The sequence below is a fragment of the Xenopus laevis genome, chromosome 1L, assembly GCF_017654675.1.
Source record: "Xenopus laevis strain J_2021 chromosome 1L, Xenopus_laevis_v10.1, whole genome shotgun sequence".
NCBI classification, from domain to species: domain Eukaryota; kingdom Metazoa; phylum Chordata; class Amphibia; order Anura; family Pipidae; genus Xenopus; species Xenopus laevis.
This window is the reverse complement of record NC_054371.1, coordinates 132,222,688-132,323,905: the sequence shown is the minus strand read 5'-3', so window position 1 is coordinate 132,323,905 and position 101,218 is coordinate 132,222,688. Positions and strand designations below refer to the sequence as shown.

General features: G+C 38.4%; 2 protein-coding genes across 4 annotated transcripts; both read right to left on the bottom strand.

The window, feature by feature from the left end:
• Nucleotides 1-6,973: 6,973 nt before the first annotated feature.
• LOC108713948 (RNA exonuclease 1 homolog) lies at nucleotides 6,974-32,980 on the bottom strand. 3 transcript variants are annotated; one of them, XM_018257708.2, is made up of 16 exons: nucleotides 32,712-32,980; nucleotides 20,861-22,089; nucleotides 20,348-20,449; nucleotides 19,241-19,463; nucleotides 18,988-19,127; nucleotides 18,778-18,915; nucleotides 17,756-17,864; nucleotides 17,581-17,643; nucleotides 16,505-16,654; nucleotides 13,280-13,393; nucleotides 13,121-13,194; nucleotides 11,665-11,775; nucleotides 11,465-11,580; nucleotides 10,510-10,648; nucleotides 9,831-9,951; nucleotides 6,974-8,007 (listed from the first exon to the last, which is right to left on the bottom strand). In XM_018257708.2, the coding sequence occupies exons 1-16, from the start codon at nucleotides 32,905-32,907 to the stop codon at nucleotides 7,919-7,921; spliced, it is 3,114 nt and encodes a 1,037-aa protein (XP_018113197.1). In that variant the 5' UTR covers nucleotides 32,908-32,980; the 3' UTR covers nucleotides 6,974-7,918. The 3 variants fall into 3 exon arrangements, with proteins under 3 accessions (XP_018113197.1, XP_018113191.1, XP_018113206.1); XM_018257702.2 differs by having other exon boundaries at nucleotides 17,753-17,864; nucleotides 32,712-32,979; XM_018257717.2 differs by having other exon boundaries at nucleotides 17,753-17,864; nucleotides 19,241-19,439; nucleotides 32,712-32,978.
• A 2,285-nt stretch (nucleotides 32,981-35,265) lies between these two features.
• On the bottom strand, nucleotides 35,266-93,570 carry tek.L (TEK receptor tyrosine kinase L homeolog). Its single transcript, XM_018257697.2, has 23 exons — nucleotides 93,385-93,570; nucleotides 73,696-74,007; nucleotides 61,228-61,338; nucleotides 60,522-60,674; nucleotides 59,012-59,143; nucleotides 58,047-58,187; nucleotides 57,305-57,430; nucleotides 55,936-56,090; nucleotides 54,910-55,054; nucleotides 52,102-52,263; nucleotides 51,151-51,291; nucleotides 50,261-50,548; nucleotides 48,074-48,370; nucleotides 46,928-47,076; nucleotides 45,046-45,256; nucleotides 42,680-42,790; nucleotides 42,047-42,237; nucleotides 41,437-41,550; nucleotides 40,089-40,159; nucleotides 39,301-39,341; nucleotides 37,907-38,003; nucleotides 37,344-37,443; nucleotides 35,266-36,505 (listed from the first exon to the last, which is right to left on the bottom strand). The coding sequence occupies exons 1-23, from the start codon at nucleotides 93,434-93,436 to the stop codon at nucleotides 36,431-36,433; spliced, it is 3,375 nt and encodes a 1,124-aa protein (XP_018113186.1). The 5' UTR covers nucleotides 93,437-93,570; the 3' UTR covers nucleotides 35,266-36,430.
• Between the last annotated feature and the right edge of the window lie 7,648 nt (nucleotides 93,571-101,218).

Here is a 101,218-nt window from a genome sequence, read left to right as displayed (position 1 = left end):
GCGCACAACCACTCACGCGCGTCCTCGGTTGCGCAGGGTTACGCACAATTACGCACGCGCGTCCTCGGTTGCGCACGATTACGCACGCGCGTCCTCTGTTACGCACGATTACGCACGCACGTCCTCTGTTACGCACGCGCGTCCTCGATTACGCACGGCTATGGTTGCGCGCCATTGCGCACAGCTGCTGTGGGGACCCTAAGTTGCCGAAGGCCAGCTGGGTTGCCTGGTACAACTGACAGACATGTCCCGGCAATGCTTAAGAGTTCCAGTTAAAGCTTTTTAGATCCCTTCCACACGACACACAGGGCGTATTATCCAGTGCCTTTTTTAACTGCTAAATGACTCCGGTGCCTCTCTCATGATCCTGTGGGCACTTCTCTATTGGCAGGGAAACCAACCCATGTGCCCAAAAGATTGTTAATATGATGCTGACATCCAATCTTATGTCCTCTATCTGGTTTTGAAATAATACTACACAATTAGCTTGTTCTTGTGTAAAGAGGAGCTCGTGAGACGAAACACCGTGGTTTGAAGGAAAATAACACTTTTAATACATTATAGGCATTATGAGGGTTATTTGACAAAGGTCGTTTGTGAGTTTTTTTCTATTTGAAACTGTGTTCTAATTTAAGAACAAACTCGAATCAGTGAATTCAATTTGACGTTTTTGAGCAAACCCCACCGAAAGAACCCCCAAATATGAAGGCTACAAAGATCTTCAAATGGTTCAAGGGACCTCTGCCATTGACTTTACCTCGACAGGCTTTAGATGGAGTAACTTCATTTGTCCATTTTCGGGGCTATACTAAATTTCAAAAAATTTGAGCTTTTTTGCAAAACGCCAAAAAATTTTTTTTACCTGAAAATTCAAGTTTTTCATTAAAAGCTAACCTCGAAAAACCCAAATCTGGAAAACACAACTCGACCTTTGATAACCCCCTTACTGTTGAGACCCTAGTGCCTTTTGTGTATATTCACCTTTAGTACAAATCTTTATTTATAGTATCCATTTACTTACTGTAAAGTAAAGTATGAAGTGTTCAGGCTACAACCAATCTCTATAAATGTAAAGTTGGGCCTCGTCTATATTTTAATGAATAACTCGCCAAATGAATGCCCTAAGCACGGCCTTAAATCGATATGCCCACCAAAGGCAGGGTCGATATTGGGTTAATCTGATCGTTCAGCCCTACAGCCAAGCAATCAGATTACAACAAAGGAAATGGGCAAAGTTAGGACAAGGACTGCATCAACTAGCCAATCCAGTCCTTGATCAGCAAACAAGAAAAATCAAACCTGCAGACCGACGATATCTGGCCAATTTTTGGAGACCCTCTGAAAAGCCCCTATACACGGGGAGATAAACTGCCGAAATTGGTCTAAATGACATATATTGGCAGCTTTAATCTGCTCGAGTATGGCCAGCTTCAATGTTTTTAAGAGCATGAACAACAATGGATGGGGCTTTTGTACGTTAGTAAAATCACGTCTGATAATGTGCCTTAGCTATCCAGTGTTCATTAATAATCCATCAAGTAAATGCCTTGGTCGTGTAGTTGGAATCCGCCTGGTATTGAGACAATAGCTTTATCAGCAGCTAATTAGTGTGAAAGGTTTTTACAAGGTAATATTGTTAAAGGCATTGTTTATCTTTCAGCAGAACTGATACAGATTAGGAACCTAGGAACTGATAAAGATTAGGAGCATTACCTTGGGATAAAATGCCCAGCGGCAGTAGAGTTCTATATATATAGAGATGGACGCTGCATACGTTTTGGTTCTTCTTTTCGTAACAGGCTCCTGTAATTATTGGTTTTAAACAAATAAGAACATCAACCAAGACCTGAATTGCCTCAACCTGCCATGCATACTACAAACAGAGGGCCGCCAGTTTGCGTGCAGATCATTTCTTTTATAGTCACGGCCTCTTTTGGACTGTACAGCATTATGAAAGGGATCTCATTCGGCCTCTTCAACTGGTGGTATGTACTTGGCGGGGCTTGCATGGTGGCTTCAGCTTTTGCTTTCTTCCGCATCTACGAAGTTTGTATGATTGTTGCATACAAAGAGTCTGCATCGGAGATCAGTGCGACTCCGTAATGGATGTAAGCTGCTCATGGAAGGAAAGCTTGTTTGGAACAGTGTGATTTGCATAGTGGATTGTAGATGAATAACAAGCATATTGGTTACACTGCGAAGCTTGAAGTGGATTCTTCTTGGAGGAACAACATACTAAGGGAACAAAGTGACTGTTTGGAGGATTGTTCAGCGGCCATATTGGGAATAGAACTAACAAATTCATGTCATTTTATTCCTCTTTAAATACCAGAAAGATTTCTTTTCCCTGTTTCTGTGGAATTGGCTTTGTGTTGTGACATGCATTGGATTGGTCTTTTCTTTCTGGAACTTTTTAAATAGAAACCCTGCATGACAAATGCTGGCTTCTTATAATGCACTGCACCTTTCTCCTTTCTGCTTCAGTGATGAACATTCACCTTTATTAGTAATTCATTAACATTTGATATTGATTACTGATAAAGTAGTAATCTAGTAGGCAGGTGCTCCCATGAGTTCTTCGGTGTGCAGTGATCTGAATATAAAACAAATCTTACGTTCTTGCTTTCAGTTTTCATGATGGAAATTATATGAAGTTCACTTGTCTTGAATGTTTGGCAGATACTCCATCTCTATGCAGAAATGCGTCTTCTATTTGAAACCGTGGAGCAATACAAAATTAAAGGGGTTGTTCACATTTAAATCAACTTTTATATAGAGAGTGGTATTCTGAGACAATTTGCAATTGGTTTTCATTTTTTATTATTTCTGGTTTTTGAGTTATTTAGCTTTTTATTCAGCAGCTCTCCAGTTTGCAATTTCTGGTTGCTAGGGTACAAATCACATTAGCAACACATGCATTGCTTTGAATAAGCGACCGGAATATGAATAGGAGAGGCCAAGAAAGCCTCTATTTTAGACTTTTAAAAGTAGCAATAGCAATATTTTTGTAGCCTTACAGAACATTTGCTTTTTAGATGGGGTCGCTGACCCCAAGTGAAATCTGGAAAAGAGGCAGAAGAGGAAGGCAAATAACTCAAAAACTATAAAACATAAATAATGAAGACCAGTTGAAAATTTGCTAGGAACTTGGATATTTGATAACATACGAACAGTTATCTCAAAGGTGATCCACCGCTTTAAAGCTGTGGGTTTTCCACCCTTTTTTAGTGACCCATATTGTATTTGTAGGTGCTGCAGGAGAGATACATGTTGGAGCAGGATTCACATGTCCAAGTAGAAATATGCAGTACAATTTATTGTGCAGATTATGTATCTTGTACGAGCAGCTAGTCAATCCATTGCCCCATGTATGTTACTGTTAGGAACTGTTACTGTTTTTATTCTCTTATGTATTTAGTATATGATTAATACAGTAGAGTAAGTATAGAGGAAGCAGACCCATGGGTTGCAGGGGGGCTCTGGGAACGTGGGGGGGAGGGGCATCCGACAGTGTCTACTTCTTCTATAGTTTCCCTAAAAGTTAGCTCATTTGCTGCAACCTATTCACAGCAGGCAGGAGCAAGTATGTGGGGGGAGGGATACTTTGGGTGCAGGAGAGGTCTCTGTGCATGACAGGGCACGGCCCCTACAAGGATTTTTTTTTGTTGTTGTGGGGGGCCCAGCGACCTGTGGATACTCTACTGAATTAATAGGAGCATTATCTTTTGCTGCATCTACTCTGGATTTATGAAATCTATACAGCTATGAGATCTATGTGCAATACATTTTGATGGGAGTAGCTAAATACAGTACAATCATATACATATTGTGTCAAAAAAGGATGCAATGCACAGGCCAGTTTAAGGGTTCCCCCTATCGGATACTGTTCTATATGAACATGGATAGTTCAATGTGAAAGTGCTGATCCACATGCAACAATGGGAAGCAGGTGAGACCAGACTGTTTGCCCAACCATATTCACATAAAATATTCTACAGCACTTTACAACTTTTCTAGATCATTCCCTGCCATGGTGGAGCTTACAGTTGATGCACACTATGGTTCATTTCTTCAGGAGCCAACAAACCTGCTTGCTTGTTTTTTGGAGTGTTGGGGTTTTGCAGGAGTACCTGAAGGAAACCAATGGAGAAATGTAGTTTAACAATGATGGCCTTCTTAAAAAATGACATATATATCAAGTTACTGGAGTGTCGGATAAGCACAACAAATCCTTAAAACGTATACAGCCCCTTGCTGCACTAAAGCAATGCCCACTGCTATTTTGCTTACATTATGGCCAATTTCTAGATCACTGACTATTGCACATTGTAAGAATTCCTTGTTGCTCTAAAGAGATGGAGGCATTAAAATTCAGCTTGCGGGTTTACTAGGGCAATTCATCAAAGTGAAAATGTTCCCTCGCCAGTTTGGTGTCGCCATTAATACAGTATAGGGAATATATAGTGCTCTGTTATTTGAGAAAAGAAATGACATTTCCAACTCCTTTCTCAAAAACACATGCCTCGGGTGGAGTGTTAACACACTATAACATTTTATCAAAATTGCATTTTCAAGTGAACTAATATTCTATGTAGGGAAAAAGCAAATTCTGTTATAATACACAAGAGCCATGAAAATGCTGTAAAATATTCCCTTAAACAGTGCTCAGTGATGTCATCAGCTGTAAATGTTGCTTAGTCAAGATATCACATGAACAACTGAATATTCTGTCCATAAGTAAAAGGTCATTACTTAACAAAGATCGATTTTTAGAGGTTTGTGAGAAGTTTTTTTTACCTTAAATGAACTTACAACTGGAATGGTTTCTAATTTGTGAAAAAACTTGAATCAGTGGGTTAGGGGTGAAAACCCCAAATTTATCGAGGTTTCCGCAGGAAAAAACTAGAATCGATCAAATTAAGTTTTCAAGTGAAAACCACCGGAAAAAAACATGAACACCACGAAGGCTACAGATGATTAAAGGGACCTCTGCCATTGACTTCAACATGACCTCGACATGTTTTAGCTGGAGTATTTTCAGATCCAAGATAAAAAAAAAATCCAATATTTTTTTTTTTTTTTAAAACTGAAAGATTTGAGGTTTTTTTAACCCAGTAATTCAAGTTTTGACTTAAAAATACCTTCAAAAACTAAAAATTTACAGGTAAAAAACAACTCGACCTTTGATAAATAACCCCCATAATAAGGGTATGAAAAGCTGCCTCAGTTACATAAAAGTATTCAGCAAATGGACCAGAACTTATTGAGATTATGGATCTGCTCTCTTGACTTTTCCTTACAGGCCCTTGTCCAGAAACACAACAGAAAGAAAACTGCAGGTTAGAGGAAGGCCATCTTACACAGAGAGCATTTTAAGCAAATAACTTTAATAAGGGATTTCCTTCATTTGATGTAAATAATCTGCATGATTCCAAATTGGTGGCAATACAATCCTATTGAATGTATTTAAAGGGGTGGTTCAAATTTTAGTATGTTTTACCCAAGCTTTTAATTGGGCCCCCATTTTTTATAGTTTTTGAATTATTTGCCTTCTTCCGACTCTTTCCAGCAGTCAAATGGGGGTCACTGACCCCATCAAAAAAAGAAATTCTCTGTTAATGCTACAAAATGATTGTTACTTTGTATTACTCATCTTTCTATTCAGACCCTCTCCTATTCCAGTCTCTTATTCAAATCTGTGTATGATTGCTAGGGGTAATTTGGACCCTAGCAACCAGATTGCTGAAATTGCAAAATGGAGAGCTGCTACATAAAAAGATTAAAAAAAAAGAAAACTACAAATAATAAAAATCTATTTCAGATTGTCTCAGAATATCACTCTCTACATCATACTAAAAGTCAAGTTCAAAACCCCTTTCAAGTTTAAGGGACAGATTTATCAAAGGTTGAGGTGAATTTTTGAATGAAAAAAGATCTAATTTCGAGCTATTTTTTGTGTACTTCGACTAGGGAATAGTCCAATTTTGATTTGAAAAAACTTTGAATATCAAAATTTATCATGTACTGCCTCTTTAAAAATTCAACCATTCGCCATCTAAAACCAGTTTTTTTTTGGGGAAAAACTTCTAATCAAATTTGATCTAATGTACTATTCCTTCAATTCGTACAAATCAAATTCGGCTGAAAACTAACCTATTCGACCAAAAAAAAAAACCTATGGTTAGTCTTTTTGAATTTCGAAGTTTTTTCAATTGGTAAATATGCCCCTAAATGTTTCTGTAGCTTTAAGGTAAGCAGATCCAAATTACACTAAAACCACAGATCCCAAACCTGTACTTTTATATGGTGACAGAACAAATTGCGGTTTTGCTAAATATAGTGATAGCAAGGGGCAAATTTTTCAAAATGTGAGTTTACGGTTTAATAAATAAAAACTCCCCAACGTTCTATTAGTTCCTGTGAGACTTTTAGAACCGCATTTATCAAATGGTGAGTTCTAACTTTCAGCTGTTGATAAATACAATTCTAAAAATCCCATGAGGTTTTAATTTATGGGGCTAAACTCACATTTTGATAAATATGCCCTCAAATGTCTCCATGAAAATATAGAGAAATTCAAGTGACCCTATAGCTATAAACTGTAAAACTTCTGACTTGGTTAAGAGTTCCAAAATTGGAGTCGATCTCAATGAAGGTGCCTTTAACATTCTGCCAGACACCAATTAATATGGTCCAATTCCACTGGATCTGCAGACATCCCCAACATAACTTTGTTTTTGGCTCACTTACATATGGGGGGGTGGAGGGAGCAGAATCAGGCAAAGAGCCACATTTTTATCTCCCTGTGCTTACAGGTTCCTCCCAGACATGTTAATAGGTTCCTCATAAAACAGACCATAATATGAGCAGCAAATGGATAAGCATTTCGACTCCAGAAGCAAAAACCGATTTGAACAATCTATACTTTGTACAGAACTGTGAAATAGGGTAGCACTATAAATAAAGGACAATATCACAACAAAAATATTCAATTTAATTTTGATTCCTGCATTAGCTGTTCCCAAAATCTCTATTTGCCAAGAAGAGGTTTACAAAATTGTTTCTCTAAGGTACATTTCATGGACAAGCCACAGAAATGTGGCTGCTGCAATTACCAGCGTCTTTCCTCTGCCTTCATCTTTTAGCCAAAAACCTTTTTTTAATACATTTTCCATGTCAAATGGTTCCGAACACATGGCTGCTGCCTCTCACCATAGACACGTAAAGGATAGGATCATTTCAGAAAATTAGAATAGTATGAGACCACAGCCCCAAGTTGCCTTTCAACTGTTATATTTCATAGTTTTCATACTATGAAAATTTTAGGGGGAAAAAAAAACCAGACAATAAGTGCAGCCATATTATTGCTTTCTGAGGCATTAAACAGTTTCATGTAGCACTTTCACCCTTTTACTAAGGCTGCATATTTGTACTGAAGCTTCAGTGAGGTGATAAAGCAGAATTGGAGGCTTTGTTCAGGTGTAGCTGAGCAGCAAAGTGCAGGTACTCAGGTATCATAGAGTGACAAGCAAGACTAGATTTCCTGCACATGACACAGAACAAAATAATGTTAATTATACAAATAGCCTATTACACTCAAATGTACCTAACCAAAGTGTAGCTCCATGAGAAAGGCAAGAATAAATCACCCATTCATTTTACGCAGACCAGAGCATTATGCCAAAAATTTACAATAAAGGGGAAAACAAAAGCCAACATAGGATTGCTCTACACTTGGCACTTACACAAGCAAAATAATCTACAAGCATAAGAAAACAGGAATAGGATCAAAAACTAATAATCACAGATACACACAAAAAAAAATATAGATACATAGATAAGCTAGTGCAGCTTTCACACAACAGACCAATGACATTTGAATACAAATTTGACAAGTGCAGAAGCAAAACATTTGAGTTCATCTTTTCCCTTTGGTATCTTCTTTTACTTTCCAAATAATCAATTCCATGCAGGCTGTAGCATCTTCAGTAGAATCATGTCCGGCAACTAGCAACCAAGTGGGGGGGGAAAAAAAAGTTACTGATTTGCAAATGCACCAGGTTTCAGTGAACAGAAGCACAACGATAAAGGAAGCAGACCTCACCCTTATGAATCTGCCTCCTCTATAGTAATCTTTTTTTATTTTATTTACAAGACAATTAAAGGGCTTTATTTAATTTTTTTTTAAATTTTGACACGACTAGCCATTTTCTTACTCTCCCAGGTGCACTTATCCATGCGACTTGTGCGCTAATAAATTCAGTCACTCTTTACTGCAGCAGTCAATTAACAGAACAATGGGCAGGTCACAACACATAGCTGCATGAACAGATAGCCCAAAGTAGAAAAGAAACATTGAGGTACTTATAAGCACTACTGATAGAGAACTGCCCTGTATTTTAATAACTGGGGAAACAAGCAAAAACTACCTGTACTGCCTTATATTCATTTAAGGGTGAGGACACACAGAAACATTGTCCACTGGAAATCTTCCCTACTTACAGGGAACAAATGTCTTGAAAGTCTTTTGTACTGATTAAGCGACAATCACCAGGGATAAAATATATGAATCATGTAACTGCTGAAAACTGCCTGCTACTGCTGTCAGGGAAAACCAGTGATGGTTAAAATGATCCTGTCTGTCATGGCTTCTTATAATAGGAAATGCACCATGAACCTTTCATTCGATGTACTTTTCATTTAATAGTAGGAGTGGCATTTTATTTGCCATAACCACTGGCATGGATTCCCTTGCATAAATGTTTTCCTGGACAGCCGACTAACTTGTGTATATTTAATTTAAATGAGTCTGGGACATACTTTTAAAAACACAGGGGGGGGGACCCCAACAAGCAGCAAATGTTTATATTTATACCAGGGAATCTGGATGTTCAGATGCGGTTTATGTACCATTTCACTGGTAAGCCCAACTGAATCAAGTTCATGTCAAAAAGAGGGGTTAGACATACTTCAAGGGACTGGAACAACCACAAGGCGACACTGCACTAATAGGCTTTTATCATCATACCTAAAGTAAATAATTTAGCCTGTATGGATTGTAATTAAACTAGTTTTACAGAAATATATCATTATGTTAACTGTTAATTTTCTTTTTACTAATTTTCTTTTATTTTAAGCATGTACTAGGACATCAATGACCGATATATACCAATAATTGGACATATAAAATGTACAGGAAATGTACTGCATGCTGTAAAAAAACAAAAGTTTTTTTTAAATATCTTCATTCTTATGGGGGAGAAAAAATAAAAAAAGACAAGAGCAAGAAAGGAGTAAATTTCATGCTCCCTATATACCCATTTTTGCAGTTTTATTTAAACATAGGGGTGACATTGCATACGCCAACAGACCCACAATCCCAAAGCTACTAGCATGGGGGGGTTAAATGAATTGTTCAGTATAAAAATAAAAAGTGGGTATAAATGGGCTGTGCCAAATAAAATGTTTGCAATAGAGTTAGCCAAAAATGTAACGTATAAAGGCTAGAGTGACTGGATATCCAATATAATAGCCAGAACGCTACTTCCTGTTTTGCACTGATTGGTTACGGTCTGGTAACCAGTGACTTGATATGGGGGAGGCACATGGGCCATAACGTCTTGCTTTTGAATCTTACCTGTATGCAGATGATCAATTGCAAATCGTTGAAGTCACCTACTAACTCAAGAGTTCCGGTCACTCCAGCCCTTGTGGATTAAATTTTTGCTAACTATAGTACAAGCTTTTTTTTTGCACAGCCTACTTACCCAGTTTTTATTTTTACACTGAACTGTTCCTTTAAGCTTGATACGAGCTTGTAAAGTCCTTACCATTATCCTGAATAATGCGTCTAAGATAGTCAGCCATTAAATTTCGGAGTGCTCTTTTATGGGGTAGACCTAACCGATGAGGAAATACTACGGAGGTATCAACAACAGTGTCATGAATGAGCTGCAAAAAAAAAATTAAAAAAAGAAAAAAATTGTTTGTGAACTGTCGAAATCTCAAGGCATAAATATTCCTCAAGTAGTCATCTAGACTAACATACATTTTATTCCCCCTAGGGCATAATTTTGCCAGCAAGCAATCAAATGGTTAATTATCCCTTTAATAACTAAACCATGAAACTGTAGCAGTAGGAGCTTTAACATACCCTTGACATGTGCCTTTAAATGATTTCCACCCCACCACCAGCTCAGCAATATCTTGTGGCTACTGAATAATAAAAGATTTCCCTGTACAACAATTAAAAATTCAGTATGTAAAATGATTTGCCTTGCCATTTATATACAGGTACCAGATTTTTTTTCCCCCAACAGATGCTCCCTCGAGCAAGGAATGATTAAAGGGCAACTATAAACTGACATGAAAGGATACAACTCAAGACCACTATGATCTCTTTATATTTGTTTGCTAAAGGCATGGCCTAGTGTAAATATAAAAATTTATAAAAATGGGAATTAAAACTTTTCTATGTTAAGCAGAAGAGTAGTTTATAAAATAATTTACCTTTAGAGCTAAAAGGTCATTTTCTAAGCTATGCCCAATCAATATTGTATCGGCAGCGAACATGTTGAGCATAACAGCCTGTACATCCAGAATTGATGTGGACACATTCTTCAAATTATCCTCAGTAACACCAGAAAATCTACAAACCAATGAAACACGGTCACTGAATAAGCATTGTAATCAAAATCTCCAGTTTATATGTTGGCAATACGGACCTTAAGAAGAGATCTTTTAATAACATAAAGAAGCCTATTCCTGCTCCAAGTAATATTTACCACAAACCTACCACAAATAGAATAGTTATATAGGTGTAGATAAAGATAGACCATAAATTGACTAGTAAGGCAGCCAGAACTAGTACCTAATGCTTCTACATGGACAGAGTAGCAATTAAACTATTATATGGTAATGGAGGTGGAATCTGCATGGATTTGAAAACACTCAGAAGTTGCACAGGCCATACGTAACATAGATCCATTTCTTGTGGAGTTTTTACGTTCTACAATTCTATGCTCTGTAGTGGTTTCTAATTTTTCCTTCCCATAACCTTTCCTTAAAAATCACTCTGTAGCCATCATGAACCAATACTAAATCAAGTTTTTATTTTTGCCATACAAACTACCTCCTTCCTTTGCCTCCATTTTTACTCATCTCTTCACCCAATCAAGTCCTCTTTCCAGTCTGCTCTACTTCACTTCCATGTTCCTTTTTCTTGCCTGAGGTAATTTCTCCCAACCTAGGTCATCCCATGTTGTGGAAATGTTAGCTTGCATTTTCACAACAGTAAAAACCACTAAATTCCCTATGAAGTATAGTTCTTGTGCAAACATAGCTTATTTAGACAGAAGGGAACTTGGCAGTGCACGTTTGCCGTGGTGAATTAAAATGGTCACATATAAATATTGCTATCCAGTTAAACTCCATAATAAACTTAGAATCATGAAATTCCACATACTTGGTGTTGTAGTCAATAATTTCATTATCTGGTTTCACAAATGTATCATATACCACTTGCAAGCTGGGATCAACCACAGAGACTCTTGTTAGTTCCAAGCCTTGTATTGTATAGCACTGTACACATTGGATGGGATCAAATTAATTTATTAATATAGCAAAGGAGAAAGTAACCAACATAAAATTTCATGAATTACTTACCATTTCACAGTCCACTGAGAAAACTCCAGGATTTCCAACTGAAGGTGGCAGTTTTATAAAAGTTTTTATAAAACCATCAAGATTCTCCTTTTGCCCATCATGAACATGAAGCTAGTGAAAACAAAATGGCATATTGATAACAGAAAACAATCTACTCATGCTCATTTAAGAACATATGGTACTGTTAGAGCCACTGCCACACATTCTCTCTCAAATTTCAAGGCACTAGGAAGAATACAAACTTGCATCCATTCAAATGTAATTTGCAAGAGCACATCTACGCACGTGCTACTGCTTCTACACTTGAACCTTATCCAATTACTACACAATAGTAATCATGTATATACTGCATTTAAGTGGTTTCATGTATTTATTCAAGACTTAGAAGAGAAGAACTGGGTACTGAAAGAATTGTTTCAGTGACAAGACCATGCTAGTGCATTTTTGCAGGATGACACTGACCCAATTCATGGTTGGGATTTAAAGGAACAGTAACACCAAAAAATTTGTTTTAAAGTAATGAAAATATCATGTACTGTTGCGCTGCACTGGTAAAACTGATGTGTTTGCTTCAGAAACACTACTATAGTTCATATAAACAAGCTGCTGGGGAGCAATGGCGGAAATTGAAAAACTGCTTTATGGCACAGGATAACTAATGGATAAAAGATACCATTAGACAGAGCTTATTTGCTATCTGATGTGTAACCCGAGCCTTTTCTCCTTTGAATGGCTGCCCCCATTGCTACACAGCAGCTTATTTATATAAACAATAGTAGTGTTTAAGCAAACAGCAGTTTTACCAGTGCAGGGCAACACTGCATTATATTTTCATTACTTTTAAAACACTTATTTTTTGACGTTCCTGTTCCTTTAAGAATGTCAAGCTTCTCTATACCCTTTTATAGAATTAGAAGTTTCTTAATGAAAGGCCTAGAAGCTTTGGTAGATAATTAAATTAGTTTACATCAGTTAAGAGTGGCTTTCAGAAATGTTTAGTTCCCCTAATATTATATAGCCAATATTTATTCTGGCCTTCGCTTACCCATAACGTTACTTATGTATACAAACACTGCTGTTATCAGCCTTTTTATCATCAGAATACCAGGGATGGTACATATTCAACAAAGCATTCAAGATATATCCAAGAAAGCAAACAGCCTCTATCCCCAAAATGTCTGAGCACCCCAAAGGAGCCAGACAACCGTACTGGAGGCAACAAGACAAACAGTACTGGAGGCAATAAGCTAAAGATAATTACAGTGGCACTACAACACCCTGATATAGACATGCAGCACAGTAATGAACGAGACAGTAGGTAGAAAGTGCATAAGTGGCTGAGATGAAGACAAGTGGTCTTTGTCAAAGGAAGGAGATTATAGGCCCGCATGCTCACATTACATGTTAACACAAAAAAAAAAAAAGCCAACATTTTCTGATGAAAAATAGAGATTACCTTTGCCATCTGGCAACCAGGAGTTCCCACCACGGCTTCACAACAACTGTAGCGCGTTTCTATACCACCTGGAACTAAATAACTCAAACACTTCATATTCTGTTTTATGAAAGTTTAATCATGCCCACCCACCCCAATCATGAAAACCACTTTACTTACCTTTGTGCCGTAATACCTTTCCAGAGTGGTAATTGCACTCCTCCTTACGCACGTGTTTTCCTTGCTGTGTTACGGAATAGGTTTCTCCACATCGACAGCAAACTCTCCTCAGAGCTTTTTTCAAGATTTCCCAAATTGAGCAGGAAAGAAAAGATTAAATTGTGTATATAATTCCCAAGGTCCCAACTATAATAATAGATCCAACTCTTCCGTTACATAATGTGTATAGTGATATTGTGGTAGTCCGTGCTTGAATGCTACATCATATTTTCATTTTCAATCTTGTTGCAGTTTTTCACTTTGCAATGACAGTTTTCTGGTATGGTATGAATTTATCAGAAGATAAAAGTCGCTACCATGGACCAATATTAAAAACGGGCAGTAGGATTTAGGGTAGATCTATCCACATTTCTGTTTCAAATAACAAAGAGATTGTGTACTCACTGTTAAATCTCTCTCTCCAGTCGCTTGGGGACACAGTAAATATGGTCCCTCCGCCTATACCCCAGCCCACAGGCAGAGCTAAGCCAGTTTGTACCAAAGCTAGGAACAGGAGGTTAAATATAGAAACAAACCCTTATAGAACTATATACAAAAAGGGAGATACCATGTCTGAAAACGATTGAAAGCTTTGACCAGGGACGGAAGTCCTGTGTCCCCCAAGCAACAGGAGAGAGATTTAACAGCGAGTACACAAAATCTCCTTTTCTCCTTAGTCTGCTTGGGGGGGACAGAGGAACTATGGGGACATACCAAAGCTGTCCCCTAAGACACAGGCAGGAAGGCGAGGCATATGTGGAACTAGCCACTGAGTACCTTCCTGCGGTAGCGGGTGTCCAATGCCGCAAATGTGTCAAAATGGTAGAATTTTCCAAAAGTATGGATGGAAGTCCATGTGGCAGCCTTGCACAATTGTTCAGCCGAAGCCTGATTTTGAAAAGCCCAGGACGTACTCATTCCTCTAGTGAAATGAGCCTTGAGTCTAGCTGGGGGGCTTTGTCTCCAAGCTGTGTAAGCCCTTTGAATGGTCTGCTTGATCCAACGGCATATGGTTGCCTTGGAGGCAGGAGAGCCCTGGCGGGGCCCAGACGGAATAATGAACAGTGAGTCCGATTTTCTGTCTTTCTTCTTGTCCATGGAGTCCTTAAAGGAAGCTGCTTCAGGAACAGGCAAAGCTGTGTTCTTAGATAGACGTGACACAGGGGCATTCACTGAAGGGAAAGCATATAGCTTGAGGCTACTATTTGGTTGAAAACGCCTCTCTAGCTTATCCCACTCCCGCTGAATGATCTGATTGAGTTGATCATGGGAGGGGAAGATCTACTCTGACGTTTGAAGAGACCTGAGGCAGAACTGTAACTGGTCCCAGGTTCCTGTAGGGTCTCTAATACAGAGGAAATTAGGGAGTCAATGGCCTTGGACGATAATTTTGGAGAATCTTCCTACTCTTGATCTGAACTGAGACAGCTCTCCGTAAGACAGAGCTTTATGTCTCCTGAATGTAGATGGGGGGGGAAGGAGCAACAGACTCTTCGTCTCTCTATGCAGAGGAAGAGGAGGGGGCCCTGCGCTTGGGTGGCTTGGGCTTGTCTAAGTGGCCTGTCTAGTGAACTGGCCAGCTTGGTAATGCCAGCAACCAGTTGAGAAGCCCACTGGGAAGGGGGGTGGAGACTGAGATCCCTGTGAAGGTGGGTCTCTAGATTGGGCTGCCTACGCCCCAATGGGGTATAGGCTTACCTGGGGTGTAGGTCCTGGAATTTCTGGAACAGGCTCAGGGAGCTGGGGTATAGCAAGAGGAGGGACTAGTTTGTCTCGACTCCTAGTGGTTCAAGCTATACCCATAGTTCCTGTGTCCAACAAGCAGACTAAGGAGAAAAATCTGTTACATTGCCTTTACATACAGCAGCTAGTGTTGGTAGGTTATATGGTAACAAATCATGAAACCGTGCGTTAACTTTCATAAACCATATCTTCCATAAGCATCCAGGGAAATCTGATCTTGCATCATTAAAATGATTTTGAAAGGGGAGTACTTTGCATTACAAGACTTTTGCACATCTGAGTAGTATCTCTCCAATTCTATGGAATGCTGCCATGTCAGCTACATAGGTATGTGGGCCTGTACACAGCATTGCTCAGTAAACCAGGTTTTCAAAAGTAAACTCAGCAGCCTTAAATACTCAAGTGTTCTCCTTTGCCAAAACATGATTCTTAGAAAATATGGAATGGAGCACTGTTTAGATTGACAGTGATTTGGGAATAATGGAAGGTTATGTAATGCTGGTTTCCTTTATCGAAACAACAAACAAGTTGTTACATTTGAACATATAATGCAGAATGCCATGCCGAGAACAAAAAATCAGTCCCTGACATTCAATATTAGGGCGGTCCCTCAAAACAAAAATTTTGTATTTAAATTAACTCTGCACAGAGGCTGGAAATAGGAAGGGCCAGATGTCTCAAACTTTATATGCAAGGAGGCAATGTTTTTTTTTTTTTTTTTTTAAATGTATCAACATATTCCCATGTGCTTATTCTCACCACTGGGTTTCAGCCACCAAGGTCTGATCTTTAAATGAAAAATTCCTTTAGAGCGGACATTCCCTTTAGCATGAAAGCATTTTTTTTTTTTTTTTTTAACAAAAGATCAAAAAATAATGGATTCACTGTATATAAGTAGTAACTAACTAGGGATGCACTGAATCCACTATTTGGGATTCGGCCGAATCCCCGGGGAAAGATTGGGCCGAATACCGAACCAAATCTGCATATGCTAATTAGGGGCAGGAAAGGAAAAGATTCTTGTGACAGTCACATGATTTCCCTACGCGCCCCTAATTTACATATGCAAATTAGGATTCGGATTCTGTTCGACAAGGCTCAAGGATTCGGCCAAATCCTAATGGTGCTGAAAAAGCAGAATTGTGAACCGAATCCTGGATTCGGTGCATCCCTATAACCAAAAAAAAAACCATCAGGGTGGTGTTTCTTTGCTTTAGTGCTTTCTATTTCCTACCCCACTTTGCAGACATATTCCAATATTTTGCACAGATGAGAAACAGGCCGATTAGGTTATATCTGTACTGTTAAATCAGTGGTACTGGATGCATAGCACCTCTGTCAACGATGATGTGCTTCTCATTGTTAATAGGACAATACAGTAAATATCTGGAAGCTAAACAGTCAAAGCCATTCCATTATAGGGATAACATTCTCAGTTCTTACCATCGGTACCTATAGACTTTGTTACTGCATTGTGCAATAAAGCACTACCAGGTTTCTCTGGATTTGGCTGGGGAAATCCATTGTCTTTTAGTTGTTCATCAGACAGTACATATTCTTTGAGGAGATTGTAAAGGTCAGTTCCTCCAAAATCTGAAAATACAAAGCAGTTATTCCCTGACCCCTTGAATGCTGGTCCACCTTTGTGTTGCCACACCATCAAAGAATGTCTATGACTACTGACACCATGAAATTTAAAGTCACAGACACGCAGTTACATACAAAATTAGAAGTTACATTTGACCAAATACATCATACACCATAACGAGGGTTCAAGAAGTCATTACCAGAGTACAGCACTGACAAGAGTAAATAAATACAATAGCTGGTTTAACTTTTTTTTTTTTTAAGCAAGACTGCTACTTTATATTAGGATGTACAGAATCTGGATTTGACCCAATCCAAGTGCTTGGGCCCAACCAAATGCTTAAAATCATAACTTGTTCCATCATACAAACATGGAAATGGTTTTGTTTTTGTTTTTTAACCAGAGGGTTGTTCAACCCTTTTTAACTATCTTGCATAAGCAAATTAGGGCTTGGCTTTCGGTCAAATCCCAAAATAATGGATTCCATACATCCCTACTTAAGTTTAGACATACCCATTTGAATGTGTGGCCTGGCTTCAATTACATTGGCTCCAGTGCAAGATTTGAACCCAGACCACACTACTGCCCCACCCTCTAGACAAGCACCTACTTTCACAATCCATCCTCTCGCAGAATTGTCATAGGTGGGCACAAGAGCAACTGCAGCCCCTGCACTCTTCAGAGTTCCAATAACAGTTACATTTACATATACTATTAAAACCGTTCCAATAAAACTAATTTAACATATCTGAAAGTTTCAATATGCAGAAAGAGTCTTTGGGTAGAGGAACCCTTCGGCTTCCCCTTGCGCCATTTTATTGGCACTTTTTACTTGGCTTAAACCTTAAAAAGCTTAAATACTTGGCTTAACGCTACAGGACATTTTTTTTTTTTTTTTTTACACTTTAACTAGATTTAAGCCATAAAGTACCTTTTTTGTCATCTTGTTTCCTCAATCCAGATGCATGAACTTTGGTTTTTGGCTGCTTTGAACCTAAAAAGCATATTTATGAAATGCAAGAGAAAAAAAAAAAAAAAAGTTTCCGTAACATAGTATTAGCCATCCTTTGAATTATGGCAGAGATATAACAAATATACCATACCACCTGGAACACTTCGCTGGTCTCTCAGCTTCTTCAGGCTGTTCACTGCTATGCTAAGATACATGTTTCGACTTCCACAACGATCATATATAGCTTTTTCCTCTGCCAAGGCCTATAGAGGTTACAGATGCAAAATAATGAAGGATTTCAGCAGAATCCTGAACCCTAATTTGCATTATTAGGGCAAGGAAGCCTTAAAAACAACCATGCCGGGGGGGGGGCATGACAAAAAGTCATAAGATTTTATGGATTTATTTCAGTCCTGCTGACAAAAGCCCAATCCCAAACTGAATCCTAGATTCGATACATCACTAAAAGAATGCTGAACTGGATCAATCATTATCCTTTATGTATTTAGTGTTTAGACATATTCTATAGCACTTTATTGGGACGGTCACACTTGTGCCTGCTATAATGAAGTTTACCTAATTTACCCCTACTACATTTATCCAAAATTCACAACTCAAAATTTTATTGGCAGTAGGGATGCACCGAATCCACTATTTTGGATTCAACCGAACCCCTGAATCCTCTGTGAAAGAGGATGCAAATTAGGTGTGGTAAGGGGAAAAGAGTTTTTACTTCCTTGTTTTGTGACAAAAAGTCATGCAATCTCCCTCCAATTTGCATATGCAAATTAGGATTCAGTTCGGCCGGACAGAAGGATTCGGCCAAATCCAGCCGAAAGGCCGAATCCATTGCATCCCTAATTGGCAGTGACTTTCTACCTTACAGTTTATAACAGTTTTAGTGCAAAAAAATAAAAAATACACATCAGCGTCAATTTACACTTCTACAGGCCATAGGCACTATTGCAGTACGTGGAAAACCATGAAGCCGCATTTCCATGAGCACTAAAAATATCCATTTATCTTCAAAATAGTCTTAGAAAATTTGTAACTTTGAATTGAAGTCAAGGGTTTAACTTGTAGCATCACTCAACAACCATTCGTAAAATTGCAGCCAACTCCTTGCAGACTTTTAATCCAACAAGAAGCAAGAGTTATAGTAAATATGCTTTTAACCTTGTCAAATGCCTCTTGAACAGTCGCAGACACTTTTAAGAATTCCTCAACAAAAGAGTTGACATAGCGTTGCCTTGTTTCATGCGGCACTTTAGAACAAGATTCTGATCCAACCGAAGGCTTCCTGCGGTTAGTGGCCTAAAATAAAAATGACAAATTATGGCATAATTTTAAATTAAAAGTCTATGCAAATTGTAGGCTTCTTAATACCTTTATAGGGATAGTCTGTATGGTTCTTTTTTGAGGAACATTCATAAGGGTCGAAGTGCCAAGTTTGTTCCCTTGAAGGAAACCAGTAAATTGACTTCTGCTTGACAAGATTGGCTGGACTTCAACTAAATTAACACAAACTGGAAAAAGGGGGGAAAAGTGAAGTAAAATGAAAAATCCAGCAGCCATAGAGTAAGCTGTACCTTAAGAGTATTACAGTAAAATTTGTTGAATTGTATCTGGAGTAGCATACCCATTTGTCCAAGGTTGTTAAAAGCTGGAGTTATGCAGCCAGTGATTCTCTTTTGTGTAGAAGCTACAAAGGCCTGGCCACTTTTAACTGCTGCTGTTATTTGAACAGCTTGTTGGTGAACATTCAATATCCTTGCATGATGTATCTGCTGTTGAGCAGGTCCACGATAAGGAACTAGAATGCTGTTGCTTGGTTTTGTCTGCAGTTTGAGAAAGCAAAGATCCTGAAGAATTCAAAGTGGGTAACTGGTTTTGTACAAACTAGTAAACTTAAATAAATAAGTTGTTAGACCATTTGCAGAATTTGTTTAAACTTGCATTTTATTCACTCTATAGCCCACAGCAGAGGGCCCAGCAGTGAAAACAAAAAGTGATTAAGCAAAAAAAAAAAAAAAAAACCCATCTGCCAGGTAAAAATCAACATTATGTGTCATTAAATATGGCATCAACCAATGAATAGCCAATGAGAAAGATCTTGCTGGGTGAAATTCAGCTTCTATTGTATAACCACAATTAGAAAACTAAAAACTGTGCTTGCTTTGCAGGACTTCTACCATTTTGAATAAAAGTTGAAAAGATGTATAACCTAAATCCAGTGCCAGGAAGGTACACACATCAAGTTTTGCGTAGTACAGGTATGGGACCTGGGGTCTTCTGGGTAACTGATATTTCTGTAACTTGGATCTTCATACCTTTAGTCAACTAGGAAATCTTTTAAACATTAAATAAACCCAATAGGCTTGTTTTGCCTCCAGTAAGGATTATGTATATCATAGTTTGGAACAAGGCACTGTTATTAGAGAAAAAAAGGAAATAATTTTTTCAAAATTTGGATAAAATGTAGTCTATGGGAGCTTTCTGGATAATGGCTTTCCCTTACTTGTGATAGTTAAAATTTTTAAAAATGTTCCGCATTTGGCCCTGTTATTGTTATAGTTTGGAGTATCTGCAATAGATTAGGATTCACTGTACATCAGTACTTAATTTAAAGCTTATTTAAAATTGTAAAGCATTTACAGTGAAGTTACCAGACCATCAGGTGTACTTTTCACAAAATCCAAGCTGCATGTCCTGACAATTACAGATACCTACTATACACCCCACTTACATCGATTTTAGTAGATGGATGAGCAATTCTTTTCTTTTGAGTAGGAACCATATCATTTGGCTTAGTTTCAGTCATGAACTCTTCAGAGTGATCCAGATCAACCTGCATAAAGCAATATTTCAAAGTCAGAAAACGTGTCAATTTCAATTATGTGACTATTAAAGAGCATCACTTTCAACCCTAAGCATTTTAACTTGGTGAGGACACTACAGTGTTAATTAGAATTTTCAATATGCTTTAAATCCTTATGTAGTGTTCTCATTTGACCACTTGTGTCATCCAATTTTAACATGCCTGATATTAACTGCATTCAAAATGATGTCCGTAGCAATACTGTCAATTGGTAATGACTATGGGTTCGCATTTACCCCTTCCCCCACCCCTTTGCTTGCACACTATGGATAAAAGTAGAAATGTATATAATGTAATTTAAATAAATATAAAACCCATATTTAAGAGGTGCAAGAAAAAAATTTAAATAAGGCTCCTGGCAAGACTGCAATAAAAGTAAACCTCTTTTGAATGTTGTGTTGCTTCTTTTTCAGCAAATTCATTAAAAATCCTGAGGCATTCATCCATTGGATCCTCAGAATCTGAAAGATCAGTTTCAGCTTCAGACCCATCCACGGCATCAGAGGATGAATCTAACACAATCACATCATTTGCAGTGCCTGGTGATGGACTCTCCAGTTGACATTTTTGTTCAGGTTTAGCACTTAATTCGATTACTGTAGAAGATTGTTCAATAGTAGGAAGACTTGCTTGCATGCAGTCAATACCACCTGACCCCCCAAATGTCCCAAAGACATTTTTATTTTCCATCAAGGGCTTTTCATCCAACTTACAGCAAAAGTCATTCTGATTAGATGCCGACATTATGCCCTCTAAATGCAGTTGCTTTTGATTCTCTTTAGAGCATTCGGAAGAGGGGGAATGTTTTGGTTCACACTTTTCTGTTTGAATAGGTAAATAGGAATATACTACTTTTGGAGTTGCACAGGGAAGTTTTTTATCATCTGTATTAATATTTTCACTCTGCATTACACATGTTTCAGCAACGTTTAAAGCTTTTGTTTCAGTTTCCCTTTTAGCGTGTTTTGCAGTATCTGGTAGAGAAACGTCACCTTTCTCAGTATTTGCAGAAGCCATTTGAGCCGCGTTTTCTACAATGCTGTCACAAAACAGCATAGACTTATCATCATCAGTAGAATTACATTTACTTGTGTCTTGCTTTTCGGTGTTGGCCTCTAAAGGAGGCTCATCTATTACAAGTATATCTTCATCATCTGATGCTTGAAGTTTAATCTCCAGTCTTATCGGAGATGCTGCTCTCAGTTTTTTGCAAGGGGCGGCTTCCAAGTCATCATCATGGGGAAGTTTTGATTTACAAGCCCCACCCTCTTTTGCAATTCCTCCAAATAAACCAGCAGAGTAATTGAGTAGTGGGTCATACTCCAAATCAGTAGCTGGACAGCGCCGGTCAATTACATATTTTTTGCAATGCTTAAAGTTAGGGTTGTTCTTTGAAATGTTACGAGGAACATTACTTTGTACATCTGCAACCTCTTGCATATCTAGGCTGCTTGATATATTGCTGTTGCTATCTGTCAGTAGTGTGGTGCTTTTCGGTGTGCTATGTATTCCACTTTTGTACAGCAGTAGCTTCTTCTGTTTTTCTTCTACTTCATTCTTTACAGCTTCTATTGCTTTATTAATTCTTTCAAGCTCCTCTTTATTCTTACCTATAAAAGGAAACAGAAAAAAAATGTGTAGACTTACACTTTTTGTGAACTTAATATAGAAAGCACATAATTATGTTTTTATATGAAATATTGTTTTATCTATTTTTAAATGTGACCAGAGTTTTATGCAAAGGATTTTTAGTGCAAAAAGTAGCATAATTCACTGACCACTTTTGTTGTAGACAAGCCATAATGACCTGCAAGCTTTGCAAGTTGGCAAAGTAACCAACTGATGCCAAAGGCAAATTGGCAATTGGCAAATGGGAATCAAATTAGTCCCACCTGCAGAAAAATAAGTAACCGGAAAGTGAAAAATATAGTTGCACACACAAAGCCAGTACTTACTGTGCCAGTCAAGAAGTCATTGAATAAATAAAAGCAATAGGCAAAGGACCAGTCCATTGAGGTTATTCACTAAAAGCATTGGTCAATTAGAAAAACGTTCTATTAGGCTTTTAATCTTATACAATTTTACGAATTTCTGTGGTCCTGTATTAATAGCCTCTACTGTAACTCCAAAGCCTCAGTACCCTACTGACAAAGTTTTAGAAAGCAATTTAAATTTGTGCAACAGGAGCTATTGCGCATTGGCACATGCACAATGTTGGCATATATTTCAAGTTTTCGCATCTTATCTCTTAATATCACTATAAAGCTTTACTAGCATGTCTCGAATTAAAAGTGAAAGATACCTATTACAGTACCATAAGCATCTGTGCAGGTCTACCCATAAAATGGGAGTTAATTTTTTTTTTTTTTACATCTTTACTGCAATACCCGAAAACAGGATTATTGTTACTTAAAGGAACAGTGTAAAAAAACTGGGTAAAATAAAAAAAAAATTCTATATAGTGAGCCAAAAATGTGATGTATAAAGGCTGGAATGACTGGATGTCTAACATAACAGAACAATACTTCCTGCTTTCTAGCTCTCTAACTCTGAGTTAAAGGAGAAGTAAACCTTTAAATAGAGATATGTACCCTCATTATTATAGCCACGTATAGTACAGCACACAATGGGTTAAATCAAACAAATTTTCTGCCTTGCATTTTAATTTATATTCCGCGCTTCTGAACTGCGTTCCTATCATAGGCGCCATATTGAAATCATTCCCTAGAGCACCAGGAGTCTCCACCTGCTGCTATATGTCATAGTCTAGTCTTAGAAGCAAAGCGCGCGTCTTTCAGTTCGGGTGCGAGCAGATGCTGTATTGTGCCAGCACACGGTGTAGATATGCGGCTCTGAAATCACGTGCACCTCTTCCTCCTGAACAGAATAAAACAAGCGGTTGACAGGCAGGATTCTCCCTCCCCCTGTTATAGCTCCCGTCTCCAGTAACTTGTCCATTGCTTTAGGGCTGCTGATAAAATCTACACAAGTTCTGCAGGTGGTCCGGTATGTGCCTGGCTCTGTACTGTAAGGAGCTTTAACTATACGGAGCCCAGCTGCTTTCCTGTGCAGGAAAGTTTCTGCTCATGATTTCTGGGTTCTGAAATGCAGCAGTAGAAACTGTCATCTTACCTTTCAAATACAGGCACAGCCTAAACTTGTGGGAGCTGCCTGAAGAGTTTTGCCACTTCAGTAGGTGCAGTAGTGGGGACAAAACAGGAAATTGTTTTTACTTACCGTAATTTCTTCTTCCTGGTCACCTTCCATGGCAGCATTCACCAATGGGTTAACCTCCCTCCGGACCAATGGACAGGACCTCCCACTAACAAGTTAAAATGAGAGCCCCACCCATACTCACTTGTCTTAGTCTAAAGCCTGACATCTAGGGTGAATGCTGCCATGGAAGGTGACCAGGAAACAGAAATTACGGTAAGTAAAAACAATTTCCTGTTTTCCTAGTCACCCCTGGCCAGCATTCACCAATGGGACTTCCAAAGCGAAAAAAGGGAGGGACACAATATTGCAGAAATGAAAAAATATGCTTTATTCAGCAATGTATAACTGACTGCAAGACCTTCCTCCCAAATCTAGCTTCTTGGGAGGCAAGGACATCTAGTCTATAGTGTTTAATGAATGTGTTGACAGATGACCATCTCGCTGCTTTACAAATTGCTTCTGGCGATGCTTTTGCTTCCATTGCCCATGAACTCGCCAACGCTCTGGTGGAATGGGCTTTTAACCCCTGGGGAACCTTCCTGCCCGCTATATTGTAGGTCTTTGCAATTGCCGACACAATCCAGGAGCTGAAGGTCTTTTTGGAAGGAGCTTGCCCTTTCCTGAACCCACAGGGAATCACAAACAGATGGTCTGACTTTCTGAATATCTTGGACCTCTCCAGGTAAATTTCAATGGCTGACCAGATCAAATGTGTGCCAATATCTTTCTCTGTCTGACTTTGGAGATGGACAAAAAGATGGAAGAACCATTTCTAATTCCATATGGAATTTTGATACGACCTTCGGCAGAAATTTGAACGCAGGTCGAAGCACAACTTTATCCTTGAAGATTACCGTATAAGGCTCTAAGCAGACAAGGCAACCAATTCTCCAACTCTACATGCTGACGTAACCGCCACCAGTAGAATAACCTTTAAGGTAAGGTTCCATAAAGAAGACTTTTCTAATGGTTCAAAGGGAGCTCCTGTGAGAACATCCAGAACAAACGGTAAGTCCCAAGGTGGTGCAATTTTCTTTATGCAAGGTCTTACTCTTACAAAGGCATCAAAAAATCGAATGAATCCAATGCCCAGCTTACTCCTGTCAACGCCGAAATAGCTGACACTTGCACCTTTAATGTACTCAATTGGAGACCCCTCTCATAGCCTGAGAACAGAAAATCCACCAGCAACGAAGCTGTCTGAGAAATTGGGTCTTGGTTCTTGAGGGTCGCAAAATGCACGAATCTGTCCCAGACTTTATAGTACTGAGATGAAGTGGAATACTTCCTTGACTTTAGGAGAAAATCCACAATCTCTTCTTTGAAACCTTGCTTCTTTAACCTCTCCCTTTCAACCTCCATGCCATTAAGGACAGGGGGTCCTTCTCCTGGTAGAGGAACATTCCCTGGGACAACCACCCTAGAAATTTCAAAATCTTCTTGGGACCCTCTAAGGTAAGTTTGCAAAGCAGAGGAAACCAGGGTCTTCTTGGCCAAAAGGGAATCAGTACTATAGCATCGACTGCTTCCCGATCCACTTTCTTCAACACTTTCCAAATCAGAGGAATTGGGGGAAATACATATACGAGTCTCTTGGACCAATCTTGACTTAGACCAGGGATCCCCAACCTTTTGAGCAACATTCAGAAGTAAAAGGAGTTTGGGAGCAACACTAGCATGAAAAATGTTCTTGGGGTGCCAAATAAGTGCTGTGATTGCGTTTGGCAGTGCACCTGTTTTTTATGAAACCAAAACTTGCCTCCAAGCCAGGAATTCAAAAATAAGCACCTGCTTTGAGGCAGCTGGGAGCAACATCCAGGGGGTTGGGGAGAAATGTGTTGCTCACGAGCTACTGGTTGGGGATCACTGACTTAGACCGTCTATGGCCAGTGCCTCTTCACAGGGATACCTTGCGTAGAATTTTCTGCATTTTCTGTTTTGGACTGAAGCCATAGCGTCTACTTCTGGCATGCCCCATGCGTTCGCCAATTCCTGAAAGATGTTCTCGTGAAGACTCCACTCCCCTGGGTCTAAAGTGACTCGACTTAAAAAGTCTGCTCTTACGTTTTCTGTTCCTGGCAAGTGTATTGCTGAAAGATTCTCTAGCCATCTTTCTGCCCACTGGAATATCGGAATGGCTTCTTTTAACAATGTCATACTTCTGGTGCCTCCCTGCTTCTGTACATAGGCGACTGCTGTGACATTGTCTGACATGACCTTTAAACTCTTCCCTTTTAGAACATCTGAAAGAGCAAATAGAGCCTATCCTATTGCCCTTAGCTCAAGAACATTTGAAGGTGTCCGTTTCATATCCCATGACCCTTGAGCGAAATGTTCTCCAAAATGGGCTCCCCAGCTGGAACCTGACGCGTCTGTTAACACCGCCCATACTGGTTCTTCCAGCTGTGTTCCTTTCATCAAATTTTCTCTTACGCACCACCAATCTAGGTTGTGTTTTATCTCTTGCGGCAACCTTAGTGTTTTGTGCATATTTAGCTGTGGACATCTTACTCTTCTTAGTAGGAAATTTTGAAGCTCTCTCATGTGCCATCTCGACCATTTTACTACTTGTATCGTTGAAGACATCAAGCCCAGAATTTTCAGACAGTGATGCACTGTCACTGACGTAGGGCTTCTGAAGTCTTCTATTGCCTGAGGAATTTTCCACTGTTTCTGGATTGGAAGACTTACCAAATTTTCCTGTGTCTGGAAATATGCTCCCAGAAAAGGCAGTGACCTTGATGGGATTAGCGGACTCTTTTCTAGGTTGACAATCCATCCGTGTGTTTGCAGAACTTCCAATACTCGTTTTGTATGTCGTTCTGCTTCCTCTCTTGACCTTGCGGCCACCAGGATGTCGTCTAGGTAATGAAAAGTTGCTATTCCTTCCTTCCTTAATTCTGCTATTATGGTAACGAGGACCTTTGTAAAAACTCTTGGGGATTGTGATAACCCGAATGGAAGACATCTGAATTGTACTTGAGTTTCTCCTACTGCGAACCGTAGATACTTCCTGTGTTCTGGGAAGACTGGTACGTGGAAATATGCATCCTTCAAGTCTATGTTCGTTAACCAATCTCCGATTGAGATGGCCTGGATGATGAATGCCAAGGACTCCATCTTGAACTTTTTCTTTATTAAGAATTTGTTTAGTTTTCTCATGTCCAACACCAGTCTTAAAGCGCCGGATGCTTTTTTTACTAAGAAAAGCCTTGAGTAAAATCCTCTTCCTCTTTCTTGAGACGGAACTACTTCTATGGCTTTCGAGATGAGTAGCTGATTCATATACTCCTGAACCAGACCTTGACTCTCCTGTTTGTTTCGGAACGAAGAAACTAAAAAAGAATCCCTCCTTGGGATTGTTTCGAACTCCAAACGAAAACCTTCTTGAATTATTTTGGATACCCATCGATCTTGTATCGTTTTGGCCCAGACTGGAGCGAACAGATTCAATCTGCCTCCTACTTCTGCCTGAGCCAAGGTATCCTCATTGCTGCTGAGCTGTAGAAGAGGAGGAAGAGAAAAAACTTGATCTTTTCATATTCCCCCTGGAGCCTGGACGCACCGATCTCCAGGATGACTGTCTTGTGTATTCTTTTCCAGGCCTATATTGCCTTGAAGATTTAAAAGGCCTGTCTTTGTCTCTGGCATATGATGTATCATATCTGCCTCTTTTGCTTCTCCTCTCTTGAGGAAGGAATACACTTTTTCCACCCGAGACCTTTTTGATAATGGCGTCTAGTTTTTCACCGAAAAGCATATCCCCTTCAAAAGGAAGCTGACAAATTTGTTTTTGAGGCTGCATCCGCTGCCCAAGGCTTCAGCCACAATGCCCTCCTTGTTGCCACTGAAAGTGCCATGGATCTGGCCATAAAATGCACTAAGTCCACCGAAGCTTCTGAAATAAAGTCAATCGCTGATTTGCAGTCTGCAAGCATCTCCAATAATTTAGGTCTCTTGACGTTGGATGAAATTGCTTCCTCGATATTCAGGAGCCAAACTTTAACTGCTCTAGAAACAGAAGTAAGTGCTACAGCTGGCCTGCATGCCGCTCCCGCAGCCGCATATGATTTTTTTAGGTTAAACTCCATCTTTTTCTCCATAGGCTCCCTGAAAACCGCTGCATCATCCACAGGTAATGTCTTCTTAGCAAGCCTAACCACGGCTGCATCCACCTTGGAAGGGGCATCCCAAAATTTTGCCTCATCATCAAAAGTATACTTCCTTTGGAATTTCCCGGCCGTCTGTGGCCTTTTCTCTGTCTTCTTCCACTCTGTAGCTATTATCTCTTTTATAGAGGCATGCACTGGAAAGCATAGTGATTTTTTCTTCAAAGAAGGAAAAAGCTTATCAGCCGAAGACAATTTAGATGGCTCTGTAGGAAATGTCAAAGTATGACGGACTGCCTTAATTAGTGGCTCCACTATAGACAAATCAAAATTTGACTCATCTTTTGAGTCAATCTCCCCTTCTTCTGAGCCTAATGGAGAATGAAAGACTGAAACATCTGAAAGTTCCCCTTCAGAAACCTCTGACAGTGAGTCTGTCTGTCTTGAATATGTATGCCTTGGCCTTTTCCTGGAACTAGCCACTTCTTGAAAAGCCTGCACCACTGCTTGTTTTATGACAGCTGCTAAGGACTCCGTAAAAGCTTGATTTTCCTGAGAGCATGAAGGTGCTCGATCTTCCTGAGCTTGTGAAGCGGACGTCTTCTCAGGTGTTTTATCTTTTTTCTCTGTGGCAGGAAGGCTGCATAAAACAATAAACAAGATTAAGACAATAAACTTGGTGTCCACTTTTTTTTTTCGCATTCAGGTACCATCTAACCTTTTCCCTTTGGGGTGAGGTGTCTTGCCCGGTACACCAGTATCCATGTTCAAGCTATCCCCTGGAGCGTAACACACAGTAACAGGATTGCAGCACACAAACAAATGGATACGAACAGGAAGTACTGTCTCCTTAAATTGCCCACCAATCCACAAGCATGATATAATTCTACCCTATATGCTAGGGTTACAAACTTAATCTATGCCTGTTCCAGGGCTGCACGCCATACCTAGAAGATTTTGGCGCCAAAAAGAAACACTTCCGTGTTTCACCTTAATGCTGCGACACAGAACGCTTTGCCCATATCAAAAATGGCGTCCTCTCCACTTCCGGTATTAGTAAAGTGTGGGATCGCTCCTCTAGCCCATCCCGTCTTTCAGGATGACCGAGCGACCCTGCCTACCTTACTCTGTGACTACCGTCTGACGCCCTTCCTCCTTTCGGAACGCATCAGACTCCTCTGTCGGTAACGCTCGCAGGGCGGAACGATGACGTCACTTCCGGTTCCACGCTCAGTCCACAGACGTCTCGCGCATCAGGTCTGCAGCATCGCCTCCCTAACCCGCTCTGCGGGAGGTACAGCTTGGCCTATAATGGCAACATCGCACCACTCGGCCTTCCTTAACTAACCCCTCATAGGGGAGTATTTGGACCTCCAGCAATGCAGTGAACTAAGGGAGCGCATGGACCCCACATGCTGGGAACTCCACAGGGACTTGACCCCTGTCTGTTTCCATCCATCGGCCTCTGGACAGGACGAAAAAAAGACAAGCGAGTATGGGTGGGGCTCTCATTTTAACTTGTTAGTGGGAGGTCCTGTCCATTGGTCCGGAGGGAGGTTAACCCATTGGTGAATGCTGGCCAGGGATGACTAGGAAAATGAAGTACACAGCAGCTCTTTATGCAAGGTGGAATATGATCGGAACAGTGGGAAAAATACATAATGAACAGTGATGAAAAACCTTTATTCATAAAATCAAAATATTCTGAGAAATACATAAGGGTCTGGTACATTACAGTGCAGTAGCTGAGCTCTTCATGTTCATACTGCCAGCATGTGCTTAGAACTAGAATGAACAGGGAGTAGCAGTGAGTCAGGCAGAAAGGCTAGAACGGCTATAAAAAAAAAAAATTCTGCTCGTGCACACTGGCTCATGTTTCTCTGTTGGTCTCACATGCACGTGCAGCTGTCTCCTCTCCGACCACTCTCACTGTCGAAGAAATAAAGCTCCCCATCAACGCGACATTTTTCTTGCCGAACAACCGATTTTAGGGAATCCCGACCAATCCTTCAAAATTAGCGTGCGGTTAGTGGTATTCGAACGATCGTACATCTTACGATTTTTCGGCCGACATCTGTCGGGAAATTGATCGGCCAGGTCAAAAAAATCTGTCGGTCCCAGAGCAATCTATCTATGTTTGCAGGGCCAAGCAGGCAGCTCCCCTTTGTTTTCCTGGTAAATTGGTCTTTTAGTTGATGGTAAATTCGTACGATTGTTCTGAGAAGATCGTGGTCTCACGATCAGGATCTGATCTTTTAAAAATCTCAACATCTATGGCCAGCTTAAGGATGTCTCAGAGAGGAAAGGGGGCGGAGCTTCACGCTAGAGCAGGAAGTAGGTGAAATGAGCAGGGGAGTTCCTCGTATTATTCAGAAACAACATTAAACTGAACGAAGGGACTAAGGTATGTTGCTCTGGGGGGATGCTTAGTCATTTCAGAGTTAGAAAAAAAAAAAAACAGTTTACTTATTCTTTAAGTCAGTGTCTGTAAGGGGGCCCACATGGGACATAAATGTTCAGTGAGTTGGCCTTTGCAATTAATGCTCAGCATTCAGCTCAGATTCAAACAGTTTTATGATCTATGTGCCCCTCCCTCAAGTCAGTTTGGTTACAATGTTAATCCGCTTGGAGGTAGAGTCTTATAAACATTATGGTAGCATGCTGGAGTCCTCTAGAGACCAAACAGAGGTACAGCCATATATACTTAAAATAATTTTCCAGAGCATGCTTGGGAGTAAAAAAAGTTTAGTTTATTGCATCAATCTTATAAAAAAACATTAAAGAATCCCCTTATAACGCCTAACGCGTTTCATGCTTTCCTAGCACTTAGTCATTTATATCCCTCTTAAGGACTGGTTTTGGCACTATCACTGGTTTTGTAAAACGGACAGCATAGTATTTCAGTCTTCATATATATGTTAATACTTTGCAAGGCCCAAGGCCATTTTTCTATGAAAATAATGCATGCATTAGAAGTAAACTAATGGCACATTACTGCACTTGGTCCACTACAGAACCTTTAGAGAATCTGAATAACCCCCACCTAGCTGTGCCAGCTTACATTAAATGCATCTGACTTCCCCCTTCGGGGGTCCTTACAAGTTTCCCACCACACCAATGCTTTTGAGTTGCACCTATATACAGTCACTTTATTCCCCCTTTAATGCAATATGATGTACTTTTACATGCTTAAACATATACATTCAATAATACACAAAAGCCATGAATATCCTGTAAATTATATCCTTATAAACGGTGAGTTCTGATGTCATCAGTTATAAACGGTGAGTTCTGATGTCATTTCTGTCATGACTCACTGAAACTTGTGTATTGTAATAAATAAAGTACCCCCAGTTGCAAAATATGAGGATATTATAAGTTCCATTACCTATATAAAAACACTCGGCCTTGTGTTTTTATATGATCATGAAACTCCTTGGTAACTTGTAATATCCTTATATTTTACAAGAGGGGGTATTTTTTCCCACTATATATACACACACACACACACCACAATATAGAAATGTGAAGTGAAATCACAAAAAAGATAAGCAGAAAATAAAAAATGAAAGGAATACACAGATAGATACATTTACACACAGACTGCATTCCTTTTTAAAAAAATAAAGAAATAAATGCCATATTTTATATACTGAATTTATTGCATCAGCCTAAAGATTCAGCTTCTCAATTGCAGCAATGATCCAGGACTTCAAACCTGTCACAGGGGGGTCTCAATCTTGGAAAGTGTTGGTGACTCACATTCTCAGTGGGCTCTGAGCAGCTGTTGAGAAGCTAAGCTTAGGGGTCGTCGCAAATTATCAAGCAGAAAATGAGCTTGGCCTGTAATATTAGCGGATGCTACAAGCCTGATTATTAGTTTCTCATGCTAATTGCACTGGTTCCTATTCTGACATGTAGTAACTATCAGCCTTATATGGTGATATTTATATTCTGTGGGTACTGTATATTTTGAGTCGGCCCCTAAACTGAGTAAGTGACAGCAGCACAGAGCATGTGCAGTGAATCAGCAGAAAAGAAGATGGAGAGCTACTGTGGCATCTTTGGAGACAAAGATCTTTACTGCTAAAGGGCTGTGGTTGCCTTGGACTGGTACAGAAGTCCAAAACATAATGTACAACATTTCTAGCCTATGTCTTTAGTTAAGCTTTAGTTCTCAGGAGGCAACAGTAAAAAAAACAAAAACAAGGTGAAGTTCCTGCAAATGTGGTGTTGTTTAAATTACAGCAAAGAACACAACTGGTAACTTATTCCCAGCATGCGCACAGTATTTTATCACTGCTTTTTATATCCATGTGTAAAAACCAGAATTCATTAAGCAGTTTTCTAGGCTGGCATAAATTCAAAATAAAAGAGCAGTCTAAAAAATCAGCTATTTTCACACTATTTTACATTGCTTTTTTTGGACAAGTTTTTTTTCCCCCATTAAAGTCCTGGGAAGGGAGGGCTTGTGCAGGTGTAAATGATACACTACTACACCACCACAATATGAAACTCAAGCTGCTAGGGGCCAAACACATACAATGTGCTAAAGCAGATAGTGGATATATTTCTATATATCTATAGACTTATTGAGGTTTGTTGTCCATGGGATTTAAAAGTGATGAGGCAACATTAAAAAAAAAAAAATTACAACACTGAGACTGATAAATGCAAAATGGATGGCCTAAAAAAAAAAAAAATAGAAGGAAAAACATTTTACGTACAGTATATGGAACCGTTTTAGAGAGGATGAAAGTATTGGCATGGTTTGACAGATTGAGCCCCTGAAGACTGATGTGCCCGGCGCTGCAGCCTTTATATGAACGGGACTCGATTTCAGGCCGGACAGTGAGCAATTGTCTCGCGCGCAAGATGTTTCAATTAGGTTTTAAAGTTTTTCTCACCCAGGGCTTCTTTGGGAGTCTCGGCGGCTGGGGCAGGTGTTAAGACGGTCTCGTCACTGTCGCTCTGTGTTCCATCTCCGTCCCCCACAGGACATACATGTCGGAACTGGCAGTGAGGACGAGAACATCCAAATGATTCCTGCCCAGGAGTGAAAGGACATTCAACGTTATAGAAATAGCCAGAAGGGCGCAACATTCTGCCGTTTTCCGAACAGCGCTCGATGAAATCAAACAGACATAAGCGCAACCAACGCCATTATCCCGCCTTTTATATCTGACCCTGTGACCCTTTTACCCTTACGCCACACACCTACGCGCAGCTGATTTAGGGGAATCACTTAAAGGCGCAAATAAACTTAATACAATCCTTTAAACATTTTTGAATGAGGGTGCCTATGAACATATATTATTGTACGACTTTATAGAACATTTCTCCACCCAACATGATCAGGGAATTCACAGAAATAAAGTTTGCTTAAGTACATTAAACTGGACAGGGATTCCTAGTACACAGAGGCCCAAACATCCACCTTTAGTCCACTTGTCACTTTCTATAGCATCTTACAGCACAGATTGCCAGTGCATACCTCCCAACATTTTGGAAATAAAAAGAGGGACAAAAAAGTTGGCGTGCGTAGCGTGGCAACATTTTTTTGACCACGCCAATGTTTGTGGCCACACCCCTTAATTACCATGTTCATGTTACAAAATTTGTCAGGTTATGAAAGTTTGAACATATTTCTGTGTTTTGTTTCAGTTATTACAATTTTGCTAATGAAGGTGAATTGCCCTTTAAGCTGTGAGTCTAACTTTTCCCGAGGGACCTGTTATCTTATATTGTTACAATTACTTATTTGCTATATCTAGAAATAGTTACAAAAGTATGTTATCTTCTGCTGTGGCTGTTCTGGGCTCTCTGCCAAAAGGCAATAAAGTTAGAAACTTTGTTACTGTTTCTTGGTGTTCAGTGCAGAGCAAAACGGGACTTTTCAGTACAAATGAGGGACCGCAGGTTGAGCTATCAAAAGAGGGACTGTCCCTCTAAAAACAGGACAGTTGGGAGGTATGCAAGTGCGGGCTTGAATGTCAACACTAATTTTGGAGTCAACCTGTTTTGGTTACCAGAGGCCTCCTCTGTAAATTAACTCTTACCCCCTTAAAGTGGACCTGTCACCCAGACACAGAAATCTGTATAATAAAAGTCCTTTTCAAATTAAACATGAAATCCAATTTCTATTTTTTATTAAAGCATTCATAGCTGCTGTAAGCTCATTTAGAAAATCTCAGATGTCAATCAAATATTGTCTGCCCCTCCTCTATGCCATGGGCATAGAGGCGAGGCAGACAATTACTTTCACTTTTCATTCAGCACTTACTTGATGTCACTGCTCTCCACATATTCCCCCGTTCTCTTTACCATTTAATTGTGAAGCCAGGGCATGGGGATGGACATCAGGTCCCCCATTCTGGTGCACAAATAAGATTCTGAGATGATACAAGGCTTTCCTTAAAAACAATGTCGACAAAATGGCTGCTGCCTGTCTGCTATAATTTTGAATTCCCAGACTGAAGGAAACACGATTCAAATAATTTATACAGTGTAATTCAAGTTCATTTTGCTTGACTAATGTGATAAAATAGGATTTTGAATAATTGTTTTGGGTGACGGGTCCCCTTTAACTGAAAAAGGCCTAACATGCACCTGAAGTTACTTGAGATAATGAGCCAGTGTTCAGCAGCGCTGGCATCTCTGAGTAAAGTAAAACAAGAAAGTTTTTTTGGTTGCTTTTTTGTCTACTTTGCATTTTTGTTGTTGTGGACACCAGTGAAATGCATTTGGAGGAACAAGTTACTCAGGAGAAATACACCTGTCCATGTGGTATATGTTTTTGGTAATATTAACATTTTGATTACATTAATAACATCAATTTAGAAAGATTGAATTAAATTCATGACAGTGCATGTAAAAAAGTGGGGCAGGCCGTCAGTGGGCTCCATACTCAGGCAAATAAACTGCCAAGTCGGTCTGAAGGTGCCAAATTGTCAGTTTGATTCATCCCATGTATGGCTAGTAGATAATCTAATTATCCAATAAAGTTCTAAAGCAATATATATACATGCATTAGGGCTCTTACTCACTAGCGTTCTGACCTGCGCTCCCCTGCGTTCCGTTTTCTGGCGATCAGCCGCAGGGGAGCGCAGGAATAGATGCATGTCATTATTTCAAATGGGGCTGTACTCACTCAGGCGCGTGTAGGCGCCGAACGCAGGAAAAATGCAGCATGTTGCGTCTGAACCTGCGTTCGGCGCCTACATGCGCCTGAGTGAGTACAGCCCCATTTGAAATAATGACATGCGTCTATTCCTGCGCTCCCCTGCGGCTGAACGCCAGAAAACGGAACGCAGGGGAGCACAGGTCAGAACGCTAGTGAGTAAGAGCCCGTAAAACCTACACCTTCATTTGTAGGACTGCTACACCCTTGCAGACAATAATGGAAAGCTCAAGGAAGACACGTGGAAGAATTATTTGATGAACCAAACTTTTTCTTTTTATTCAACAATACCTGTACCTGTTGTCACTGTTACATGTTCTGTGAGCCTGAAAAAAATACTTCCATCAAATTTAACCAAATAAAAATCTTAACAGTCTTAATTCCGTTTATTCCAGGGAGAAATTACCCTGCCTTATGGCAAGCTTAACGGTGTTGGTGACAAAGGCAAAAACAAAGTTTTATTTCAGTTTATTCCTGGGAGAATTACCCTGCCTTATGGTGAGCTGGCCACTGTCTGAATGCTTGGTCAGCGACTCCAAGTTTGCATAGAAGTCAGTTTGTTATACAAACAGAGGCTTAATTTCCCACACCCTCAACCTGTCAGTCAGGTGGAAGGAACAACCTATACTTACAAGTTACCGTATGCATCTAGCACTTCCACCACAAATAATCTTATTCCAAATACCCATTCAATTCCTTTTGGCTGACTTGCAGGGAGGTGTAGGTTTGGCAGAATTCAAGAGGATCAGCGGTAAGGGGAAGTGTGAGAAAGGAAAAATAGTCAAAAAGAACACTTGAACATGAAAACGAACTGGTAATACATTTATTTTACATAGTACTTTATTTGAATGTGGCAAACATAATTTTATTTTTTTTGTTCAGGACTTTAGATCCCCTTTAAACAACATGCTTAAAGCTAGGAACATAATTTTCATTTTCTTAAAAAAATTATATAGAAAGCTTATACATGATTGATAGAGAAAAAGCTCAGACAATTGCACTGCACTGTTGCTGTTTTTTTTTAGACAGAAACTGTTTAAATAAATATATGTTCTACTCTGTTGTAAAACGCTTATTTCAGCAACAGCATTAATAAACACAAAAGAGGGGGAAATGCTAAACCAATATGTTATGATTGCTTAATTTGTGAAATGGACAGTTTACACGCACACCATTTTCAAAAACATAAGAACATAAGAACATCATTCAATGTTCATCAAACTCGCGTTACTATTAAAAGTGAACTTTGTGATATGTATAATGCACTATTATAGGGTTTTATCTATAAAAAAATGTTTCTTCTAACATTACAAATATATGTCATCTTACAGATAAAAATATATTTACACAGTGATAAAAATATATGCTAATTTAAAAAAAGTATCCTACATATTGACTATACACAACAAAAATATATTTTAACATGATGAAGGCGCTGTATTAATCTTATGCAGCCTCTTCAGCAGAACAGTCAATCCCAGCATAGGTGAACTTTTCATAAAGTGTTGTGTTGACATAAGTCTACAAAAAAAAGGAAAAGTTAAAATGTATAGGTTAGGAAATAAACATGATAGTATTAGCATTTTAACTGCTGCCTTACAGTACCTGCAGTTCATTTCTGACAAGATCACTGAATCTAAATAGAAATTGTAGGGGTCATTTAGAATGACCCCAGACACAAATGCTAGAAGGGGAACAAAATCGGACCTCTTAGTTAACATTAAAGAAGCATTTGCACCAAAAGTCTTTCTGTACTTTACAATTTATGCCAATGCATGTCCTCCTGTCACTTTTGTAGCCTGAAACATGCAAGTTAAGGGGCAGGGGTAGGCATTGCAGTGAGTTTTTCACATATTGGTATTGGCCTTTGCAGGTTTCCTCTCACAACCTAAACATTGGCATGAGAGGAAACATAAATTAACTCCTGAGTCAGTCACTTGAGGCAGGGTTTGATAGTGAGTGAGTGAACATTGTCACAAATTTGACACCGAATCACAGCACGTTTTGTATTTAAATATGCTGGATAATTAGTGCCAAACAGAACCCCAACACTTAGAGCCATGTGATTCTAAATTTAGGGGAAGGAACTGAGTTGTAAATTCATAATGAGGTAGAAGGCACCTAGGTATACTAAAGAGAGCATTTACAGAGGTATATTTAATACTGTCCACCCCTGCCAAAGAGAAACTAACCTTGTAGTACAGTTCATGTTTACATTTTTTTTAGTAGACAAAGTACGCTGATTATGGAAAGACCACTTGTCCAAAAAAAAAAAAAAACAGGTACCATGCATTCCCATTAATAGATCCCATTCTTGTTTTCTCTGTAATATCCAAAATATCAATGTGCACATGCTTACCTTTCTTTCTTCTAGCATTCGGTTAAGGGACACCACAATTTTGGCAAATGATGGTCTTTCATATGGTTTCTCACGCCAGCACTGCCGCATAAGGTCATACCTTTATTTAAAAAAATAAATAAATAAGAGAATTATGTATAAATGCCAATTCAGTTGCCTTAAACAGCACTGTGAAAAAGCACTTTCCAATGTTTTGGAATACTAGCAGTGCAATACTGAATTCTTCACTAAACACTGTTATGGATCAATCAATTCCGATCAATCTAGAATATTGTTTTTAATAATAAAAGTACCAAAATTCATTGTATACGATCCCTTGAATTGTTTTTAATCAACCTAATTTAGAAAGCACTTCCTAGGTTCCCAAACAACTACATCGCTATTGATTGAATGACCAGTTATTCTTTTGGAATGCTGAGGTATCAAATCCCTAAAGGCTATGGACAATGATTATTTATGGTTTTAATTGTATTGGTCTCTTATTGTGTAGGTAAATAGATAGAGAGAGAGAGATAGCACCACATATTATTCATTACAATTTGCCAGTAAAATATCTTGCTTACACTTCATCATCACAGTTCAGAGGCTTCTCAAGTCTGTAGCCTTGTGGAAGCTTTTCATAGAGTTCTGCACATGTCAGCCCACAATATGGTGTTCCACCTAAAAAAAGGCAATATATTATTTAATTATTTCTATGGTACTCACCATAAAATGATAATTAAAATGAAATATTTGTTGCATAAACATACATACATAGTGAGACATGTTTTGATCTTGGGAATGATCCATATATAATGATTCCACCCAAATGGGCCCCATTAAAGTATTTTGGGCTTTATATAAAACGTTTGTACAGCACTTTCCCAGCAGCACTGACGTTTAGGTTTATTTCAGTAAACAGACCTAGTGTACAGTATGGGGCCCATTCACTAAGCTCGAGTGAAGGAATAGAGGAAAATAGAGGAAAAATAGTTAGAATTTCGAATGTTTTTTTTGGCTACTTCGACCATCGAATTGGCTACCTCGACCTTCGACTACGACCTTTGAATCAAACGATTCGAACTAAAAATCGTTTGAATATTCGACCATTCGATAATCGAAGTACTGTCTCTTTAAAAAAAACTTCGACCCCCTAGTTCGCCACCTAAAAGGTCCCCATAGGCTTTACAAGGTTTTTCTGATCGAAGGATAATCCTTCGATCGATGGATTAAAATCCTTCGAATCGTTCGATTCGAAGGATTTAGTCGTTCGATCAAATGATTATTCCTTCGATCATTCAAATTGCGCTAAATCCTTCGACTTTGATATTCGAAGGATTTAACTTTGACAGTCGAATATCGAGGGTTAATTAACCCTCGATATTCGACCTTAAGTAAATTTGCCCCTATGTGTTTGTTTTAAAGCCAACTCCTATAAATACTCTTTAAATTTAAGATTTAACTCCCTGTGCACTCTGCAAAGTCTGAGCACATTCCTAGACAGGACAGATTTTCTGAGCAATTCCCCACCTATGTTTAGGCACACTTTTCTAGGGAAGAGGTGATAAGAGGAGGATAAAAAATTTTTTTGCCCACTGCTGTTCTGGACCTGATTTCAGCATCAAAAGCCCCAGGTGTCATAGACTTAAGAGCTTAACTTTGTATGAAGAACTACACAGGCACTCATCTTAATAATATGAGATATGTGCCTACTTTTCTCTCAATACTTTTCTCTCAATTAACAACTGACATTAGGGATATCATAGTCATTAGGTCATTTTATAATCAAACCTGTAACAGCCTTGCTAATAGTACTAAAAGTACCCCTCTGACATGTACAACTCTTGTATCTTCATTTAATCATGCTTCATGTTTAAGATCTTTTTCATCTTGCAAATAATTTTCCACTTCATTACACAGCTGTGATTTGTATTTTCCTATGTGTCAGTGACCTAAATATATATATAAAAGCACTTACCAAGGCTTACAATTTCCCACAATAATACTCCAAAGGACCATCTACAAAAATATATTCAGAAAAAATCATTAATTTCATGCAAATTAAACTCATTGAGTAATGGTCAACATTGCGTCTTACTAAATATGACTTGCAATAAGTGCTAACTTGATAGTGTTGAATGCATTGCTGCATTAGCCAGTTCAGAACTTCTGAGATACAGTATATATTGTCGGTAAACACAATTAAATAGCAAGTGAACCCCAAAATTAATTAATTAAAGTTGTTTGTAAAAACAATTGCTATTGAAAGCAGACTATTTGCTTAACTCCTGGTTGTTACTTTTTAAACAATGTCTTAATTCCCCAGCAAACACAATTGTATCAGTGTGTATGAGCCATCTGGGCAGAGAATGGAAAGGGGCAGACAAACACTGCTTTTGATAGCAATCTATATAAAGATAACTTAAAAACTATAGAAAATCTGCAATTAATTTATATAGAAAGTTGTTTAGAATTATGTTTGGGTTTCCCTTTATTTTTATTTTTTTGCAAAGCTATAAGACTCAAAAATACATCCTATTTATTATTATATACATATACCTATGGGGTTGCTTGGGTGCAGTCCACACAAGGAGATTAGTAACTGCTATTTCCTGCTGATTAGTAATTGATTTTGTCATTTCCTTTAGGAGCATAATAGCCTACTTGCATTCCCCATAAACCATGAAACCCATTTATTCCTAGTGTGACAAAAGCCACATGATTACGTCATGTGAGCTTGATTTCTAAAGTGCTATAGTTACTTACACATCACTGTTTGATGTATAGACACTGTAGTTCAAAGACTCGATTGCCATCCATCGAACAGGAAGCCTCCCCTGTGGAAAAAGATATAGGTAATCTTTCCAAAGTTTACAATGTTTTTGTTGCTATTCATAGCAGTAAGACCATACTTTCTCACTCTTAAATTTTATTTCTATCACCATAAAATATGCTCTATAGTGTCAGAGCTAGATGAAAAAGGGATTTGCTCTTAGTACAGAACAACTGCTGGGAAGTTTGTTTCTATCAATCAGATCATACTGCACTGTGAATAACTTTGCATCAAACTTGCTCTATATCTTAAGGACTGATGGTATTATTCCTCCTGCTTACTTTATTTAATGAATTTGGAGGCATTACAGACTGAACTTTGAATTGAAGCACCTACAGTATTTATTGCAGGTGGGTGCAAGCCATACATACATGGGTTTCTGCCAAGAATGCTCTGCATGCTATAGGGTTCCCAGTGCTCCTTACATTCACATGCACTTCATTGTGTGCCCGTGGAATGTTCTGCTAATATAGTGGATATAGACTTATGCCTGACAGTAGTGTCAACAATTATTCTGGTGATGTTAAAAAAGATGCACTGTTGGCAAAATGAGCTTTAGCTCCAAGATCAATATATATATAAATTACAAAATGTAGTAGGTGCATATCGGGTTTTGAATCAATTTTTAAAACTATAATCATATTTGTTAGAACAATTAAAAACAGGCCAACGTTTCAGCCTCCATCTTAGACCTTCATCAAGACCCCTTTTTTGGAGACCGAAACGTTGGCCTGTTTTTAATTGTTCTATGATTATTTTTTTAAAAACTTTTCAAAACCTGGTGTGCATATACTCATTTTGGAATTTCTATCAATAATACTAATTGTGGGTAGTACCTGGGTCAATCGATGTTAAGTGGAGTGTGGAACATTTAAGGATTATATATATATATATATATACACACAAGGAATAGCGACAATCACCAGATTGTTTTATATGCAAGCAAAGAGATGAAGTGCCACAATGAGGCATGAAACATGTCAGGTGACTAGACATGTCATGGTTTAGTTAAAGGTCTCAAGAAAGATACCTGTTCATGTTTTTAATGTTAACTTGGCAATAAAAAAATTTTTCATTGAATTTCACACGTGGTTGAAGGCTCCCGTCTATCCACTATCCTCTTGAACACTGTAGACCTTGAGCGGAGCCCAGCTGGCCGGAAGCTACCACGTGGGTAACTACAGAAACGCTTACATGTAAGTGTTCTAAAATATATATAAGGAGTAAACAGATTGCACCTTTGGAACTTATATATATATATCCACAGTTTAGTTTTCTTACCATTGTTTTCTTTACATAGACTTCTTGTCCTCTGGATAAACCAAAATCTGCAATTTTTGCGACATAGTTTTCACCAACTAAAATGTTTCTTGCTGCTAAATCCCTATGAATAAACTAGGGGAAAAAAGATTGTCAAAATTAGGAAAACAGATGTTGACATGTTTAAATTGAAGGTAAATCTAGACAAAGACTAATAAAATAAAAATGCTGTACACCATCAACTGTTTTCAGCTCACTGTACCAGCCTGGGGCACAGCACTCTATGCCTGTCCAGATACCTACCTCTAAAGGGACAGCACATGTTCAGTCTGCTCAGTTGCATGAAATGGTTTGGCAATACATATATAACACATTATAAATGGTCTGAAGAAAGAGGTTGTACTGGATGTATCTTCATTTGAAATCAATCAGGGCATATCAGTATTACATTTCATAGCAATGGTAATCTGATAAAATTAATCTGGTTGTATTAAGCCATATTCTTTTGCTAGATATACACCTAAAAAATGAGCATGAACACCAGTAAGTGGAAAGTGTATTTTTCATCTATTATAATTGTTAATCATTACTGTTATGTCACTTTTGCAATATATATAATGTAAATACGTACCTGTTTTTGACTCAGGTAGTCCATGCCACGGGCCACATCTGCAGCAAAGCGTAACAGCTGCTGTGAAGACAAGGTAGAAGCTGTGCTGTTGGCTATAGCAAATGCTGGGTCAGTTTCCAATACTCTGCTTTTTCGCAGAAAGTCGAGTAAATTGCCATGGGGGGCATATTCAATAGCCAAATACAGGTAGCCTAAACAAAACAGAAAATTTCATGTAGTGATCATAGGTAGAAATTGTCTGATGATATCCTAGTAAAAATGAATGACTAAAAGACAATGATGATTACATAGGTATAGGGACCTTTCTTTACAAATTAAAACAAAAAATATTTATACAAAAAGCAGAATACTTGGTAAAGTGATTATTTAACTTATCAATAAACCCCTTTTTCAATAGTCAACACAAATTCTTTATTTCCTTCCTTCTGAAAGGGTACTTTCAGAAGTTAATCGCCCCCCCCTTATACTCAGTGTAACCCCCCCTGTATGTACACCTAACCTTCTCTCTTCAGTATGATGTATAATCTCTGTAAAGTCTAAATGTATAGGTGCCATATAAATACCAGGAAATTTTTTAAAAAAAAATGACTGCATGGTAAATGAAGTTTGTGGGGAGAAAGAATCAAAACTCACCTCTGTGTTCACATGCTCCAAGAAGGTTTATAATATTTGGGTGACTTCCAAGTTTACAAAGAACTTCTAGTTCTCCCGCAAAATCTCTGTGATCATCTTTAGATGCATAGTCTATTGATAACAGAATAGAAGAAATGTGTCAACTCTTACTAAAAGCTCCGAACAAAAAAAAAGGCATTAATTGATGTGGGCAACTTTTAAGATGGTTAACTTATTCTACATGTTTGGTGGTATACAGCAATTTTTTTTCAAATGTTTGGAAGATTTTATGATATTTAAAAGGTAAATGAATATTATATTTTATCCTAGATATGATAATGTATTTTTAAAAATCTTAACTGTTTACCTGTCATTTTATTAGTAGATAGTACGGAACCTTTTCAAAAACACATATAATTCCTTAACCATTTCAAATTCTATAATCATTTAAAGGAGAAGGAAAGGTTAGAACTAAGTAAGCCTTATCAGAAAGGTCCACCTAAATATACCAGTAAACCCTCAAAGTAATGTTGCTCTGAGTCCTCTGTCAAAAGAAACACTGCATTTCTTTCCTTCTGTTGTGTACACATGGGCTTCTGTATCAGTGGGTGAATCTTGGATTTGCCAATTTGACATCTGCCCCATGGTTTCTGGATTTCTCTAAATAAAGTGTCAGCTGTCAAGTCAAAAATGCATATAAGGCATGTGAAAGCAAAATAGTTGTGCGCTGTATGTATTATACCGTGAAGTAACATTACAGGGGTTGTTCACTTTTGAATTAACTTTAACTCTAGTATGATTTAGAGGTGGGAATAAATGATAAAACTACTACAGCATGAAGCTAAATTGATTAAGAGACCGAATAGTTTAAACCCAGAGGGTTTAAATGATTATTGAAGTGTGAGTTGTTTTTTGTAATATGCATTACAAAAGGGTTTATTCTCTAATATCGCTTATTAACATTTTTTTTATCATGAAAAGTTCTTGATTAAGCAGCACTACAGAAGGGTAAGAGATGTTCTCCCTAATTACAGAATGAGCAGCAATGTTGTTGCCTATTATTAAGTAGAAGCAAAAGATGCTCTAGGCAGGCTTCTAAGGCAGTGCCAGGGTTAAAAGTGTTCTGTTTTGATGTTTGATTTTCTCTATTTTTCCATTTTCAAAAATGTGGACTTTGATAAGACATTGTGTATATACATGTCTGTGGGCTACACTTGCACAGTGAAATGGACTTCCATGAACTTTTTTTTGACTTATGAACTTTGTACTGTTTAATATTTTGAATGGTGGGTAGGGTTGAAAAAATGGTTCCCTCCTAGCAGTGGCTACCTGCATCATTAATTGGATGGGTGGGGTTAACTGTTCATATGCTTGGCACCTTGTGGATTTGGTTACACTTGATAAAGAGCGCTGCTCGAAACATGTAGTGTGTTAATAGAAAGCACTCGGAATTTTGCAGCATTTAATCTGCGTTTGACCTATTCTTACAATTATCCTTTACCGACGTAGAGAGTGATATTTGGAGACAATTTGCAAATGATTGTAATTTTTTATTATTTGTGTTTTTTTAGTTATTTAGCTTTTAAATAGCTTTGAGTTATTTTAGCAGCTCTCCAGTTTGCAATTTCAGCCATCTGGTTGCTTAGGTCCAACTTACAATAGCAACCAGTCACTGATTTGAATAAGACAATGGAAAATAGGGATGCACCGAATCTAGGATTCGGTTCAGGATTCTGCCAGGATTCTGCCTTTTTCAGCAGGATTCGGCAGAACCCTTCTGCCTGGCTGAACCGAATCCTAATTTGCATATGTAAATTAGGGGTGGGGAGGGAAATCGCGTGACTTTTTGTCACAAAACAAGGAAGTAAAATTTTCCCCCTTCTCACCCCTAATTTGCATATGCAAATTAGGGTTCCGATTCGGTTCAGTATTCGGCCGAATCTTTCTCAAAGTATTCGGGGGTTCGGCCGAATCTTTCTCAAAGGATTCTGGGGTCCGGCCGAATCCAAAATAGTGGATTCGGTGCATCCCTAATGGAAAATGAATAGGAGAGGGCCTGAATAGAAAGATAAATAATAAAAAGTAACAATAACAATACATTTGTAGCCTTACAGAGCATTTGTTTTTAGATGGGGTCAGTGATCCCCATTTGAAAGCTGTAAAGAGTCAGAAGATGAAGGCAAATCATTCAAAAACTATAAAAAAATAAATAATGAAGACTAATTGAAAAGTTGCTTAGAATATACCGTTATATAACATACTAAAAGATAATTTAAAGGTGAACCACCCCCTTAACATATAGTGGTCTACTAAAAGGTACTAGGTGCATTAACTTAATTTTAGGAGATGGCAATAGCAACTCTACTTTATAGAATAAAAACACCTACCTTTCATTCTTTTGATTGCTGCATCCATTCTCAAGCCATCTTTTTTAATTCGGGCTTTAAGAACCTGGCCAAAGTTCCCCTCTCCTATCACATCTTGGAATTTGATGTCATGCCATTCCAAAACAGGATATTCCAGAGGATCTGGGCTGTTCGTTGCTTTTCTTATTTGGTTGAGTGAACCAGAATTGAACTGCACAACAGGCTCTTCTCTCTGGAAGAAGATTTTTGTAAGTGAAATAGGATGAGCATAAAAAATGGGCAGCATTTAGGACTATTCTAAAGCTTAAAGGGATACTGTCATTGGAAAACATTTTTTTTCAAAACGCATCAGTTAATAGTGCTACTCCAGCAGAATTCTGCACTGAAATCCATTTCTCAAAAGAGCAAACAGATTTTTTTTTATTCAATTTTGAAATCTGACATAGGGCTAGACATTTTGTCAATTTCCAAGCTGCCCCTGGTCATGTGACTTGTGCCTGCACTTTAGGAGAGAAATGCTTTCTGGCAGGCTGCTGTTTTTCCTTCTCAATGTAACTGAATGTGTCTCAGTGGGACATGGGTTTTTACTATTGAGTGTTGTTCTTAGATCTACCAGGCAGCTGTTATCTTGTGTTAGGGAGCTGTTATCTGGTTACCTTCCCATTGTTCTTTTGTTTGGCTGCTGGGGGGAAAAGGGAGGGGGCTGATATCACTCCAGCTTGCAGTACAGCAGTAAAGAGTGACTGAAGTTTATCAGAGCACAAGTCACATGACTTGGGGCAGCTGGGAAATTGACAATATGTCTAGCCCCATGTCAGATTTCAAAATTTAATTAAAAAAAATCTGTTTGCTCTTTTGAGAAATGGATGTCAGTGCAGAATTCTGCTGGAGTAGCACTATTAACTGATTCATTTTGAAAAATGTTTTTCCCATGACAGTATCCCTTTAAATGAACAGTAACACCAAAAAAAGAAAGTCTTTTAAAGTAATGCAAATTTAATGTACTGTTGTTCTGCACTGTTAAAACTGGTATTTCAGAAACTCTACAATGGTTTATATAAAAATGCTGCTTTGTGGCCATGGGGCAGCCATTCAAAGCTGAAAAAGGAGAAAAGGCACAAGACACACTACTGATAACAGATATGCTCTGTTATACACAATGGGATTTTTCAGAACTTATCTGTTATCCATTGCGTATCCTGTGCTTGCATGGCTGACCCCATGGCTACATAGAAGCTTGTTTATATAAACTGTAGTAGTGTTTCTAAAGCAAACACACCAGTTTTACCAGTGCATAGCAACAATATATATTGTTATTCCTTTCAGTTTTTGGTGTTACTGTTCCTTTAATACCTTACTCCTCTGTCTGAGCATTAGGGAAACGGTTTGTGCAAAAGGATGGAAAGGCGGCACTCCAGTAAAAAGAAGAAGGTGGTTTATTGAAACAGGTCACAAACCAACATCACCTCATGATGTTGGTGTGTTACCTGTTTCAATAAACCACCTTCTTCTTTTTACCGGAGTACCACCTTTCCATCCTTTTGCACAATTGATTACAGTGGGAACGCTGATGGCTGAGCAACCTGTTCATCATAATGGAGCTACACTAAATTGAGCATACAGGGGGTGAGTCTAGAGCAGCCAAAACTCTTTTTTTCTACATTAGGGAAAAGGCCTCAACATTTCAAAAGGCATTTGTGATCAAACAAATGGTAATGAAAGTATAATGCTTATGTTACTGTAAAATCACAATATAATTTATTATATTACTTTTAAGTTAAATCCAAACAGACATAAATCAATATTTTCACCACGTCAGTTCAGAGAGGTTTGTCATTATGCTATTTCCCCACAAAAAAATAGAAACAGCTATTCGAATAGAAAAAAAGAAAGCGGAGCTTACTACTCCATTTTGGAAAGCTTGGGCCATTCTGTTCTGGAAGTTGGCTCGTTTCAGTTGTAGCATGATGATGAATGCCAATAGAATAGTCAGGCAGGTCATTCCAGCCGAGCCTAAGATAGCGATTAACAGCATATTTCCTTCTTTTGCCCCTGGCAATAGTATTTTAGAAAGAAAGTTGAAAAATATACGGAACAGAGAAATATATCTTTGCAGAAGTTCAACTTCTATATTCACTAGTGGTTCATCTGGGAACTAAAATTCTGCAAGTGTTCCAAAGATTTTTTATCCCTAATTCCATTGTTTGCAGAAAGACATACTAAACAGTAGAATTATTGTGTAGTCCTGTTTTCTTGTATCAGTAACTACCTTCAGTTCAGTTCTGAATAAAAATATGATGCTATAGGTTTTACATTATATCATTATATGTTCATTTATTTAGTCCACGTGGTATATACAAGCTAAATCATACAATTCAAAGTCTATTCATAAATAGTCTATTGATGTGTCAGTGTATATATGTATTAGTGGGCTGTAAACGCAAAATAGATGTCCATCAATTGTCTAAGAATGTTGCAATCTACATTATACTTTTAAAGTTTCAGGCTTTAAAGTCTGCAATGCCATATAGCAAGGTAAATTTTATTCTCACAACCTATAGAAAAGAAACAACTGCAATTTTATTTTTCCAGGCTACATACTTACATGACATTAAAATGCTACTTTCATTGTGAGTAGCTATTACAGGTATGGGATCTGTTATCCGGAAACCCATTATCCAGAAAGCTCTGCATTAAGGGAAAGCCATCTCCCATAGACTACATTTTATTCAAATGATTACATTTTTTCAAAATGATTTCCTTTTTCTCTGTAATAATAAAACAGTACTATGTACTTTATCCCAAATAAGATATAATAATCCTTATTTGAGCCAAATCAAGCTTGTTGGGTTTAATTAATGTTTTCATTATTTTTAGTAGATATAAGGTATGAAGATCCAAATTACTGAAAGTTCCATTATCCATAACCCCCCCAGGTCCCAAGCATTCTGGATAATAGGTCCCATACCTATATATACATTTTTAGAAATATCTTCTTTCTACATCATGCATGACCAGCACATAAAGTAAATTCTGTAGTCTCACTTACCTTTTTCTTCTTCATGTGTCTTTAGTTCACGTACAGGGTTTGGAAAACTTTGTCCAATATTGTTTTCTGCACACATCTCAACCAAGTATGGAGTGTTGGCTTCAAGTCCTTTCAGCTGATAGTAAACAATAGTAATATTTCTTATCTTTATGTCATGGTTATACTCTGTGTTTCCAAAAATTTTATAGCGGATGATAACAGAAGAAATTGAATGACCTTCCGCAACTGACCAAGTGATAACAGCTGATGAGTCTGTTATATTAAAAACATTGATGTTTCCAGGAGCTGGCGGAATTTCTGTAGATATATTAAAATATACATGTTACAATTGCATGTTAGTTGTAAAATGTACAATTATGGTTTCCTGTGATTAAGAGAAAAAAGTGCTCCAACAAACGCAAAATCAAGATAGAAATCAAGCACAAACTAGCTTTCCTAATAGACATTGGGGTAAGGTCTCTGGAAGTCCTTTCTTCTGTATTTTGACATCCCCCATCATTTCACACAACATTCTTTAACAGGGGGGTGAATACACACTACTGAAAATTAAGCTGTCAGTTTTGCTAATGCAAAAAGGAGTTTATCACCTTTCCCCCTAATATTTTCATAGATCAAAGTCAAACGATGTAAGGATGAAGCTGACGGTAGCCCTGTGGGTAAACCAGGGCTGGAACTAGGGGTAGGTAGAAGAGGCACGTGCCTAGGGCGCAAAGCTTGGGGGGGGGCGCCAAGCACGGTACCTCACATGCAGCCGACCCCTAGTCCGGCAAGCGAAAAATGGGTGCCCTCTCTCAAGTCAAAGTGCTTTGCGCATAACTGTCCTCGGGTGCGCACGGTTACGCACGCGCATCCTTGGTTGCGCACGGTTACGCACGCGCGTCCTTGGTTGCGCACAGTTACGCACGGGCGTATTTGGTTGCGCACGACTACGGCTGGGTTGCTTGGAGCGCCTGGCCCGGCACTGGGGTAAACAGTCATCACAATGCATCACTTCCATAATGAAGAATCACTGTACTGCAGAAAGGACTGAATACACATTAAAATACATATTCATTTGAATACTGTTGTCTCAAGGGGGTTCCATTGCTCCCAAGCATGAGAGGGTGCTTCTTTGAGAGTGAGTGTCCTGAGTGTCCGGAGTTTTATTCTCTTGCTATACTGTACAGCCATGCCCCTACTTAGCAGTGTGACTTTCTGATAACTTTTATGATCATGCCATGATTTTCTTCCTGCGGCCATGAATCCATATTTGTGGCTGGCAGTAATAAGGTTTTATATCACTATTACACAACTCTGTGTTCCTTATCAGTAAAAGACTGCCAGACATGATATTGTTATTGCACAGTCTCCAGTTAAGGAGGTCCAGAAATAATCTGGATTTTTATGTGGAAGTCTGGTGGATCTTTATCTTTTTACATTGTTCACCAAATTTTGCATCCAGCTAAATCAACCAATAACCTGAAATGCAAATTCTAATGGGCAAGATTTTAGTTTGGTAATCACCCATGTTGTTGACATTTTCTCAGAAAACACATTTAAAGAAAAAAAATTATTTCTGGGTGATTTGTTGTGACCAACAAAAAAAGTTACCATTGCAGCTTATCCCTTATAGAGCAGTGCTTTTTTTGCCATTACTGTATTATTATTATTTATCACACTATTACAACAAAATAACTACTATATACTCTGTTACTAATAGAAAAATAAACAGGCCCAGATTTGTGGCAAGGCTTAGGTCAGCATGATTATAGGGGCAGCATGCCACCGATCTGTAATTAAGTGTTGTTGGAAGCACTGGGAAAAAAGCTGCTGCGCACCTAATCCCCGGTACTATGAAGAGTGGCTGTGCATGCACGCCCGCTCATGGGGGGTGCTTGCGACGGGGGGCACGCTCATGAGTGACCCTCTGGCCTGGGGCAGCCGGAGTAGAAATCTGGGCCTGGGAATAAACAGAAAGTTGGAGTTTTTCTGGTTGCAAATGGCAGCTTTCAAATGGATACCAATCACTTTAACATGGTCTAAGACAGAGAGCAAAGCTTCCTGCACTACCTTTTATATTTTTAGGAAAACATTTTGAAACAGTTAATCCAGACAATGAATCACTCTCACTAAAATACATTAAAAATAGGAAAACTGCATAACATCATTACTGGCATGATAAAAGAGCAGTAATATAAGTAATCTTACTGTCACTATATGTCCAAGCAAGCAACATCCCGCTCCATTCCCCCTGTGAATTTGTGTTTTGTCGAACCCTGCATTGGTATAATGATCTTGGCTCCAAGCCATCAATAATAATTTCAGATTGAATTCCTCTCATTTTTTTGTATTGAGGTGATTCAGTAGTGTTTACTTTACTATATTCCACTTCGTATACACGATCTTCCTCATTGTTCTCAAATTCTGCCATCCATGTCAAGTTCAGGGAATGCTGACTTTTAGAGAGCAACATTAGCCCCTTTGGAGAGGGAAGACCTGCATTAAATAGAGATGTATAAGAAAATTTGGAGGACAAGCAGTTTTGGTATATTAATATTAAAAAATATTAAGTTGACTCAAGAGGACCTTCATAAGTAGGGTTGGGACCTTTTTTGGAAAAAATAACCTCCTTCTTAAATTTTTATCTTTCTTACCTAGTAATAGCATTGGCATCAATCATAATTTTTACTGGCCAGGCCGGTAAAGTACCAGGCAGGTGGAAACCCTATTCATAGAAAGTAGATGATTTGAATAGAATGCATTGTAATGCACATTTTCATCATCTAACACAGGGACAGTATTTACATTACATTTACATACACAGCTGAAGCTGTGTAATTTTTTATCTGGTGATAGCAGATTTAGCAAAGATTTAGTAATTTAGGAATGTTCAGAACTAGGACATTTTTTGCTAAAAATTCCATAAATAGTGCTAAATAAATATTTAGAAGTATTATCAGATATCATGTCAAGTAACCCTTAGAGATTATAATCACTGAAGTTTTTTTTTCTTTATATGATCTGACCTTGGTAATTTCTGTATCAATCTGAAGCACAGTTTGCTTCTATAACACATACACACAGACAGGAGTGCTTACATGGTGGATCTGTTGTGAAGACAGCTTCAGGGCCTGTTTGCCCAGCTCCTCCTTCTCCTGGGCGCCTCAGTTGAACACAAACTTTATATTCTGTTTGTGCTTCCAAATCTTCAAGTTTAATCAGTTTTTCATTAAAAGGAACTAAAAACGAAAGGTATAGTAATACAGTATTTGAAAAATATGGTTACAATCCTCACAAATTCAGTGATACTGACAAAAACTCAGTTAAAAAGTATTCCTGTGCAGGCCAAATGTTATAGGATTGCTATGTAAACTTGTAATGCACATTTATCCAAAAAAGTGGGCAGCAATGGAAATCGTTATTCAAGAAAGTGAGGGGGGTTGGCAAGGAAAAATGTGTAAATACTAGAGGTTTACAAACCTTTGCTATAAAAAGATAGAAATATCAAAAATTTTTATTACCCAAATTTTTCACAAGCCCTGGAAAATGTTATGGGCGATGGTACATGGGGTATCTCATGGTGTAATTGCCACAGATACTGCTATAAGCTGTAATGCGCATATAACCACTGCATCATTCCAGGCATACACAGCAGATTTTGCCACTGAAATGCAAACTAAGCTTTCTATCATGAATTGTGCTTAATACAGAGAAATGGCTATGTTGGCATCGTATTATAGCATCTTTATGTGAAAACAGTCTCTGTAGTCTAGAAGCACTGGTAACAAATTAATTTATAATATCAAATCATGGAACCAATACCAATCCAACCATCACCAATACCAAACCAAATCATCACCAATACAATCTGGTGCATTGTAATACATTTTATAGCCCTGTCTATACTTGATATTACAAGTTACTTGAAAAATAGAAAATGCAGCTGGCATATTGTATAAACTGCATCATTCCTTGCAAAAATGGTTAGAATCTTAGAGCAGTATAGTGTGATACAGTTTTATTCTAAGAAATTCAGAATGACAAATTACCCTCTATGTTCCGCCCGGATGTTGTAATCAAGGAAGGCTTGTATAAGAGAGTTGTTGATATAACTGGACCATCTCCTTTGAAGGGATCAGCATTGACCTCAATAATAAGATAATGGGGTCCACTGCTATTTAGCTTTGGCATATTCTCAGTCCTTGGTGGAGCTGAAAACAGATTAAAATATAAAGAGTTATCTTGTTCTGTGGATTCATGGGTTTCACAATTTGCATCATACAGTATTATTAAGTGACCCTCTGATTGTAGTAATCTTAACCCCTTTCGGTAATATAATTCACTATGTTTTCCCTGGTCTTGTCACCCATAGCAACCAATCAGATGTTTGTTTTTAAGCATGTGAACAATAAGTGTACATACAGACCAGTAAAATACTTTTTATTACAGTACTCCATTAGAATATAATATACATTTTTAAGAAGGTAAGGGGTTACTGTATGTACAAAAACCAAATCCAAAACTTATGTAGGTAGGCAATACCCAGCCAGGAGTATACGTAATGGAAGCCAATCTGATCCTGGTTGCTCAGGCGAATTATCATATATCCGCTAAATCAAAGTGTGCAAATTTCAATTCATTACCCTTTTCATCAAAATCTATTTCGCCAGTAAAATAATACAATGAAGCTACATCCTCAACATTATTATGTCAGTGACACCATAAGCAAAAGTCAAAATGACGGTGTTTTGTTATATTAAAAGTTGGATTATGTTTACAAGTTGTAACTATTAAACATATCTTATTTACACTTTTTTTAAATTTGAAGCTCATGCCACATTTGTTTTAGGGTGGACTCATGGCCTAGGACAGTAGAGGATCTCTGTCTCTTTAATCACTAATACTGTAAATACATACCGTATATACTCAAGTATAAGCCGACCTGAGTATAAGCCGAGGTATCTAATTTTACCTACGAAAACTGGGAAAACTTATTGACTCTAGTATAAGCCTAGAAACAACTACAGCCCTGTCTCCCAGCAACGCACATTCCGCCAAAGCGACCCCCCCAGCGATCAACCGGACTTCTTTGCAAAGTTGATGGTGACAGAGAATTGCCAAACGGATTACTGTGTGCATTGTCCCACTGTCCCACTACCATGTGCAGAGGGCGCTGTGTGATATTGCCATCACTGTTAATCCTTCATATAACCAACAGAGGGCGCTGTGTGATATCGCAGTCACTGTTATTCTTTCATATAACCAACAAAGGGCGCTGTGTGATATTGCAGTCACTGTTATTCTTTCATATAACCAACAGAGAGCACTGTGTGATACTGCAGTCACTGCAACCAACAGAGGGCACTGTATTCTTTCATATAACCAACAGAGGGCACTGTGTGATATTGCAGTCACTGCAACCAACAGAGGGCACTGTATTCTTTCATATAACCAACAGAGGGCACTGTATTCTTTTATATAACCAACAGAGGGCACTGTGTGATATTGCAGTCACTGCAACCAACAGAGGGCGCACTGTTATTCTTTCATATAACCAACAGATGGCGCTGTGTGATATTGCAGTCACTGTTATTCTATCATATAACCAACAGAGGGTGCACTGTTATTCTTTCATATAACCAACAGATGGCACTGTGTTATATTGCAGTCACTGTTAATCTTTCATATAACCAACAGAGGGTGCACTGTTATTCTTTCATATAACCAACAGATGGCGCTGTGTGATATTGCAGTCACTGTTATTCTTTCATATAACCAACAGAGGGCGCACTGTTATTCTTTCATATAACCAACAGAGGGCACTGTGTGATATTGCAGTCTCTCCCCAAGCGAACTGTTGGTATAGGAATGATTAAATGTGACTGCAATCTCAGCTACTGCCCGCTGACCCGAGTATAAGCCGAGGTAGACTTTTTCAGCACATTTTGGATGCTGAAAAACTCGGCTTATACTCGAGTATATACGGTACATATGACCTTTATATACCCACAAATTTAAATTGACTTTAGCGTAAGTAAGTTAAAGTTTCGTTAGGAAGGAAGTAAATAAAGTAAATAGTTATAAAATTTGTTATGAATTTTTTTTAATAGAAATTGCTGACAACATGGAAGGGGAGTCACAAAACAGAAATACATTTTGTTGTGGGGTACTAACGCTTAGCAAACAGAATTTTTCTTTCATTAACGCTGCTGCCGTTGACTGGCCAGAGCTAATTGTTGAGTGGTTGCTATGGGTTTCAATTTCAGAGTAGATTTTTTTCCCCTCCACTGTCATGACATCTTATAATTATATATATATATATATATATATATATATATATATATATATATATATATATATATATATATATATATATATATATATATAAATAGGACCCTAACTTAAAGGAAAACTAAACCCTAAAAATGAATATGGCCAGAGCAGTGGAGGGGGAAGGGCAGAGGAGGGAGGGGAGAGTGACAGAGACAGAGGGGAAGGAGGGGAGGCACGAGTGGCAGAGGGAGGACGACAACCCGGATTAGAGGTTAACAGGTACCTACCCAGTGCCTCACCATCAATGCGCCCTAGGCAGGTGCCTCTTCTGCCTACCCCTAGTTTTGGCCTTGCTCTGTAGTAATAATAATACAGTCCTTCAAGATTTTCACAAGAGTTTCCCATCATGACTTCTGTTCTGTTTGGAGTGGCTGTGACACACACACATGCTCAGTGTGCTTTGGGCAGCTGATGAGACGCTAAGCTTAGGGGTCATTACAAATTATCAAGTATAAAATGAGGTTTTCCTGTCATATAAGCTGATGCTACAGGGCTGATGAGTAGATGTACAATGAGTGCCTTACCTTTAACAAAAATACTGAAATGCTTCTCAGTCATCCCAGCAACTGTCTTGACACTGTATATCCAAATACCTGAATGTATTTGCTTAATTTCTTCCCCCTTAAAGAGTGCAATCACCTCCTGATTTTTGGTAGTAACTGACACAGCCTGTTGAAGATAATAGCTATGAAATGTGCATTTTAAAGGAATAACAAGTACAGTAATACAAAAATTTGTAAGAGCTAAAATGGATGTAAAATTGTGCACACATTGATACCATTCACAAAGGTACGTGTCCATAAGTTCTCTTAACAATTTGTAGCAACACCTATGACCCCCATCCAAACTGTTCTGATGAATTATGCAAACATGCATGCACTGATGCAAGGAAAGCTTGGAATTACTGCCACCACAGAGGTAGCACTAAATCCATGGTCCTCTTAGGATGCAAATGCTGCAATAAACATTGCATATCAATTGTGACTTCATTCTAACACAAAGGGGCAGATTTATCAAGGGTCGAATTTCGAATTTGAAAAACTTCGGCATTTGAATTCAAAAAGACCAACCGAAATTAAATCAAAGCTTTTTTTTGCCCGAATAGGTCAGTTTTTGATCAAATTAGAATCGTACGATTTGAAATTTCCCCCCAAAACGTCAATTTTTCAAAATCCACCAATTGACTTCTAGAAGGTCCCCCATAGGCTAAAACAGCAATTCGCCCGGTTTTGAATGGCGAATGGTCGAAGTCGAATTTTTAAAGAGTCAGTACATGATAAATTTCTAAATTTGAATTTTTTCCCTAGTTGAATTACACAAAAAATTAGCTCGAAATTCAATTTTTTTTTAATTCAAATTTTCATTTTGACCTTTAATAAATCTGCCCCAAAGAGTGTGTGTGTGAGGGGAGGGTGTATACTCTCTAATTCTACATTTTCATTATGCCATTATTGTATATTACTGTATTACAAGTTCTCTGTATATTAATATTTTTGTAAAGGGTTGCATAACTTAGTGGTGCTCTACAAATAAACACGGTGATGACCAACCTGAAGAACTGTTCCATCTTGTCTGAACAGCTTGAAATCCTGCTTTACTGGCAATGGTTGACCAGTGGCTTTGCAAGTGAGACTGAATGGTGCACCTAAATTTAGCTCTAATGCTTGTTCAGTTTCCAAAATTGCTGGTGGAATATCAGCAGAACCTGCAGTGCAGGAAAAAAAGATTAGTTAATCAATGTCACAATTAATGCTATGGAGCCAAACTGTGGAACCTAGAGTACAAGGAAACCAGGTCCAGAGACCAAAACAGCAAAATGATTAGTCCCATTAAGGGTATAAGTGGCTTGCATATATTTACATCCCAGATGCATAACCTTACATTTATCAATATTGTATCTCATCTGCTATTTAGCCACCCACATTTATCCTGCATTGTATCAAAAGTTTTGACAAAACCCAAATCGATCTTATCTACTGCAACCCAAGTGTTACAGTTGCAAGTGACTGCAACCTAAAAAGACTATTTGGGCCACATGGCTGCAGTCTAGTAAGCAGAACTGCAGGTCTATAGGATCCACACTAAACACAGGAATGTTCATGTGAGTTGTTCTAACAAAATACAGTAGTTACAATTTCTCTGGCATGAATATTAGGCATTTTCCAATTCTTTAACATCTACATCATTGAGGATATCAATCATGTATACAGAGCCAATGGTAAAGATTATTGCTGAAGATATCAATAATGTATAGAGAGCCAATGGTAAAGATTAATGCTGATGAGGTGGATGTAACAAGAAAAATAATATTCTTAGGACATTATAAGGATAAATCACTGTTGCCACCAATATATGTTACTTTTGTGTTGGGATCATCAAAATATCTTTAAGAATCATCTTTAAATGTGTATGTTTCTGTGGGCCATTTGTAACATATGGAAGTAGAATATTTTGCTTCATACCATATCTAGTTATATGCAAAGCAGAACGTAGTGTTTTGGCTATTATGTTAGACATCCAGTCACTCCAGCCTTTATGCTTTACATTTTTGCCTAACTAATATTGAAAACATGTTTTTATTTTGCAAAGCCTATCTATTTACCCAGTTTGTATTTTTAAACTGAACAATTCCTTTAATCATGTCCATAAGTGTGCAAGAGTCCACATTTCTTCCTTCAATCAGAACTGCAGGTCTGTCGTTTCCTGTACAGATCCTATCTCAAATACAGATGACACCTTTTCTATTTAAGAAAATTAAAAAATCCAAAACAATCTGTGGATTTTCCCTAAATCCTTACTAGGGTCAAAAGCTCTAAAAGCATTAAATTCTTAAAAGTGGCAGCCCGGTGGCCCTGTGATAATGTAATGACAAAACCATCTCCATGGAAAGGGACTTATTACAATGTTACCTTGCTTTACCTTCATTTTCACAATGCAGCCCTCGCCAGCCTTGTGGGCAAATGCACCCCTTAAATCTATTACAAGTTCCTTTATTACAAAGACATTTCTGCTTGCAGTCAGGTCCATAAAAGCCATCTGGACAAGCTAGCAAGAGAGAAACAGAAATAAGTGTATTGCCATCATATACATTTACAAGTGACAGGATAATAAATATATACATAACTCTAGATTCTTATGCATGTTAGATAATAAACCATACAGCATCCCTGATATGGATCTATATACTAAGCAGGAGCATTTAGAGAAGAAGGACACCTTAACAATTTCATTCCCGGGGCTGTATTATAAGGTCTTACCTTTTGTTATACCCCCTAAGCTCATATGTACATCGGTATATACAGTATGTACAGATATAAGAAAATATTAGTATACCATTCAGTCACAGTTCCAAGTATATCTGAGACAGCATATGCATATGAACCTCAATAACCCTAACTGATCTCTGTTTGGGCTTTTAGGTTTATCTAGGAGAGCAAATGGCTATTTACATGTACCTCAGTTCACTGACCAACAGGCTGAGCCCCCACCCCACACTGTTCCAGGCAACCCCGGTGTTGCACTTGAGACTTCCCTGCTAAGTGTGGGAACATGAAACAGAAGACTGTATGCACAAAGTGGCAGCTAAACCTTCCATAATAGTAACATTAAAATGCATTCATATTATTATTGACATAATTGTATCAGTTGTAATATAATGTACCTTCATCACACACGAGCCCTTTCCAGCCTGAGGCACAAGAACAGCCATATGGATCCATAAGGCAGAACATATGTGATTTGCATCCTTCATTTCCCTTGCAGCTTTCTTTGCACGTTACACCAAATTTATTATCATCACATGCTAGAAAACAAGCAGTCAGGATAAAGGAATGCAAAAGTGGACAAAGTGGCCTATTTGTTTCTTTATCATAAGGCATGGGCCTTTTTATTTTTTTTTTAAGAACGAACAAATAATGTTGTTATTTAGATACAATGTAATCTGTTCAGATAATCAAGTTTTTATAGTAGATACATGAAATTATGAGGTAGATGGAAAAGCTTACCGCTGTGCACAACACATGTTTTAAAGGAACAGTAACATCAACAAAGTCTTTTAAAGTAATAAAAATATGATGCAATGTTGACCTGCACTGGTAAAACTGCTGTGTCTGCTTCAGAAACACTACTATTGTTTATATAAATAGGTTCTTGTGCAGCTATGAGGGAAGCTATTCAAATAGAAAGGCTCAAGTTACACAGCAGATGGCAGATAAGCTCTGTAGAACATCATGGTGTTATTTGTTATCCACTATACAACCTGTGTCATTTAGACTTTTTTCAGTTTCCACCATTGCTACACAGCAGCTTGTTTATATGAATGATAGTAATGTTTCTGAAGCAAACAGATCAGTTTTACCAGTGCAGGGCAACAGTACATGATATTTTCACAACTTTAAAACACTTTTATTTTTTGGTGTTACTGTTGCTTTAACTGATCGTACATGTTGGTCTGTATCCACATAAATGGAGAACATTGATCAAGACCTATTTATTCTATGCTCAGGGTTGATCTTTATCGGCGTCAGACCTCAACCCCTCTGCTTCATTTGTCTGTTTAAATGTAAAGCTGGAAACTTACATGTAATGTTTTCCTTGTAAAAAGTGGAAAAGTTGAATATTACTTACGCATTTCACATGTTGTCCCCATAAATCCTGGTGGGCAGATGCATTCCCCAGTGTCCTCGTGACATACACCACTGTTCTGACACTCAGAGCAATTGTTCTTGCATTGCGGCCCCCAGTTCTGAGATGGGCACCCTGTAAAACAAATTCATTTTAAAATACATTACTCTCAAAAGAAAAATAAAATACTATGGTAATTGTTAGGGCTGCTCCAAATGCAGAATTCAATTAAAGATTTGGCCAAATGTCAGAATTTTTGCTGAATTCTAAACAGAATACTAAACTTTATGCACAGTACATATACTAAAAGCATTTGCAAGGCTTATTTTCACAAGGGAGAGTGTTTATTTTAAGCCTTATTGTCTTGAGTTTAACATTTGAAACTGAAAATGGGAAAACCACTGAGAGAGGAAGCTACTGGTACTAGGAATATTGCAAGTTACACATAACATAGTAAAATAGTAAGTTAGGTTGAAAAAAGACACGTCCATCAAGTTCAACCATGTAACCATGACATTTTGCCTGAAAAATGCTTCTGCTGTAACTAAAATTGCATGTGCTCCCAATTGGGCATGATGAGAGTAGTACATGGCCACATGTTTACAACACACCTCAATTGTGAGTCTAAGATAAAAAAATCTAAACTAGCAGAGTACACTGCAGGAAGGGAGCTTTGTGCTTTATACCTGGATAGTGGTAAATGTACAGGGTTCCCTTGCCCCTATGTCTGTACTTATTGTAAATAGGAGCTGGGAGTATAATGTATGGCATTGCAACTAATGCAAACTAAAACATCGAGGTTCCCAACAATCGAGTAATGGCCAACATTTTTGCAAAGTTTTGCTGTGAAAAAACTCCCTTTGACTTCAATGTATTTTCTGGAATTTTCAGTAAAGAGAAACAGGACAATTTTGCCCATCACAAGCTAAAGAATGGCTGAATAGGTCCCAACACAACCCTAACTGCCACAGTTTTCATTGGTGTCCCTTACAACAGCTTTGACAGCTTGGACTCCATCCCTGATGCAAAGTTTACCAGCTAAGATTGGGTCTATCAGGATCATACATACCTAGAGCTAACAGATAATTTAATAAATCAAAGAGAACATATAAAGTACATATGAATATTTTATGTATGACATTTCTACTGACAGAATTATTGGTTTTCCACATTCATCTTTCAAATCAAAATTAGCAATATAATGCATAAATTACAGTTTATTATTAATTGTAGGATATTCCTAAACCACTCCAGGGTTAATCTGGCTTTTGACTGGGATATTTGTCCTGCTGAGGGATGAACTTTATTTTCCACACTGCAACATGTATTTTTCCACCATTCATTCTTTTGTATCTTTGCAGGTACCCAGTCCATGTTTATGAAATTCAGCCCAACAGCATAATGTTACCATCACTATAATTCAATGTAGGATTGAAGTCATTCATTAAAAGTAAAATATATATTTATCACTTTTGTGTACACTATACATCATAACACTTATTACTGGACTTACTTCTTACAATTAGTCTGGTGAAAGCAGTGTTAAAAATGTTCCCTCCCATGTATGTAACTCGGTATACACTTGCATCCTTTGGCTGGACATTCGATAAGGTGAGCTCAAGCACATGTGGCACTTCGTGTTTTGGCACAGTATCATAAAATGTCACTAAACAGAAAAACAGAAAAGTTGCTCACAGTAGTTCAGAAATTGTAACGTTACTTATATTTAAAGTGCACTCCTCTTGCAACATTCATTAGTTGTCCTCTCATGCTCAGAACTGGATCAAGGAGATTTGGCATCAAAGACAAGAGTGACAATTCACTCCTTATGGTCCCACCACACCAATAACAAATGTCTGGCAGAGATAATGGCAGATGAAGCTTTTTTTTTTTTTAATTAAAATATATAACGTTGTCCAATTAATTGGATAATTGCACAATTCAAAACTACAAAAATCATACTAACAATTTTTCAAAAATTATTGTGCCCTAGGTACCTCTACTGTCTACCCCTAGTTCCAAATTCGCCCACACCTTGTGAAAGATGATCGGTTATCAAAATTATTAAAATCTAAATTCTGTGTCAGAATCTCGACTGGACTTCTTTTACTCCACAGCCTCAAGCCTCTTTTGGATCTGCCATACCTATTTTTATAACCCCCACCTACAATTTTAAGAGATGTTAGCAGGGAATTGTCAAAGCACTGTAGTTTACTTACCATTTTTGTAGATCAGAACATCTGAATTTATTGGGTTCTTTTTCAGAAAAACAAGGGTGGTGTTGTCACCTTTACTTGCAGTTACTGTTAGGAATTTTGGGGTAAAAGAAGCTGCAATGGAAAATGTTCAATAATGATCAATAATGCATAGCTTTTGTTTCACTGCAATCTGTTGTCTCAATTAACAGTTGAACATACCATATGCTTATACTGTATAATACATAAGAGCCATGAATATCCTGTAAATTATATCCTTCTAAATGGTGCTTAGTGATGTCATCAGTTATAAGATGAGAGTAGTGATCTCATTTCTGTCACATGACTCACTGAAACTTGTGTATTATAATAAATGAAGTGCCCCCTGATGCAAAATATGAGGATATTAGAATTAACCTCGGAGTTCCATGACCTTAACCTCGGAGTTCCATGTAACTTATATTTTACAATAGGGGGTATTTTATTCACTATATATTATATCTTTATATAATACATATATAATACTTATATTTATATACTTATCCTTATAAACTTTATCTGTATATCCTTTTAAATGTTGCTCAGTGATGTAATTTCAGTGCTTATGAATGTAATTTCTATCATATGACTCATATTTCTGTCATATTGATTATAATAAATAATGAAGCATTCCAGGATCTGTATAAAAGTAATTGGTTTTCTGCCTCATGCCCTTACATAGTTAGTTACATAGTTACATAGTTAAATCGGGTTAAAAAAAGAAAAAGTCCATCACACACCCCTCCCTACTTTCACATAATTTATATATACCCATATCTATAATAACTATAGAGTTTAGTATCCAAATAGCCTTTGATATTCTGTCCAAAAAATCATCCAAGCCATTCTTAAAGGCATTAACTGAATCAGCCATCACAAGATCACCCGGCAGTGCATTCCACAACCTCACTGTCCTGACGGGGTGGTCTCTGTTACGGTGATCCACTTTATGGGTAAAAAGGTCCCCTGCTATTTGTCTATAATATCCTCTAATGTGCTTCTACTTAAGTGTAATCATGTCCCCTCGCAAGTGCCTTTTTTCCAGAGAAAACAACCCCAACCTTGCCAGTCTACCCTCATAATTTAAGTCTTCCATCCCTCTAACCAGTTTAGTTGCACGTCTCTGCACTCTCTCCAGCTCATTTATATCCCTCTTAAGGACTGGAGTCCAAAACTGCACCACATACTCCAGATGAGACCTCACCAGGGACCTATAAAGAGGCATAATTTTGTTTTCATCCCTTGAGTTAATGCCATTTTTTATGCAAGACAGAACTTTATTTGCTTTAGTAGCCACAGAATGACACTGCCCAGAATCAGACAACTTGTTATCTACAAAAACCCCTAGATCCTTCTCATTTAACGAAATTCCCAACACACATTTAGTGTATAACTTGCTTATATATTATTTTTGCCAAAGTGCGTAACCTTGCATTTATCAACATTGAACCTCATTTTCCAGTTTGCTGCCCAGTTTCCCAACTTAGACAAATCACTCTGCAAAGTGGCAGCATCCTGCATGGAACCTATAGTTCTGCACAATTTAGTATCATCTGCAAAAATAGAAACAGTACTTTCAATGCCCATCTCCAAGTCATTAATAAACAAGTTGAAAAGCAAGGGACCTAGTACAAAACCCTGTGGTACTCCACTAACAACACTGGTCCAATAAGAAAATGTTCCATTTACCAACACTCTCTGTAGTCTATCTTTTAGCCAGTTCTCTATCCAGGTACAAATACTATGGGGCAAATTTACTAACCTCCAAAAATTTGTCAGCGACGGCTTCGCTCACATCGCAACACTTCGGCAGGCCAACGTTAATTTGCTAAAATCCGAAGTTGCGTCCAGAGCGCTGAACACTGGAGAAGTTGCGCTAGCGTTACTGCGCCAAGCAATGCGAAGTTGCGTTAGCGTTGCCTAATTTGCATACAGTGGGAAGTTAAAGTTAAATGGACAAATATGTTGCAGCAAATACATTACACTACACAAGCCCTGGGAAACCTTAATAAAAGAAAATAGAGTTGTAATATTGCCCTACACATGAGCCCACTGTATAGTTTATGTGCCATATGTTAGGAAATGTAGGGGGGAAGCGGGTTACCCAAAAAAAAATTTACGCTCTTTTGCAGCCTATCACCCTGAAAAGAGGAAAAGATGCCAGCGTTTTTTGGGACTTTTTTGGGGCACAAAAATTTGCAAGGCGTTAGGGAGCGAAGTACTGCTAGAGTCTAACTCCTTCGCTAGCGAAATTAAGCCAGCGACCGTTAGTAAATTGGCGAAGTATCGAAATGACGCCACGCTGGCGAATTTTCGCCAGTGTTAGTCACTTCACTCTTTAGTAAATTTGCCCCTATGTTCCAGGCCAACATTCCTTAATTTAACCACCGAACGTTTGTGTGGCACTGTATCAAATGCTTTAGCAAGGTCTAAATAAATCACATCCCTTATACAGTCATAGAACCACTTATTTTTACAGGAGGGGGTACATTAATCACTATATATTATTTTTTTCATTTTGATCTCTTACAATCTCTTATCATTTGACTAGGTAATATAAAACCTCTCCCTTTAAGCCAAACTTTGAGTGAGGGGTTGCTGCAAGTATGGAGGATGCTTACAGGCAACCCCTTTGCTAATGGCCAGTACCAAATGTTATTCGGGTAGAAGTGGGCCAAGACCCCACAATTCTGAAAATAAAAGTATATGAATATATAGTAAATTGCAAAAACATGCTACTAGAGAAAATATCATTTATCCAAAACAAAGTAAAAAGGGGTTATGAAAAGTTTTCAAAAGTAATTGTAGATGGAATAAACAGCTTCCAAGGCAGTGATTTCAAACTGCAAGTGCTTTCTTTATTTAGCAGTGTACAACACTACATGTTTCGGGTCAGAGCCCTTTTTCAAGTGTACAAAGTGCAAAGGATTATATACCCTCCTCCTTCCTTCCAGGAACCTCCCCCAATTAACCCATTGTAAGTGATGTTCAATGGTATGGTGGAAAAATACAAAATAGAAAAAATACAAAATAGAAAAAGTTCATTCATTGCAAATGTTAGAAACAAGAGTTAATTTTTTAAAGTCCAGTTAGAGTCCATATCAGGGAAATTACCGCAGCCTATCCCTGGTCGCACAATACAAAATCATAAGTACTGCAAGAATAATGCCTACTTAAAGGGTAACGAGAAGCATGTAGATGCCTTTAAACAACATTTTAAAGCAATTCTTAGGCAATTTTAAACAGTATTATACAATACCAGCTCTGATTAACAGTAACTCCTGTAACGGTAATATTAATTATTTAATTACCTTGCACGGCAGAGATTCACAAAAAAATCAAATTTTTGACCAGACATAGATAATGACAGTCTGAATACCTTTTCCAGAGTGGTTAACTCTGAAGTAAACAAGGTTTGGGGCAAAGGGAAGAGTCAAAGCAAACCCAATTTAACCAGGCACGAAAGGGAAGCACTTAATACCCTTATGAATAACCATGATATTGTGATTAAAAAAGCCGACAAAAGGCGCGCTGTTGTTGTAATGGACAAAACTAAATATGATGCTGAAATTAAAAGACAATTAGACGAGGTACTGAAATAATCTTGAAAACATTTGCTACCTGTATCAGTACCCACGTGGTCTATTTGCTAAAATGCCCATGTGGAATGCTGTACGTGGGCAAAACTATCAGAACAGTGAACACACGGATCAAAGAGCATAAAAATACTATTAGGAATTTTGAAGCTAATACACACACTGACACTCCAGTTTCTAGACATTTTTCTGAGGCAAACAATCATGTGACCCAATTAAGATGGAAAGTTCTAGAGGTGGTTAATAGACCCCCAAGAGGAGGAGATTGGAGAAAACTATTGCTCCAAAGAAAAGCACGGTGGATAGGGAAACTAGATTGTATCAAACCAAAAGGTATGAATGACCACAATAGTTAGAAATGTTTCCTATAATTATTGTGTATTAATCAATGTAACTTCAGAATTCTGATTACCGCTTGATAAAAAACCTTCCTTTTTTCCTCAGGTACTGATTGAACCAGCTAGCTTCCTTTTTGCGAATTTCACGGAACTCCTGGCGTGCAAGGTAATTAAATAATTACTATTACCGTTACAGGAGTTACTGTTAATCAGAGCTGGTATTGTATAATACTGTTTCAAATTGCCTAAGAATTGCTTTAAAATTGTCACGGTCGGCACCCAACACCAGAACAAACACCAGGCACCCTGGTCTCGGCTCGTGCTTCACCAGTAGTGTGACCGCCTTTGGGCCTCGGGAGGAGCCCTCGGCTTACTTGGATGCCACCTGGACTTAAACGAGAGGTGCAAGATGGGAGTTCTGGATAGGCAGAGGGGCACGACTGTAGAGTAAAGTCTTTGGACAGAAGGTCGCAGTGCAAGGCGTGAAGGAGTCGAATAGTCAGATCAGGCTGGGTCGAGGCAGGCAGAAAGTCAGCGTAAACAATTCAGGCCGGGTCTGGGCAGGCAGCGTACAAAGCGAGGTCAGGCAGGCAAGGGTCAAAACCGGGAGATCAATCAGATGGGATGAGGCAGAATCGGAGTCAAATTACAAGCAACGGTCAGGTTCCAGAGATCAGAGTAGTAAAACAGCCAGGCAGGGTCAAATACAGGAAATAAACAGACTAGAAGCTTAACAGCACAAAGTACAAGGCACCAGGAACAAACCTATCACGGGCAACCATAAAACAACAAATGCCCCTTTAAATATTTTGAATTTGGCGCCATTGCGCGCTGACGTCATACGTCAGCGTGCCTGCGCCTTTAAATAGCGATACAGCGCGCGGCGCGCGCACTAGGGAGAAAGCCGGCAAGAGGGGCGGCGTGGCGGGCGTCCCCGCCGATGGTGCGCCGGGCGTCCCCGTCGCACCACTAGACCACCAGGGTAAGTGTTCTTCACATTACCCCCCTCTCCAGGGGGGGCCACTGGACCCCCAGGCCTCCCAGAAAACTTGGAATGGAACCGCCTCCTGAGGCGATCAGCACTAATGTCCCCAACAGGAACCCAAGAATTCTCTTCGGGACCGTAGCCCTTCCATTTCACCAGATACTGGAGCTTACCCCGTACCCGACGAGAATCAAGGAGCTCCTGGACTTTAAACTCTGGATGACCCTCAACCAATACTGGAGGAGGAACAGAAGACTAACGAACATGTGAAGCAGGCTTAAGGAGGGAGACATGAAAAGTGTTAGAAATCTTGAAGTTATCAGGCAGTTTGAGGCGAACAGACAAGGGGTTAATAATCTCAACAATAGGATATGGACCAATGAATTTAGGCCCCAGTTTAAGAGAAGGGACTTTCAGCTTAATGTTCTTAGTAGACAACCAGACGGAATCTCCAACCTGGTAATTGGGAGCCTCCCTACGTGACCTATCAGCCGCCCTCTTCTGAACAGCTGTAGCAGCGGAAAGAGAGTTATGCACCCCAGACCAAATTTTAGCAAAGTGACCAATAGCAGTGTTGACAGAAGGGACCGGGGACAAAGAACCAGAAAAAGAAAATGCTTTGGGGTGTAAACCATAAACAATAAAAAAATGGAGATTGACCAGTAGAAGAATGTGTTGCGTTATTATAAGCAAATTCTGCCCAGGGTAACAGTTCAGACCAAGAAGATTGATTATCAGAGACATAGCAACGTAAAAATTGTTCAAGTGATTGATTTACCCTTTCTGTTTGACCATTGGTCTGAGGGTGATAAGCAGTAGAGAAGGATAAATTAATTCCTACTAACGAGCAGAATGCTCTCCAGAATTGAGAGACAAATTGTACCCCTCTATCCGAAACAATATTAACAGGGAAACCATGTAACTTAAAAACATTAGAAATAAATAATTCTGCCAAGGTTTTGGCGGACGGGAGGTGTGGGAGAGGAATGAAGTGACTCATTTTGCTAAACCTATCCACCACCACCCAGATTACTGTCTTCCCCTGGGAGGGAGGAAGATCAACAATAAAATCCATCGAAAGATGGGACCAGGGCCTATCAGGGATAGGTAGTGGCATCAATAACCCCTGAGACAAGGTCCTAGAGGGTTTAGAACTCTGACAGACTGGGCAAGAATTAACATAATCTTTAACATCCTGCCTAAAAGAAGGCCACCAAACGTTACGGGACAAAAGAGATACCGTTTTGGAAATACCAGGGTGTCCCGCCATTCTGGAGTTATGAGCCTCATTCAAAACCTGTTCCCTCAGATCCTCATTAACAAATAACTTCCCAGGGGGAGTTTCCCTAGGGGCAGAAGCTTGGGCAGCAGATAATAATGTGGTAAGATTGGCTCCCAGAGCGGCCACAATTAATTCACTGGGAATAATGGGGTTGTTCACACAAGGTTCAGAGGGTTGGGGTTCGAAGCTGCGGGAGAGGGCGTCAGCCTTAGTATTCTTAGACCCGAGTCTAAAGGTAAGGGTAAAATTGAATCGGGAGAAAAATAAGGCCCATCTGGCCTGTCTGGGATTCAATCGTTTGGCAGATTCAATATACAGTAAGTTTTTATGGTCAGTAAAGGCCGTTATCTGGTGCTTAGCCCCCTCCAACAAATGTCTCCATTCTTCAAAAGCCCATTTAAAGGAGAAGGAAAGGTTAAAACTAAGTAAGCCTTATCAGAAAGGTCCATCCAAATATACCAGTAAACCCCCAAAGTAGTGCTGCTCTGAGTCCCCTGTCAAAAGAAACGCTGCATTTCTTTCCTTCTATTTTGTACACATGGGCTTCTGTATCAGACTTCCTGCCTTCAGCTTAAACCTCATTGCCCTGGGCGTGAGCATGCTCAGTTTGCTCCTCTTCCTCCCCCCCTACTTCTCTGCTGTAATCTGAGCCCAGAGCAGGGAGAGACTCAGGCAGGAAGTGATGTCACACCATGTTAATACTGCAGCTTCTATCCTAAACAAACAGAGAGTTTCTAGAGCTTTTTACTCAGGTATGGTAAAACATTCTACAGAATAAATATAGCATTCTAGCTTGCACTATTGTAGCTAATCTATTGGCAATAAAATGTCTCCGTAGCTTTCCTTCTCCTTTAACAGCTAACAACTCCCTGTTCCCAATATCATAATTTGCCTCAGCGGACGAAAATTTCTTAGAGAAGAAAGCACAGGGGTGTACCTTGTTAGTTGCAGGATGCCTTTGAGAAAGGATTGCCCCTGCTCCCACCTCAGAGGCGTCCACTTCAACAATGAAAGGGAGAGAAGAATCAGGATGACGAAGAATGGGGGCAGATACAAATTCTTTTTTAAGAAATTCAAAGGCTTGAATGGCCTCAGGGGACCATAAGCTCGGATCTGCACCCTTCTTGGTTAAATCAGTAAGAGGGGCTACAATCAAAGAAAATTTTTTAATAAATTGCCGGTAGTAATTTGCAAAACCCAAGAATCTCTGAATTGCCCGCAAGGACAAAGGTTGGGCCCACTCTAGAATAGCTTTAACCTTATCAGGATCCATTTCTAAACCTTTGTTAGAAATGGTGAACCCCAGAAAATGGATAGAAGGAACTTCAAAAGTACATTTTTCGAGTTTAGCGAAAAGTTTAAATCTTCTTAACCTGGACAATACCTCCCGAACATGACTACGGTGTTCAGATAGATTAGAAGAAAAAATTAGAATATCGTCCAAATAGACCACTACAAATACTCCCAGCAGGTCCCGGAAGATGTCATTGACAAATTCCTGGAACACTGCTGGTGCGTTACAAAGGCCAAAAGGCATTACGAGATACTCATAGTGGCCATCCCTGGTGTTAAAGGCCGTTTTCCATTTATCTCCCTCTCTGATTCGGATGAGGTTATAGGCCCCCCTAAGATCAAGTTTAGAAAAGATTTTGGCATTTTTAACCTGATCAAACAATTCAGATATTAGAGGAAGGGGATATCGATTCTTAATGGTGATCTTATTAAGACCCCTGTAATCAATACAGGGACGAAGACCACCATCTTTCTTACCAACAAAAAAGAATCCCGCCCCCGCAGGGGAACAGGAAGGCCTGATGAAACCCCTCTCAAGGTTCTCTTTAATATATTCCTTCATTGCCTGGGCCTCCGGCAGAGAAAGGGGATACGTTCTACCCCGAGGAGGAGTAGACCCAGGGATTAAGTCAATTGGGCAGTCATACTGCCTGTGTGGGGGTAATGCCTCTGCGGCTTTCTTGGAAAACACATCTGCATAGTTCAAGTAAGCTGTAGGTAAGCCTTCAAGAACAGTAGCTGCCACTACGGAGGAAATGCAGGACCCTTGACATGTTATACCCCAACCAAGTACCTTCCTGGTTACCCAATCAATATGTGGGTTGTGACTTTGCAACCAAGGTAACCCCAAAATAAGAGGAGAGGAAGCACCCTCAATGAGGTATAGAGCTATCTCCTCACAGTGTACCTTGTCAGTAGTCATAAAAAGATTTACAGTTTTCTTGGATACTATACCTGACCCTAAGGGTCTTTTGTCAACAGCCAAAATTCTCAAGGGGGAACTTAGAGGAACTAAAGGAACATTGTGTTTGGCTGCAAAGGCAGCATCCAAAAAGTTCCCCTCCGCCCCCGAGTCCACAAAAGCGGACACCATGACAGAGCCCGTAGGCCAAGTTATCTTAAAAGAAATTAAAACCCTTGAGGCAGATTGGGGAGAGGAAACTCCTGCACCCAAATGGAGCTCCCCTTCTCCATTTAGGCTTGGGAGTTTCCCGGCCTCGTAGGACACTGGCTTAGAAAATGACCCTTCACCCCACAGTATATACACAGACGCAAAGATCGCCTGCGTGCCCTCTCCTCAGGAGTTAAGCGAGATTTGCCTAACTGCATAGGCTCCTCCTGGGGTAGAGGTGCAGGGGACTTAACATTGGTCACTATATTTGGAAGGTTAGACTTTACATTGGTAAACCCAGAAAAAGAAGAGCCCTTCTCACCCCTTCTCTCCCTTTGTCTTCTATCTACCTGGATGGCTAGAGACATAAGATCATCCAGGTTAGAAGACAAAGGATAATTTACTAGGCTATCCTTAACAGAATCTGAAAGCCCAATACGGAACTGGCTGCGAAGAGCCATGTCATTCCATGCCCATAAGTGGAACTCGGTACAATATACCTCCGCATCCCGTTTCCCCTGGCGTAATTTACGAATCGCGGAGTCGGCAGAAGATGCACGATCCGGGTCATCGTATAGAATGGCCATAGTGTTAAAGAAACAATCAAGGGAAAAGCGGGCAGGATCAGTGGAGGGTAATCTGAGAGCCCAAATTTGAGGGTCACCCTGAAGCAGGGTCATAACAAACCTTACTTTCTCCTCACCAGATGAGAATGAATGAGGAAAGAAACCAAGGTATAATTTACAGGCCTCCTTAAACACAAAAAATTTGGTTCTGTCCTCACTGAATTTTTCAGGGAACACAATTTTGGGTTCATGGGTTTTAGAGGTGTTACCCATCATAGCAGAAGAACCCACAGGAGGAGAAACAACTGGACCAGGCAAAGGCTGCGGAGACTCCAGCCGGCGAGTCAGATTGTGGAAGCCTTGCATGAGATAGTCTTGCTTCCGCTCGTGGTCCTCCAAGCGCTGTAGCAAGGTGGTAAGGAGCGCTTCTGTAGTGGAGGGAGCAGCAGCAGTGGCGTGACCTTCGTCTTCCATGGCCCGTGATAATGTCACGGTCGGCACCCAACACCAGAACAAACACCAGGCACCCTGGTCTCGGCTCGTGCTTCACCAGTAGTGTGACCGCCTTTGGGCCTCGGGAGGAGCCCTCGGCTTACTTGGATGCCACCTGGACTTAAACGAGAGGTGCAAGATGGGAGTTCTGGATAGGCAGAGGGGCACGACTGTAGAGTAAAGTCTTTGGACAGAAGGTCGCAGTGCAAGGCGTGAAGGAGTAGAATAGTCAGATCAGGCTGGGTCGAGGCAGGCAGAAAGTCAGCGTAAACAATTCAGGCCGGGTCTGGGCAGGCAGCGTACAAAGCGAGGTCAGGCAGGCAAGGGTCAAAACCGGGAGATCAGATCAGATGGGATGAGGCAGAATCGGAGTCAAATAACAAGCAAGGGTCAGGTTCCAGAGATCAGAGTAGTAAAACAGCCAGGCAGGGTCAAACACAGGAAATAAACAGACAAGAAGCTTAACAGCACAAAGTACAAGGCACCAGGAACAAACCTATCACGGGCAACCATAAAACAACAAATGCCCCTTAAAATATTTTGAATTTGGCGCCATTGCGCGCTGACGTCATACGTCAGCGCGCCTGCGCCTTTAAATATCGATACAGCGCGCGGCGCGCGCACTAGGGAGAAAGCCGGCAAGAGGGGCGGCGTGGCGGGCGTCCCCGCCGATGGTGCGCCGGGCGTCCCCGTCGCACCACTAGACCACCATGGTAAGTGTTCTTCACAAAAATGTTGTTTAAAGTGTTTAAAGGCATCTACATGCTTCTCGTTACCCTTTAAGTAGGCATTATTCTTGCAGTACTTATGATTTTGTATTGTGCTACCAGGGATAGGCTGTAGCAATTTCCCTGATATGGACTCTAAATGAACTCTTGTTTCTAACATTTGCAATGAATGAACTTTTTCTATTTTGTATTTTTTCTATTTTGTATTTTTCCACCATACCATTGAACATCACTTACAATGGGTTAATTGGGGGAGGTTCCTGGAAGGAAGGAGGAGGGTATATAATCCCATAATCCTTTGCACTTTGTACACTTGAAAAAGGGCTCTGACCCGAAACATGTAGTGTTGTACACTGCTAAATAAAGAAAGCACTTTTGGCAGTTTGAAATCACTGCCTTTGAAGCTGTTTATTCCATCTACAATTACTTTTGATCACTTTGGGAGTGTGACACAAACTCCTGGAATCTACAGAAGAAGTTTGAAACTATTACGCTGGTACCAAAATCTTTGTTTTTCGTTATGAAAAGTTTGCCCAGGTGCACTAACACACAGCAATCAGCAGGTACCATTTACTGTCACCTTTAAAAAAGTAATGGGGTCACTGTGCCTGGGCAAGCTTAATATTAGGGCTTATTTATAAACAATGGGCAAATCTGCACATAGGCAGCGACCCATGGACCAATCAAATGCTTGCTTTCATTGTTCAAACAACAGCTGCCTGTAAAAAGCCAGCTACTCTGTTTCTATGGGTTACTGCCCAGGTGAAAATTTGCTCAATGTTTATAAATGAGCCCTAATGTCTTTTATTACATATGGCTAAAAGTGTAGCTATGTATGAATTTGTATGTTCTCCTTGTGTTTGTATGGGTTTGTTCTGGGTATTCCGGTTTCTTCCCACACTCCAAAACATACCAGCATATAAATTGCTTCCTAAATAAATGATCTAGTGAATGTGAATGTAATAGGCACTAAGTTTGTAAGATCCACAGGGACAGATGTCATGATGTATAATCTCTGTAAAGCACTGCAGAATATGTTTGGCCTATATAAATAAAGAATAATAATAATTTGTGAACATATTGCTATGTGCTAAGTGCAACATTGTTATGGCCATTAATAACATCAACATCTGATTCACTTGGTGCAAGTCAGTTGCAGCAATGGATGCAATCCATTAAAGTAACCCTGGGATCAGCCTTTGTCCCAGGCTGGTGATAATTCAAGGGTGTCCTTGCAACCATGCATTCAGTTGCTTGCCTGGTGGGTGCATTGGCACTTGCTGCTTCTTTGCAACAGCGCATTTATGGATAAAGTACCTTTGTGCATATCTTTAATGCACAATCATTTGTGTGTGTGTATTTAATTAATCACGTTTGTATGTTGTGTTTGTAAACAACAAATAAGAGATGAAACTAAGAAAGAAATTATACTAAACTATAATAAACTATAACAACCTAAGCAATAAAAGCAATACAAATCAGTGCCCATGCTGAATTACAGTATAACATAGACTAAATATTAATTTTGTCACAGAATGATACTGCAATAATGATAACTTTTCAGTCCCATATATAAAAAAAATTATTTGTACAGTCCATTCTATAGGTACTTCATACAAGTTATCCACATGAATCCCAAAAGTTACCAGAACTACTGGGATCCTGAGTTCAATTCTGGCCTGGACACTATCTGAAGGGAGTTCGAATGCTCTCTGGGTACTGCTCTTTCCTTCCACACTCCAAAACCATACAAGCAGGTTAATTGGCTCCTTATAAAATTGACCCTAGTGAGTGAGAATGCAATTGGGGCCTTAGATTGTAATCTCCACATGGGCTTGATGGATTCTCTCTGTAATGCACTGAGTAAATGTGTGTCTCTATATAGATAACAAATAATAAATAATGTACTGTTTGACAGTGTTTGAGTTTTGTGACCTGGGAAAATAGGTACTGCATTAAACATGAAGCACACTCAATACTACTCCCCATCCCCATCAAAATTCAGTTTACAGTACTATATATTTGAAGGATTTGAAGGCAATCATTTTAGGCCTTTGTTTACCTTCCTCTGACATTTTCATAGTGCGGGTCCTTGTTGTTGCATCTCTATTTTTCCACTCACAGAAATAACTTCCAATGGCTTCAGTAGCCTTTTCTCTTTTCCACACTACAGTTTTGGCTGATTTCCTTGTTTCATCCTGTATACATTCCAAAGGCTCCTGGGACTGATTTAAAATGGTATCTGTGTCTCTTACTATGGTTATTGCTTCGGGAGAACTCCATTCAGGGGCTATACAAGTGAGAGATGTTTCACGGTTTGAAAATAAAGGAAGTGAATTTACAATAATTAAGTCCCGGTAGGCTTCCACTCCACCTAGGAGGAAATAAAAAAGAGAATTTTATTATTAAAGCAATAAAACAGTACAGAAATAAAATCAACAATACAGTTTGGTATTATCGTTTAATTAAAAAAACCTTTTATTAGCTCATTTATGGCCAAATGCTTCTTCCTCTGTATAACGGATATTGTTTATTAGACTTTCAACACAATGTTATTAGAGAGCCATTTGCTATCATGTTGGTTGTTATTAATATTTTTAATTATGCTTTTTATTATTTTTTTTGAGTATCTCAGAGCTGACAAATGTTAGTACAGGGAACCTTTGACCCCTAAACATCAGAAAAGTATTCAAGCTCCTCGCTGACACCTAGCTATATCACAGAGCTTCCAAAACAGCCAAAGGTTTCACTTTATGGATAGAGGTAACTCACTTTTCAATTATAAATAAAGTAATAGATAGTATTCATGTAAAGTCATGTAAAGTCTAATTGGATATCTACTGTATGTTTCATATAAATCTCCATTTTACTAAAATACATTTTTTAAAAAGGCCCTTCTTCTTACCATGTTCATTTTACAAAATTTGGCAGGTTATGAAAGTTTGAACACATTTCTGTGGTTTTTATGTGTTATTACATTTTTGCTAATGGAGGTGAATTTCCTGTTAAGCTGCAAATGTTTCCCCAAGAGACCTCCTTATCTGAAACTGTTACAAAAGTATCTAAGTATCTAATCTGGGCTCTCTGCCAAACGCCAAGTAAGTTAGAAACTTTGTATCTTTTTCTGGCTGTTCAGTGCAGGAGATCAAAGAGAAAATCGGGACATTTCAGTAACAAACCCGGGACTGCGGGCTGAGCTGTCAAAATCGGGACTGTCCTGCGAAAAACGGGATAGTTGGGAGGTATGTATGCATTTATCACTTGACTAATAGGATCCACCTGTACCTTACTTCACTACAATGGATTGCTTACTCCCAAAGCAACAGTCACTTAAATCTTTATTCAAATTTTAAAAAATAGAATTAACACATTAATGTATGTGTTAATTAATGATTTATATTAATTATAGATTTAGTATTTATGTATGAAAGCACAAAATTTTATTTTTTTACACACACACACACACACACACACACACACGGGCATATTTATCAAAGGTCGATTTTCGGATTGAAAAAACTCACACACACACGGGCATATTTATCAAAGGTCGATTTTCGGATTGAAAAAACTTCGAAATTAGAATTCAAAAAGACCAACTGAAATCAAGTTGACTTTTTTTTCGACTAATAGGTCCGTTTTTGATCGAATAGGTCGGCCAAATTTGAATCAAAGGTATATTGCATTCGATGCAAAGTTTTCCCAGAAAAAACTTTGATTTTTCAAAGTCCACCAATTGACTCCAAATAGGTTCTAGGAGGTCTAGCAATTCGGCAGGTTTTAGATGGTGAATGGTCGAAGTCTAATTTTTTAAAGAGACAATACATGATAAATTTCGATATACTAATTTTAGAATTTTTTTTTTTTGTTGAAGTACACAAAAAATAGCTTGAAATTCTAATTTTTTTCATTTGAAAATTCACCTCGACTTTTGATAAATCTGCCCCATGATATCAGCACATTCAGTCAGTCAGTCAGTCATTTAGCCGTCCAACATTCCCTGTTTGCTTTGCCTTGGTTGCTGTGCACTATGGCTAAAGTACTAAAAAAAATATACAAATTAAGTGCAGCTAAGCCACCTTATTATGCATAGTACCTCAATAACTACTTTCAATGTACATAATTTACAATCCCCAACTATCTTAAATCCATATTAACTCTAATTTTACCCTGAAACAGATGTTCAAAGAGGAACTGTCATGTAAAAAAAAATGATGCTTCATCCCATGGAAATAAGAAACAATCAGTAAATGTTATTTAAGATTCATCCCATTGAAATAAGAAACCGCTAAAAATTCTGTACCATTTCAGAAATGATCAAATTATTCTTCACTACTCTCCTCTCAAGATACATTGGAGCACACATCAATGCGTTTGACCGAACTGCCTATTAAAAGTCTACTCCAACTTCCAACAGATTGCTGAGAAGTCGATACTAGAGACTATGGAGCAAATTTACTAACCTCCGAAAATTCAACAGTTTCGCTCACATCGCAACGATTTGCCAGGCGTAGATTCGCCAGGACAATGCTAATTCACTAAAGTTCGAAGTTGTGTCCAGGGCGCCGAACACTAGCGAAGTAGCACTAGCGTTACTGCGGCAAGTGAAGCGAAGTTGCGCTAGCGTTGCCTCATTTGTATATGGCGGGAACTTAAAGTTGAATGGACGTATATGTTGCAGCCACTACATTACACTACACAAGCCCAGGGAACCTTAAAGGGATACTGTCATGGGAAAAAAAATGAATCAGTTAATAGTGCTGCACCAGCAGAATTCTGCACTGAAATCCATTTCTCAAATCCATTTCTCAAATCCATTTTCTATTTATATTCAATTTTGAAATCTGACATGGGGCTAGACATATTGTCAATTTCCCAGCTGCCCCAAGCCATAAACTTCAATCACTCTTTACTGCTGTACTGCAAGTTGGAGTGATATCACCCCCTCCCTTCCCCCCCCCCCAGCAGCCAAACAAAAGAACGATGGGAAGGTAACAGATAACAGCTTCCTAACACAAGATAATAGCTGCCTGGTAGATCTAAGAACAGCACTCAATAGTAAAAACCCATGTCCCACTGAGACACATTTTCATTTTTCCCATGACAGTATCCCTTTAATGAAATAAAATAGAGTTGTTATATTGTCCTACACATGAGCCCAGTGTATCGTTTATGTGCCATATGTTAGGAAATGTAGGGGGGAAGCCGGGTACCCCAGAAAAAATTTACGATCTTTTGCAGCCTGTCACCCTAAAAAAATAAAAAGTCACCAATTTTTCAACTATTTTTTGAGGAAGTCCTATCTACTCTATTGCACTTCGCCTGGTCTGAGGTGGCAATAGCAAGTCTGGCGCAGTAGGTAACGTTCAGTTAAATTCGCATCTTAGTAAATTTGTGTTGATACATCCATTCACCAGAGCGCAAATTGACGTTATCGTGGTCTGCGTTTTTTTCTGGGTTTTTGGGCAAAAACTCGAAGAAACGCATGATTCAGATTAAGCTAGATTTTTTCTAGTTTTTTTACCAATCCACTTAAATCAGTTTAATTTATTAATAAATAATGCAAAATTGGGCATGGGAGTTTGGTCATGCTTTTTCTATTGGGACAATTAGATAAATTCAGATTTTAGTAAATAACCCCCTTAATGTAAAAACCACAAACAACTCTAATACAAAACTTCTCCAAGTAAAAGCAGTGACGTTCCCATAGAGCTGCGTTGATTGTATTTTTGAGATTTATTTTCACTAGTAATTAACTTAAATTTTTAGGTTTTAGACATTTTAGTATTTTTTCTCTACTCTTTTCTCCTTTCATACTTTTTCTATTCGGATCTTTTAATAACTTTTGCGGACATTCTTGATTTTAGAGAAACAGAGTTTCATTAAATGGGCATCCCCATTGTTAATTTCAGAAATAGTACATCATTAAATGGTTATTTTTAGAAAGTTCTTATTTCAATGTGATGAAGTTCATATTATATTTTCATGTTTCCAGACAATTCCCCCTTGTGGATGCAACTAATAATATAATATTGCCTTGGTGGCATCATCACACAGGCAGCACAAAGTAGGAGAGATCAGAGTAGGGTGAGTCCATCACAGAAATCCATCACATTGAATAAACAGTACATTTTTACCTAAATGGCTGATTGTATAGACATGTACAGAGACATGGAATGGAAGGAAACACTTTACATATGACTATATTAAAATTTGGCTTGCACTATACAAAAAAGCATCACTTTGGGAAGGATATGATTACAATATACATATGTATTTAGTGCCAACATCAAAAATTCCCTAGAGATCTTTTTCTTCACAGGAAGTTAGTAAGAACAAGAGTTCTTCCATTAACCCCAGCAGCAGAAACATACTCTGTAATGATAAACTCAGTGGACATCTATTATTCAACCAAATATGTAAAAGTCGTATAACATTTCTAGTAATAGGACACAGTATTAACATTAGATTTGTTCTGTAGTTTGAAGGATTTGTTCTGTATGTTTATGCACCAAATTCACTGCAATTTTTATTTACATGCCATCACAACACAACATGTTTAAAAAAAGCTTTAAAATAAATAAAATTGGTGAAATTCTTCACCATCTGATGAATCCAACCACAATACATCATGGGGCAATGTGTCAGGCCTTTCCACAGCTTAGCAAGTGTATCTACCCATGCTATGAGCTTCAGCTACACATGCATATTTGTCACTCTGTGCACATGATTTTGAAGGGGAAGGAATGCATAGCCAACTGAAAAGTTGCACTGATGAAGGGAACATCTTTAGCACATATCATGAGCTACACAAAACTGTCATTTGTAGTAAGTTATACTGAATCCTTGTTGTTATAAACTGGCATTTGGTGTTGATCTAGATAAACCCTTAAATGTATATTTAAAGTAGTTATTTTAAATTTGTTACCACATCCACTCTCTTTTGGGAGATTTTAGGACCCGGTGTGGTGGCCAATGTAAAACCTATGCTACTACAGTGACTACTAATTAAGAGGGTGGTTTGAAGTTGTCCAGTAAAAGGTTAAGTAACTTATTATTTTAAATACCTTATATATTATTTTTATTGTAAGTAAGAATGAAGGCGATAAGTTCAGATGAGGTATCTTTTTTTAATCTCCTTACCAGTGGCAGGAGCATGAAAACTTCCCCACACTCTCAAGGGTTATGCTTTTTCTCCTTCTTACTCAAAAGGGTAAGTTTTGGAAGTCAAAACTATTTGACTATTTCTATTTTTAGAGATGTGTTTGTCAATGGGTGAAAGGTAGAGTTCACCATTTGATAAATATGTCTCTACAAATCACATAGAAATGAGTAGAGAGTGGTGGAATTTTACTGGGGTGAACTCTGAATACACATTTTGATCAATCTGTCAAAGTTCCACAATGCTTTCGATACCACAAAATTAATTCAGTGGAAAAATTATGTCAGTCAGATTACTAAAGCGATAAAAAGAAAGCACACTGTCTGGGAAAACACTAGAGGGGAGGTACATATCTCCCAGAATGCTCTATGAGACCCAGCATGTGGGGAGAATTACAGAGGTCATGTGCTGAGTGATGTCACCGCCTGGCGGAGGGGAGTTCTCTGCCAAGGAGACGAGAAATAGGAAGTCTGTGAGGTACTTGTTGCAGGAGGGAGAGCTGAACACTCTGAAAACCAAGTCTGGTTAAAAATACCTATGTTTTTTGAATAAATAGCCTAGGGATGGCTAAAAAAAATATAAGCTCTTTGTATACAGCCGGAAACCAGCGTGTATGAGTTTCTATCTGTCTTATGTACTATTATACACAGCTCCGTTGTGAATAGAATGGATGGATTTCTCTTTAAACTTAGCCTGGATGTCGCTGGCTTTTACTTTGAGAAGTTATTACCAAGTTGACAATTTGAGTGAATCTCTACTTATACCTCTTAACCAGTAACAAGAGCTTTGTAATTTGAATCCTTTTACTGGTATATATCTGTTTTAATTGGTTCTTGATTGAAAAGTCTTACAAAATGGATGACAAATATAATGCTGTATTGACAGAATGATTCTGTTGGCACAAAATTAATTCACTTTCTAATAGGTTTCTAGGGAGTTTGTAGCTGAGAATTTATTTTAAGGAAAAGCATGCAATGGATTGATATTATAACTTGAAGATACAGAATGAATGTTTACATTTACAGAATGTAGGCTGTAACATTAAAATATCCTTCTGTGTACAAATTTTTGTTCTCATTCCTGACTAAAAATGTGGCCTCAGTATTTTCTTTATATAGTGAATAAAGTACCCCCTCTTGTAAAATATAAGGATATTATAAGTTACTGAGGAGTTTCATGACCATATAAAAACACGAGGCCGTAGGCCTCGTGTTTTTATACAGGTCATGGAACTCTGAGGTAACTTCTAATATCCTCATATTTCACAACTGGGGGTACATTATTAATTATAATACACCAGTTTCAGTGAGTCATGGGATAGAAATGACATCAGAACTCACCGTTTATAACTGATGACATCAGAACTCACTGTTTATAAGGATATAATTTACAGGATATTCATGGCTTTTGTGCATTATATGTGTATATGGCCACAATTACATATGTACAGTACCCTGAGAGAAATACATTTTGTATCCAAATATTTTTCTGTAAACAGAATGTATTTTTGAAGACCATATGTACTTGGGACATACAACATTCTATAATTTTATTTGCGCAGGGTAGAGGAATGCAGTATATCCCAGGAGAGGCTTTTTTAATGCTTCAAAGGTGCACAAACAATGGCTTTTGTGCCCAGGTAAGATATGTATCTCCACACCAGACTCTTTGCTACAGTATATGGAAAGCATCACAGAATCTTAGAAACATGTATAAATGATATAGTATATAACATAAAACATACAGAACTGTAAAAAACATCTCAATACTTGATGCTGGTTTGCAAAATATTCTTCCCTTCAACATGATGATTACAGTAGTGCTAAAGGAAAACCTTTGGCTTCCTGTTCATTGGAATTTCCTTCCTCCTATGCACACATACAGTACATTCCAAGGCTAGTACATCTAAATACTTAACTTTCACCATGGGAGCTGTTGCTTCAAGTTCTTGCATTAGTTGAGGAGGGGGCTGGGCTCCTTTACTGGATATGTACTTGGAAATTTTTGGTGCATAATAATGACACTAAGGGGGGTTATTTACTAAAATCTGAATGTTCTGGATTTTTTCCCAAATAGCAAAATTTTTGCCTGTGATCCCCCAAATTTCCCCTGGATTTCAGGCTAAACCCACTGCAAACCACAAAATCTTCAAATTGAAATAGTTGCCTCTCCCATTAACTTATGCAGGACCTCGACAGATCTGAGATGGAGGATATTTGTATTCAGCTTTTTGCAGCATCGGATATAATAAATATCAAAAACTTCAAGTTCTCCACGATAAATGTGTGTTTTTGCCCCAAAAAAGCCTGACCAGATAAATTTGAGATTTAGTAAATTACCCCCTAACACATCAGGTTTTAAATTCAAAGTGAAGACACATTTTTTACTACACTGGAAATAGTAGGCTCCCTAAAATGCAACCAGTAAATATAATAACTCCTGACCTGTTGTCCAAAGGTCCACAACTGAAGAGTTTCTTCTGAAAGTGTAAGTTTTTATTTGATAGCGGGAGAAACATAACCCCCTAATGCTAGTAAAGATAACTATAAGAACTTTATTCTACTCATGACAGACATTTGTTACCAGTTGAAATAGTTTTTACAGGTATGGCATCCTTTATCTGGAAACCTGTTATTCAGAATAGACTCCATTTTATTCAAATAATCCAAATTTATACACAAGATTACCTTTTTCTCTGTAATAATAAAACAGCACCTTGTACTTAATCCAAACTAAGATATAGGTAATCCTTATTGGAAGCAAACCCAGCATATTAGGTTTATTTAAAGGAGAAGGAATGTTTAAAACTAAGTAAGCCTTATCAGAAAGGTCCATCTAAATATACCAGTAAACCCCCAAAGTAATGTTGCTCTGAGTCCCCTGTCAAAAGAAACACTGCATTTCTTTCCTTCTATTGTGTACTCATGGGCTTCTGTATCAGACTTCCTGCCTTCAGCTTAAACCTCCTTGCCCTGGGCAAGAGCATGCTCAGTTTGCTCCTCTTCCCCCCCCCCTCCCTTCTCTACTGTAATCTGAGCCCAGAGCAGGGAGAGACTCAGGCAGGAAGTGATGTCACACCTCATTAATACTGCAGCTCCTATCCTACACAAACAGAGAGCTTCTAGAGCTTTTTACTCAGGTATAGTAAAACATTCTACAGAATAAATATAGCATTCTAGCTTGCACTATTGCAGCTAATCTATTGGCAATAAAATGCCTCCGTAGCTTTCCTTCTCCTTTAATGTTTGCATGATTTTCTAGTAAACTTTGTATGAAGAGCAAAATTACAGAAAGATCTGTTATCCGGAAAACCCCAGGTCCCGAGCATTCTGGATAACAGGTCCCATACCTGTACTAAGATATATACTTAACACAGTAGGGGTCATGTGAAACTGCTTGTGCCTAAAGGTCTGACATACATTTAATTTTAAAGGTGAGCCCACAAAGTGCCACCAGTCAGATTTTTCAGAGCAATTCTGTCAGATTCACCTCAAAATGCAAGCACAATTGTGCAATTTCAACTGCGATTGAGTCAGGTGCTTTATTCACTTGCAAAACACTTAGGAAACCCTAGAAATAACTTCTCTTCAAGGTTGATGTTAATACCAGGGCTCCCTTGTGTTCATATAGCAGATTTAAAAAAAGCAGGTTGTACACACTAGGTGTAAGTTATAAGAAGCATGTGTATGCAGATGTAGCTTGGTTAATAGTGCACAAATAAACTAGAAGGAAATTATAATCATAATTTGGAAATCCGGACAGGCACTTTTCACCAGGGCAGCCCTTCCAAAAACCGGATAAAATCCAGACAGTTGGCAACCGTATGTACTCCTTATTGTAGTTATTGTACTCTGTAGTTATTTATATTAATATGAAAGTTGGAGAGATGTTACATTAACATATAAAAAAACATAAGACCAAGGGTCATGGACCTCCAAGCTGACTTCGAATATCCTATTGATAATATCATATTTTACAACCAGGCTCCATTATTTATTATAATACACTAGTATAGCGAGTCACGTGACACACAGTACATTACTGAGCACCATTTGCAACTAATGACATCACTAATCACTGTATATAAGTATATCGTTTACAGGATATTCATGGCTATTGTGCATTATAAAGATCTATTGCCGGGCGGCAGACAGAGTTTACAGAGACTGCACCACATTTATTGCATCATGGTAGAACATTTTTATCTGCTGAAACCTTTCCAAAGATCAAAATGCTTTGTAGATCAGTAAATACAGCAGTCATAACAAAGGTGGGGTTTTCTTGGCACTTGCAGTGAATACCCAGACTGCCAGCTCTGTGCAAGGTTTAATGGTGTCCTTTGCCTGCCCTTATTTCCCCTCTGTGTAGTAAATGTCAAGATCGCTATTCTGACCTCACCAACAGCTTAGAATTGTCCTTTTCCAATCCCTTAGGAATTATCAAATCACTGAGCAACAAAGGAAGGAAAACAAGTGTTGCTAATGAAAATTACATTATAAGTTAACATTCAGCTCTGTGTAGCTGTAAGAGATAGTAAATGCCTAATATATGAACAATAGCCCTCTGTGTTGTAAGGTTTATGAGGGAATGCCAGCTATAAAACTCAAGCTTGAGAAGGCTGGACATTTGCATCATGAGGAATGTGAAATATGGAAGTCACATCAATCAGTCTGGCCAATAAACACAGTGGATCCCATTCATATGTAATACGTTCCATCCATTGATGCAATATATCTTTTTCACTCATAGATGGCATATTTGCCCAATATGAAGATTAGATAGATAGATAGATAGCGGCACTCACAGGGTTTTAAATGTGCAAATAAAAGTTGTATTTATTGAACTGAATGTTTCGATTCCCCACAGGGATCTTCGTCAGGAGTGTACAAACAAACAAACATTTTTGCAAGGCACCCAGGTATTTTTCCTAATATACGGAGTGCACCATGGGTCTCTGAATATAGAAGGCAAAACAGCTTAAGGAGTAGACGATAAAGCGTGGTCAGGCAGGCCGGGGTGTACAGGCAGAGTTCAAGAATAGTCACACCAGGAATTAATCAAATTAGACCTAACAACAGGCAATGATTTTTAGCCCAAAGCCCCTTTAAATATTTAAAGTTTGCGACAAAACGCGATGATGTCATGATGCTGCGGCGCGTAAAACCCGGAAGTGCATGCCGTGAGTGACATAGGAGCCTTGAGGGGAAGCATCACCGCGTCGAGCGTTTCCGCCGGCCTACTAGACCACCAGGGTGAGTCTTTACACATGCTTTCCAGCTCCTTCCCACAGACTAGGGCCTCAGGTCCAAAACTGCACTGCAGTTGAGAGATGGTACAAGGGACATATAAAGGGGTGTAATTATTCATTCAATTTTGTCCCTTTAGTCCAGGGATCCCCAACCTTTTGAACCCGTGAGCAACATTCAGAAGTAAAAGGAGTTGGGGAGCAACACTAGCATGAAAAATGTTCTTGTGGTGCCAAATAAGTTCTGTGATTGGCCATTTAGTAGCCCCTATGTGGATTGTCAACCTATATTGAGGCTCTGTTGAGCAGTACATCTGGTTTTTATACAACCAAAACTTGCCTCCAAGCCTGGAATTCAAAAATAAGCTCCTGCTTTGAGGCCACTGGGAGCAACATCCAAGGGGTTGGAGAGCAACATGTTGCTCACGAGCTACTGGTTGGGGATCACTGCTCTAGTCAATGCTTTTTTTTTTTAATTCAGAAGTACTTTATTAGCTTTATTAGATACCGACTGGCACTAGAGTACAAAACTGTTATCCCCACTAACCCCAAAACTACTAATAAGGCCCAAACAATACAAAGATCCAATAGTTATTCGTCCGAATAGCGAACCGAATCAGAATCCTAATTTGCGTATGCAAATTAGGGGTTGAAATGGGAAAACATTTTTACTTCTTTGTTTTGTGACAAAAAGTCATGTGATCTCCTTCCCCACCCCTAATTTGCATATGCAAATATATACAATTTAATTTTTTTTAACCCCAAAAAAAGAATCTATTATTGATGCAAAAATCACCTCGAAAACTCAAATTTTCATGTGCAATGATTAGATTCCAGTTACCTCATCAAAGTATTTTGCATTGGCTGACCTGTTACCAATAGGCTGAGACATCACTAATCTACATTGAATAGTCGATTACAAAATTATGCATGTCAAAATGAAATATTAGATACAGTTATTTATATTTTGTAGGCTGGTGGCACCCTAGGAAATCATCTTAGATAGTTGTGTTTTTTGTTTAAGATAAACATATCCTATTATGATTACTTTTTATAAAAGGAAATGCAGTTCAATATCAGAATCTTTTTTTTTTTTAATGTTCCTCCTGCAACTATGGCATTTTTTTCATCATCAAAAAGATTTGCTGCCGAAAGTTGCAATTTTTTGCTAATGGTAAGAGCTGAATGTGGTATGGTAAAAGGGCATTAAAGAGACTGTGCTTATTATAAGGAGCCAGGAGGCAACAATGTGATAATCCAGTCTCTACTATAAAGTGAAGCCTTTGCAGTTCCTGTTTTCACAAGATAAGGTTGTTTTTATTTTGCAAATATTTTATGTGCTACCCTTACCCAACCTGCTCCACTGTGCTAATACCTGTACATTTTTTTTTATTTTCCGACTTTTCCTGTAACCCATTATTCCTGTCCAGCCATTACTTTTCCTTTGAGTCTCCTATCTGCTTAATCAGTTGCTTAAATCGCTTCCTGCTCCTTGACACACTTGCCTCCCCTTCCCCTTTCTCTTCTGCTACACTGTCAATCCTGCTGACATTGCCTTATTTCACTTAGTTTTGTCTTCTCTATGTCTTATCCCCTGTGCTCTCATCACCTTTACAACAACAAATCCTATTTCCTGGCACCGTTTTTATCTTCTACAGCTGCTGCTTCCTCCCAAGATTACATTTACGATTCATTCATTAAGATCTTATTTTACCACTGTAAAAATGTTGGATACTTAATTGATTCCCATAAGTTATATTTATATGGTTTCCTATGGGAAACTGGCTTGACAGTAAAAAAACAAACAAAAAACTTTTTTTCTTGCTGTTAATTAAAAATACTGCCACAGAATATTATGCAACCAGAGTAGCAAGAATGCAGAGAAGAAAATTAAGGTTATTTTATTGCATTCATTAACATAAAATATATAGGTATGGGATCCATTATGCGGGAACCTGTTAGCTAGAAAGCTCTGAATTACGGAAAAGCCATTGCTCAAAGTCTCCATTTTAACCAAATAATTCAAAATTTTAAAAATGATTTTCCTTTTTTCTGTTATAATAACACAATACCTTGTACTTGATCTAAGATTTAATTAATCCTTACTGGAGGCAAAACAATCCAATTCGGATTATTAAAATGTTTAAATGATTTTTTAGTAGACTTGGAGGCCTTTTTATTGAAGGTCGAATTTTAGTGGTTTTAGAAGGTTTTGAAGCCACAACATAACTCACTTTTGCTAAAACCATGAATGCCATGGAATTCATTAAAATCTCTGAATTAAAAAAGTACAAACAGAAAATTACACTGAACGATCAGAAAAACCCCTAGAATATCTCTAAAACCTCAAGTTTTTGGACAATTCCTAGCAAAAAAAAATCTGAAAACCTCTAAAAGTCAAAATTTGTTTAACACAGGCCAATGGGATCAGCACAGCTCCCTTTGAATTCTATAGGGACCTTAACAACTTTTACCTGGCAAAGTTTTGTATTAGATGTTTTCGTGGTTTTTAGAAAAAAAATAGGAAAACCACAAATTTTTGGAGATTCGTGGGAAAAAAATGAAATTTCGTTGTTAGTAAATGGACCCCTTAAACTATGGAGATCCAATCTGGAAAACCCCAGGTCCCACGCATCCTGGATAACAGCTCCCATACCTGTAAAGACTACAAAGGTAGTGAAGCAATGAAGTACTGAACCAATGGCTATTACCGTATCTTTATGTCACACAAATATCTGCCTCATTATCTCTATAAGTTTCAGTCAGTTTGTATGTGCACTGTGATCAGAAAACTCAGAATCATGGGAAGGCTATCTCCCATAAAGTCCATTTAAAGCAAATGATTTTTAGAAATCATCTTTTTTCTATAAAACAGTACCTTGTACTTGATGGTAACTAAGCTGTGGGAAACCATAATGGGGAAAACAGTCATATATGGTTTATTTAATGTTTAAAATGTTTTAGCAGACTTAAATATGCAGATCCAAATTAGAGAAATCTTATCCAAAGAACACCAAGTCCCAAGCCTTCTGCATAATAGATCCTATACCTGTACTTTGCAATATAAACTTTGAAACATTGGGTAAGATTTTTGTATGCGTGTTAATATAATTTACATGATTTACATTTATGTTAATGAATTATATTTGGAAAACTATTTATCTTGCTATATTTTGCAATACATTATTGGTAGGCTATTCCTTAAAAGCTGACATTTCTCCCTGGAGCCCTCATGCAGGCTGGTGACCATACACATCCCTGAAAAGCAGCAACAGACCTGTTGTACCCCAGCCCTGTGCTGACATATTTTATCCTGCTGTTTATTGCTGCTTTTTTTTTTGGGTCATAGAAGCAATAAGTCTGGACAACCCTTATCTACATGTTACATTGGTGGATGTTTATATTGTTAGCATTGTTTTCTACAAGTTACAATGTTACTGATAGGCTAATTATCTGATTGTCCTTATTATACTCTGTTTTAGATTACATGATACAGGCTCCCCTAAGGATTTGCAGGCAACTATTTGCCAACAAGTGCCGGCACAACCGGTTGCAGGATATTGCAATGCAAGCCTATGGGTTGTGTTTTTTGCAATTAGGCACCACATTTCTAAATTAAAACTGCCCTATGTGCTGTAACCCTAAAAAGTTTTTGCACTTTTTGCATTCAACTTTAACGTAGAGTGGTTTGTTTAGGCCTCCAATCATCTTGTAAGAATGTTAAAAAAAGATATATTGATCAGAAAATAATTAGTGATGAGTAAAATTTTTCAACAGGCATTGATTCATGGCAGAATTCCACATTTCATCAAAAAAGTCACCCTGAAAAAACACCCATTGATTCTGATGTATTTTATGCAAAAACAGTTGCAGTGAAAAAATACACATTGGCTTGCTCTAAAAAAATGTTACAAATTTTTCACATCATTTTAAAAATTTTTCCCACAGTTTCAATAATTTTTGAACTAAGCTTAATGGGACAGCTTTGCTCATCACTACAAATGATCATTACCTCAGTATTTAACCCCAACTGAGCTCCATGCTGGGCCTACCAACCACTCCTTTAGAGGTATCAAAACACAAAACAAGACCAGCGCCTGTGGCAACAGAAATTAGAAACTAATATGGTGTAGCATGTTCAATTAGATGGGCACCACCCAGTGTTTAATTGCATTAATTATAAGGGTGCCTATTTTCCACCATTACAATCCACACCAGAATTTGGATTAATATTATAAACTCATGATGGTGAACATTTCTGTGTTTCATCCCATTAACCACAAAACAACCTCCACCAAATGGCCAAGTGGAGGTTGTTTTGTGGTTAATGGGACGAAACACAGAAATGTTCACCATCATGAGTTTCTAATCTTAATCCAAATTCTGTTGTGGATTGTAAGGGTGGAAAATAGGCACGCTTATAATTAAAGGGATCCTGTCATCAGAAAACATGTTTTTTTCAAAACGCATCAGTTAATAGTGCTACTCCAGCAGAATTCTGCACTGAAATACATTTCTCAAAAGAGCAAACAGATTTTATTATATTCAATTTGGAAATCTGACATGGGGCTAGACATTTTGTCAATTTCCCAGCTGCCCCTGGTCATGTGACTTGTGCCTGCACGTTAGGAGAGAAATGCTTTCTGGCAGGCTGCTGTTTTTCCTTCTCAATGTGACTGAATGTGTCTCAGTGGGACATGGGTTTTTACTATTGAGTGTTGTTCTTAGATCTACCAGGGAGCTGTTATCTTGTGTTAGGGAACTGCTATCTGGTTACCTTCCCATTGTTTGGCTGCTGGGGGGGAAAGGGAGGGGGTTGATATCACTCCAACTTGCAGTACAGCAGTAAAGAGTGATTGAAGTTTATCAGAGCACAAGTCACATGACTTGGGGCAGCTGGGAAATTGACAATATGTCTAGCCCCGTGTCAGATTTCAAAATTGAATATAAAAAAATCTGTGCTCTTTTGAGAAATGGATTTCAGTGCAGAATTCTGCTGGAGCAGCACTATTAACTGATTCATTTTGAAAAAAATGTTTTTCCCATGACAGTATCCCTTTAAAGCAATTAAACACTGAGTGGCACCCATTTAGTTGAACATATTACACCCATTTAGTTGAACATATTACACCCTATTAGTTTATAATTTCTGTTGCCACAGGCGCTGGTCTTGTGTTTGGATTTTTCTTGGACAGTGGAGAGACTGTGAAGAGATTGGCAAGAAAAAATAACTAAAAGACTGACTATTCAAAATTTTTTTTTATTATTATTATTCACTGCTTTAGAGGTGCCTGGTTAACAGTTTGGAAACAACCACTGCTCTAATTACTCTACTTTTAAGCCCTTTACTATTATTATTTATTAGTTATGCACAGACAACTATCACCTGCTTTGTCCACCGAAAATCCAAGCTATGAAGCCTGCACATGGGGTATACTGCTATAGGACTGTTATCCAGATTGCTCAGGACCTGGGGGTTTCCAGATAACGGATCTTGATACCTTACATCAAATGAAATTATGTAAATGTTAAATAAACCAAGTAGGCTGGTTTTGCCTCCAGTAAGAATTAATTATATCTTAGTTTGGATTAAGAACAAAGTATTGTTTAATTATTACAGAGAACAAGGAAATCATTTGTAAAAATATGGATTGTTTGGATAAAATAAAGTCTATGGAAGATGGCCTTTCCGTAATTCTGGACTATCTGGATAATAGGTTTCCAGATAACAGATCCCATACCTGTATTATTATGAGCCTTTTTGCCACTGCAGCCTCGATGTAAAGTATATTAGAAATGTACTTTTCTTTTGAATGAAAATGTCACTGAAAGAATGATAAAATAAAACCTGCTGAGAGTAGATAGTAGTTAACAATTCATAATATTGGAGAATTGAATACAGAATATTTTTTCCAAGATTGGTTAGCTGAGCTAGCAAGTATACACACTCACTGAAAGCAGCAGACCTTGACCAAAAAAATCATCAGCATCATTGAGCTGAGATAAAAAATATCCCACATAACTAATGCAGTAAGTTCTGCAACAACAGGGACTACCATATGAATCATATAGGGCTACTGCTCATACGAAGTAGTACTGTGATCTGCCATAACACTGAAATTACGGGTTTAAAACTGAGCAAGAGAGTTTATGCAAGAAAAAAACAAAGATAAATTGCACCCTATTTATCAATAATGCAGCATTTCTCAACTGGGCTTTGACCACATTAAGAAGTCATTATGAAATGTGATATTTTGATACTCCTTGAATTGAGAAACTTTATACTTATTTAAATCCAAGCTCCTTTGATACATCTTATTACTTAGGTGAGGTATTGGAACAACCACATCATTGCACACGCCAATAGGATTGTGTGTAGTAGTCAGTATATAAAATATAGCATGTAATCTTATTGCTACTGTATGTGGCATGAGCTGGCCAGAGCCAGTTACACCTTCCTGAAAATGTGCCTCATTTCTCTACTATCTAGATTCAATGCCCTGTTGCCTTCATGCAGGGAAGGAACTAGGTGTTACCTCCGTTAAAATTGGGTGCGCTCTCTGAAGTCAGTGTTTTGCGCACAAATGCACTCGGCTACCCACGTGCGTCCTCAGTTACGCGCGGTTACGCACGCGCGTCCTCGGGTGCGCACGGTTACGCATATGCGTACTTAGTTGCGCAGGGTTACGCACGCACGTACTTAGTTGCGCACTGCTGCGGCTGGGTTGCATAGAGCGCCTGGCCCGGCGCTGCCTTCATGTTTGCATCTCCGTACAGTCTCCTCATATCAAATTCCTTGAGCTCTCCTTCTACACCTGCATCATCCCTGTATCTTTGTATTCTCTATCCTTCTTGCCAGAATCTTGGTTCCATCTACTCCGTCTCTATACAGTACATCTCTAAGTACTCCCCCCACTTTAACCCTATAACCTTCAGTATCTCCATTTCTCCAGCCTCAGTGAAACTGGTCGCTTAGGAAAGTAATTTAAAAAGTTTAGAAAATCACCTGAAATGACTGATATGTACAGTATTAGGTATTCATCGTTCATCTTTTTATGATTTGTGTTGGGGATTATAAGATTTTTTTTATATATATATATATATATATATATATTCTGATTGTTGCTGAAAAACATAATAAATATCCCACCTTTTTGGTCATCTTCCAAGCAGACATCTTTCTAGAAGACATCAAATTGATGATGACATAATCACATAACAGGCCCATTTGACAAAATTCTCATTTGTGTGGTTTTGGTGGTTTGAAACCACAAAAAAAAACCAAACTTTTTTTTTTTAAAAAAAAAACACGTTAAGTAGTTTATTAAAAGATCCTAATGTATAAAGCGCAAAAAAAAAAAGTGTAAAGAATACAAAAACCTTGTAATCCTTGTTTATGTAAGAATTTTCATGATTAAAAAAATCACAAAAACCCTCTAAAACAAGGCAAAGAAAGATTTTACATTTGGAAAAAACAACTCCCATTGACTTCTACATGACCTCTCCAGTTTTAAGACAGTGACGTTTTGAATCAAGTATTTTTCGTAGCGTTTTTTTAGATAAATAAATTACATATTCTTTGTGGTAGTGTAAGCCATGTTTTTTTTATGCTAGAAAATACAATTTCGGGAAATGAAAATAAAAATACAAACATGTAAATTGGCCCTTTAGTATGTATTGTACTCAAAACATCCACTAAGTAACACTGACAAGTTCTTATCCTTGGTACCTAGGGCTTATATTTTGGGAACATGGCCTATACTTACGCAATATGTTGGCGCTATATAAATACATGTTAATAATAATACCTAGGTTAAACAACAAGAATTTTGAATTACTAAAAGTCACAGAGCCAACAAATACAACCAACTTTTTTTGCATACACATGTTATGATATTATGCCTGCAAAGAAAAAAGTATATGAACCTTTAATTTCCTATAAAGGAATCTCAGTTGCAGTTTTATGTTGCAAAATCGCAACCTCAAATATTATTAAATCTGTCCCCCCAATATTGTACTGCTATTGTATGTGCTCACATATATTTGATACTTCAATATAATGAAATGTTTGTGTATTTTTTTAAAAAAGGTAGGATTATAGCTGAATCTAGGATGCTTTTTTTTTTTTAAGACATCGCATTCTCACAACCCTAGATCATAATAAACACCTGCTTTTTTACAATAATAATTACAAGCTACAAATTACGGGAAGGCCATCTCCCACAGACTCCATTTTAAAATGATTTGTTTTTCTCTGTAATAATGAAACAGTAGTTTGTACTAAGCTGCAAAACTAAAATCCTATTGACTTTATTTAATGTTTACTGTACAGAGATCCAAATTAGAGAAAGATCCCTCGCTCATCCAAAAAACAGGTTTCAAGCATTGCGGATAATATATATATGTGTGTATATATATATATAAATATATATATATATATATATATATACATACACACACACACATCTTCATTATACACTTGATGGCTGGAGTACCACACTCCAATCTGTATCTCTATGGATATATATAATTTTGATATTATCATTTTGATCTCCTTAAAGTTAAAGCTAGTGCTACCATAAATCCAACTCTCTAAGGACAAAGAAGGTGACACCTATTAGTTGATTGTTTAAAAGACATACCCAAAATCATAGTGTAAGCCCATATTATTGCAGATATGCTGCCACAACCAACTACTGTGTTAAGCGTATATCCCAGTGTTATAAGAGAAACCAAAAGGCAACATTAGGACAGCTCTCATTCCAGTTACCACACACACTAATAGGCAGACGCTGGACAGTCTGGGTACTACATGCCTGTATATTCTAGGCTCTAAGATTGTGAGTGGCCATTTTGTCATTTAATAAAGTATATTGTGGATTATTAAATACTATTCCATAGGGGTGCACTCTTTTCCTTTTATTATTCTAGCCTGCATGGGAACTCAGCGGGAATTCTGGAAGTGGAAGCCATTTGGCTGATAACTGAATTTGACCAGGACAATGCACAGCATCACGGAACAGAGGACACTGAAGACCCTTCAAAATAGAGAATTATACTACAGGCGCTGTTATTGCTGTTGATTTTCCACACCCAAGGAGTTAATGTCCCCATACCGTTGTGATGGCTGCCTTGGGTACAGCTAGAGACAAGGGAAGGAACGCATAAAGCAAGGTAGAAAACTTACAAAACTGTACTTTCCAAATCAGGAAAAGGCAATGTTTCTAAAGTAACTTATTTCAAAAACATTCACCTCCCCAAAACTCTAAACACAACTACACCCTATCCCCCCCAACTACATTTCTACAAAGAAAGCAAATGGGACAAAAAGTTAAAGCCAGTACCTGAAACCAGAAGTCTTAAAGCATAAAGAACAACATATGCTAAAAAATCCATGATTTCCAGAATATCTCCATCCAATTTCCACAGCAGTTCATGGAGGTGGAAGGCACTTCACATATTCTTTCGTTCCTTTGCTTTTTTCACGTACAGCGGTTTTCCTGCTTTCCCATAGAGGCTGGTGTACGACTGTCTCGCTGCTGTCTAAGCACTGGGAGTTTAGGTTCCCTTTTCCTGTTTCCTTTTTAGATTAGTATGTGAAAGGCAGGATCTTAAAGGGACTTTGTGTCAGCAGTGCTGGCAGGACATAGAAATTGTTATCCAGATTTGGAAAAAAAAGGTTGCCTGTGTAATGGAAGATTACAAAACTACCTGTATAACATGGCTAGATATATTTAAGTGTATGTTTGATTATGCCACATAAATTTTATTACGTGACTTGAATTAATATGATTGAAGTGAAGCCTTTTTAACATTCCTACCCCCATATGTAATATAAGGCACTTAGGGGCAAATTTACTTACCTCCAAAATTGCGCCAGCGACGGCTTCGCTAACATTGCAACACTTCTGCTGGCGTAGATTTGACAGGGCAACGCTAATTCACAAAAATCCGAAGTTGCGTCCAGGGTTCCGAAAGCTAGTGATAATAAGGATAAGCAGTTCGAAGTTGCGCTAGCGATGCCTAATTAGCATACGGCGTGGAGTTAAAGTACAATGGACATATATGTTGCAGCAAATACATTACACTACACAAGGCCAGGAAACCTTAATAAAATAAAATAGAGTTGTTATTTTGCCCTACACATGTGCCCACTGTATAGTTTAGGTGCCATATGTAAGGAAATCTAGGGAGGAAGGAGGGAACCCAAAAGAAATTTACAATCTTTTTTTTGAGGAACTCCTAACTACTCTATTGCACTTCACCTGGTCTGAGGTGGCAAAGGCAAGTCTGGCGCAAGAGGTAACGTTCAGTAAAATCCGCCTCAGGGAATTTGCGTAGTTACGTCCAGAGCGAAAATTCGCTTGGTGTTAGAGTGTGAAGTAGTGCTAAAGTCTATCTCCTTCGCTAGAAAATTTACGCCAGAGCCCATTAGTAAATCGGCGAAGTTCGGAATTTTCGCCAGCGTTAGTCACTTCGCCCTTTAGTAAATTTGCCCCTAAGTTTACTCAGGAGCAGTAACCCATAGCAACCAATGAAATGTTTGCATTCAAACAGGCGACCAGAGGCGAACGGTAGCGAAGTTGTGCTACCGTTACTTCGTCAGGTAAATGAAGTTATGCTAGCGATGCCTAATTTGCAAACGGCGCAAAGTTAAAATATAATGGACGTATATGTTGCATCAAATAAATTACACTACAGAAGCCCAGGAAACCTTTAAAAAATAAAAAAAGGTGTTCTACTGCCCTACACATGTGCCCACTGTATCGTTGAGTTGTCATATGTTAGGAAATGTAGGGGGGAAGGAGGATACCCCCAAAAAAAAATATTTTTCAGCCTATCACTGAAGTGAGGAGTGAGGAACTCTATTGCACTTCGCCTGGTCTGAGGTGGCGAAGGCAAGTCTGACGTAAGAGGTAATGTTCAGTAAAATGCGCAAGTTAGTGAATTTGCGTAGTTATGTCCCTTCGCCATAGCGCAACTTCACTTGGCGTAAGGGTGCATAGTAGCGCTAGAGTAGGTCCACTTCGCTAGAGAATTTACGCCAGCACCCGTTAGTAAATCGGTGAAGTAACAAAATGACGTCACGCTGGCGAAATTGCACTAGCGTTAGCCGCTTCGTGCTTTAGTCTTTTTACAAGGAGAGCAACACTTATGGAAGAATTGTGTTTTTGTAGTAGTTATTTAATATAATCCTCAACCAAACTCCCATTCACGATAGGATTCTCCTGAATCACTTGATTTTTTTCATGTTATTGCCCGAAAACCCAAAATTTTTCGATTATTGGGATAAACCCATAAACCACAATATCTTCAAATTGGGATAGGGACATCTGCCATTGATTATACAGGACCTCAATAGGTTTGAGATTCCGGGTTTTTGGATTCTGGCTTTTGGCAGCTTTTTGGTATAATAAATATCAAAAAATTCAATTTTTTTTCCACAAAAAATATGTTTTTGCCCCAAAAAGCTTGAAAAGAAAAAAACAAGTTTTAGTAAACAGCTCCCTAAATGTAGCCAGTGGTGTAACTACTGAGGAAGCAGACCCCAGGGCAGGGTGGGGGGTATCCAGGCCTAGTTCATCTATAGGGGGGTCCCACTGGTGACTCTTGACGAACGTGAAATCTTGGGTAACCCATTCTTATATGCGCAAGTGATCTGCAATTTTTTCCATGCGGCAGGTGGTCCATGATTTTAGGGGGGGGGCATAAAAAATGTTGTGAGGGGGCATGGGCCCTCCATAGTTAATGCAGCACATGCCTGGAAAACCTATTTTAAATAACTGCATGTGTGTGTAATTTGCCTTTCAACCCAAGAGCTTTGCTTGGTTGGGAGGTTCACTTGCAGGTGTAATTGAACCACTGGATGACCAGATGTCTTTCAAGTCCTCATTTAAAGGTGAAATGCTACTATTGCGTGCATTGGTGTTTCAGAGTGAAAAGGGAACAGATAAAAATTAATTCATGATTAGGAGGTGGTCCTACTGAAATTATTAAATGACGTTATAGAATTAGGCTGATGGCACACTAGACACTGGCCTCCACTCCTGTCCAACTTGTCTTGAGTATGCATTGACAGGCAGGGGATTAACCTCATGGAGTGAAGTCTGAAATCCACCATGTGTGCACTAACAATAAATACCGAAGATGGGGCACATGGGATATGATTAGATTTTTGTGGAGTGTGCCATTGGCCTTAGGGACTGTTATTATATCTGGAGCTTATTTAAGCCAGTAGAAAAGATTCAGTTCAATAAATTGGTGAATATGGGGATAATAAAATGTCATTAAAATAAATAATGCATACCCATAAACCACAATATCTTCAAATTGGGATAGGGACATCTGCCATTGATTATACAGGACCTCAATAGGTTTGAGATTCCGGGTTTTTGGATTCTGGCTTTTGGCAGCTTTTTGGTATAATAAATATCAAAAAATTCAATTTTTTTTCCACAAAAAATATGTTTTTGCCCCAAAAAGAAAAAAACAAGTTTTAGTAAACAGCTCCCTAAATGTAGCCAGTGGTGTAACTACTGAGGAAGCAGACCCCAGGGCAGGGTGGGGGGTATCCAGGCCTAGTTCATCTATAGGGGGGTCCCACTGGTGACTCTTGACGAACGTGAAATCTTGGGTAACCCATTCTTATATGCGCAAGTGATCTGCAATTTTTTCCATGCGGCAGGTGGTCCATGATTTTAGGGGGGGGCATAAAAAATGTTGTGAGGGGGCCTGGGCCCTCCATAGTTAATGCAGCACATGCCTGGAAAACCTATTTTAAATAACTGCATGTGTGTGTAATTTGCCTTTCAACCCAAGAGCTTTGCTTGGTTGGGAGGTTCACTTGCAGGTGTAATTGAACCACTGGATGACCAGATGTCTTTCAAGTCCTCATTTAAAGGTGAAATGCTACTATTGCGTGCATTGGTGTTTCAGAGTGAAAAGGGAACAGATAAAAATTAATTCATGATTAGGAGGTGGCCCTACTGAAATTATTAAATGACGTTATAGAATTAGGCTGATGGCACACTAGACACTGGCCTCCACTCCTGTCCAACTTGTCTTGAGTATGCATTGACAGGCAGGGGATTAACCTCATGGAGTGAAGTCTGAAATCCACCATGTGTGCACTAACAATAAATACTGAAGATGGGGCACATGGGATATAATTAGATTTTTGTGGAGTGTGCCATTGGCCTTAGGGACTGTTATTATATCTGGAGCTTATTTAAGCCAGTAGAAAAGATTCAGTTCAATAAATTGGTGAATATGGGGATAATAAAATGTCATTAAAATAAATAATGCAAGTGGTAATATTTTTTACATTTCATTTTTTACATTTCACCAAACGGCTTATGTAATAATAGGCTCAAATCTGCTCCAGGTCTAGTAACCCATAGCAACCAATCAACAGGGAGCATTCATGTTTCTGTCCCAAATGATACATGATTGTTTTTTTGTATCCCACATGCATTCAGTTAAATCCATAATGCACATCTGGCAAAATAATATATATTATAATAATAATAAAGAAGAAAGGTATCCTCAACAGAGAATGCAGTAAGAAAAAATTGTCAGATTAAATCAGATCATTCAGCTAGAATCAGGATGCAGCCATTGCCAGAATTTAGTTTCCAACTTTTTGTTTCCATCACTGATGTTATGTCATAGATAGTTCATGGGCCATATTTTTAAAGTGTAAACAGCCAGCCAAGAACTCCAAAGCTCTGTTCTTGTGTATAGGATTTGTAGAGGTCTGCTCTTGTAAACTGCTGGGCATTGTCTGTTCAACTTTTAAAAATGTGCCCATATTTGTAGAAAATGCTTCCTAGTAGTGTGGTAAGTCATATTCCTTACTTAGCTTTTAGTTGAGTTTTCCCGAAGCAGGAGGTGCAGCAGGTAATAGGCTAAGGATGTGGCGGACAGATTTAGACCAAAGCAAAATGTATCCAGATGCCATAAGCAAAAAGATGAATACCAAGCTACTGAGAGGTGCATATATAAACATTAATATTTATTTGGAATATTTCCAAATATAGCGTGCACACAATGCACATGCAATAACATATGTGTAGCCTTTCAGTTTCCATAGTACTAACAAAGTATAAGGGGAAACAAAACCCATTTCTTTCCTTGATGCTAAAATATTCTTTGGCTTGCTAAATGGCAGTGAAGAAGAAAATTCTATTTTATAGGTTAAGAGTATACCCTATGTCATGAAGAAATTAGTATGATATAGAGCTGGCCCAGCTAATAAAATGCCCTCCAACCAGAAACAGTTTTTGTATGATGAAAATAATATATAGAATTCTAAGCAACTTTCCAATATAAATCAATAAAAATTTTCAGCAGTTTAAAGGAAAATTATACCCCCAAACAATGTAGGTCTCTATAAAAAGATATTGCATAAAACAGTTCATATGTAAAACCCTGCTTCATGTAAATAAATCATTTTCATAATAATATACTTTTCTAGTAGTATGTGCCATTGGGTAATCATAAATAGAAAACTGCCATTTTAAAAAATAAGGGCCGGCCCCTGGGATCATATGATTCACCATACTTGTTAGGTCACATGAGCCAATTAACAGACAGAGTTCTGTATTTTGCTTCAACACTTCTTCCTGTTACAGTTAGAGTTGTAGTATTTCTAGTCAGGTGATCTCTGAGGCAGAACACAGACCATCACGAAATGGTGGTTTAAGGCAAGAGATGTAAAAGGGCAATATTTGCTTTAATATATAGACCAGTTTGATAAGAATCTTTAATATGATGTAAACTATCTGTTGCTTAAAGGACCAGTATCTTGGAAAAGTAGTCAGCACAACGATTAGCTCTCCTGTAGAGACTTGGTGCACGTTGCTCAGTGGCCACTTTCCACTGATATCACGACAGCCTTTGTATGTAGAACAGCACCAGACTGTGAAACTTTAGTGTTTAAAAAGCCTTTATTTCAGCTTTGGGCATCACCGCAACGTTTCAGGCCATGCACCCTTTTGTCAAACTTACAGAAACTCCACTTCCTGTCCTCTACAGAAAAGGCGACTTATTCTAACAACCACATTGCAGTTAATAAGTCAAGATGGAGAAAGCAGAAAGGATTCACCCCGGAATTTAGTCCTACTGAAAATGTAATTTAAGAATGCAGCTAAGTGTGGTTGTGCTAAAATGAACACACATGTTGGTTACTTTTCCCTGATTTTACAATTTCCCAGATTCTACTTTATTTTTTTTTAAAAAAAGGTAAAAAAAAAGGGTAAAATTGGGCTTCGACTGTATTTCAAAGTAAAACTGTGCTTATATCCTTTGAGTACTTGAAAAATAAGTTGCTTTTACACATTTTCCTGATTTTACATTTTCCCAGGTTTTACTTTATTTTTAAATGGTCCCCTAAAAAACACAAAATGAGGGTTCAGTTGAAAGACTGTGTTCATAATCTGGGTGGGTAAGTAGCAGATGAGACTCAGCGTTGATAATTGTAAAGTCATGCACCTGGGATGTAAAATATACAAGCCACTTATACCCTTAATGGTACTGCAGTAGGCAAATCCATTATGGGAAAGGACCTTGGAGTCCTTGTAGATGATAAACTTGGCTGTAGCAAGCAATGCCAGTCAGCAGCATCAAGGGCAAACAAGGTCTTGAGCTGTATTAAAAGAGCCATAGATTCTCAGAAGGAGGGGGTTATTTTTACACTTTACAGAGGGCTGGTACGGCCCCATCTAGAATATGCTGGTCTCCAGCACTTAAAGGAGGGACAATTAAGCTGGTAAAGGGTTGGGGTTGTCTATGTTGGAGAAAAGGCACTTAAGGATATGATAGGTGGATCATATAATAATCTCTCTAATGCTTTATTTACCAGTAGGTCCTTCTAGCTGATACATGGGCATCGTTTTCCAAAAAAGGATGTTCCGTTTTAATATTCATGAATTCGTTCTGGCTGATAAATTAGATAGCTATAAGAAGGAGTTTAGATGGATTTTGTAGCAGGTGAGGGAATACTTACAGTAGTTATGGATGATAGCTTATAATACACAGTAGATACAGGGACTGGTCCAAACTGGGCAAATTGGAGAGCTTCAGGTTTTTTCCGCCTTCCTCTGGATAAACTAGCAGGCTATATATATAAATAAAAGGTTGAACTTGATGGACGTGAGTCTTTTTTGAACCTTACTTAATATGTTACTGTAATTGGAGTAGACCCACCACACTGGCCTGACCAGCTGGATTCACCATTTGCACTTTTCTTTGCATGAAGTGTATTCCCCTCAAACAATGCCACAAAAGTATTTGATTACTTTAATATAAGCTGAATCGGACTAGTGAAAGCTAATTGTAGGTTACTGAAGTTGGAGCTGATGGGTGCACAACTGCACCCCTTAGGGTCCATACTGAAACATGTGCACCCTTGCAAATATAAACTCCTCTCTGAAAATTTAAAAAAATGGCAGCTGTTCTCTTTGCTTTGACACCAAATTCCTTCCTGACAGAATCCATTCTGTGATCCAGTATGTATCATTTGGAGTTTTGGCAGATATATATGTAGCTATAACACATATATTCCGAGCAACACAATAATCACTTTTAGTGTTTGTATGAAGTGTCCACTTATGTCAGATTGTGTGTCCCTGTTCCCTGCTGTTGGGACATCCTGGCCTTGCTCACTCCTTTTCCTATACTTCACTTGGCCAGTCTACTATATGTCACAACCTATGCCTAGCTGTAATCTTGCCAGATAGTTTCAGAACTTGTATAAACAGCTTCTACTATAAGCGAAACAAAGGCAGCAACAAATCGTTCCATTACATGGTGATGCTCCAGTCACCTGAAACACTATCTAATAGTACAGAAAAATGTGAGCAAAGAACAACTGGTTTGGATTGTAACAGGATGTTCATGCATCAGTTAAACATATGAGACAAAACATAATAGTTTTGGGAGTCGGTGTGTTTCGTTAAATTCAATATATTATATTGCTTTTGAGAAACTTCCATAATTGGAGTGGGACCATTTAGATGCTATGTTATAGCCCTTACTAATTATAAAATGTAGTAAAGCCAAAACACATTGTAAACCACTGATCTTCATGGAGAAGATTGCTAATTGAATAAACAATAGCTAGATGCTAAATGTTTGGAATAAACAGGAAATAGCAGGACATAACATTTAAACGCCTGT

Bases quoted from the DNA above. Each gene is read 5' to 3' on its own strand.
- LOC108713948 (XM_018257702.2), bottom strand. From the start codon at position 32,907: ATGTTGCGCCCTTCTGGCTATTTCTATAACGTTGAATGTCCTTTCACT. The intron at 19,128-19,240 runs GTATGCTACTCC...CCCTTTTTCCAG, and splicing joins TAACAACCTTGGACAAATGG to TTTGTGTTAATTTAGTTGAA. The intron at 13,195-13,279 runs GTAAGTAAAGTG...TGAGTTATTTAG, and splicing joins AAAGGTATTACGGCACAAAG to TTCCAGGTGGTATAGAAACG.
- tek.L (XM_018257697.2), bottom strand. From the start codon at position 93,436: ATGGATTTTTTAGCATATGTTGTTCTTTATGCTTTAAGACTTCTGGTT. The intron at 58,188-59,011 runs GTAAGTAATATT...CTTGTTTTCTAG, and splicing joins GGGGACAACATGTGAAATGC to CATGTGATGATAATAAATTT. The intron at 47,077-48,073 runs GTAAGTGAGACT...TACTATTGCCAG, and splicing joins GACACATGAAGAAGAAAAAG to GGGCAAAAGAAGGAAATATG.